The sequence below is a fragment of the Rissa tridactyla genome, chromosome 2, assembly GCF_028500815.1.
Source record: "Rissa tridactyla isolate bRisTri1 chromosome 2, bRisTri1.patW.cur.20221130, whole genome shotgun sequence".
Taxonomy (NCBI): domain Eukaryota; kingdom Metazoa; phylum Chordata; class Aves; order Charadriiformes; family Laridae; genus Rissa; species Rissa tridactyla.
Genome location: NC_071467.1, coordinates 9,087,285 through 9,231,463, shown reverse-complemented (window position 1 = coordinate 9,231,463; position 144,179 = coordinate 9,087,285). Strand labels below are relative to the sequence as shown.

General features: G+C 43.5%; 2 protein-coding genes across 3 annotated transcripts; one reads left to right on the top strand and one right to left on the bottom strand.

The window, feature by feature from the left end:
- Window positions 1–35,358: 35,358 nt before the first annotated feature.
- On the top strand, window positions 35,359–74,196 carry CCN4 (cellular communication network factor 4). Of its 2 annotated transcripts, none has more exons than XM_054191832.1 (5): window positions 35,359–35,527; window positions 67,089–67,368; window positions 71,140–71,397; window positions 73,132–73,325; window positions 73,828–74,196. In XM_054191832.1, exons 1-5 carry the CDS (start codon window positions 35,480–35,482, stop codon window positions 74,125–74,127), a joined length of 1,080 nt encoding a protein of 359 aa, XP_054047807.1. In that variant the 5' UTR covers window positions 35,359–35,479; the 3' UTR covers window positions 74,128–74,196. The 2 variants fall into 2 exon arrangements, with proteins under 2 accessions (XP_054047807.1, XP_054047808.1); XM_054191833.1 differs by lacking the exon at window positions 35,359–35,527 and adding an exon at window positions 36,472–36,586.
- A 9,822-nt stretch (window positions 74,197–84,018) lies between these two features.
- On the bottom strand, window positions 84,019–126,856 carry NDRG1 (N-myc downstream regulated 1). The gene is made up of 16 exons (XM_054192092.1): window positions 126,780–126,856; window positions 110,802–110,880; window positions 108,186–108,221; window positions 100,643–100,748; window positions 98,835–98,955; window positions 96,782–96,844; window positions 95,035–95,095; window positions 94,493–94,579; window positions 92,878–92,934; window positions 91,865–91,968; window positions 91,420–91,476; window positions 90,432–90,483; window positions 89,627–89,674; window positions 88,044–88,079; window positions 86,604–86,655; window positions 84,019–85,877 (listed from the first exon to the last, which is right to left on the bottom strand). The coding sequence occupies exons 2-16, from the start codon at window positions 110,862–110,864 to the stop codon at window positions 85,612–85,614; spliced, it is 1,209 nt and encodes a 402-aa protein (XP_054048067.1). The 5' UTR covers window positions 110,865–110,880; window positions 126,780–126,856; the 3' UTR covers window positions 84,019–85,611.
- Between the last annotated feature and the right edge of the window lie 17,323 nt (window positions 126,857–144,179).

Sequence of the window (144,179 nt, the reverse complement as noted above, 5' to 3'; positions counted from 1 at the left end):
ATTAAGGCCACCAGGAACTGCTACTGGGTCCAATGCTGTTTAATATTTTTGTAACTGATCTGGATGATGGGATCAAGGGTACCCTGATGAAGTTTGCTGATGATACCAAACTGAGTGGGGAAGCGGATGCTTCAGAAGAGAAAGCCACCCAGCAGGAAGACCTGGATAGGTTGGAAGAGTGGGCTAACAAGAACCTTGTGAAGTTCAACAAAGACAAGTGTAAGGTCTTGCACCTGGGAAAACATAACCCAGGAATGCAGCACAGACTGGGATGTACCTGGCTGTGGGGCAGCTCTGTGGAAAGGGACCTGTGAGTCCTGGTGGACAAGAAGCTCAATATGAGTGAACAGTATGTTGCAGCAGCAAAGAGACCCAACAGGATGCTGGGTTGCATCAAAAGGTACATCACCAGCAGAGATAAAGAAGTCATCACCCCTCTCTAACACCACACCTGGAATACTGTGTTCAGTTTTGGTCCCCACTATGCAAAAAAGATGTGGACAGGGTGGAGAGGGTCCAGAGAAGGGCCACCAAGATGATCAAAGGACTGGGAAGCCTGCTATATGAGGAAAGCCTGAGATAACTAGGTTTGTTTAGTCTTGAGAAAAGGAGGCTTAGGGAAAAACTTATCTCTATGTTCCAGTATTTAAAGGGTGGCTACAAAGAATATGGAGACTCCCTTTTTACAAGGAGGAACGTGGAAAAGATGAGGGGTAATGCGTAGAAGTGACTCCCGGAAGATTCCAATTGGACACAAGAGGAAAATTTTTCACAGTGAGAACAATCAGCCATTGGAATAATCTCCCTAGGGAAGAGGTGGATTCCCCATCATTGGACACTTTTAAGATTCAGCTGGACAGGGTGCTGGGCCATCTTGTCTAGACCCTGCTTTTGCCAAGAAGTGTTGGGCCAGATGATCCTTGAGGTCCCTTCCAACCTGGTATTCTATGAATCATAAATAATTAGCTATTTGCCAAGTATTCCTTCAAATGTGATGCATCACTGGAGTGCATATTACCTGCCACTTGCTAGTATCTTTTAAACAAAAGCCCAGGGCAGAGTATTTTCAGCAAATCCTGGGCAGGAACGGTGTGCTAGTCTCTGTTAGGAAAAGGTACATTTTTTATATACACACATACACAAAATATCTTCTCACCCTATTAAGATACAGTGTAAATTGGTCCCTGTGACTGATGAAGTCTTTATACTGTTTTTTGATGCTCGACTAACAGCTCAGTAACACTCTGCAGGCTTTCTCTTGTGAATCATTGTCTGTGCATCTTTCACAATGCAAGAGCATCAAATTTACTTTTATATATTTGTTTTGCCCCAGTGGCTTCAGACTTCATTGGGCATTATTTGGCAGTAGTCTGAACATGCAGGGTTAGTGGCATGTGAGGGATGTCACTTTTTGTTACAGCTTTAGGGAAATCCCTGCAGACTGACAGTAAATATGGTGAGTACAGAAATAACTTCCAGCCACTGAGAGCTGCAACAAGACCTCTTATCTCAAATCCCAAAACACAGAGTACCATTGGTAGCTAAAAGGAAACTTTAAAAGCACTTAGCAGTAGCATGTCTCTCAGTCATAGAATCATAGAATAGTTTGGGTTGGAAGGGACATTTAAAGGCCATCTAGTCCAACCACCCTGCAATGAGCAGGGACATCTTCAACTTGATCAGGTTGCTCAGAACCCCGTCCAAGTTGACCTTGAATGTCATTCTTCTAGACACCACGATTCTGCTTGCTTATGGCTACAGAAATTGCAGGACGCATAAGAATCCATGGATCCATAGCACGATGCCAGTGAAGGGCCTGAGAGTCTCTGCAACAATGCTGGGATGAGCTGAAATGGGCTTTGGAGCCAGGCATCCCTCCACACACTCACCACACTTTGCCAGGTCTTCTTGAGAACACCTTTATTAACTGAAATGTCCTCTACACAGAAGTATTAAGTGACATAGAAATCATCTACAGAGTCCTGACTGAAGGCTGTGACGGATGAGGTTGTTGGCAGTCTCAGAAAATGATGTATCATCTCAGTTATTAATGGCCAAAACTGTCAGGAGAGTTTAAAACTTTCCAGATTGTCGTCCAGTAGCTGGTGAGTCAGACACAGTCTTTAGATGAAGAGCTGAAGCTTTCTTACGTTTTTCTTCTCTGCTTAAGGAATCCAAACATTTGAAGCTCCGAAAAGCCTCAGGCTACTATTCAGGGGTCCTTTGGGATTAAAGGTTGTTTCTTAATGAAGAAAAATAAGGTGTTGATAGAACCAACTGCTGCACAAAAGGCAGAAAGGAGCAAATAGAGGAAGGATGTGTCAGTGTATTCCTACTTGCATAAACCCTTGGCTGTTTGAGGAGATTTTGTTGTAGAGGCTCCAGTCACACTTCCACGATGAAGGCCGAGGCAGAAATTTTCAGTCTGCTGACCAGTAATTTGAAATAGAAGAATATTTTCTCTCTTTGTTTCCAAAGAGCAACAAACACAATAGAAAATTCAAGTTTCCTTTTTTTCCTTAACTGACTGAAAAAAGTAAGCCTGTGCAGAAAACAGGAGTCCCTGAATCATTTGCTTTTGCAAGTTGTTCAAGGGTCCTCATTTTTCATCATCCTGCAAGAAATCAGAGATGATCTGGGGCCAGGTGTTTCACTACTACTCTAAATGTCTGGATGACTTCAATCTTTTCTAATATTCATTTACAGAGTGTTTTGAAATGTTTTATCCTCACAAAAATGTTTCTGTTGCCTCTTCCTGTTTTCCCTGACATTGTTTATCGTCCTTAAGAACTAATCATTCTGGAAGGGAGGATGATGTGAAATGCTGGCGATAATCCAGGGCCAGGAAACACAGAAGCAATTGCCTGTCTTACGAAGAAGATGCATCAGGGTAAGAGGTCTCTTATTGGCATGGAGTGAGGTGGGACAATGGGAGATCCAGCAACCTCAGCACCACTTTGTACTATGACAGATGAAGGACCAGCAGGACCTGGTCCCAGTCCCCTAGGAAACACCCAGGAGAGGAGGGTGTGTGGGAAGAGAAGGAAAGAGCGGAGGGCAGTACCTAAAGGGGGCTTACAGGAAGGTTGGGAGGGACTCTTTATCAGGGAATGTAATAATAGGACGAGGGGTAACGGTTTCAAACTGAAGGAGGGTAGATTTAGATTGGATATTAAAAAGAAATTCTTTACTGTGAGGGTGGTGAGGCATTGGAACAGGTTGCCCAGGAGGCTGTGGATGCCCCATCCCTGGAGGTGTTCAAGGCCAGGCTGGACGGGGCTTTGAGCAGCCTGGTCTAGTGGGAGGTGTCCCTGCCCAGGGCAGGGGGGTTGGAACGAGATGGTCTTTAAGGTCCCTTCCAGCGTGAACCATTCTATGATTCTATGCTTTCCTTCACTTGCAACTCCTAAAGTCTACAAAGTTTAATTGGTTGTGTGACATGTAGGAACTTGACGCTTTTCTCTCTACCACTGGTGTGAAAATAAAAAAAAAAAACCACTGGCCAAATACTTTTTTTCTGAGCTCAGATATAGGGAAGCATTACAGATGTTGCTGATCTCTGCTCCAGCGGGGTCTCTGCAGGGCTGCAGGGGATCCCTGCTCCGGGCCTGCAGCACCTCCTGCCCTCCTCCTCCTCCGCCCTGGGGCTCCCTCTGCTGCTGCTCCCTCCTTGCCTTCCTCCTCCTCTGCCTGGGCCGCCTTCAGCCCTTTCGCAAACCTCTTTTCCCCCCGGCGCCCCCAGCTTGGCTGAGGGGCTCAGCTGTGTCCTGCGCTGGGGCCCTTGGAGCCGGCTGGGACCGGCTGGGACCGGCTGTGTCCGGCGCGGGGCAGCCCCGGCCGCGCCACACACAGGCCGCCCGGCAGCCCCACTGCCAGTGCCTGGGCATGGAGACCAGATACACACACTCAGGGCCAGAGATTGGTCCCAGCTTTATTTAATTCACTAATATAGGTGTAGCCACTGCAGATCATAGAATCATAGAATCATAGAATTCTTAGGGTTGGAAGGGACCTTAGAGATCATCTAGTTCCAATCTCCCTGCCATGGGCAGGGACACCTCCCACTAGATAAGGTTGCTCAGAGCCCCATCCAGCCTGGCCTTAAAAACTTCCAGGGATGGGGCTTCCACCACCTCTCTGGGCAACCTGTTCCAGTGTCTCACCACCCTCATGGTGAAGAACTGCTTCCTAACGTCCAAGCTGAATCGACCCATCTCTAGTTTTAATCCATTCCCTCTAGTCCTACCATTACCCGACATCCTAAAAAGTCCCTCACCAGCTTTCTTGTAGGCCCCCTTAAGGTACTGGTAGGCCACTATAAGGTCTCCTTGGAGCCTTCTTTTCTCCAGACTGAACAACCCCAACTGTCTCAGTCTGTCCTCATAGGAGAGGTGCTCCAGCCCTCTGATCATCCTTGTGGCCCTTCTCTGGACACATTCCAGCACGTCCATATCTCTCTTGTAGTAGGGGCTACAGAGGTGGACGCAGGACTCCAGGTGGGGTCTCGCGAGAGTGGAGTAGAGGGGGAGAATCACATCCCTCATCCTGCTGGCTTTCTGGGCTGCTAGTGCACACTGATGGCTCACGTTGAGCCTCTCATCCACCAGCACCCCCAAGTCCTTTTCTTCAGGGCTGTTCTCAAGCCAGTCACTGCCCAGCCTATATAGGTGCTTGGGACTGCCCTGAACCAGATGGAGGACTTTGCACTTGGTCTTGTTGAACTTCATGAGGTTGGCATGGACCCACCTCTCCAGCCTGTCCAGGTCCCTCTGGATGGCATCACTTCCCTCCAGCATGTCAGCTGCTGCACACAACTTGGTGTCATCGGCAAACTTGCTGAGGGTGCACTCTATATCACTGCCCATGTCGCTGACAAAGATGTTAAACAAGGTCAGTCCCAGTACTGATCCTTGAGGGACTCCACCCATCACTGGCCTCCACTCGGACATGGACCCATTGACAGCCACTCTTTGGGTGCGGCCATCAAGCCAGTTCTTTATCCACTGAGTTGTCAGTCCATCAAAGCCATATTTTGTCAGCTTGGAGACCACAATGTCATGCGGGACAGTATCAAAGGCTTTTCTCAGGTCCAGATAAATGATGTCAGTTGCTCTCCTCTTGTCTATTAATGTTGTGACCTTCTCATAGAAGGCCACCAGGTTTGTCAGGCATGATTTGCCCTTGATGAAGCTGTGTTGATTGTACCCATTCACCTCTTTGTTATTCTTTGCCTCAACAGTGCCTCAAGGAGGATCTGCTCCATAATCTTACCAGGCACGGAGGTGAGATTGACTGGTGTATAGTTCCCTGGTTCCTCCTTCTTTTCCTTTTTGAAAACTGGGATTATGTTTCCCCCTTTCCAGTCAGTGGGGACTTCACCAGACTGACATGACTTTTGGAATATAATAGAGAGTGGTTTAGCAACCTCATCCTCCAGTTCCTTCCGTACCCGTGGGTGTATCCCATAGGGTCCCATGTACTATCAGATGTTTACAAACCTGATCTTCACTTATGATGGGATAATGGGATAATGGAAAGAAGTGAATAACGCCAGAAAATGTCTCCATTTTCTAAGATTTGCTAATAACATGTCTCTTTTTCCCCTATAAATTACAAAATATTTGGAGCAGGTTTTCCTGGAGGCTTTTGAAGGGAACAACCACCTGTAGGTGTTGGCAGAGGACACTTTCCTCTTCAGGTGAGGCAGAGCCACCCAGGGCATGGTCTAAGGGCTTCTCCCAGGGCTGATGCACCTCATGGATCAGACATTTCACGGTCTACAAGCCGACTGGCTGATTGCTGTCCACTAAGGGATGCCTGTGAGACACCAAATTTAGGCAGAGGAATCCCACACTGAGATGCTAAAATGCCAATGTGAGCAGGGGACTTCCCAATTCAGATTGGCTCTCTCCTGGGGTGAACCACTGGAGTGAAATCCTAACAGTCCCATTTGCTGTAAGGGCTGTCCACGTGTCAGTCAGCATGTTACCCATCTCCACTTTCCTCTTCTTTCACCCGTCCTGAAGACAGAGTTTTGAATACATTTTGAATAAAAATGTGAAATGTCAGGTTTATTAGGGTTTGGCTTTCTCCTCTTAGCATTTTTTTTTTTTAATATGAAGAGTTATTTTTCCTTTGAGCCATGTTCGTGGCTGTGTCTGAAGGTCTGTGTCTGAGACAGAGAAGGAGCTAAGAAAGGGACAAGGGATTAAAGAAAACACAGCTGAAAGATATATTTCCGACCCAAGATTTCTCTTGAAGATAAGTTTTCATTTCACAACCATCTTTCAGATTTGGGTCCTTTTCTTCAGAATGTTCTTTCTTGGGATTCCTGATCACCTGACTACTCTAGAGCTCCTCAACGTCAGTGAGTTCTGAGTGCACAAAATGTCAAGGAGGTCTTGTTTTTTTTAGTGAAATATCTGTCTCTGTTTCTTCCTGTAGTCCCTTTGTCAGGAGATCCAGTTCCACACTGTCTGCACAGCACAGTAGCCTGTCCCGCTCTCTGAGCAGTCCTGCTGACCCCTCTGAGCCTGAAGACGTTTCTCGCCACAAGCATCCCAAACACTTTCTCCTCCTCTAATGTGCGTACACCAGGATTCCTGGCTTGAGGCATTTGGCTCAATCACAACTGCTAAGCTTTCTTGGAAATTCAACCACAGTTTCATAATTCCAAGGCAAGTGTTCATTATTTCTTTCTTGTTGAGATGAGAAAACATGGGTTTCTGGTCTGCTGTGATGGAAATTTCACCATGCCTATGGCTGTATGATCCTTTTGTTCCCTAACCTAGAAAATGGAGGTACTAGAGACTACCTGTGCTTTGTGGGCTTCTCACATGATACACACAGATTTATTCTTGATTATGTTCAGTGCCTGCATCAATAAAAAATTTATCATTTTTACCAAAGTTAAATCTGTATTTTTGCAAGAAAGCTTTTTGTTTCTAAGTGTTATTAATTCCAGTGTGACTAACATAACCTGGAAACCTGGAAGCTGAACATTCCCTTTACTCCAATTTTTTACATAGCCAAGTTCAGAGAAACCTTTACTAAAAAAGAGATCCACTTCTGGACATTTCCCCTTGTCATCACGTCACTAGTGTTGATTACTGTACCCTGTTACCTGTAGTAACAGACGAGACATCAGTAATCCTGCCCTGGCTGCAACATTTTTCAAAATATTGTACCACTGTCAGAGGTATTTAATACATTGATAAATAGTGCTCAGACTGCCGGTGCTTAGAGTTTTGGAACTGAATAACAATTACCCTTTTGAGACTGAAGACAAAATGATCACCCCTCCCTACTAAAGGCTGAGGACTCTTATTTTAGCTTAGCACATTTCATTTGTTACTTCTGTCTGGAATCAATTAATAATGCACGATCCTACATGAGTTGTAGGCATTTTAGGTATATCTAGGAAGCTGAACACCACGCTGGAAATGGGATGCTTTTGAAAACTCTCCTTAATGAAAAGCCTACTGTCCTTAACACTCAATGTCCAACCATGCAACCTTGGTTACAGTGCCTTGTGCAAGCCACTGCCAGGCTTAGAAGGAAAATTAAATGGGATTTGTGAGTGGCTGCAGCGGACGAACTGACCTGTTTACAAATGCTCCTCTATAAAAGTCCTTCCATTCCCCAAGATCCTTGTGAGCAATTCCAGTGATGATTTCCCTGCTGCACTGATTTTTTTTCTTGAGGAACTTGCTGAGGATAGTTTTCCTTATTTTCCCCATTTTCTTGGTTTACACGTCTTACCACCTTACAGTGGTACCACTGATTTCTGAAAGGGTTGTCTGTGTTTCAGGCACAATGAGAAATCATTCTGAGAGACAATACCAATGGAGGAATTTATCTTACTAAATTCAGACATCATAGTCTGACATAACCCTGTCTTAGTTCCTGGAGTTTTAGGTTGAAAAAATGGAGACATTTCATCTGAGTGTCTAAGGCTTACCTCGTCTCCTAGCATTATCTCACGTCAGACAAAGGTTTATGAAATTTAAATTACCTGTGATTACCTTGCAAGCAGGGAGGGATGCAGGGCAGGTTAGATTGCTAGATTTTACAAGCAAAAGTATGGAAAAAATCATCGGAGGACAGCACAAGATATATCCCCAAGGCATACACCTTCTTTCAGTGAGATGGGCCAATGTTTTGTTACACCATAGTAGCGTAGTCCTGCTGAGCTGTGTTTCATTTCAAGTGTTTAGCTATGCAGAGGAGTACATAAGCAAACGAGCTGCCTTTGTCACTCAGCAATACAGGGATATCACCAATCGCATCAACACATTTCATCTCAGAGCCACGGCTGACGTGACAGGAGGTGATGTAAACTGTGAGTACATTAGAGGAAGGGTCAGAAAACAAGTTAACCCCTCATTCAGTATTTTATACATTTATTAGCCTATCTGTCTGCTCATTTATGCGATACTTACAGTGATTTTACATGTCATTGCTGACCTAAATGACAGAGACATTTCTTATGGATTCACAGACACCAAACGTACACTCTCTTCATACATTCATGCCCTCTAGGATATTATTTTTATGTTCAAACAATGTAATTCCCACTTATATTTTAAATCCAGAATCTCAGCTACAGGATCTAAAACTTCAACTAAATTACTGTTTCAGGATGCCTGATAATTACCAAGTATCCAAGAATGTTCAGCTCACTTTGTGACTGCTGAAATATCTCCAGGAAATTAAACTTTTGACACATTTAAATGACTTCTCTAAATGATTATTCATACTTTTTCTTTATTTCAGAGCTTAGAATTTTATGGCAATCTTTATTTATAAATGAATCCAAAGTGTATAGCTATGTCTACATATTTTAATTATCCTTCATATGGTTACAAGACTGTGGAGGGAGGGACTCATGCAAAAGCCAAGATGTGTAGAGAGGAATTACAAGTTCTCCATCTTGCAGAGAGAAGGTGACCTGGGACCCAGTTCTTCAAAGGTCTTTATTAGCTCTGAAGAATCGAAGCCGTGTCTTGATGAAAAATATGAAACAAGTGTCTACAAGAGCCAGAGTTTGAACTTGGATTCCATGCAGTTTTGTATCTTAATTCATAGAACAATCTTTATGTTCCAGGTTGTGCTTAGACAAACATACTTTCACGAGGTCCGTCTGCTGTCTTTACTCTCTGTGCATTTCTACCCACCCTGTTTGCATTAGAGATTCTGTTTAGAATCTCTTTGTTCAGTCAGCATTTTTTCACCTCTTTCATTGTACACATGGAGGATCTGCTTTTGTGGTGATTCATGAGTGAGACCCACCCGCCTGGAGTTTATTACTGGAGCCAGGCCAAGCTATGTCTGCAAACGGGTCGAAGTTCATGTTCATTTTGCAGGACTATAATTAACATAGCAGGTTTAGACAGGAAACTGCTCCCTCTAGACACAATTTCAAGGCAATTAGGGTTGCTCTCTTTCACCATGGTGTTTTGGAGCTAAACCCTGTCTGTCCCACAGTAATAATAACAATGGAAGTACCCATTACTGTGCATTGTTGCGGCTTGGCTTTGCGTAACAAAAGAAAGCATATGTTCTATTTATACCTCAGCATCAGACCAGGGGGACCTTGTGGTGAAGGTGGAGCTGAAGATCCTTAGCAGATTTACAGAGCATTTCTATTTTCCAAAGATATTGGTGTGTATATGTACTGCAAGTGGGAATTACTTACACAGGGTAGAAAATCAATACACAATCTTCAGAGATGTTTCCATCTTGGGTATACTGCCCTTCCAGTACTACTCCATAGATTTTTAAGATGATCATAGACTCATAGAATCATAGAATGTGTTGGGTTGGAAGGGACCTTTAAAGGTCATCTAGTCCAACCCCCCTGCAGTAAGCAGGGACATCTTCAACTAGATCAGGTTGCTCAGAGCCTCATCCAGCCTGGCCTTGAATGTCTCCAGGGATGGGGCCTCCACCACCTCTCTGGGCAACCTCTTCCAGTGTCTCTCCACCCTCATTGTAAAGAACTTCCTAAGTGTTGCTCTTCATATGTGTTGTAAACACTGATTTCATAAGTGAAATATTTTATCCCCATTGTCAGATCCCAGAGGGCAGCAACAGCCAAAGTCCAGGAGCAGGACATGAATGGGACGGCAGAATTTGTCCTTGCACAGAGGATGCACGTTGTTTATGCCCCACAAGAATGCTATTTTGAAGCGCTCTTTCATGTAGGGTTTCTGCTCTGGCCTTTTGCAAAGGTTGGTATTTTCCCAGAACATTTTCATTCTGCAAGGCACGCCGTGACTTCCGGGGGCTCTGTTGAAGGCATATGGGGTAGAATTAAGGTCATCTAAAATAATTAGATTATGCATCTGTTATGCATGTATTCCAAATAGTGAACTAGACTCCCTCTTTTGTCAATCCCAGAGGAAAACTGTCCTCATACTAAGATAGGTGTTTAAAATAAATTAGCTCAATCCCCTATCCCTGTCTTCCATTGACTCTGGAATATGCCTATGATTAGCTTATCTCGGACATCTTAACATTTTTGTGGTCAAACTGATGAACTCTGTCTTTCCTGCTCTCCATCCTATTTTTAGTATTTAGCAAGAGGTGTGAGGCACCACCTTGAGTACTGTGTCCAGTTTTGGGCCCCTTACCACAAGAAAGACATTGAGGTGCTGGAGCGGTTCCAGAGAAGGGCAACAGAGCTGGTGAGGGGTCTGGAGCACAAGTCTCATGAGGAGCGGCTGAGGGAGCTGGATTTGTTCAGCCTGGAGAAAAGGAGGCTGAGGGGAGACCTTCTCACTCTCTACAACTACCTGAAAGGAGGGTGTAGAGAGGTGGCGGTTGGTGTCTTCTCCCAAGTAACAGGCGATAAGACAAGAGGAAATGGCCTCAAGTTGTGTGAGGGGATGTTTAGACTGCATATTAGGAAAAAAAATTTACACTGAAATGGTTATTAAGCATTGGAACAGGCTGCCCAGGGAAGTGGTTGAGGCACCATCCCTGGAGGTATTTAAAAGACGGGCAGACATTGTGCTTAAAGATATGGTTTAGTGATGGTTTTTGTCAGAGTTAGGTTGATGGTTGGACTAGATGATCTGAAAGGTCCCTTCCAACCTAGGCAATTCTATGATTCTATGGTTAGACTAATTGGCAATTAATCAGAATAAAACTGGAAGGAGAATGGTATCATTAGAAGACCCATGATTTTTGTTTTTCCTCAAAAGCCAGATTTTGGGGTCATGTGATTTTGCCTGTTCTTTTTAAATAAAGGTGTATTTTTAACCCTCATGATTTGGTTGAAAAGGCAAATATGTTTGTGTAAAAATGTGGAAGGCAAATGAAAACAGCTGCAAATTCTGAGTGTGGAGCAGTATTAATGTTGTTGTTGTCCTGTGATTTTTGAATCAATGGTGGAACAGGGATTACTGGTGAAGAACTATCAGAGAAAGAATCTGTTTACTGTAACATGCTCATCCTCCATGCTGTGCCTGAGATACTCTGTTATTAAAAAGCAGCACTTGGAGCATGGACAACATTGCAGATTGGAAGCATATCTTTTTTATTTACTGGGTATATGTGATATTTAGTTGAGAGTAATTTTATTTCTGGTTCCTTCAGCAAATTATTGTGATTAATAAATACTCAGAAATAAAAGTCGTGAGATCCTAGCTAGGATATTATAGGGGAAATTCAAATTCAGCACACAGTAGAGAAGAAAAAAAAATACAGAAAAGCTCTTCTAGAACAGGATGTCCATGGCGTTATAACAAATATAATTAGTCACAGATGAGTAACTTGCTGAAATAAATTCAAACCCGAGAACAATAAAACCTCTCCGTCCTATTCCCCATAAAAAATGACACAGAACCAAGAATAAAAAGAGTACACAAAGGGTTTGCCCTTAACTGGACCCATCGTGAGAAAAAATGCTAAAATACAAGGCTGATTAGATCTTTTCATGTTTCAGTCTATGATGGATTTCTCATTCCATGACTGGGCTTGTACTTTTGCTGTATTCCAGTGTCCTTTATTTTGGAAGACATTGTCTGCTTTAGTCCCAGCAAACCCTCCTAGTTCTGTCTCAGAAATGCAAGCTGACAAGACAGGTTCTATTTTTGAACCTCAAATCTGCATTTCATCTCAGGATGAGAGCATCTGTTAGCCACTATGTAACAGGGGCTCAGTTGAGTCCAAAAACACTGCCTGACTTCCCACCCTCGCTAAACACTTCCTAATGATCTGTGGGTTAATTTTTTACTATATCCTGCCCTAAGAGAAGAGACGTTCTAAATCCCAGAACGCAAAATATTTCAGCACTACAGGCTTTGTTGTGTGCTCACTCTACAGGGAAAGAGGGCATCCTGTGTGAGAAGCAGCTGTTAAATGTTTAAAGATGACAACTTACATAAAAGTTACACTCCACACATCAATGTTTAGCCAACACAGTCCCCTATTTCAGCATAACAGACATTCCATCATCCCACCAAGCATCCCAACGAGTGCTTTTAATATTTTTTTTAAGGAGGAAAGAGAAGGAAACATTTTGTAATCGTGGAAGGACAGTTAGCTGTGAAAGGGTAACGTAAATTATCTGTGCTGCTGCAGAACAGTCTTAGCTTTTTGTCTTGTGAGACATCTGTGATACATATATGGAGTGGTAATGAACACATCCATTCTTGGCAAACCAACTTCTTTTTGTCTTATGTCTTGTAAAAAAGTGAGCCTCGACTCCTATGAAATAACACTGTCTCATGAAATAACATGAGGTCTTAATAAAGTGTGACCCTCTTTTTCAGTGTGTGTGCTAACTTGCAGGTATTCGTCGCGATAAGGAACATAAAGCTAGATTCCGACTTGTTTGTATGACTACAGTTGTAGTGTTAAAATAAGGGAACGGGCCTGAAGTTTGATTGCTGGAAGAAAATCTGGTCCAGTTTTGGCCCATGCCAATCAGCATTCCCCTTCAGATGTTAGAAGCATCTTGTTGGTGGCCTAGGGGTGGGCTGGTTTATCTGCCTGAGAAAACAAATCCACGTTAGAGCTCTAGGCTGTTAATACTCATCCTCGTCAGCTTCAAGCATATCTGGGTACATATATGCTACGTGGTTGTCACTCGCCTTAGACACAGTTTACAGACCCCTTCAAAATTGAAATTAGTTTCTAGATTAGTAGTACTGTGCTAGGCAAATCCACTCACTGAGGAAATTGCCAGAGCCAAGATATGATTAGGGGACTGGAACACCTCTCTTATGAAGAAAAGCTGAGGGACTTGGGTCTCTTCAGTCTGGAAAAAAGACGGCTGAGGGGGGATCTTATCAATGCTTATAAATACTTAAAGGGTGGGTGTCAGGAGGATGGGGCCAGGCTCTTTTCAGTGGTTCCCGGCAACAGGACAAGAGGTAACGGGCACAAACTTGAGCCTAGGAAGTTCCACCTAAACATGAGGAGGAACTTCTTTCCTTTGAGGGTGGCAGAGCACTGGAACAGGCTGCCCAGAGAGGTGGTGGAGTCTCCATCTCTGGAGACATTCCAAACCTGCCTAGACACGTTCCTGTGCAAGCTGCTGTAGGTGACCCTGCTCTGGCAGGGGGGTTGGACTAGATGATCTCTAGAGGTCCCTTCCAACCCTACCATTCTGTAATTCTGTGATACGATAAACTAGGTTACAATAATAGTTTACTATGCTGTGTTCACTAACGAACCTTCTCCTAGCAAAATGTGTTCTCGCTGTACAAAGTTGCCCCTGGTTTTGGGAAGCCTCACAGGTTTAGCATTTTTTCCCTGAGCAGAGTCTGTGTATGGTTCTGCAGCTTGGCTGGATGTGCTTTGGGTTTTAATGGTCTGGATGTAGAAGGGTCAATCTTCTGCCTCTGTCTTAAGCATGTTGCAAGACATAGGAAAGAAAAACACTGTGCCTGTAAAAGTAAATACAATTGTCAATAGAAGTCAACATAGGACTGAAGCAGCTTTACAAAGCCAAATAAGTTTCACATTTAGACTGTATTAAATTTGCTGTAAGCTTGGCTCATTATTAAAGAAGTGTGAGTGAGGTAAATACTAATTTACAATGAGTAGCAGGACCTGAGTTGATAAATTGCAGCCTTGGAGCAGGCCAGATGGACCAGGCACTAACAAGGATGGCAACAGTGAAGCTTCAGCTTGTCTTCAACTGATCTGCTGTGCTTCTCTGGGATATACCATTCATCAGAGTCAGGCAGGTAACTCTTGGAGTCACTCTGCATGACTGCTGCACCTCTGCACGACATCCCAGGACTCCCTCCAGTGCAGTGTTAGAAGACATGCTGAACCTGCAATGGGAGTTCAAGGCAGGCCCTACTTCAGTGTAGGGATGGTTGGTTGTGTGAGACGACATGTTTTAAACTCAAAAAAAATATCCACTTTTTAAACACTTTTTTGGACAGTCTTTGATGGGAAGGCATGTTGTTCTTGCAGGACCTGGAGTAGAACACAATGTGCCAGATTCTGAAAAAAATTTCCGGACCTTATTACTGATATAAGCTAACATCCTATGAAACTAATGCACATGGACTAATGAAGACCCTCCCCTCTATGTGAGTTTAAGGACCGTATGAATAACATATTCTACTGACAGGACTTGTGTTGGGGCACTTGCCCAGCTGAGCTACTGTGGACGCAGCATCTCTTGCTCTCTAGTGCATCTTTCTTCAGTACTCCCCATTGCACCAGTTAAGGATCTGCTGCCTGGAGACATATGCCCAAATGTCTTTTATTTAGTTTACTTACTTGTTTGAAGGTCCCCAAGCAGGAAAACACCTGCCCAATGTTCCCTCAGCTTTCAAAGAAGAAAGTCAGTCACCTGGGCAATCCTCATTAATGTGGGACGAACTCTCTGAAAGTCTCTATTCCCTCTTTTTTTTTTTCTTTCTCTGTCTTTCTCATCCTTTGACAGTACAGGAAGCATAGAATCAAAGCTAGTTGGGCTCAATCTGAACCTAGGTTATTGTCCAAAGTCACCTAGAAACCTTGTGAGAAAACCCTGTCTCCTAAGACCTTTTTTTAGTGCTTCATCTTTGAATGTTACAGCAATAGAAGAATAAAAAATAAAGCAGTAGTCTTCAACAATTTTGCTAATAACATTGCCATATTTAGGCTGCCCTTGATTATTTGAATGTTATTGTAAAAAACCAGATTCTACTACCAAGATTACAGTATTAAAGATCACTCAGAAACCCACAGAAATAATAAGTTCAAGGACTAGGATAAAATCCTTTCCAGTTCATCCAGACTGCCAGGGTGTAGAGGGACTCTTCAGTCCCTGAGAGATCTCCCTGTAAGTACAACGTGAGGCATATGCTGTAATAGTTAAGCAATGTGGAGTGAATTAGGGGTAAACTGGAAACCTTAATTAAGCATTTTCATTACCGTCATGGGTTGCAGCCAGGCCTGCAATGTTATTTAAACATAAGGTTTGTGGGTTTGATTTCCATGACCTTTTTTCCAAGGGAAATGATGGGATTCAAGCACCAGAGGATGCTTCTTGCAGTGTGTAAAGAGTATGATGTATCTCAAATAGCATTCCCATTACACATTGTTACAATAACAACCGTTTCTTTAGTTTTGGAGGGTTGCTGGGGATTCCAGAGTTTTTTCACCATTTATGGATATTGGTATATTCTATAGTACTGAGGGGACTGCTTAGTAAAAAATCAAGTGGGTTATTTTTGTGTATTAAACATGGACTAAGACATATTGTTCGGATATTTCAACTTAAAAAATATTTACTCTGAATATTTTAAGAGGAACAGAAAAGTCAAATCTCTTTCTCAAGCCTAGAGGACTGGACACAGAGGATTCAAGTGGGTAGACTTTAGCAAAAACACTTCAGGCTGCGTTTATATTGTTAGATATATCTATTATGGCCATTTGGAGAGTGGATGTGGGCCCACAGTAAAATGGTGCAGAAAGCTTATATTCAGTGCTGGCACTTTCTAGTTGTCACATTACATAGCACTTGGCAGTGGTCTTCTCTGAGCATCAGGTGTCCTGGGCCTGTAAGACATCATTATCCATTTATGTGCATTATTCTTGTTTCTATTGCCCAAAGCAGCTTGTGGACCACTCTGTGGACCAGGGGTCTTTTGATGGCACGGACCATCAAAATACAAGACGTGCCTTGGAGGACTGTATGTGTTGGAGGATGCAGTGTGATGCCTGGAGAAACATACACTGCAGTCTTACTTGTCCTGTTTATTGGGAAGGGCCCTTAAGCTGAACTATTGCCCCATGGCAGGTTTTATGTTGGATGAAGAGATAGTTCATTCCAAAAGAAAGCCCAAGTAACAATTAATATTTAGTCAAAGTGAATCATCAAGAGAGTAGACTTGAAAGTAAATTTTGGGTGATGTTACCTAAGTGTGTGAATGTATCACCCAATATTCACTAAGGAACAGTAGAAACAGACAAGTACATTGCTCAGAGATTAGGGTCAGCCAATACATCATGCTGACTTTTGCTGGTGACACTCATATCTTGCATCCTGCTAGCTGAAATCATCAGAACAAGATAAGAAATGTGGAATTAATAAGTGGTCTCTGCAAAACAAATATAGACACAGACACAAGACTTTGAGTTGATGACATGTTGTTTGCAACTTTTCAATGGAATTTCCAATAAAAACTTGTTTTCCAGCATCTTCTGAACAAGACCCATTTAAAAAAATGCTGAGGACAGTCAGGAAATACAGCCATGAGTTTAAGTTCAAATGTTCAATCTGTAACTGATTTGAATGACTACAGAAATCACATTTTCTAATAGTTTCCTAAAAAGTGTTCCAGAGTAGAAGAACACAGCTGGTATCACTCATCCCTCAGAAGATCAGCCAGTGATTGCTTTGCAGAGAAGAACGTGCCCTGCCAGGAGTAATCCCATCATCTGTAAAGGAATCCTTCACAGATTTCAGTAGCTTCCAGGGGGTAAATTATTTTTCCCTCCTCTTGTCCCTGTGTCTCCTGCATTGCCTTCACAGCTGGTGAGTCACAACATGCTCAACAACAGCCACAATGGTGAAGCAGCATAAGAATTGAGCAACACAAATATTTACCTTGACCTTGTCAAGGGAGAGACACAGAGATATTTTTCAGACTTCCTGAATTATTCTGATGTTTTTGAAAAATGCAAGAAGAGCCTTGTTGCCTGCTGGCCTTTGAAATTTCACTGCAAGGAAGTCTAGGGTCTAGAGATTTTCCTTTATCTTTCATTGTGTGGAATTCTAGCTGTATTGTTTGAGCTGCATTTTGTCATAAAAATCAGCATTTTTCCTTCATGGGTGATTCTCAAGAAAACTCTGCGAGCCTGCTACTATGCCGGAGCATGAATGTGTGGCTACATATATTCATGATCTGCATAGCAGGGCCTCCACCAGTAAAAACACGCTGACAGTAGATCGGAGACATAAAAGCAGGAGGCGAAAAGGGAAAGACAAGATCTCTCTGTAAACTCACCTGTGCCTACCACATCAGGCTCAGCAGCGCACCGCTTCTCAACACCTGGCTGTCTGTGGCTGATAGACGCTTCCTGCGAGTGGTTAATATTAGCTCCATCTCTGCTCTCTGCTGCGGCGCTCGAGACGTGGTTCAGGCTGTGTTGCTGGTGCACAGTGCGGAGACTGATGCAATATATTGTGGGATTCTTCGCTCGCCACAAAAAAGGAGAAATCCATGGGAGCAGCATATTAAAAAAGCAAGCAAACAGGAATGTATGAAAAGAAAGCTACTTTCTTCCCTCACTAAAAAAAAAACTGATCCCTGGGAAACAGCATATTAACAAAAGCAAACAAATAAGAGGAAATATGCAGAAGAAAACTATTTCATTGCAAAGCAAGTCTTCAAACAGTCGGGAACAGCAGATTTGTGATTGCATCTGCAACCTCCACTGAGCTCTGTTTGAGCACAGATATTTACTGTACAATTTATTTAGTGTTACCTGTTCATATTCAAAGGACAAAGAGAAAAAAGTTGACAGTGGAAACACAGCCAGGCAGTGGTCAGCCGATGCCTTAATGCTCCCGACAATCCAACTGGTGTCCTGTGTACTGCTCTGACACCCTCAGGTAGATGCTTTAACAAAATCCCCTCCCCAGTAGATTAACTGCAGTGATTTTTAATATTTATTTTTTAATTATTATTATTATTTTATGCTTACAGCTAACATCTGCCTGTATGCTGCGACACTCCTGCTGAAGTTTCAAACTCTTTTTTTATCACTTGTTCAGCATTACCCATAGCAGAAACAGAAGCAGTGAGGTTTACCTATAAGTGCACGGCTTGTAACCAAAAATGCATTAAAATGTGCTAAAAGAAAGAAAATTCAGAGTCATCAGGAATAACGATTGGACTTTTTTATATGAAGAATGTGTCATATCATCAGAAAAGAAAAAAACCTCAACTCACCAGTTTTAGTTAAAAGTGCAATTGGCAAGTAAAGGCAAAGAGTGGAAACAATTTTAAATAAGAGTATAAAAAATGAGAAGATTAGAAATATATTTTGTGATTTCTCTCTAATCAGGTGGTTGCTAAGGGACGCTGAAGATATCAGACACTATCCAGAGCCGAAAAGGGCAAAGACAGGAAGAAAGAGAGGGTTTTTTTAAGTGTGTCAGGAACAAATTAAATGCTAGTAACAATAAAGGTAGCGTGCTTCTAGCCTGTATTTGGGAGCAAGCAGGGTGATACACTAAGATCACATGAGGATGACAAACTGCTGTCTGAGCCTTTAGTGGTTCAGAGAACATGAAACAACTCTTTTTGAAATCAGCAGGCCTGTAGGACTTTGACTCGGGCATCTTAAAGTGAAGCTGATGCGGTCTCTGTTTCCCTGATGTTTCCTTTTAATCTCACAATACTGGGGAAATTACAGACGACTGGAAAAATGTTATTTCTCTGCCAATATTTGATGAGGACAAACAAGACAATGCAAAGATAGGCTGAAAGCCAACCAGCCATTTGTACCAAAAAGAGACATGTTCATAAATCAATAATGAGGTTAAAGTTTAGGACTACAATTAATGACCATTAATGACATGTTAATATGAAAATAGCGCTTATCTAACAAAACTGATATTTTGCATATGGTAGTGAACTGCCTGATTAAAGAGGCTGCATGGCTTGAACATACACTAGATGTTCTATACTTTTACTACCACATAATATTGTAAATAAGGTAAAATAAACCAAAATACGGCCTGTACAACAACAAAGCACATTTTTAATGGATTAAAAAAACACTTAACTGACAGCGAATTTTTATTTCTAGTGAGTAGAATTTATCAGGCAATAGATCTTCTAGTGGATTTCACAGAAATTGGTCCAAAACCTTCCATTTTTCTATCAGCAACTTTGAGGTTGAATCTAGAGTTTCCCAATGACTTAAAGAGGAGCGACTATGAAATTATCCTGTGACTAGGAAATAATAAAAAGATGACAAAACGTTTTGCAAATTGAGCCCATTCAAAGTAAATGAAATTGAATAAAGGTGGCACCTGCATCCTAGAAGCACAGACCAAGGCAGGCCTGAGGTGGTATTGGATACACACGTGAATTTTAACTCAGAATGATGCTGGGGGAAATGACCTCACTGATGTGATCATCAGACATACACAGAGGAGGAGAGTGAGTAAGAGAAGTGATATGAATTCTACCTGGGTTTGCAGCAGCAGTGCGTACTGGAATACCACATCTTGGCCTGATAATTATGTTTTTAAAGGGATGTTGAAAAATTGTACAGGAAGCAGAGAAAAGCCACAGAAGAAAAAACTAAACAGCTGCGAGAAAATATCTCACAGTGAAAGATTTGGCTTCTGTAAGTTATTAGAAAATTTGGCTTCTGTAAATTACTAGATAAGAAGAATGAGGTGCCTCTTGGAGGCACAGAGAAAGTACAAAGTAAGAAAAGTTTCACAGGGAACAATGGCTAGCACTTAAAATGAGACAAACTTAAGATAGAGGCAAGGTCTACCTGCCTCTCCAAAGGGAGACTGATTAGATTACTGGAACTAATCAGCAAGAGGATTGGTGGCAGCTCAGTCTCCTGCTGTTTCTAGCCATGGCTGGATGCTTTTCAAGATAATAATTTAGCATGAGCTGATTGCAGGCACCTGGGTGATATTCTGTGACTTGCAATTCAGAGGAAATAAGAAAGATTGTCTTAAATCCTATAAAAATGGCCCTGCTTTGTGCTGCTGGTAATGCACAAGTTACATCTATACATTACTGTACAGAGATTTCAGAGCCCATTGCATTAATATGTGTACGTATATCTCACTTTTTAATAAAGAATTGTGAAGCAAGATATATGAGAGCTCTCACATTTTTCTCTGTTCTTTTTGACCCCTTTCTCTTCCTTTAAGGGTGGCAGTCCAGCATGTCAACCATCAACCCTAGCTAGTCCCTCAGCCCCCCGTGTATGTACCTGGCATTGCATACCCATCAGTGACGCATTTCCATGCATTTCCTACTGAAAACAAACAAACAAACCCCAACGAAAAACCATGAAGTTCCATGGAAGAGTGACTTCTGCAGATTTCCATAGAACTTGGTGGGTGGGTTTAACATCACAATAGTACAGATCTCAGTAAGGAGTCTGTGTGTGACCATACCAACCCAGGCTCCTTTTATGGTCAATGGAGAGCCAAGTAATAGCGTCAATGGGGTTGAGGGGGTGGTTCATCTCCTGAAATACGCACCTATATGTGGGTGGATAAACTGAATCATAGGCTGTACTGACTCAATCAGATCTGATGGAAGCCCAGCCAGACAGCTCAGGTTTACCTCCTACAATGGCAGATGCGATGAATTCCGCCTTTTTTGTTCCTACAGATCTTCCCTCAATGCTATTGCTGAGGGACTTGATGTGAGTAGCATATAGGGCCAAACTGAATACATCGCTTTGGCCTACTTTGCAATTACTTTTATTGCATATGGTAAAGAAAACGAAATGTCCCAGCTTTCTTAGGATACGGTCAAGAAAACTACTTCAACCCAGGCATAAAGTACACCAAAGGACTTCATCACACAGAAACTTTGTCCAAGTTGGGAGAAGATGGGTTTATATTTCCATCATCGTAACATCTGTCTCAGATGAAAAGTTATTTAAAAAATTAAGCCTTCTACCTTGATACAGCTCTACCTGTCATTTGTTTCTTTCCTTCATCTGAACATGGAGCTAAGGAACGGCTCCCAGAATTCCTGCCAACTGCACATGACAGTGTGATGATGTAATATAGTTTCCTCTCCATGTTCCATATGTGCTAAGGCAGAGACTATGCAGATATGCTGTATTTATGGGATAATGACAGTATTTCCTAAAAGAGAGCAATTTTTCACTGCTTGCGCTGGGCTCCAGATCATTACCACATCTTTAAAGCAGTATTTCCTTAACCTCATGATTAATAGGGTGAATGCGAGGAAGGGCTGCAAGGAATTACTCAAGATCAGAGTCATTTATCCCAAAACTCCATCACATTTCATTCAGTTTACAAAGAGAATATGACAGTCACACATTAGATCAACACATACGGCATGCCGGGAATATTCAGCTGTGCTACAGGTTCTCAGGCCTACTGGAGGGGCATCATTCTCTCCCAACAGTGCAGCTGGAGGAAGGCTTTGCCTGGTTCCCCACTGTGGGGTTACAACCTTTCGTACGGTGGCAATTCCAAATGTTTGTGAGTCCTAGTTCAAGTCCCAGGAGCTACTGGGAGAAAGGAGTTCTGCTACTGTCTCCAATGCTGGTTTCTGTCAGCTAGGCTACAATAGGTATGTAAATTGCACAGCAAAACAGAGACAATAGACTGAGGATTTGGTGTGCAAATCTGTTCATAAATCTCAGCCATTCTGCACGTGCAGGTACAAATCAGTCTCCAGAAATATATTGTGTAATCAACTTCGGTTTTAAAAAAGGTGCAAGCAAACTTCATTGATTGTAACCTACCTCTAACCTTGAGCCCACCTCAGAGTGAAAAGTTGGACTATGCGATGCCCTAAAATCCCTTTGAGCATTATGTCTATGGTTTTAATGGTTATGCCTTTCATGCAACAGAAATTACTCTGTAAATGCCAGATTCTCCAGGGTACTCCAATTCCTTTATGTTGCTTTGGGGAAGCAGAGCAATTAACTGCTTTATCTTGCTTTATGGTTGCTTTGTGTCTCTGGGGCAGTGCAAAGGGGTTTGATGCATTTTCTCTTGCAAAGCCCAGGGCATGCTAATGGTAGGTGTAAGAATAAACGTTCCCACCTGGGAGAAGGCAACAGAAACAATCATGCCCAGAAACCTTCCAGAGACCCTGAGCACACTGAAGGGCAATGGGTTTAGCATTAACTAGGGAAACAGGAATATATATTTTATGGAGTTTTCCAAATAATTTGCCAAAAGTCTCACTTCCAGCTAAGAATGGGTACAGAAATGCTGCTGGATGTGCAAGGACTAGCACGTGTGTGGTTTAAGGGATAAACTGTGGAAAAAACTATATCATCGAGAGCTAGATTTGGGACTTATATGCCCACTACAGCTCCTTGTTCCATGCTGTAATAGGATTTCACATTATCTAGCAGCCCAAGATCACGAAAAGTTCATGCGTATGAAACATATGTTTTATCATTCATGACAATAACTCAAACAGCAGATAATTTACTCCAGCACTTTCTTCACCATGCTTCTCCAAAGGAAAGTACAGTGGAAACAGCTATCCCTCAATAAGTACTTCCAGCTCCCAGGAATGCTTACAGGGGAGATGACAAAAGAAATGCAGGTTTTGGGCATTGTTGGTGCAGATGTGTTGCCATTTTGACTTTTTTCTAGAGCAAAAATTTTAACAAAAACTGCGAGAAGATTAATGCACTCTAGTGTGTGTTTGAGACCATTTAGTAACCTGTTCCTCTTCAGAAATACCATGCCCCAATTTTCAAGGACAGTATGTAATTAAGAGACATTGATAATTGAATACAGAGGGCTGATACCTTTTGTCATTTGACGACACAACCCTTTCTTAGGCATCTGGCTCTCCTATGTGGTGCAACACTGAGGTTACTCTTTAATTCACTCACAGAAGCAGTGATCCTACAACATTTCTTCTTAGTAACCTCATCCTGGTAAAAATGAGTTGGTAGAGGACCTCGGTTTCCCCAGTCTCCAGACTGGAGGTAAAACACAGCCTGTGCTGGTAACGGCTGTCAATCGCATGCATCAGACAGATGGTCTAGGAGGACATGCAAGAAGTGGAAACTAGGTCAGTTTACTAAAAATGCATATAAAAGAATTGCTGGAGCATGCAGGGACAAGATCATAAAGGCCAAAGTGCAAGATGAAGTACAACTAGCGAGGGACATGAAAGGTAACAAAGAGCTTTCTATTAATATTTCAGCAGAGAGAGGAAGATGAAGGAAGAACCTGGTCCTCCACTTAGTGAGAAAGGGAAGCTAATAAAACCTGTAGGGATAAAGTGGTTAATGCTTTATATGTATCAGCCTTCACTAAAACTGCTATGAGCCAATGACTAATATGCCAACACCAATAAGTGGGACGGAGGAATTCAGTCTACAGTAAGCAGAAAGCAGTCTAAAGAAATTATTTGAAAAGACAATTTTTTTTTTTGTTTAAATCAGAGAACTGGATAGCTGCTATCTTGAATGATATGTGAGACCTAAGAAAGAGAGAAGAGGGCAGATATGGGTCTATTGATGTGGAGGAAAAGGAAGAGCTAGGGAATTAACTACCAAAGAGCATACTTTCATCACCCAGAAAAATGTTGAAACAAGTGTAACAGACCGTTTTTGAACACTTTGAAGATCAGAAGGAGCTTAGCAACACCAAGCATATGTTGGTTATAAACAAATCATGATTAAAACACGAGATTTGTGACAGATCTCAAGGGTATGGGAAACAGAGTATGTATGAAGAAGGTGATGAAGTTGCTGTGGTGTGATTTGATCTTGACTGTAGTAAAACTCTTTACACTATTTCACATGAAATCTGCTCAAGTGAGATGGGAATTTAGCCCAGATTAAATCCTGTGGTATGGATGGCGATCTGGTAGGAGAGTTATCCTCAGTGGGGGTTATCTGTGTTGCTCTCTTCCCCTGGAGGAATAGCTGGACTGGGGCTCTGGGATGTAGCCTGGGGTCTTTCAAAATCTTCCTGTCTTTGGCAGCAGCACATAAGAGCTACATCTGCTGATGATACAAGTCAAGGTTTGAAAATAAAAGATCCCCCAGAGGATCATCTGGAATAGTTCATACAGGAGTTCAGGATAACAGTGGGCTTGGGGTTGTGTCAGTCTCCTCATTTGTATCAACAATACTAATTTATTTTGTTTTCTCCAAAGATGAAGGAACAAGATTGGCGTGGATTTGCCAAAGGAAAACTAACTCAGCGGAAATAACAGAGAGGGAGAGTAGTAAAGCCCTGCAGGTTACTGGTTCTGACAGGGCATATCTGAGGGTGGTTACTGCTGCTGTTGAGATTTTGTTGCTGTTGTTAAACATTTTATCCCAGCAGATTTAACTGATGTCACAGACATCCTCCCTCTCCTGCAGACTTGCTTTCCCAGTGGCTAACAACAGGGTTGTGGCCATTCAGGTGATTGCCTGTTCTGGCTTTGCAGTCATTTACCTCAGCAGGAATAACCACCATGGTGGGAATAAGTGACTTCCTGCCGTAATCTAGGGATTGCAGGTCAAGAAGAAGTGGAATTACGTGAAGGCTAGGAATTGTAAACAGGAGGTCTCTGTCTAGTTGTAGTGCTAGTCCTGGTTTTGGGAACCTCAAAGATTACAGAGAGAGCGAGAAATTATGATGTCTTAGCAAAGAGCGGGAGAACTGGGGAAGGAGAGAAGGTTGCAGTGGAGATCTGCGTATTTTCTTTAAACTGGTTAAATGTTGCAATGAAAAGGAAAGAAACAATTCCTCCAGTGTGTCCAAGGAACAGTGGACTAACACTGCAGCAAGGGAGATTTAAGGTAGACATTAGGCTTAACTCCCTACCTCTGAGGACAGTGAAGGCCTGGAAGAGGTTGCTGTAGAGTGAGTAGAGCGAAGCAGTCTTGCTCCCTGAAGACAAGGTTTGGCAAACATCTGTCAGGAAGAGTTTAGTTAATGCAGTTTGTGCCTTGGGGCAGGGGAGATATGACAACCTTTGAGTCTCTTCCAGCCCTCTGACTGTGCCTCAGTCATCTTCCCTTGCCTCCCACCCCTCCCATTTTCCTTCTTCATCTCCTGATTCTGCTCACTGGAGGCTCAGTGCCTTAGCCTTCCTCTCAGCCCAGGCTCTTCCCTGCTCCAAAAAACAGTAACCTGGGGTCCTGCAGCAGGAGACAGGTTGCGATGGCTCCCACCCAAGGAGGTACCTTGCCAGAAGCTGCATTCCATCATGGGCACCCTGCAGGATCCAGGCGCTCTCCATCACCTGGGCAGACACTTTCCCCAGGCACATTTAAGGACCCTGACCTAGCACATGGTGAATAAATAAAGTCTAAAGGCTTTTAACACATGAAAACTCTTCTGAGCTGGCCACCTTACTTGTAGTGTCAGCAGCCATTTTGAGGCCTCAAATGAGTGACAGACTTTTCTTCCTTTAGGTGCCTCTGGGAGGTGATGAGGGGACTGGAACATCTCTCTAATGAAGAAAGGCTGAGGGATTTGGGTCTCTTCAGCCTGGAAAAAAGATGGCTGAGGGGGCACCTTATCAATGCTTATAAATACTTAAAGGGTGGGTGTCAGGAGGGGTCAGGCTCTTTTCAGTGGTTCCCGGCAACAGGACAAGAGGTAATGGGCACAACCCTGAGCATAGGAAGTTCCACCTAAACGTGAGAAGGAACTTTTTCCTTTGAGGGTGGCAGAGCACTGGAACAGGCTGCCCAGAGAGGTGGTGGAGTCTCCGTCTCCGGAGACATTCCAAACCTGCCTGAACGCGTTCCTGTGCAACCTGCTCTGGGTGACCCTGCTCTGGCAGGGGGGTTGGACTAGATGATCTCCATGGGTCCCTTCCAACCCTACCATTCTGTGATTCTGTAATTCTGTGACACAATATGAGGACAACAATCCCTGCTGTGCAAAGAGAAGGGTGGCTTTCCTGGGAAACCCCTCGCCTCCATGGCCAGCAACTACTTGAAGTAACTGAAAATAAAGGGAACTATCTACCCCCCAAGGGCATTTTGGTGTTTCAATCATGGCATCGAGCTGTGCATGTTTCTGGCTCCATGCTGAATCCTGCTCTGTGAGGTGCTGGGAGTGCAGCCAGCTAGTCCTTCAAGGGCTGCCACCAGGAACCAGGGACATGATGCCAGAGAAACACATTTGAGAGTGAAAAAGCAAACAGATAAGACTGTAAAAGGTAGCAGAAAGAGCTTGCCAAATTAAGCTAGAACTTTATTTGCCAAAAGTGACCACTTTTGCTTGAAATACCAGTTTCCTCCTTTAAAACTAACCACTTGCATTTGTTCCGAGAGGTGTTTCTGTGGGGTGCCCCAGAGGACAATCTGAAATGTGTAGGTCATGTTGTGATGGACAAAATGGAGGTCAGGGAGTCCTGAAAGAATGGTCAGGCACTGGAACAGCCTGCCCAGGGAGGTGGTTGAGTCACCACCCCTAGAGGTATTTAAGAAACGTCTAGATGTGGCGCTTCAGGGCATGCTCTAGTGGCAGAGATTGTAGGTTGGTTGGTTGGACTCGATGATCTTAAGGGTTCTTTCCAACCATGAAGATTCTGTGATTCTGTGATTCTGTGAAGTGAGTGGGAGTAACAGAAACCAGCCCGTGGAGCTGAAGGACCCCCCGGGATCAGGGGAGCAATTTCACTACAGCTAAAATAGTTCCCACTGTTGCAGCCTGAACACACTATTCAGGGATTGAAACTGGGTTATGATAGGCCCTAAACAACAGTCCTGAGCTCTGCAAATATAAACACTGCACTTTTTAACCCAGCAGAAAGGACCATCTAAATCAAAAATGTTGCTGGAGTGGGAATAGAGTGAGAAAGGCTCTTTGATTCACTGGAATGAGCCCCCAAAGTCCTTAACCTGTGACATCTGAAATCAAGTTGGTCCCTTCTGGACTTCAAGTCAATACATTTCTCCATTGTCAAGTAAGGAGTGGGGGCTGATGGCATTAGGGCAGAAAATGACTTTATGGAACATGGTGAAGAGTTTTCATTTTTGGCATCTAATGGCACTGGTCATGTCACATTGAGTTCTAACCTATGAATAACAGGTGCAACCATCTCAGTGAAGCTGGATGCTTTTCTGGGCTGATAGATGTACAGATTGTCTTTTTAGCTTTCCTTTTTTTTTAATAAAAAAACGCAAACCGCACTGGCTACAATTTTTGTGAATTGTGAGGATAAAGGATTTACCCTCTGTATTTTTCCGATGCTTAAAATTAGGAATAACTAATGCAGCCTCAGGAGCATGGTGCTGTGGATCCCATGAGAGGACCTTTTCCTTTTTCTTCCCCACTCCTGTGCTGTGCCTGTCTTGCACAATGTCCCAAAATATGTCCTCCTTGTCCACATTCCCTTTAGGAAGCCTGTCCTGGCTGAACACGTGCAGCCCAGCAGCTCCTCAGGGACTCAACAATTTTAGGCGTGATAAAAGGGAGATGGACCAAAGCCATGCTAAAGGGATAGAAGTCCCGCCAGAACCTGTGAAGCCATTTTTATTACTTGATGAAGAAGAAAAGCATTTGCTGGATCAAGGTAGACATCAACTGCACCAACCTTTCCCCTGAGCATGTGGCTCAGGACCATGTTCCAGCCTGTTGTCCTTTTCCCTCAGGTTGAATGCAAGTTTATATCATCCCATCTGCTCCAAAAGGCTGACAGGAGGAAGAGGAAGGAAAAACAAGCCCAGAAGGAAACTGTGATTACTCCGTGTGATTCCCTCAATCCAGGAGAGGATGGAAAGTTTTGTCACACTAGGTAGGGATGGAGCAAGGTAAATACTGATCACAAACAGCAGAACTTGGGGCAGTGACCTGCTCTGGCATTGCAGGTGCGATACATCATCTCCTATGCCCCGTTCCCTTTCTTTGCCTTGGGACCATGTCTTTTGGGTTGGCAAGCAACAGTGCTCCAAATGAAATCAAGAAGTAAAATCATAATGCTCCCAGTTTTGTAAAACTGATAATGAATGCTAGCAGGCATTGTGGTGAACTCCCTCAGGGCATGGAAAAGTACTTCATTATCTTCATTATAATCTTTTTTAAATGCTTCAAATGCAATTGTTAATGGTAATAAAAACACATATATCCTGAATGCTCTCCACAGTTGAGACCTCCATCTGCTGAGGGCTCTAAAAGGCCCTCAATTTATTCACCTTCTTGAGGCAGAACCACTCTGGAAGGTGACTGTACCTTTGCACTTTGAAAGAGTCCAGGGAAGAATTTGTGACAACTTAACATTTTATTTCCTAAGGTGGTAGTGTGAAAATCGGTACCTTTGTTTTCACCCTTTTTGCTTTTATAACTGAGATTAAATTAAGGAAAAATATTGGCATGGTCTGGGAGGAATGGAAGCTTAAAGTGCTGCTTGAAAGAAATAAAAAAATAAAAATAAGAGAACTTGGGAGCATGTGGACTATGTGTGCCTAAAGTAGCAGTATTTTTTGTGAGCGCTGCATCAATAAAGCCGCTTTCCCCACAGATTTGTGTCTGGTGCCTGACTGCAAACTCCAGCTGAAGTTGTTTTCCTGCAGTTGGCCGTCTGAGAGGTCTCAGCTGTGTGGCTTCTCTGGTGTCTAACAGATCGTGAGTAAACACTCTGCTTTTCCCAAAGGTGTGAAACTCCTATGGCCTCTCTCTTCTTCCTCGGCGCCTCCTTTCACAAAATGTACAGGAATGTGATCGTCATTGAGGTATCTCTCTTTCTGTCATATTTGGCTTGATTTTGGCCAAGAGGCTCAAAAATTACTGCACAGGGACACAGACAGACAGACAGACATGAACACGTACGAAGAGATTGCATAAGCTCCATTTCCCCAGGAAACAGAGGCTGAAAGCAGCTCTGTTGAAAGAGAAACACTTGGTAACCAAATACCAAAGGAAACTTTGAGTAAACTGTTACCAGAGTTAGAATGCAGAATTTGGACACTTGGGCCATAGAGGGAAAACTGGTCCTCAAATATTTCATGTTTCAAAGAGGTTTGATTTCTCAGAGATCTATTCATAACTTTTCTAAACATCTCATAAGGTTTCTTTCTTATATTCTTTAATATGAAAAAAATATATGATTTGTCTGCATTTATTAACTAAATATTTTAAAAACAATGCATAATCTAGAAAGGTAGACCTGATTTCCGACAGAAAAACAAGCCCATCTGAGATAGGAGATGGTTATGCTTTATAGACTTTGTTCTTTTACACCTATTGCAATTTCATTGGCTTGGGGTTTTTTTTCCAATGAAAGATAAGTACAATTTAACCCAAACTTGGAAATTCGCTGATGTATTTACAGTGCTGGGAAGCCTCAGTGTGTGATTGAGAAGGTCAAATCTGATTCCAGTCTTACCTAGACCTGACTGGGAGCAATGACACTGGCCACAGTGAATTTCCAATAGAACAGAGAAGATTTCCCTCCTTGTGTAGTCAACTCCGTGCCAGAGACTGGAGAATATTCATGCACTAGTAGAAGTAAAAAAGACCCCAATGGATGAATAGTTGTGCAAATCTGTGGTTACTGATTTAGAGAATAGAAATACCAGGGTGTGCACATTATCCTCAATGGGTAAAGTCATTTTTTGGAGAATGTAATAAAATTTCTTGTCAAGCAGACCATGATCTGAAGCAGACCAACCTACGAAGGGAGCAGACTGTGCCGCTTCAAGAATATGTGCAATATTTTTTGGGATTCTTCATCCTTTCATCCTTTCATAGTTTGTTAGTTAATTTATTTTCCTCTCTTTTCATGTGAATCAAGAAAAACATCTGTAGGAGGCAAACCCAAAGGTTCATTCCTCCCCTGCACTTCCCGCGTTTGTTCAAAATGTTGAACTAATATTTATGAATAATGCATTGCACCCATGAATGCCACAAATCAATGCAACTCCAAGGACCTCATTTTTATACCAGCTGAGGCTCAGACTCAATATGTGTAATTAATCCAAGTTCTTTTATTAGTTAGCAAATATTATGTAAATCTTTATTTCCAGAAGACTATAGCAAGGATATATAAGAGCTTGTTTGTGTTTCTGGCAAGTTCCTGATTCTCTGTGGCCTGTTCATTTTGATTATTAATTAATCTCGGAGCTTGGCGTCTTATTTGTGTGGTAGTTCATTGTTGTGTGGTTTTTTTGTGTTTTGTTTTGTTGTTTTGGTTTTTTTTATTCTAAGCTCTGTTTGAAAGCTTTAATTAAGAAACAGATGTTTTTTGAGAGGAGATACTGAGACAGACAATTGCTCAGGAAAAACACTCGATACCCCAGAGTACAGTTGTGCTGTCACAAATGCCTGGTACTGGTTCAAAACCGTCGGAATATCTTTTTTGCCCACATAATGGCCACATAAATCTCCAACAGGAAATTATGAGAATTTAAGAATAGATGAACACAATAGTCAGGCCTTTGTTTTGAGGGCAATGAAGAAAATACAATATCTGAAGTTACTGGCATCAATAATTGAAAATCTAATATAACACATATTTGTAAATGTATATAAAGTTCTATTATTTTTTTTTAATGGGAACTTACAGAAACTGGTATTTTAGTGGCTTGGATTTTTACTGCTGTCATTCAAACCCTTGTGTTTTTGCTCACAGTGGAACAGCTCAGCCGCTGTCAGCCACATTCATACTGCTGAAATCAACAGTCACACAGATTGACACCAGCTGAAGACCTGTCCTAATAAATCTGAGGGATTTATGGGGGATGAAACCACAGTCGTGTCTCCCTAAAGGCAGTGTTCTCACTTGAATATAAATGATTTTGGCTGCATGAATGAGCTAAATATTGAAGGTTCCATTTTTCACCCTTTTGCAACTTCACTCGTATCAGTGGATCTGATTTATACCAGTCTTTGGAGAAATAATCCCTGAGTCCTGACGTGCTGTCAGGCACGTGAGGAGTACAAACCACACAGCATTGTGTACACTTACTCAATAATGGAAACCTGGGTAGAAAAACATTTCAAGGTACCTCCCTTCACCTGGCATTTTTTAAGGGACTGAGGAAATCCAGTGGTGGATTTACCACATTAGCTCCTCGCTGGTACATTCTGCATTGTGGTACCAGGGATACAATCTGAACAGGAGCAAAGGAGCTTTTGGCTCTCTATCCATATTGTGATTCCCCTCCATCTTCTTCTTTGGAAAGGCTGTTCAGACAGCAAAAGAGTGAGTCCTCCTGTGGTATTGCAGCTTCTGGCACTCTGTGGTGTCAAGGCTCATCTGCAAAGGCCAGTAACTCTGTGGAAATGAGATATTCACCTGTGTTGAAGTGGGGCTGCCTGAGTGCTCAGACGCTTGATGTTATCAAGAGTCAGCTAAACCAGATGTTTTCATACTCTTGTTTCTGAAGTTTCTTTGATATTTCAAAGGGCTAGGCTGATGTAACTCTCCTTCCCATCACCTAAGTAGTGACAACAACAACGATAATGGTGCAGTTTGACTCCCCCACCTCCTTTCCCATTCCAGTATGTGCCTCCTGAAGTGGGTGAGGTTCCCAGCCTTGCTGCTGATTGCAGTGGGGCCCCCATATTCAGCAGGCAAATCCTGCATGGAAGGGGCATCTCCTCCATCACCCCAGCCTGGAGAAAGGCAAAAAAAAGGGCACCTTGGTAGAGAACTTACACAGCTACTTGTTTGGCTTGTTCAAAAGCCAGATTCATGACTCAGCCTTTACCTTTTATGAGTCAGGAAATTCCAAGGTGCTCTTTTATTTTTTTTCTCTTGGACTTGTGGGCAGACTCTGATCTCACTTATTACTGGGTAAATCTGCTACAGGCAAGGAGCTATTCCTGCCACACATTTGCAAGCAAGAACAGCATCCATCCTCCCTGAACCCCCTGTTCTTAGCAGTCTCTGTGTTCTTTGGCCAGCTACAGCCCTCAGTAAAAGTGTCAGGCACATCAAAGAGCATAAAATAAATCAATCCATTTCCCAGTTTATTTGGTCTAAAAAGGCTGTAAAATAGAGTCGAGTTGAGAAACCTGTTTATGTGGCCAAGAGGCCTAAGGGACATGTTGAGGAAGGAGTGATATTGAAGTGTTAGGCTAACAGAATCAGAGCTAGTTTGCACTGGGGCATGCTACCTGTTTCCAGTTCACTGTGGATGGCGTGACTGCAGAGTGATGGATAGTTGCATTCGCAGACATAATGTCCACGGAAGGTGAATGGTAAAGAGACAAAAGTAATTAAAAGTATAAAATTGCTTCAATGTCCGGAAAACCAATTAGACACTGAGACTTAAAAGCAACGTGGCTTCCTTGTTTTATTGAAGAGAAGAGTCAGCAGTGATTTACTGAACCCTTGCATGTTTATATGTTGGAAGAAGGTGCTGAATTCTCATCAGCCAAGCAGACATTGGCAGAAAGATGAAACTAGCAAACTCAGACTGAAAATACGGCACAAACTTTTAATAGTGAATATAACTGAACTCACCAAAACATGAAGTGGACTTTCCATAATTTGGAGATCTTAAATTGAATTTAAGCCTTTGAACTAGATAGAGAAGTGTCTTTAGAGCCTCCATTTATTGGGATCAGTACAAGACTCCCCAGGATTAAGCCAGGGTGATACAGGATTGCAACGGTCTCTTTTAGCATTGTCATCCTTAGAGGGAACTGAGAACCCTCAGAATCAGAAGCCAAGGTGTGGGCTGCTGCCATCACTGAGATAAAGAAGACCCTAGATGTCCCTATCATTTGAGACTTGATGAAATACCCTTACACCCAGTCACACTTGTAAGTGCACTGATGTGCCCATATCCACACAGGATTCAGTATCAGAAAGCCTACTGAGGCAGCTGGATGTCTCAGCACCCCTGCCCTGGAGCCACAGGTCCACTCCTTGATCCCTGTCTCATCCAAGCTAAGACAGAGTGTCTGGTTTGTGATCGCCGCATGACAAACTCTCACGACCAACATGAGATGAGCTGTGGAGCTGCAAGCAGACAGATGTCCACATCTCAAAGACTCCATCCTTGCTGACACACTTGACCACAGGATTAGATAAGGAATTCACTGAGGGGAATGAAATATGCAGGGGAAATTTTCAAAATAGAGCTACATAACCAAATGTTTTTTTGGGAAAAAAACAAGAACAACACACTGACATTTCTGGTGTCATTTAAAAGAGTTCTTTCTCTTGATTTTATAGTCTGATAACCCAGGAGCTTTGAACTCTCTTTCCTCTTCCATTTGCAAAGCTGCTTTTGCTAGGACTGCTGGCATGGCTCCTTCAGCTCCAAGCCAGCAAGCACGACTTGTATCAGCCACCTACTTTACATCTGAGCCTACTACCTTAGGCTTATCCATCTAATTTCACCTCTTTTTTTAAGAGGCCCTCTCACCTAGGTCAGAGGAATTGCACTCTCAAAATGTTCCTTTCACTTCACAAAGTATTCAGGGATTGGAGCCCAAAGTCAGGCACTGGGTGGTAGCCACGTGCAGGTGAACACCACCCAAGTGACACGAAGATAGCAGGCTTCTTTCTAGATTCCTCAGCACAGAAAGAATGTCCCTGTGACTGAGTATTGCTGGTGTACAAGGAAGGATGTGTGCTGGTGACAGAGAAATATTGAAATAGAGAGAGGTGGACTGAATGAACAGAGGAGGAAGTGAGGAAAGAGAAGGCCGGGGTATAGAGGAAGGAGAAAGGAAAGAGCCCTGGAGGAACTTGGCAGAAAATACAATCCCCAACTTCAGATCGTATGTCCTGGGAAGGGGTTGTGGTAGGGATGGAGGTGCTGGAGGAGGAAGAGAGAAGGTGGCACTTCCCCCAGTTTGCAGCCAAGCTCTGGCTGAATCATTTCCCAGGGCAGCTGAGTGTCCAGACTGTCACACAAAAAAAAAATCTGGTCCTTTCAGAGCTTCCTAGTCCAGCTGGTGTAAAACCATTAAACCGCCCATGTCATGTCACACAGCACAAAGGGGTGAAAGTCGCTGTGAGAATACGTGTTACTGGAGTACAGCTTCCTCGCTCTCTCCTCCCTGCCCACCATCAGCCGCATCCGTGCCAGATCTGGGGAGCAAACCCCACTGCATCCCTCGGAGAGCTGGGATGGCTGATGGAGAGGTCCAGGGGTGTCTCACCCCAACCCAACCTGGCACACTTGAGTTACAGGAGGTAACCAAGGCTGAGCAGAGGTTAAGGCACCATCTCAGTTCTATTTTGGCCATCAGCGTTCATCCACCCATCGCTGCCCAGCCTGCCATATCAAGCAGTAAAGTTTCCTTACTTTTAAATTTACCCTGACATCTCTTTTAGCCCATGTCTCAAATCTTTCTTGGGTTTAAGCTCTGTAAAGCCGTTTAATATGATTTTTCTTCCCTTTGCAAGCACTCATTTTCCTTATACTATTCTATTTCAATTTAAGGATGAGAGAGACTTTAAGTTCTTTCTAATTCAGATTTAGAGGGGTGAGGGAAAATACTGTGCCTGTGCCCAGGTAAGAGGAGAAAAACACATCAGAAATGACCCAGCTAAACTCAGGGTATATATTAACAGGTGATCAGAGAGTTTCGCTCTCTTCAGGGTGGGGTTTGCACTCCCCTGTACTTGAGCAATATTTGTTCTGCCCACTGCTGGCACAGGGTAGAACTATAACTGGGCCCAGGAGCTGATGCATACTCCGATATCAAAATCACGGAAGGGATGTGCAGCGTGGCAGGGGATAGTGTGCCCTTCCTTTCATTTCCCACGTGGATTGCTCTGTGAAAGAGGGGGGGTCCCGAGGGAGCTGACAGACTGCCTCCCACCGGGTGTGCTTGCAGGACAAACATCCTTCTGCACTTCAAATGAAGCCACTCTTTTTAAAAGATTAAATCAATCCAACATCTGTGCGTCTTTGTGTACGTCAGGTCATTAATCATAATCAGTAAAGCCCGATCAAAGGTTTCTTGGCGTACTAGCTAAGTTGTGAGAGTCTGGATGCCATGAGCAACATGAGGGGTGAGCCCTGAGCATTTCGGTGCAGTGCTAAAATTGCAGCGCGATGGACCACGGCGCTGCAGCTTTCCCTTTAAGAGCCCTTTGGCTAACGGCGATACAGTAAAATGCAGGAGGTGGGACAACACCACACACAAAAATGAAGAAGTGAAGGCAGGAAAAGTTTCTCCAAAGGAAAAATGCAGGGCTTGTCCTTCACCCTGACGTCAGATCTGTCTTTAATAAAATCCCCAAAGAGCCAAGAGAAAAAGGCAGAGTGCCTAGGCTAGGTTGCCAGTTCAGGATTGCTCTGCATTCCCCAAAGTGGTGTTTTTGTTCAAAACGGCTCTAAATCTGGGTTCAATCAATGTATTTAATCCCGGCTTCCAGGGATGAGGTGGCTTTTGCCCTGGATTCTAGCAACAAGCAGCATTTTGCAGGTGAGTTTGGAAACTGTGGGAGAGACTCCTCTTCTGCAAACACACTTGGGTTTAATGGACGGTGGGCTGGGAGAGCCGAGTGCGGTGCGTGTGGGAAGGTGGGCACTGCTGAGCTGTGGGGAGGTGGGAGATGTGAGAGCGGGGAGTTAAAGGTGAGCTGTGGAGGAAAGGAAAGGAAAGGAAAGGAAAGGAAAGGAAAGGAAAGGAAAGGAAAGGAAAGGAAAGGAAAGGAAAGGAAAGGAAAGGAAAGGAAAGGAAAGGAAAGGAAAGGAAAGGAAAGGAAAGGAAAGGAAAGGAAAGGAAAGGAAAGGAAAGGATGCAGAAGTGTATCTGAGTTGAGTCCATCTCTGCTCAGAATCCAGGTGGATCTGCACAGAAAACCGTAGTGTGGGGTTTGGGTCTTTTCTTTTCTTTTCTTTTCTTTTCTTTTCTTTTCTTTTCTTTTCTTTTCTTTTCTTTTCTTTTCTTTTCTTTTCTTTTCTTTTCTTTTCTTTTCTTTTCTTTTCTTTTCTTTTCTTTTCTTTTTTCTTTTCTTTTCTTTTCCTTTCCTTTCCTTTCCTTTCCTTTCTTTTATTTTCCTTTCTTTTCCTTTCTTTTCTTTTTTCCTTTTATTGCAACTATTTATATGGTAGAACACAAGAAGGAGGAAAAGATGACCCATTCCTGCCCGAGGCAGCCGGGGTGAGACTGTTGGGGGAGCGGGTTGGAAGGGAATGGCCAGGTCTCAGACGGACGGCGGTGCCCGGGGGCGGGGGGCCGGGACAGAAGCGGGGCCGGGGCCGGGGCCGGGGCCGGTGCGGGGCCGGGGCCGGTGCGGGGCCGGCTCCGTGCCGCAGGAGGGACCGGGAGCGGGAGCGGCGCCGGGAGCGGGGCGGGCGGTGCCGGCGGGCGCTCCCCGCAGGTGAGCCGCGCCGCTGCCGCCGAGGAGGAGGAGGAGGAGAAGGGTTTTGTTTCCCCCTTTCCCGAAGTCTGTAGCTGCCCGGTCCACGCAAGCAGCAGCTGCTCTCCTTCCCCTCCTCTTTGGAGAAACCTGTCTGGGAAAGCCGCTCAGTCCAGAAGGTGCGGATTGCTTTTCCTTCCCCGGTGCTGCTTGCGGCTAGGGTAAAACCCCCGGGGGAGGGAGCCGGTTGTTGGGAGCTGTTGTGTTTAGGAAGGTGACCATCCCGGCAGGGGGACGGTGCGTGCGAGGAGTGCCTGTCCCCAGCGGGAGAGCGACTGAGCGCTATCCCTCCTCCTCCTCCCCCATCCCCGAGGCAACGCTGGGCTCGGGGAGCCCTGGGGACCCCAAAAGACAGATGCAAGGGACTGGCTTGGGCTGTCCGGCTTAAAGCTGGGACATTCCCAGAGCCAGCCACGTGTGAAGCTGTGTCTGAGCATCTCTTCTGCTCGGAGGGGGGTAACATCAACTGCTTTGCACAGGGGGGGATTTTGCTTCGCAGAGCTGCTGGCATCAGGGGTTGGCTTGTGTGTAGCGAGATAAAGCGGGGCTTTAAAGCAAGAAAGTAGCACCCGTGGTGTGGTACGCCAGACGCACCTGTGTGAAAGCAGATGGCAAAGCGATAAGTCCTGCGTGAACGTGGAGATGGGCTGATAATGGTGCCTCTTCTAGGAAAAAAAAAAAGACACAAAACAAAACACAAAACTAACAACAAACAAACAAAATGCACCTCTCGGCTGCACTGAGGTGCGTTGATTCTTACCTCGGTTGATTTGTTTGAGCAAAAGTCACACAGAGGGAGCACCCCCCCAAACAGTGCTACTAGAGGAGATCTGTGTGAGCCTTGTAAATTTTCAAGTGGTTGTCCTGGGTGCCCTTGATATCAAATATGTTTGAAAAAAAAGCTGCTATAGCTTGAAAGTATGTGTGAGTGCATGTAGACACACATGCCTGCTGTGGGGGTGAGTGAGTGCAATCCAAATATTGCTGGCAGCATGTTTGGTCTAAAGAGTTTCTAAAAAAGGGTTTGAAATAGTCTCAAAAATAGCCTGAAAAGAGTCCTTGGTCTCAATTGTTCCAGTTCAAGCTCTCCATTGAAGGGAGAAGGTGAAGCTGTGTCTCTCTGGAGCATCCCAGGGGCACTGTCACCTCCTGAGCACACCTGTGGAGTTGGACCTTAGAAGGTTGTGCTTAGAAACCATTGAGTAGGGGCGATTTCTCCCCAGTAGTGAACTGGCTTTCTGTGGGTCTTCTTCACACCTGAACTGGGATGTGATGGGGGGTTGGTAGGCTGATGAAAGGCAGCTTTCTGTCTGGCGCACATGGGGGAGTGGCGAAACGGATGAAAAGAGTGAATAGCATGCAGTGGTCAGAGGTGCTGGGGAGAGCAACTGGGAGGCAGAAGTAGTCTATGTAATGCTTAAAGGACTTTTGGGAGAAGACCAGACTTAGTTTGGTCTGCTTAAGGGGACGATGTCTGAAGGAGCAAGAGATATTCCCATTGGTGTGGGATATTGTGAATATTTAGCTGTTGTCACCAGCTCACGAGAGGTATCTTAGCTAAGTCAGGCGGGTCATAACAGATGAGTGCTGATAAAGCTATGACACTGCCCCACCTCATTGTCTCTTGTGTCGCATCTTTGGTGGCATCACCACAACAGTAATAAAGGTCTTTCCAACACTGCAGAGGCACCCGTGGAGCGGCAGCACCAGGCAGGTCACTGTGCACAGGCAAAGCCCTGTAGTCTCCCTAGGGACTTGTCACTCTTCACATATATGAAGAAATATGAACAGAAAAAGATGCTCCACTGGGAAAGAGGAGGGTTGACTATCTGTAACATAACTGGAATACATATACTTGTTCCAGGGAGGAAAGCAGAGGAGTTAATATGGGAAGGTCAGGCAGGTCTCAAAGGGTAATTCAGAAGGCAGCAATCAGGTTCTGCGGGAGCATCCCCTGTCCCCCAGTACTGTGTTAAGCTACAGGCAGTTACAGAGCTCTTAGAACAGTCTTATCAACAAGGTTTTGTATTGGGGCATAACTGCACGGGAGATGGGTTTGCAAAGAGAAAAATAGCTGAGCATAGTTGGAATTTCAGGCTTAAATTTTCAAACATTTCTTAAAATTTTGTTTTTTTCATAGATATAAGGGCAGAGACCATGGGCGCCCAAGTACCATCAACTAGGCTGAGGTTCCTCAGTGCCTGAGTCATTTCTGCAGCAGGGACTTTAGGGCTGGATGCGTTGGCCCCTTTCAGTGCTGCACATTGAGGAATCAGAGCCAGGACCTCTAGCCTCTAGTCCTGATGATTCAACAGATATGAAACCCCTTGTTCAAATGGGACAAAATGTCCCAAACCAGGGTGATGACAAGAAAAGAAATTCTGCACTTTGTAGAAAATTAGTAAAGGAGATTATATAGGATGAAGAACAGCATTGGAGGTTTCTAAAACATTTGAAGTGGAGGAATGGGTGGAGTGTGGATGAGGCAAATGCAAACCTGCAGACTTTTCCTTTGATGGTGCTTGTAAGCAAGACATTAAAAAGCAAATAGCATCAGCTGGTAGGCAGGTATTGACACTTTTATTTGATGTGATGGCAGTCACAGCACACAAACACCAGGCTTTTGGCTTTAGTGGGAGGGAGAAAGCAGAGAGATGTTTGAAGACAGTTTTATATAGTCACCATCTCCTTTATTAGAGTTGATTTCACTAGATAGTCACTGATAATGACTCAAGTTCAGGGCTGCCTCAGGCTGTGTGCAAAGTGGTTTGAGAACCATAATGTGCAGTTTTTCCTTCTCCTTTTTATAAGATTTTTTGGCACCGATGTGAGGCCAAGAATTTCATTTGTAAAACATTTGGATTTGGTGGCAGGAAAAAAATATTACATTTCTTTGGGCTCTTGCAGGCGAAACCACATTCTGACCAAACTTGAACCGAAAAAAAAAAAAAAGAGAGAGAAAAAAAAGGCTATGGATTAATTTATTCATTTATCTATTTGCTTTGCTAGCAGCTCATATATAATCTAATTCTAAAGGTTTCAGACACCTTTATTCTTGCCTGCAAAAACCCTGTGGCTCTCCAGGGGAGGTGAGCTGAGGTTTGTCTATTGTAACAGAAGGCTACAGGCTTGCAACATGGGTAAACATCTAGATGTGGCACTTCAGGGCATGCTCTGAAGGGCAGAGATTGTAAGTTTTTTGGTTGGACTCGATGATCTTAAGGGTCCTTTCCAACCATGAAGATTCTGTGATTCTGTGATTCTGTAATGATGCTTAGATAATCTTAGGCAGCAAAGCTGATGTGTCTTGTCCCTCTAAATTTCTCACCATTCGCTGTTACTTAACAGCATCTGGTTATCAGAGACAGGGTCAATACGTTTGTCTTTAGAAGGGCTCATATCCCACACTTCTATAAATCACAGAATCACACAGAATGGTAGGGGTTGGAAGGGACCCATGGAGATCTTCTAGTCCAACCCCCCTGCCAGAGCAGGATCACCCAGAGCAGGTTGCACAGGAATGCGTCCAGGTGGGTTTTGAATGTCTCCAGAGATAGATACTCCACCACCTCTCTGGGCAGCCTGTGCCAGTGCTCTGCCACCCTCAAAGGAAAGAAGTTCCTCCTCATGTTTAGGTGGAACTTCCTATATTCAAGTAGATGATGGTAGAAGTCAATTAAAACTACTCTGGTTATAGCAGCTGAAGATTCAGCTATGCAGATGGGCATCTTGTGGCTTGAAGCTGGTAGACATCATCCCTGCAGGTATGGCTGCATCATACGTGAGACTTTCCCAAAGATGATGTTTTATTCGGCAGTGCCCCCCTCACAAATCCACTCGCAGGATGAAATCACAGCCAAGGCAACACACTGAATGGTGCTTCAGGCGGACCAGAGGTTCAGACCCAAGCCTATTTCTGACGGAGTGAAGATGCCCGCTAATTAGACACATGCACCCTTTGATAGCTGTCAGCTGCCAGTGTGCAACAGTCTCTTTGCCAGCATTAACCAGGACAGAGCCGGGGACAGGACTTGTCTTCCTCACCCCCCTCACAGTTGTGGCACTGCCTGTTTGTGTCGGCTTGGGCAGGTCCTGTCCCCGTTTCACACTGCAACAGTCCTGCCAGTGGGAATTCTCCAAGGACAGGTATTAGTTAAAAATGGTAGCTGTGAGTTCTAGCAAAAGCCTAAGATTTACATGGTTATGCTGAGCGTCTGTCCTTTGAAAGAGTTGTGCATGTTTAGCTTCTCCCACCTTCCCCAGGTGCTAGTAAAAGGCACTGGCCAAAAATTTCAGAACTCCTCTATACCCACGGGAGACACTTATTTCTTCCAAAGCTCTGGGCTCCCACGTTAGGATGTTAAGCGTTCCTTTAGCATCTTGCCAGTGCTCAGCTTACTGAGAACTACTCTTTTTGGACGGCCTCGGTGTCCCAGCGGGGTCTTGAGCATTCCTGTCTGGACAGCCCTGGCTCTCATGCACGAGTGGAAAAGAAGCTGTTCTAAAGAAAAAGAAATAGTATCATGTATGTGAACATTGGCAGCTGTGGCCTGGCAAAAGCTGAACGCCCACAGCTTCAGCTGAAGACACATTTGGGTATCAAGCCTGACAATGTCTCATGTTGTGGACCAGAAAGCAGGGTAAGATTTCCTCACTCTTTCAGATTTAAGTTTGTCACCAGGAGGTGCAGGTAGGTGCCCGGGATTAAGATGTTCCCCTGATTCCCTCTTTACTTTCTTATAATATAGCTCAACCATCCTCATTCTTAGGGTGCTTATGTTAAAAGTAGAATGTGCTGTTTCTATTAAATAGAAACTTTGACTGACAGCTGTCAGCGTGGCAGTGATGGGCCCAAACAAAGTCTACCATTTGTTTTCTTTCTGTGTTCTGGTGTCCACAAAGAATTCAGACCCACTTTCTTGGAATGGGTTTATAGCACCCAATTTCCCCCTCACTCCCTCTTCCAAGTTTTGTCCCACCCAGGGTTTGCTGTGTCCTCCGGATGAGTTACCTTCAGCCTCCTCCCATTGCTGCAGGTTGGCAGGGGCACCACAGGGCTTTATTTTTACAGATGTGTCCTGGGTCAAGAGACTCTGACTCTGCTGTTTTAGCAGCTCTGTGCGGATGTTCTCCAGTGCTGCTCTGGGTTTCCTAGCTGTGGGTGAAGATCACTGGTTTTCCTGCACCCTGCTGGTCTCCCAGCTCTGGGAGGTACCCCCACTGGTGCCTCTGTTATTTGTCACACCCATACTGAAACCTTATGTGTTTCCCTCTTGGCTGCTGCTTATTCTGGCATCCTGGGTGAAACTTCCGGAGTCTTCTTAATCCCTTGCGCCTTCTAATAGACTGCTGCTGGATTTTGACTTGTAATCCTTACATCTGGGCTAGGTGTGGGAAAGTAGGGGGGAGAAAGGGCTTTTTTACCTCTGTAGGTGCCAACAGCTGGCTCTGCCTCTACAAGTAATTCTTCTTGTGGATGGGGAAGGAAAGGAGAGCCTTTAGGCCGAAACAGCTGTGGAAGAAGATAACACTTAAGCTAAGATTTGATGCACAACTTGAATAATGAATTTCTAATACTTGGGTTGGTAATGCATTCCAGGACTGTGTGGTCATCTCTGTGTTCCTCTTCTCTTTCTCAATAGCTCCCACGTTGTTCTTAGTTGTTTTATTAGGCTGGGTCTGTCATTCTACTTAACCTATAAAGTAAATGAGAGATGAGCAAGTTGGAAGGCCAAGTTTCATGAACTCCAGGATGGCGTGTAATGAGCCCAAAAGGAAACCTGAGAGGTATTTGCAGAAATAATTCTGGGCTCATGCACCATACATGGAGGGTTGTGAGTCACCTGGATCCTGATGTTGCTGGACATGTGTGCAGTTAGGTCTTTGCAGTCACGAAGCAACTCCAGCCCTTCAAAAAGACCTTTTCCTAAGAGCTTGCTTTGCAGATTCAGAAGGATTTATAAGAAAAAATGTCTTGTGCTTGGTGACAGGGCAGCATAGCCCCCATTCAGCTTTTTTATGGTAAGGGTGGTGAAACACTGGCCCAGGTTGCCCAGAGAGGTGGTAGGTTCCCTATCCCTGGAAACACTCAAGGTCAGGTTGGATGGAGTTCTGATCCTGATCTAGGTGAAGATGTCCCTGCTCATCGCAGCGAGGTTGGACTAGATGGACTTTAAAGAGCCCTTCAAACCCAAACTAGTCTATGATTCTATGATTCTATAGCAAGACCACTTGGTCCAGCATTTCATTGGCACTCAGAAGAACAGCACGCACAATGCCTGTAATGCTTTGGCTGCTTTTATATCTTTTACTTAGAGCTGAAACAAAGTCCTGCCTAGCTTAAGGTAAACCTGACGTTTCCCTTCCTAGCATTGTGAAATCATCTCCAGTGAAAGGCTTCCAGGTGGATATGAAGCATTGGTTGTATTGTTACCTCTCTAGCATTCAACTGTCTAGCTGGACTGAATAGCTACCTTAGATGTAGAAACATTATGTGTAGTATCTGTATATAAGGGAAAGAGCACAGTAAAGTCAGTAGTAGTAAGCAACTTAGTAATTCTGTGCAATACCTAGCACAAAACTTGCTACCAGCCACCAGGAATAGTGCAACCCACACAGGCTGAACAGCTTTGAACAAAATTGCTTTGGATGACTCAGGGAGTTATTTTTTATATTTTTATTTTTTTGTATTAGAAGGTAGACATTTTTTAGCTGCGTATGAACAGATGCACTTTTCCCTTTCTAGAATTTATGAGTGCAACTCAGACTTTAATTTCTGAGGGATTTAAAAGTTTTGATTCCTTTCCACGCTCTACCAGCTTTCCAGACTACCATTCTGCTTTCTTTTTTGGTGTTTTCTTACTGAAGCTTTTTGGGTAACAAGAGAGAGCAAGATGAGTGGGGGACTGTTTCTTTCTCCTGCTGAAGTTTCCTCATCTCCATATGCATATGCTTGGCCTGTGAAAGAAAGATTATTGAGAAAAAAAGGAAGCGTGGCTTTGTTGAAACACAGTTTGATGTCTGTTGGGGGCAACACTAATCACCTGACTCTGGTGAACTTGTCTTGCTCCATGAAGGGGACAACCTTCCTGCGCTGGGCAGACAACTAATGTGCCAGGGCTCTGCAGAGAGACTGGTAACTCCCCCAGAAAGCGACATCACTATCTTAAAGCATCTCTCGATTGTGCCCTAAATGCTTGTGTTGTCACTGCCATGCCAGATAAACGGTGTCCTTGGCATTCTCATATTCGTGGTGCAAGACGTCACTCTGCATCTGTGTTTTTCGGACTTGTGGATCCTTCTTTCTCGTTCTTGAAGTTCACCAAGACATTCCTGGGTGTGTGTGTATGATGACCAAGCAGGCTACAGCTCACATTTACGATCACCAGAGCTTATATCTGCTCTGACAAAGGGAACTTTCTGTGTCAGGACTGATAAGAAGGCAGAGACATCAAAATCCATATGGGGAGAATTAAGCGCTCCTCCAAATGCCTGGCACATGTACTTGTCTGCCCACAGGCTACCAATTCCCTGGGTTTAGAGTAACAGCTGGGTCATTTTAGCTGTTTAGCAGGGAAGGACCAAACCACAAAAACTGCAGCCAGTGCTGAGAATCTGCAAGTGGATTACACTATGAAACTCTTCAGTTGCATTTTTATGAGGGAAAAAAAAAAGGGTGGAAAATTAATTAGGAAAATATCCAGGTTCCATTAACCACTTTGGCCATTCAGCAGGTGATTTGTTTATAAGCACTGCCAGCAACGTTTCCTGCTGGATCTTGTTCTTGGAGGCCTAGGTCATACTCACAGCATCTGTGTGTGGGCTGATATACATTGATGTAAGAGGATGAGGGCAAATTCAGCTGGCTGCTTTCTCTTTTTTTCTTCCACATTTGACCCTAGGTATTGCAGTTATTGTAGTTAAATATATAATGACATCCCTGCTATTTAACACAGCAGTTCATTTACGGACATCATTCACCATTAATTTTCACTGCTTTACTAGAGTGCCAACTACACATTTTTAAAATTACATTTAATCAGACATTTCTGTCAGGCACAGCTCTCCGTGAGCCTGGCAAAGGGGTCAGAGAAGCTGCAAGCTGACGTCTCTATGAGGTAGTGGGTTTCTGGAGGTCACTTGACTTATTTTTCCAGATTTTGCATCAAAACCCGTACTAAGCTTCCTCGGTGCACTGGGGTTCCCCAAAGAGGTGGCGTGATCTTGATCATGCTGGCTGGTGAATTCCTTGCCCTCCAAAGCAGCCGAGGTGTGGGTGGGCTCCTGAGTTTGTGGTGGAACAACGCATTACGTGCCTGGTTTCAGCCTCAGATATGATGCTTCTCTTTCTTTTAGATTATATGCTTAATTCTATGTGATATATATATATATAAAAATAATACACACATGCATATACCCCCCCCCATTTTTATGGTTTGTGTCAGTTTTTCCATACATATCATATAGGCAGTCTGTTTGCACTCAAGGAGATCTTTGTACCATATTTTTGACTGTTTCCCTCCCCACATCCCAGAAATATTCAAATGCTTTCTGGAGTATCATCTGGGAGGCTGGATAATTTGATCAGAGGAAGAAATTGATATTATGGCAGCAAAGTTGAGATCCCTTTAAAACCTTTACATCCTTGATAATTGTACCATTTTATAGAGGAATAATTAAAGAATTGCATTTGTCTCATTCCGGTGGGTCTATGTGACCATAAAGGTGTTGATCCTAGTTTTATTGTTCACCCTGTAACATACAGGGGAAGCTTTCTTAGAAAAACTGCCTCTACAGCGGGAGCTATGTGGAGATAAATATTTTGGCTTAACACCTCCCTCCCCGTACGCTTCCCAAATGTGGTTTTCCTGGCAGAAATCGTGTCTGTGGAGCAGCCTTGGCCCAGGGGGATGCTCGGAAGCAGCAGGGTGCTGTGCAGGGCTGCTGGGGAGCACCACAGCTTTGTCATTTGTGCACCAACACTGCCCTCGCGTGTCGGGGATTTGGGAGCCCAACCCTGTGCTCTGCGCACAAGCTCCCATGCCTGCTTGGCTTGCTGTGGGCTGCAGGCAGCCAACACCAGTTATTCAGAGACAAGCAAAGATGTCAGCACCCATATAATTAGAAATTCATCTTCCTCCTCCTGGAGACTAAACACATGGCTGATGTCCTCCTCTATGTCTGGAAGCAGCAGTGTTAACTGTTGAAGGGCTGAGATGGTGCCACTTTCCAGTTTGGGGTTGGATAGGACAGGGAAGTGGTAGTGTTTGCATGGTGTGTTTTTTGGGAGGCATGGGGGTGCTGACAGGCATGAAGGCTAAGCAAATTTCTCCTTGTTACCTGTCAAAGCGCTTCAGTGCCAGGGTGCAGGACTCCCCATGTCACGTTGTGGTGGAGCTGCAGCAACACCCTGGCCTGAGCAAGGGGGTTTGGTATTGGTTTTGTGGTGTTTTTCTGGGTTTTTTGGGGTTTTTTTTTTGTTTTTTTTTTTAATTTTATCACAGAATCATATAATGGTAGGGGTTGGTAGGGACCTCTGGAGATCATCTAGTCCAACCCCCCTGCCAAAGCAGGGTCACCCAGAGCAGGTTGCACAGGAACACGTCCAGGTGGGTTTTGAATGTCTCCAGAGTTGGAGACTCCACCACCTCTCTGGGCAGCCTGTTCCAGTGCTCTGCCACTCTCAAAGTAAAGTTTTTTCTCGTATTTAGATGGAATTTTCTATGTTCCAGTTTGTGGCCGTTGCCCCTTGTCCTGTCATTGAGCACCACTGAAAAGAGTCTGGCCCCATTTCATGGTGTCAGGAGATCTCTGGATCAGAAAGGGGAATTTTGTCACCTGGTTAATTTAGACCTGGGCTCCAGGAAGTATCAATAGCTGCATGCAGGCAAGAGTGTATCAGTATGAAGGACCCATTGCATCACTTTGCACAGATGCATCAAGTTATAAACTGCTGATCACCAACGATCTGCTGGATTTGAAAGCGTTGGAGAGGTGAGAGTGTCTTGTCTTTTTGCAGACATCAGGTGCATGTGATGATTGAAAGATAAAACACTAAGAAATTGACTTCGCTGAACTGACAGCATCCGAGAGTCAGCTCAGTGGAACGATTTCTTTTTTGCATCCAGTAAGAACTAAACAACTTAGTTTATTAGCTGTGTGTAGGAGGAGGGATCATGGTATGGTTACAGAGTAGGAACAAGAAATCTAACTGCTATTTTTGGCTCTGCCACAGACATCCTGTCTGCCTTTGGGACATTCACTTCATCTCTTGGGCCCCAGATTAAAACAGGGTTATTCAGTAATTTCTTCCTCATGAAAGGTGCTGCTTTCCACCATGAGCAGTCCCTCCTAGAAGCAGACGGTGACATGCTCTGCTTGCTCGTGCAAATCCTGTGTGTGCATTCCCATCTGGAGAGCTGATACCTCCAAGTATATCAGCCTTCACATTTACTGCTTGCACCAGTTATTCTATGTTCATTCTCCAGAATCTTTTTTACCAAAGCACTGAATTTCAGTTCTGTTTCCACTGACTTCAAGTGCAGGAGGATTCATTCTCCAGCACAATACATGATTTTCCTATACTAATAACTTCACTCCTTTTCTTTTTTCTTCATGAATTTGTGCCAGGAGGTGTTCTAGTTTCCCCCCTTGTAGTTTCCACTGCATTTAATTTGAAAGCAATGGGTTTGTCCCCAAAGCCTTGTAAAAGCCAAGGGTGAATCTCATGGCTTCTCTCTTTTTTCTTCCTTCCCCATTTGCAATGTGTCAGCTTTTGTTGGGGGTGGGGGGTGGGAGGCACAGATGCTTTTTGCGGCTTTCTGTTGTGTATTAAAACAGGATCTAAACTTCAAGTGTGTCTGGAATAGTGTTTGTCGTGCAAAGCCCAGGCTGGATTGAGAGCTGGCTCTGACCTCCTCTGAGTCCCCTCCTTCCCATCACCTGAGTTTGCTCTTTTTGCTCTGTCTGGGACAGCTCTTCAGGAACATCCTGTTCCCCTTGTTGAGGGACTCATCACCACCCCTTCTCCTTTTTCATAGCACATGGGACAAGATGCTGTCTGTAGCCATGATTCTGCTGACTGCTGCCCTGCAGCAGTTCTTGCAAAAAAAGCAAGAAACCTTAGAAAAGTTGTTTGGATCATCCCATCTCTAAGCCTCACATGAGACACTTACATAGGTGGTGTTTTCTCCAAGCTCTCCTTGGTTGTCTCTCCCTGCAATCCTGCTGGCTCTTCATCCTTGGTGCTCTATTCAGCTACTGCTATGGGCAGCCAAAACTCTGTGTTGTTATCCTACCCTATCTACTCCACTCTGATGAGACCCCACCTAGAGTACTGCATCCAGCTTTCGAGTCCTCGGCACAAGAAGGACATGGACCTGTTGGAATAGGTCCAGAGGAGGGCCACAAAGATGCTCAGAGGGCTGGAGCACCTCTCCTATTAGTACAGGCTGAGAGAGTTGGGGTTCTTCAGCCTGGAGAAGAGAAAGCTCCACGTAGAACTTATAGCAGCGTTCCAGCATCTGAAGGGGGCCTACAAGTCAGCTGGAGAGGGACTTTTTACAAGGGCATGTAGTGATAGGACAAGAGGAAATGGCTTCAAACTGGAAGAGGGTAGATTTAGATTGCAGAGTACTGACCTAGGTGTCCATGCACTCACAGCCTCAGGTGGCCTCCTTTTGTTATGGGGCTCCAGAGCAGGAGAGAGGCAAATGCCTGCTTCAAAACTGTCTTGCAATGCAATGACCCTCAGCTTACATAAGGGCTTAACCAACTTTATCCAAGTCTTGCAAGCCAAATATTCTGGGCCAAGCCCTGCTGATTTTCAGGAAGGAAAAGAATTATGCTCCTAGCCATGAGCTAGCAGCCAAAAGAAGGATCCTTCCCATGCCAGGCCTGTAGCATTTTAAATGTGGCACTCCATGGAAATCCAGACCAACACAGATAAGATGTACAGAAGTTGTCAGTGGCAAGGTAAGGAAACTTGACAACTGTGAGAGAACATCAAGTTGAATATTTTGAATCTGAATTCTAGGTTTTCTTTAAAGAACACTATCAAGTAGCCAAACTATTAAAAAGAAACTTCTCTTAAATTCAGAACTGCAGAGATCTCAGAGATCTGTGGATGGGAACTTCCTCATGGACCCCTGTTCAGTGACCCCTGTTCAGTGCTGAAGAAGCATGTTTTGGAGCAAAACCATTATTTTATTTCCTTCCCACTGATGTCAAATAAATTTATATGAGGTGTTTGAATAGCAGTCATTCCGAATGATCTTAATATTATGAAATTATGAGTTGCCCTGGTTTTTCAGCCTCTGCCTGTGGAAAGCCCCACTGCTTTTTTGTACCTTTTAATCTCATAATTTTTTGTGGTCATCTTATTTCCTTTTAATGCTATTAAAGTTTGTGATGTACACTCCCTACAGTTTTCCCTCATTTTTTGCCAAACTGCTATCTATATGGACTAGCTGATGCTGCTAAGATCTACTGCATGAAATAATAGATCAAAGTTTACCCTGAACTGGGCAATCACCTGAAAAAAAAAAACAGGATATGGATCTAAATCACTCTTAAAGATGAAAAATAAGACAAAAATGTAGTAGAACGAGTGTAAAACCCAGGCACCCTCTTCTGAAAAGCCACTAAAAAAGCAGGTGGTATCTATTCCCTTCTGGTTTGGAGAGTTAATGGTTGTGGGCTGTGTGAGTATGGGGTGTGAGACCCCAATCCCCAAGGGTCAGCCCGAAACTCCCCTCAACCACAGAGCAGTTCGTAGCAGGCTTGGAATTATTAGTTGTTGGCTAATAAAATGAGTGTATTTGAAAAAAAAAAACCAAACCAAAAACAAAACCAGAAAAAAACACAGAAAACCATTTTGTTCCTTTTCATTTTGTATCAGTCTTTTTGTAATAGGTTTGCTTGCTTGCGTGTTTGTATTTTGTTTTTCACAATAAAAGAGGCCGAGTAGGAAGGGTACCCCAAACGCCATGCAAATAACAACACTCAGATTTTTTGCTTGTTTTCTAATAAACTCAAATGCACCTCCTGCCTTTTTCTAGTGTTCTAATGAACTAGAGGGGTTTCGGACAATGAACATAGTCGCAGGTTTGCACAGTGTACCAACAGTTTCTGTAACAGGACCGGAAGGTTGTGGGGGGGAGCCCCTGTGTGTTACAATTAAAATGCTGAATTCAACTGTTTTCTTGGAAAGGTAATAGGAGCTCTCTGTAGGGTCAGGGTCAGGAATCCAAGACCAGATCCACATTGGTGTTCTAATATCTCTTTATTTTTTTCTACTTTGTGTCTGAACCCAAATTTAAACCAGTGAGACTTGGACCCTCCTCTGAGGCTGTGAGCTTGGCTGAAGAAATGCAGAAATAGGAAATCGAAATTATAACTTCTTTGGGTTCTTCAGCCAAGGAGAGTAGTGGAGAGTGGAGAAAAGTGGCCTGGAGACCAGGAGAAATGTAGGGGTGTGTGCTGAGAGATGGACAGTCATGGGAGGTTTGGTCCACAGCGATTTGGCTGCTTCTGGCTCAGCTCGAGCTTAGGGCCTGGCAATCATCCTCAAGCCAGTAAACTCCCATTGTGTCAGAGTTCCTTGAACCTTGAATAGGCTTTATTTCTTCCTGGTGGCCTGGAAAGTGGATGCTATTGCTGATAAGTGCCGTCTGGCTGCCAGCACACTGGAGCCTGCTCTCTCCCCTCTCTGTACTTCGTTGCTGTAGAACTTGCACAGTTGAAGTCTTTCTTTTTTTGTGTTATATCTCAACTAGTAATCTCCTTGGTAGATATGAGAAAGAAAAGGACAAGCTAAAAAATGCACTTCTGACTCCAGATTCCACTTTCCTGTTGATACAGCTGTGTGTTTCCTACTCAATGGCTCAGTAAACAGACAGTTTAACTCTTCAAATCTTGCAGTTGTGTTGCTTCAGCGTCACCAGTTTCTCTCCTTAATGAAAATTTCCCCTCTTGTCTCTGTCCAGAGCTGCCTTTTTGTTTTGTGTTTTTTTTTTTTCTTCTTTTTCTTTTGCACATCCCCACACATTTCACATCCTGTTGTGGTTTAACACTTTATTCAGAAAGAACAGGATTTCCTCTCGCTTTTGGTGAAAACACTTCCCTCCTTTGCAACTCCCACTTTCTGGTGTTGTGTTCATGAAGGTGAAAGTAATTAAACCTTCTAAGTTTAATTCACAGCAATTAAAATTCAATCAATAAATTCCCTGACAAGGGCATCATGAGAAGACCGATGTACTGATCCCTGTAAACAGAATTTTTGTTGCTTGAGATGAGAAAGGGTATACTGGACTTCAGCTTTGGATAAATTACATATCAAGGGTATTTCAGCCCTTCATGCCGAAACAAAATCTTCTTCACATCTGTGTCTGTTTTCATTCTGGTGTTGTATGGCTATTTGATTGATGGCATCGGTGATATCACACCTGCTGGTGGTGACCTGGCCGTGCCTGGCTGTGACATCCTAAGCGAAACCTCCGTGCTGGTGGTGTGGTGTTGCAAGTATATCCAGGCTGAGGAAAATGCTGTCTGTAAGACAGTCATTCCTCTTATGTGAACAAAATGAAGAAAACTTGTCTTTTTGCTCAAGTAGATGGGTTGAAGGTGCTCAGCTGTGGTGTCCCCCTGCATTCAAAGTCCTCCAGACACATCTGAATGCCATATTCAGGAAAATTCATATGCTACAAGCTGAATATTGATTTTTCTGTGGGTGAGTGGATAGAAATTTCTTCTTCCCAGGCACATCACCAGCATAGCCACAGGCCTACAGACCTTTTAGCAGCTCTGGCTTTCCTACCTCTCCCTATCTGTACTGATATTTTCATACAGGAACTCTCTTGGGATCATCTCCTTTGGTGGTAGCCGCATGTTCCTCCATGGGCTGGGCAGCTCTAAACCTTCAGTGTTTGTCCATTATAGCAAAAGAATTGTTACCACCCCTGTTCTGCAGACACGGAGAGGCTAAAAGCTGAGTTCAAATAACAAAGTCATGCCCTAGTCCTTCAACCTAGGATTTACCTTCTCTACCTTTAGCAGCCCTAAATTTAGGCATTTTATCCAGAGTAGTTATTAAGTCCCTTGTGTGACTCCTCTGCTGTCAGCAGAGAGGGACCCGGGGTTCACACCCAGCAGCTGCAAACACAGCAAATTGCACGGAGAAGCTGAGGAGAGTGGGACCTAAAACCATAAGAATTATGCTTAATCTCACCAGTGCAAAAGATCCCACTGAACTAACGAGCGTCTTGCAAGTGTGGTAGCTGCTTATAACCAAATCTGCATTCTTCTCCAACACTGGACAGTGAGCCGGTGATTTGCTCAGGGACGTTTTTGGAGTCATTTTGCATACGCACTGGGTTGTCAGCAGTTTTTATTTGTTGACTAGCACTAAATTAACTTGATTGTGTAAATCAGCTGGCTTTCATTAACATAAATATTCTTTTAAGGTATTCATATTTCAGTCACGCTGTTCTGGTCACCATTTATCCTTTGCAGTGACAATGACAAGCGAACAAGATGCACCCATGTGCAATAACCATGTGGCTACGTGGTCTAGCTTAGAAAGGAGCTTCACTTGGAAGTTTGAATGGCTGTTCGAAGCAAGCTGATTACATTGGCTCCTTTTAGTAGTCTTATTTGGAACTATGTCTCATTGCATTGGCACCTCCAGGTCCCAATCAAAACTGATTCCCTCCCACTCTCCTCTCCAGCTATGTTCCTACATAAATAAAAGTGAATATGTCCTGTGAGAGGGATTTTTTTTCTTTCTTGCCTTTTCCGGGGGAAAGCTGCCCAGCTGTCCTCTCAGTCATGTAAGAACTGAGTAGCTTCTACATTCACTGAGAAGAAAAAAGTTCTTTTTGTGCCTGTAATGGGATGAATTGACCCTCAAATGGCTGTATACTCCAAAACTTTGCCCTCCTGGTGGATTTGTCTTTGAAAACAGCTTTTTTTTTTTCTTTCTTAAGAAGGAAATGCAGACTGGTTTCTTTGTTTATTGGTTGAGCCTGTAGCTCAGGTGAAGTTAATGACAGCATTCAAAAAATTAATAATAGTAATATAAACACACTTCATGTTTTTCCCTAATGGTAAAGCTTTATCTTATTAGATGCCCTCTTTGGAACTTCTTTATTTTTTCATTTGACTGAAAGCAGTGATGGCTTTGATTTCTAACATGGTCCCCAGATAGGTTAGAGCCTCTTATGAAGAACTCATTTATCTCAGATTGGTGCCAGCTTTAAGGGATTATTTTTATACTAGGTGGCATTCAGTTCATGGACTTCTGATGTCCTTTTCATCTCCCTTAGCCTCAGGTACTGTATGGCATTGCACACCTGACTACTGCTGAGACTGAGCTGAGCATCTGGGTGAGAATATGACTAGATCTCAGTTTCCCAGATGTCAAAGAAAGAGTCGATAGGCTATAAACTATTTGGGAAGGCTTGTCTCTTGTAACAGATCACAAAACTTCAGCACAGCAGAGTCCTGGATCTGGTACATCCGATGATGAGTACACTGAGTGTACTTAATTTGCAGTCTCCTCCTTTCTGCTTAGAAAACCTGTAGTCCAATCTACTTCAGGGTCTCGACTATCATCTAGAAAAGTTAACAAATTCCAGATTTGTTTGATGGTTTCTTCCACCCTCATAGCTTTAGATCTCATGATCTCCAATATTATCTGTGTGAAGGGTCTTCATATACATGTTTTGGCAAGTAATGTCTCTGTTCCACATGTTGAGCTAGCAAATTCCGTCAGTTAGGCTGGACTTGTTCCAGGGATTTGGGGCAGATAAACTCAGCAAAGCTTGGGAAAAGGAAGCCTCTAGCTAATCAACACACTCCTGCTAAATGATCTCACCATAAATTTGGCAAGGTCGTTTGTGCTGATCTCGCTTTAATTTCCAATATGAGCTTACAGCAATTCATCATTTCTCTAGCTTATGGGCCACCACTTTTCTGGCTTGCTCTCTACCAGGTGTGCATGGGTGCAGACCCACTTCCAGCCATGTTCTGTACATCTGAACTCATTCAGAGCTTGCAGATACATTTCTATTGAATTTACTGGTTTTATTTAGAAGTCTTTAGCCTTTTTTTTGTGTGTGTTTTCTTGGTATGAAGAATTTTGCTCTTTGAGTCAGAAGAAAAAATGCCCAGAAGTGTGTGCTTAGCGTTCTGCTGCTTGCTTCTCTTTTTAGACATCAGATAACACTGTTGCAAAGGACTTTAGATTTCCTTTTTGAGATTCTTTTCAGCACATCCTAAAACACAGTGACAAAAGTCTAATTAAATCTTTTGGGGAGGATTTTGAGAGACTGTTGTTTGACATTGGTACCTTGTGATATGGTTAAAAACTTGATATCAGCTTTAGGAAGAAAACAGATTAGGAAGATAATGTGTCCCCAGGGAATTCAATACTTCAATTCCTTGAAGAAGCTATTTAAAGCAGCATCTGCTCCATGCTGGGTATTGTTTTATACTTTCCTTCAGATCCCTGAACTTGAAGTGCATTATTTGGATACGTGTCTATTTGTGTGAATCCGTTAGCACTCAGAGAAATGTAACAGGAATATTTTCTATGAAAAGAAATAGACAAACGGGATTTAGATATAATAGTGAAGACAGAAAACTTGACTGTTGAAAGTAGCATAGGCCACAGCACCATCCCTGTCCCACTGCTGATGTGATGAGATGCCAGTAGAGTTGATGGGGAGGAAGTGGAAGGTGACCAGTTCCCCTTTCCTGTTTGTGACAACATGGGCACGCTGGTTATTTGATGTTCATTGTTCCCCGCCCCCCCCTCCACCCTTAACCATTTCATATGACTTTAACTTGCACAGTTTTGTGGTTTGTCTCTTGACTATGTGAGTCTCTTTTGCCTCTGAACCCTCAGTGTGGTAACAACACTCATTCACTTCCCATATATCTTAGCCACCCTGTGGTCCTGTTTTTAGAGATTTACAGATCATAAAATCATAAAATCATAAAATAGTTTGGGTTGGAAGGGACTTTTAAAGGTCATCTAGTCCAATCTCCCCTGCAACGAGCAAGGACATCTTCACCTAGATCAGGATCAGAGCTCCATCCAACCTGACCTTGAATGTTTCCAGGGATAGGGAACCAACCACCTCTCTGGGCAACCTGGGCCAGTGTTTCACCACCCTTAGCATAAAAAATTTCATCCTTATATCTAGCCTAAATCTTCTCTCTTTTAGTTTAAATCCATTACCCCTCATCCTATCGCAACAGGCCCAGATAAAAAGTTTGTCGCCATCTTTCTTATAAGCCACCTTTAAGCACTGAAAGGCTGCTATAAGGTCTCCCCAGAGCCTTCTCTTCTCCAGGCTGAACAACCCCAACTCTCTCAGCCTGTCCTCATAGGAGAGGTGCTCCAGCCTTCTAACCATCTTTGTGGCCTCTTCTGGACCCACTCCAACAGGTCCATGTCCTCCTTTGCTGAGGGCTCCAGAGCCGGACGCAGTACCTCAGATTCCTGGCACTTGTTCAGAACATGAGTCCAACCTCTTGCTGTCTGGATGTATCCCATCATCTTCAACTCCTGTTTCCCTTCCTTAATTTAAATACTACCATTCCTAGCTCAGCAAGCTTTTAACACCATAAATACTTCCTTTACCCCCTTGAGTTTTCTGCTGTCAGACTTTGCACACTGCACGGTTGCTGATAAGGAGGGATGCAGCTCTTCCCATCTCTTCAATCTTCCCTCTATCTGCCCAAATTAGTGTAATCAAACACACCCACCTAATAACTCCCAGATTTTTTCAAAACAGTCTTATTTTTACATACAGAGATTAAGGTTCCTTTATACTGCTGTAGCCTTATGAAAGAAAACCAAGCTCTTTGCATTTGCCATAACATTATCAGTAACTCCATGTCAGCTGTACCAGTCACAGGAACTTGTTTTCCACTGTCTGGTACATTGTGTGCTCATTTCTACCTTTATGTAGTGAGCACCTATGATTTAGTGGACTCTTGCACAGATGCTTCTGAGTATGGAAAATTCAGTGCAATAAGTATTGGTCCGTGATCTGTGGAAGTTTATCTCTTTATTCTCAGGGTATCTCATGATGCGTGATATCAGGTGAATTTTTTACAATAGAGATGTGAAAGTATCACAAAGCCTCCGAGTACAGTGATTTTATTATATGTGTTGAAGAAAGGTCAGTGGAGTTTCTGGAGGCTGTGAGGGAGGTTCTGCATCTCTCACATAATCTCTAGTTCCTATTCTCCCTGGTTTGAATGGGACTTGATCTTGGTGAAGGGAGTTTTTATCCAGTGGTGAATGCTACAACTTCTTCTTCTTCCCGTTTTCCTCGTAACACTTTCTCCCCTTTTGGACCAAAAGATCTCCTCTAATATCCTCTCATCATTTGTGAACTCTATATACTGCAGCTCTGCTTTGGCACTTGGGTGGGAACAGGAATAAGTGTTGCAGTCCAGGAGAAAGAAAGAAGGGGTCATATTTGGTTGCATCCTCACTGCTGAAGCAGAGAAGCTGTCTCCGTGCCCTCAGGCTATCTCTGTAGTGGGAAGAGAAAGAGCAGATGGAGCCAGAAGCATGGTAGAGCTAAGCTGGGCCATGCAGAGTGGTGGAGACCAAGGCACAAGACTTGCCCTTGAAAGCACAACACAGCAATCACATGGATGGGGTTTGGCATTGCTGGCACTTAGAACTGCAGTATTACCATTATTCTTTTCCACTGCTCAGTGTAAGATCCAGTCTGCTGATACCCCTCTCCCACCCTGGGTTGCAGTGGTTTCCTGATTTGGTTTTCTAGAAACAGACACTAGTCAGACTCTGGTTCAGCATTTGGATTCCATGATTTCTGTGGAGAAAAGCCACTTTCCTCACAGAAGTATGGCCAGACTATACCCAGATCAGATAACGAAGCTGTAGCAGATATTGATGAGGATGCCGTTGCTTCAAATGTAAAAGTGCTGCTTTACTGATCTCTCTGCGTACACAGAGATAACTCATTTCAGATGCTACAAGAGACTTTTGCCATGATTTTGCCTGCCAAAGGGTAAGATAACCTATATCATTTCAAGCTGGGTCATAATGTTCGGCAATCATACTGAATTAGCTGCAGGTCCTCCTAGAGTGTACAAAGGTCCATCATCTTCTGTTGTTCCTAAGGATATTGCTGACCTATAGGTCTTCCATCTGTAATCTCTGTGTAACAGAACACATCAAATACTATAAGCTACATTTTCCAAAATATGCCACGCTTGGAGCAAAAATGTCCTTTCATCATGGGACACTGCCTGGAATTGCTGCTGTTTATTTAGGCAAGTTGTAGGCTCCATCTGTTTTTTACTTAACCACCGGGGTGTAGCAATGCCCTCTTACTGCTCATCTTTCATTGAGAGTCTTGAGGTGGCTTTGATAAAATGGTACAACACTATATTAAATGGCAGTTATGGGGTTTTTTTGATGAATCCACACATGCCATATGTTCCAAAGGGGCCATTAAAGAAGCAGTAGCAGCAGCTTCTCTTTCCTTCTATTATCTTGAAACCTTCCAGCTACAAAACCAGGCTTCTGGTATGTTTCCCATTATCACATAAAACTACAATTAGCTGCCAAATAGCATTCTGGCTGTGCTTATGATATGAGAGGGAATGGACCTGCAAAATAGAATTCTTTTGACATTATTAAATGCACCATTTAACAAAAAGATCAGCTTTTATTTCTCTGTGCTAGAACCAGACTTTAGGTGGCACAGCACAGGACTGAATTGATGAAGGTCTTCTTGGTTGTTTGGGTTTATGGGTGTATTCCACACGTGGTTTTGGCAAGGTATGCGTTCACAGGCTGCAAGAAACGCTGGTTGTCAGTGCCCTCTGGAGGTCTTTAATCTAACAGTTGAGGAAGGAGAATGCAGAACCTTGGTGGGTGACCTGTCCCAGTGCCGCACCGCTCTCCTAGTGAAGAAGTTGCCTACCAGGTGTTCAGACTAAACCTCCCCTACTACGTTTTGTAGCTGCTGTCCATTAGTCTACCATCTGCTACCACTGAGAGGAGTGGACTGATACCAGATCAGCTGTTAGCCTCTTTGCAAGATTACCCAAGCCCAACTTCCATAGCATCTTGTCCGGGATCATGATCTTTAGGTCTCTGACCATCTAGGTTGCCCTTCTCTGGACTGATTATTCTTTGATATTCCTTTTAAAGTGAGGGCTCAAAACTATAGTCCAGGCACTGAATTAATTTATTAAGATCCCACCAAGACCAGATTCTTTCCTATATTTTGACTAAACAAACTATTAAACAGAGGCAAAATGAGAGCAAGTAACTAGCCCATAGTATGTATTTCAAGAAGGAAGACACTTTGACAGTTGGAAAATAAAGTGGTCAACTTGGAAAGCAGAGGAAATAGCTAGGGGGAGATAGCTAGGAAATATCTATTGGAATAGCTAGGGGGAAATAACCGCATGCGCGGCGTCTTTTCCGTACAGCCGTACGGCTCATGGCACCCCCAGTGCCGTACAGTGGCAACTTAACTTGGCAGGAAAATTGCTGTTTAAAGGAAATAGGGATGCATAACTTCATCAGTTCATCAGCCACTCTAGGGAAGTACAGATAATGGGGGTTAGAACTAGAGAACTAGATCAAAGAATCATAGAATCATAGGGTTGGAAGGAACCTCTGGAGATCACCTAGTCCAACAGCCCTGCCAAAGCAGGGTCACCTACAGCAGGTTGCACAGGAACGCATCCAGGTGGGTTTTGAATGTCTCCAGAGATGGAGACTCCACCACCTCTCTGTGCAGCCTGTTCCAGTGCTCTGCGACCCTCAAAGGAAAGAAGTTCCTCCTCATGTTTAGGTGGAACTTCCTATGCTCAAGTTTGTGCCCAGTACCTCTTGTCCTGTCCCTGGGCAACACTGAAAAAAGCCTGGCCCCGTCCTCCTGACACCCACCCTTTAAGTATTTATAAGCATTGATAAGATCCCCCCTCAAGCATCTTTTTTCCAGACTGAAGAGACCCAAGTCCCTCAGCTTTTCTTCATAAGAGAGGTGTTCCAGTCCCCTAATTATCTTGGTAGTCCTTTGCTGCACCCTCTCCAGCAGTTCCCTGTCCTTCTTGAACCGGGGAGCCCAGAACTGGACACAGCACTCCAGGTGCGGCCTCACCAAGGCAGAGTAGAGGGGGAGAATGACCTCCCTCGACCTGCTGGCCACACTCTTCTTGATGCACCCCAGGCCTTTTTGACCACAAGGGCACATTGTTGGTTCATGGTCATCCTGTTGTCCACCAGGACTCCCAGGTCTCTTTCAGCTGAGCTGCTCTCCAGCAGGTCAGCCCCCAACCTGTACTGGTGCATGGAGCTATTCTTCCCCAGGTGCAGCACCCTGCACTTGCCCTTGTTGAATTTCATAAGGTTCCTCTTTGCCCAACTCTCCAGCCTGTCCAGGTCTCTCTGGATGGCAGCACAGCCTTCCGGTGTGTCAGCCACCCCCCCCCAGCTTTGTGTCATCAGCAAACTTGCTGAGGGTGCACTCTATCCCCTCATCCAGGTCATTGATGAATATATTGAAGAGGACTGGACCCAGTACTGACCCCTGGGGAACACCACTCGTCACTGACCTCCAACTAGACTCTGTGCCCCTAATCACGACCCTCTGAACTCTGTCTTTCAACCAGTTATCTATCCACCCCACTGTCCATTCATCAAGCCTACTCTTCCTAAACTTCCCTATAAGGATGCTGTGGGAGACTGTCGAACGCCTTGCTTAAGTCGAAGATAATCTTTAAGGTCCCTTCTAACATGAACCATTCTATGATTCTATGATTCTATAATAGGTCAAGCAAACTGTTTCCGATTTGAGAATTTAAATAACAAATACATTTTTAAATGAAGCGGTTTTTTAAGTCAAAATATTCTGCATTGGAACAGAAACAGAAAATCGTTGATACTTGAAAATGCAGATTTCTGTTTTGAAAAACAAAATAACTTTTAAAAATGCCACAAAACCTGTGCTACTCTTGTCATGGGAAACAAAAAAAAAAAAAAAGTGGAGCTTCTTAATTTTACTTTATTTTATTGCCCAGCTTGGGACAGAACGTCCCACGGGAGTAAGAAGACAGAAGACATCTTCCCTTTGATTTCAAAGCCGTGACTGAAACACAGGAGATAAGCAAATGCAAAACACAGCTAATTGCAAAGTAAAACCTCTGCCAAACCAGTCTGCTCTTGTCTGGGAGCTGGAACTGCGATACTGCTTTTGTTACCCAGCTCGTGGCTCAAACATCAGCATCTCGTTCTGGATGGTTTTAGAATGGTTTGTTACTCCTTGTAACCATGGGTAGTCCAAATGCTCATTTGTTCTACTCTCCATTTGCCTAAAATTGAAGTCTGTTAACTTGTTCTTTCTGGAGACTTTTCTCCCTTACTCCTCCAGATGTTCCCTGTTGCTTTTCAAACCCTAGTTTAAGCTAGTTTTGCTGGATGAGCTCATTAGCTGCCCAAACTAAATGTGTGCAGCACAAGAGACTGCAATGCTCTTAGAGCACAGAAACTATGCTGTTTAATATCCCAATTAGTGGATTCTGTGGTGGCAGTGTCAATTTGTTAATGATGTCCAAACATTTTTATATCAGCCTATTCTAAGCGAGTGCTGCTCTTACTGGGATAATACTTATGAAACATCAGGTTGTTTTCTAACACTCTGAGCACTCAGTGGAAAAATGTGAAGAAAATGTGAGGCCACCCTGAGTTTGCCAGTATAAGCAATATTTTGGCAAAGGCGTGCATGTATGTAATCTTCACTCTGTAATTGTCTAAACTGAGTTAGAAAAGACTCTTCCAAATATCTGCCTACATTCTTCCCACAGATATATTTCCCAAAATAATATTATGGGAAGTTGATTGTTTATCATTCACAGATCCACATAAATATTAATGGTTAACTCACTGTGGATATTTTATTTTCTTAGGCTGTTTAATGTTATGCTTCATGCAGAACGTTCCTTTCTGCTCAGTCTACAGCGCACAGCCAGAATAAATCCAGCTGGCACCTGACATCTATGAAACTGTCTTATATTTTCTGGGTTCAGAGTCCATTATTTTACAATATGTTCTGGAGATTTCATGTCTGGGATCAATTTTAATGAGGTATCTAGAAGCTTAAGCATGCTCTGGGGAAGCTAGGTCCTGAATAATCATATTTTCCTCTTACCTTTACGTGTCCTGTGGAATCTGATTTATAACTCTGTCCTGATGCTAGCTCACTTGTCACTAGTATTGCCTTCTGATAGTTTATGAGCATTCACGGGGACTTCCTCAAGAGTATAACAGTAAGGAAGTCCTGATGGTACTGTGATTACTGCTGATCTTGCTGTAAGAACTGTCTCTTTGTTGACCCATCTGGTTTGGGTGTAATAATAATGCAAATATTCAGCAATATTCAGCTCAGAAGTTCCAACTGAGCAAGATCAAGAAATAAACTCCTACCTTGAGGGCCTGGTTTAAGCCCACTGATGTAAGCCAGGTCCTGGTATTCACTGCTAATGTGCCCATCTCTCTGACAGGCACTATGAGTTGTTGACCTCTGTCTGTTCTGGGATGAAACTAAGCAATATCTGTGCTTTCCCAGAGATGCAACTGAGGGATGGAAGAGTAAGTGGCTTTATTTAATAGATTATTTATATTTCATTTTGTCTTTTCGCTTTTACTTCTTTATTGAGCTCCAGCCACTTTGCTCCCCTGGGAACAGTGCTATGTCAGGTTATTATTAGGATGTTCGCAACTCTGTGAATCTGGATGTGAGTCTCCTGGGGTGCTTCTAAAAATTCTTTTAGTTTGTGCGAACATTTAAGGCAGTATCTGATGTTGGAGTTGGCTTTACAGGCGTTTCTGCTTGTGCTGTCTAAAGAGTTCAGCCAGTAGGTGGAACCAGGAGAAAGCAGATGTGTCGTCTGGCAGCCGGACAGGACAAATGCACAACCCATTCCTGGGAGATGCATCCTTAAGTGTCCACCTAAAGTTGGGGTTTTAACTTCATTGTTTAGGACAATCAAACTGCAAAACCCAAAGTTATTTTTAAACAGTAATGCTGTCAGTCCTCGGTGCATGAATTCCCACTGGTAAGGTTGTTTGGGTCAGTCTGCAAATCAGATGATTTGATCACATAATAGTGAGGAGGTCATTTTAATAAAGATTTCCTCACTGATAATCTGGATCACATCACATCCCTCCATCAATGACATCTGGCATTTGCTCAGAAGGGCGGTATCAGAAATGTAAGCTAAAAATATTCCTTTAATATATTCTACTGGAGGAAATTAAAAGTCCACCCAATGGCATGTGCCCTGCAAAACACAGCTTGTGTCCTTTTAGAGCAAATTGCCCCCAAGAAGGAAACAGCAGGAGGTGATAAGGTACTATGGTCTGAGCAGACCTCTGCCTGCCAACTTCTCATAACCCCTTCCCCAGCTCTGCCAATAGCCAGAGGAATTGAATTTAGAAGTCGCTATCCTTTCTGCACTTTTTCCCATTAATAAAGTGGAGGGGAAGAACATGGATAACTTCTCCCTACCTTCACCCAGCTCATTGTGATGAGAAAAACACCTGAAATAAAAAAGGTTATAAGAGTAAGATCTTGCAGAACTGAAACAGTGAAATAAATACACATGAATGTATTTTTAACCCCCTGTAAAAACTGGAAGCAAAGAAATATATTGCAATGCACCTAAGGCTTTGCTGGTTGAAAGCGAAGCTGGAGGTTTCCTCATGCATTATGTAAAAGTGCCACTATATATCTGCCTGCCTTGCAGTCTGGACTGTATACACTCATTTCAACACTGTAGTTTGGTCTTTCCAGTTTTCAAAACTAAAACAAACTTACAACTACAGTATTTTCCAACAAATAGAAAATATATTTTGCCAGGAGGTAGAACATGCTGCTAAAATGCTGCTATCCATTTCACATCTTTGAGACTTGGATAGTAAAACTCACGGCTATTAAAAATACTGAGTTTGTGGCCATGGCAAGCAGTGAGTCATTTTTTATTTTCTCCTTCTCTCGTCTTGAATGTGAACACGGAAATTAGCTGGAAATTGTTGCTAGTGAAATATTATTCTCTGCAGATGCAAAAAGAAAGTAATTTTGGAGCTTGCCAAGCATAAATCAGGAACGACTTTAATAGAGAGTTATCAGCCATGGCATGGTGAGAGAGGCTTCATCTTGATTTAATGAGAATGGGCTTGTACCTCCAAAGCAGCAAAATTAGAGCTCATGAATAACTTGTAGTGGAATATTTTCTCCTTAGCATCCAAGATAACAAATCTACAGACCCCAAGATTGAACAGTAATTATACAAAACAAGTTAATTACCAGTACTTGGAAAAAATAATTTCCTAGCAGGTGCATTCTTTTATCTTTCTGACATTTTGAAACAAACTTGTCAAATCCCCAGCACTGTGCTTTTTGGAGTTAAGTTTCTCTTCACTCTCATTTTGGATTTCTTACAAAACCATTGATCTCCTATACATTATATTGACCCTAAAGACATGGTTGCTAAGGGGGTCTGTTTGTTTATTTGTTTGGTTTGGTTTTTTCTAGTTAAGGATGGCCACTGATGAAGAACATTACAGTGTGATTTCCCGTTGATAGCACCTGTGGAAAGAGTTGGTTTTATTGTGGTACTTATAAAGTGTTATTCATGATGTCTTAACCATCATACCTATTAATAAGAAAGTGTCCATATCCCAGAATGTTGTGGGACATTGAAGGGCTGAATGTCTTTTCGAAAGAGATTTAGGTATTCCAGTGATGACAGCTGACCATGGAAAAGGAAAAGCCAAGAATTTTATAAATCTGTAGAATTGCTCCTCTCATAGTGAAGCTTTGAGGGACTTAGGAAGGGAAAGGAGGGGGGACTGGAAGCTGTATAGGTCGTGCACTTGTTCTAGTGCCCAGTGGACAACAGTTTCCACTTGAAAGAAGAAAATTTTTTATGACAAGGCTGGGGAAACACTGGCAGAGGATGCCCAGAGAGGTGGTAGATGCCTCATCTCTGGAAATATTCAAGGTCAGGTTGGATGGGGCTCTAAGCAACCTGATCTAAGTGAAGATGTCCCTGCTTATTGCAGGGAGGTTGGACGAGATGGGCTTTAAAGAGTCCTTCCAACCCAAACTAGTCTATGATTCTATGATTCCAAAGGCTGGGTTTTGGTTGGGTGTTGATGGAGCCTAGGACATAATGCTGCTTTCGTCTCTCCATACCTTCTCTATTTGTAAAATACGGGAGTCATAATATTTTGATGCCTGCGCACACTGATCATTTGAAGATGGTCATCTAGCCCATACTAAATGTCCTTCCTATGGCTTACTTGGCCATATCACCAGACATTTCATCCATCACGTCCAAGAACTGCAACAGCTACAGTCACTATAAGGACACTGCAAAAGCTTCCTTGGTCAGCTCAGTCTTTAGACCTAGAGGAAGGGCTGTTAAATAATTTGCTCTGAATTCGTCTCTACCACGAGCCACCGAATGGCTTCCAGCTACCCAGTCCTTTACAAGAATTCAGCCTCAGTCCTTCACATATTAACTGAAAACAGGACTAACAGGGCTTATTGGTTCCTCTTTGCTACGTGTGTTGATCCACATACACCTTCATACCTACACAGGGTAGAAGCTGTTTGCTTGCTCGTGTTGACAATAGAAACAAGGGACTGTGAAGGGATTTACTTACAGGGTTGGGCCATGGCAATGGGCTCTTTAAATAGCAGTGTGACTTTTGTCTGTGTATCTGGATTTGATTATTGAGCAATTTTTTTAATGATCAGCAACAAAGTAAATAGGTTTATTGCACTTGAAGAGGCCTCTCTTCTCAAGTGACAGGTTATTGCACCTACTCAAATTATTGTGAGTGGAATGAAAAATACTACTATTAAAAGGCCAGGGCTTTTCATTGATCTGAATGTTCCTCTTTTAACAACTTTGGCAGCATCAAGGAGCCTTAAAGTGGGAGCAAATTATATTGGCATGTTTTAGTTTAAACATGAGTTTAAATGTGATTTTAAGCCAACTTTAAGGCCAACTGTTTGTAAAGGGGGCCTTAATGGAATTGGGAATTATGCCCAGAGCAAACACATTTCCTATTTGGCAGTGATTAGCAGTGTGTTAACAATTTAGTGTTCTAAATACAGGGTAACTAATTGCTAAGATACTTAAATACACCTTCAGATACAGCAATAGCGGGTTTAGAAATGTATTTTAGTAAGATTTGAGTAAGGAAGCTGTAGAAGATAGTACCAGGGCTTTGCAGAGGTATCCTGATGGATAGTTTATGGGCTGTGGGTTTGCAATTCTTGGGGATGCTTTTCCCTACAAAGCCTTGGGTTGGGGCATATTCTTCATGGAGACATGGTGGAAAGCCTTTTGTTTGAGACATCTGAAACTGTAAAGAGGACAAAAGACTAAATAATACATAATACAGTACAAAGTATCCAGGAATGGATTGGATGGCCTTAGTAATTTCTGGACCTTGACTTTCTTTGTCTGAACTTTGCAGGGTTACACAGTTATTCTTTGCAGCCTTCACATCTTGTCACCAGAAAGGGCTTCTGGACCACATGTGCCCGAGCAGGGCACATACAGATAGCTGTTGATAGCCTGTAAATAACCCCATTTGTTTCTGTGCCTGAGCTACTGTGTCCTGATTGACCCCCATGTGCAGCTCAGCTTTTCTGTGCAGTGAACCTGGTAGAAAAAGCACATCTTTGCTTTGTCACTGGGCTGATTTGCACCCTTCCTGCACCATGAGCATGGCTGGGGCTGTTAAATGTCATCCAGTGCTTGCTCAGCACGGACTGGAGAGTGCAGAAGGCAATGAACCTCTGCCTTCTGTGGGTTTTGCTATGAGCTAAGGTACCCCAGCACTCCATTATCTCAGTAATAGTGACGTGGGTATGTCTACTGGAGTACCATCACTGTGTTACATGAAATCCTTCTTCTCCCTTGATTTACCTTGGTCAGATTTTTTATCTGATTATGAGATTTTGAATTATCTTGCAGGATGGTAGTGGGTTGTTTGTTTTTTTTTTTCTTATTTCCCAAGGAAATGGAGATCAGGAAATGGAAACTTGGCAGTATCCTCCCCATAAAAGTTTTTCTTCCTTGCTCACCATGCTGGCAAATATTTGTGCTCAGCTATTGGGAGAAACATTAACATTAGGAAGCTTCATTTACACTCATCCAACTACACTCATCCAACTTATAGGTCCCACAGTGACTCCATGTAAAACAAAAGCATGTGCCAAAAAGCGTAGGTGGAAAATCACTGCAGAAATATCCTAGTTTGACTGTGTGGGCCAGGGTAACATCATGGGAACTACAGTGTGAGACCTGGAGAGCCCATCACAGACAGATCTAAGAACCTCATGACTTCTTCAGGATTCACAGAGAACATTTCTGCTGAATATGGCAGTCTGGACACTGTGAAGGATAGATAAGGGTGTTTTTCAGAGTGCTTAGAGGAAATGCATGACTTGTGTATTTTGATTTATTTTTATTATTTCTATTTTATTTTTTTTAATGTTATAGCTGTAGTGTAGTTTCATTGCTTAGGACTGGGACTCTGTCAGAGAGCTGAACTGTGTGTTTGTTGTGCTATAAGGGTAGAGCAAGTAAAATGTTTTTCAGGCAGAGGTGAGTGAACTTGTGCATCAAGACATTCACAGACAGTTAGGCAGATTTTGGTGTCAGATGTTACCGTTTCCTGTCTCTAACCTCACCTCTATTCAGGTCAAAGGGCTGGGACATTATAAAGTGGCAGTTGTTGTGATATTAGCGGAATTGCAAGAGATGACATCGCCAAGACATCCCCAGGAGGTCCGTGATGGAGTGCTAGGCCTGTGGGTTTCAGATCATCCTCACAACACAGAGATTCGCGACTGGGTGTCTGTGGGGGTGGTGGGCTCACAGGCCTGCTGGCAGTCCCCTCCTAGATTTATGGGACCCCGTGTTTTGGTTGCAAGACCCACACAAATGTGGATAAACCTGAGGATGACGAGGCCAAACAGGGCCACGCGTGCTTTCACACTGCAACATGATGACCTATATCTTGGTTGGTGACCTGAAGGGCAGCTGGTGCTGCCTGAGGAAGCCTCTGAGTAGCCAAGAGGCCCTACAGCCATCTCTTAGTGAACAGGCACAACAGCTATGGGGTGGCACAATCCTCTGCCAGAATCAAGTACCACAGGGTGACACAGACTGGAGACATGTCACATCTTCTTCTCATGAATCAGAGGGGTCTTGATGTATGTGCCGGTGTTCCTCCACTGGGAGAGACTTCTGTTTAGAGAGGAGAGGTCTGGAAAAGGCTGAGTACCAACAGGCTGGGGCTATGAGGCTTGGGTGTTAGTCCAAGCTGCAGACCGTTTGCTCTCAGCTGGGTATTTGAAGGGGTTTACAAGGGAGCAGTGACTGCCCCCTTTCCATGGCTCTCTGACATTTATTCTTTGGTTTCCTGGCAGTCTCTTTAGATCTGAGGGGATTTTTATTGATGACTAATCACCACAGGTTTCTCAGCCCACTTTGCTCTGGAACGCTCTCCAAGCTCTGTTTCTCTGTTTTTAGGCCATCGCCCAGACCTCCACCACCATGACCCCCACCGTCCCTGCCGTGACAGAAGCCTACACGCGGACTCAGTACTGTAAGTGGCCATGCGAGTGTCCGAAGTCCCCACCTCGGTGCTCGGTAGGCATCAGCCTGGTCACAGACGGCTGCGACTGCTGCAAGATGTGTGCCAAACAGCGTGGAGAAAGTTGCACTGAGGCCGACACCTGTGATTTCCACAGGGGCTTGTACTGTGACTACAGTGGAGACAGACCTAGGTACGAAATAGGAGTATGTGCACGTAAGTGATGTACATATATTTTTGACTTAGATATACACTGGCAGCTCCCCTCGGTCTGAGCAGTGGCTGAGATTTATCTCATTAGATACTTGACTGTACGCTCATCAGCTCCTCCGTCCATCCTCTTCCATTTCCTTATTGCTGTCTTCATTCTCAGGGCAGTTGGCTGGATGAGAAATGACATCTGAATTCTTGCTCTTTGAGTTGGCTGCAGCCAAGAGCAAGGAACAACCAGCATTTGAGGGTCTTCAGATTTGCAAGCAGATGATTCTGTATTTCCCCTAACAGGAGGAGGTGCTGTAGTGGTTTGGGAATGAAGAAAGGATATGCAGCTGGATTTAAAGACAAGCAATATGGGCGTCTACATGAAAACCATGACATTAAGGAGATGCTTTTGGCTTATTTCCACTAGCGGATCCCTAGGAATGATAGCACGTGGTATCCTGTCAAGGGGTCAGGGTCAGGGATGAGTCATCTCCTAGCAAAGTTTCTCAGTGACAAATTGAGGTCTGAGCCAGAATTTTACAACAGTTTCAGTGACAATAGCTGCCATGAAGCAGAAGGATTTCTTCCTGCCTGTCATAACAAACTCTTGGTGGGATAATTCATGTGACTGGAATGTCTTCATTCAAGAAGAAGAGGACATAGAAATGAGGTAGTGTTTTGTGTGTCAAGGATATATTCACTTGTTCTGAGATCCAGAACATGAGGGGAGTCTGATCTGCTCATATATGTCATAAATAGTTGAAAATCATTACTCTAGGAATGATTAAAAGAGAAAGGATCATGAGTACAACCACATAGATAGCTGATCAGAAAAGATGCTAACTGTTGAGCAAGTTATTAGGACACGTTGGTTATGGCTTCAGATTCATAAACAGGGAAAAGCCATTTAGAGAGATAGTCTTCTAGGCTGGAACATAACCGCAAATGATGTACTATTAGAAAATGTAAAGCTGGAAGGCAACCTGGAGGACACCTGATTGCGAGATGAATAGGTAGAATTACCGATCCACAGGGAAGAGAAAAGATTGCAAACAGTGGGATTCAGTAAACTTAGAATATCAGCAGAAGCTTCACAAGGGACAAGTGTGAGGAGTAGAGAGGTTCAGGGTAGCTGGCAGTTTCTCACAGAATTGTTACTAGGGGTTGTTCCTCAGCGGTAGAGGGACGGGAAGTGTAGTAAAAAAAGAACTTGGCTTTGCATTAGCTCAGCCACAAAGAACAAGCACGTAGAAAGTGCAATCTAACCAGATTTTTGTAGGATATGGGCAAAATAACAGCAAGAGAAGGTATGTGCAAGGAGACGTAAAAACTGTGATTGTCAAGATTAGAAAGGATCCACGGGTAAGAAATGAGGCTATGAGATCATTCAAATGTGTTGTCTGGAGTGTGTGTGGAGCATTCATGGGAGGTCTGTAAGAACAGGTTAGACAAACATCTGTCAAGAATGACATCGTTACAGCTGGCCCTGCACTGGGAGACGAAAACAAGCTGGACGTTTTCTTAAAGCTACCTCAGCCTTCCTAGACCTCTTTAAAGACCTTCATGTTGCTTCATGTTTATTTATTTAAATGCTTGCTTTCTTAGTTTGATTGTTGGTTTGTTTGTTTGTTTGTTTTTGTAGACCTCCCATACATCACAGGCATTCAGTATGCCCATGGCAACAGCACTGTGATGTGGGACTGATCCCAGCTTCCCCGGTCAGGTCTGGAAGGATTCCCAACCCAATGCACTTTTACATCCCTATTGTGATGACAATATATCCCCTATTCTGTGACATTTATGGTTGTATGGTAAGGGGCATTGTGGCCCTGAGGGACAGGAGAAGTAGATCTTTCCATGGTTAGGAAATGAAGCGGCTTGTCTCTGGCTGCCATAGAAATCTGCGGTCTTCCTCTTGCTTTCAGCATCCAAGTAAAGGCACACAACAGCTTCTGCTGACATCTTCTTTCTCATGCACTGGGTGATATATAGACTGCATCACTCCACTCTGAGTACACCAGCTAGTGCCCTGACCGCAAGAGCAAGACTCCTGTGCTGGGTGTTGGGGACTAACTGCTGTGAGGAATTTGCTTTGCAACTGGATGCCAAAAGCTATGTCTAGAGAGTGCAGTGCAGGCAGGACTACAGAAAGAATATAATCTGTGGAAAATAAAGATCCTGAAAGAGTTAGGAACTGGTGTTGGTAAAGGGAAGGGGGTGAAACTGTGGGAAATTCCGGCTGTATCTAGACTGGCATGCTGAGGTGTGTCCCAGGACACCTGGATGTCACATAGGAGCCCGCTGGGAGTCACTACAGCTCTCACGTTGTTGTTGGCTGCAGAGACAGCAGGGTGCTGACCACAGGCCCAGGGGGGAGGCAGGTGTGCATGTGGGGCCAGGAACTGTGAACTGCTCCCAAATTGCCTGATTTAGACACAGATTCAGCATGGTTCTGCATGAAGGCATTCAACAGCCCCTTTGTCTATGTTTGGGGGTGTCCTCATGATGAACCTCTTGATGTATGAGACCTGCAGGAGGCTGAGTTAACACAGCCCAGGAGGAATATGCTGGTAGCAAAACACCAGAAAATACAGCATTTTCTTGGACCGTCATAATCCATGTACACACCTAGAAGTTTAACCGAATTCTCAGCTCTGGCTCCAGCACTGAGTAACGTCTCTTCAATGCAAAGGCTGAAGCCATTTATCAAAATTGGGGACGAGCATGAACTGGAGATCTGGATCTGGGCTTCAAATTCCAACAAGTCTCATTTCTGTGAAGAAGAAGGGATTTGAGTTTGGTGTTTTCATTCAGCCCATTCTCAAAATAGGAAGCCTTTGCAATATTTTAATCCAGCATCTCAACACGTGTTGGCCCTGACGCAGCCACATTGCAGCTCCATTTCCGACCAGACTTAAAAGTGGCACAAACTGATGGCTGCGTGTGCGCTGCCTCCGTGTGACCAAATGAGAAACTGAAGCTTGGAGTTTCCGTTAGAAGATTTCTGCCACTGATTCCAAATAATTGTCCATAACTCCGAAACAACAAAGTTGCTACCTTATGGGACTTGTGTCTGATTTCCTGAATCAATGTGATTCTTGTTCACAGCCAATCAAAAAGCTTGATTTATTTTTTTTTTTTGTGATTTTGTTTAAAAATATACATCAAATACTAATTTTCATGGCTTTATAATGTGTTCCTTCGTTTTCCAAGAAAACTATTCAGGGATAAACTGGGTGGGATCTAGTTGCCTAAATATAGGAATCCAGTGCCATTTTAGGTGCTCCTTTGCTAGTTTTGTCTATCTTCCCGCTTCTGCTTCAGGAAGGTACAGATGTTGTGCAGAGCTGCGACATAATTGCAGCTCCACATATTCCTCTCACATTCCTGAAAACCTCAAATTCCACTCAGTATCTCTTTCAATTGCTTGTATTTCTGCTACTGCAAATAACTTTTACCAGCATGCCATGAAATGATTTTTAAGTGAGCATTTGTGGATAAAACTTGTTTTATTTTCTAACTTCTTTTTTTTTTTTTCCATAAAGCATTGAAATATTCCTTTTTTTTTTTTTTTTTGCTGTGATTCAGAATGAAAGCAGTTTCCTAGATGGCATGACCACATTTGGCTCAGCATCACGCCGAGCACATCGCCCCACAGCACTGCTGTGTCTCCACATTGGCTCCATTAGCCCGGGGAACACCTTGGTAAAGAAACACATCAGCACCTTTTGTTGCCAATAGTATTTTAACAGTGCCCTGTGTGTTTTTCTTTTTCTTTCCTTTCAGAGATTGTCGGTGTAGGATGTGTCCTCAACGGAGTCAGGTATAACAATGGGGACACGTTTCAGCCCAACTGCAAATACAACTGCACGTGCATCAACGGGGCTGTGGGCTGTATTCCCATGTGCACAAACTCACGCCCTCCCCTCGTCTGGTGCCCAAACCCAAAGCTGATTAAGATGGCAGGGAAGTGCTGCGAGCAGTGGATTTGTGATGACTCCAAGAAAATCAGGAAGACGTCTCCACGCCACATCTCCTCTGCAGGTATGGTGGGAGTGAGGTGGACCTCTCCTTTGCCATCGGACATCTGAAGTGAGAGTCTCTACAACCAAAGTACCAGCTTGTACTGCCAGACCTGGCAGGCGCCTAGTCTTTGTGGGAACAAGGCACAGAGACTCCCGTACAGCATGTAGTGAAGGACAGGACATGCAAACGCCAGTGGCGTGCTTGAAGTCCCCAGCAGCAACATGAGATTCATCAAACACGCTTCTGTGACAAAGCCCCCTTTGAAGAACACATCCGCTGGCACTTTGAAGATGTCACAAGTCCTTTTTACTTAGCCTTTTTTTTTTATTTATTTTTCAGTCTGGGCCCTCTGGAAAACAGAATGGGCTCCGTTTAATTTTTGCCTGGATTATACTGCTTTAGTAGTATGATTTTAAAGCCCCTGTATCTTAGTAGTCCCAAACTTACAAAACATCTTGAAAACAGTTGTGATGGTGGAAGTTTCACTGCCAATTTGCCTAAATTGTCTTTGTGTTAGTATAGCTTTTCAGTGATTCCGGACTGATTACATTATTGAACTACCTGTCTTATGTATCACATAAGGAATCTTCTTTCGTCACACTTGCATTCATAGTGGGGATCGTATAACATGGTCCCAAATGTTTAAGATGGGCTCACCTTGCCATATGTCTTAATTTTATCCTCATCACACCCTGTGTTTCAGTGTAGTGACATTAGCCCCATTAGCCCCATTTTACAGACTGTCTCACAAAAGCAGAGCTGCAGGAGACAGAGGAAGCTGCTTGTAAATCAGGATTTTGGTTCCTTGATGGTAAGGTTTTTTCCCAGTCATTGGTCTGCATTTTTGTCACACAAAACAAAGCCTCAGTCTCCGTTTTGTAGGTTAAACCCACCAGAGTTCAGGGCTCACTTCTGGTAGCTTTGAACTGTGAGGTAGGTCCAAACTCAAAACATCTACTGCTGAAATTGGCCTTATGTCTTCATGGCCTGTGTCCCAAAATGGGCATAACACAGCTTTCCTTGCCTGACTTTTCCTCTTATAAGGAGAAGTCTTATAGAAGTGAGACTAGAATTTATTATATTTAATAATTAATGTAATAATAAATAGGATAGCGAGCAAGCTCAACGCAGCAGAGGTTTGACTGTGGGCTGTACCGTGAGTTGCAGACCAGCGGGGACTTTGGCCGAGGCTGTGAAGGAACCTGAACTGGGGTTGTTGGCTGCTTTCAAAACGGAGCCCACCCTTTCTTCAAGTGGCTGCCGAGCTCCCCGAGAGCTATTCAAGCTGCTCTTCCTCCCACTGAAAGGCTGTGGCTGCTTCCCAAGCCCCTCGGCCATCCAGCAAAGACTGTCAGCCACTTTCTGCTACAGAGAATCAATTGAATGGGCTCAGAAATAAACCTTCACGGTGAGATCAGATTCTCATCCCTTTTCTGCACTGGCTGGCGCAGGCCTCTGTAATTAAGTGTTTGTATTGTGGCAGCACCTGGGGGTCCCAGACAAGGACCCCCTTGTGCGATGCTGCACAAGAAACAAGCCCTGGCCCCGAGCGCTCACAGCACTGGAGGGTCTGACACAAGTAGGTCAGTGGCAAAGGGGGTGGGATGAGGAGGTTCACAGGAATGCTGAGCCACTTCGCTGTGATTTAATTATTTGGATTAGTGGCCTGAATGCATAATGAGCTGGGGAGAGGGCGTTTAATATGGAAAGCTGCCCTGGCTGAATAATGTGGGGTTAATCTGGTCTCTGCAGCGTACGAGGGAGAGGACGAAGCCTGGCAGAAGAACTGCATCGTTCACACCTCACCCTGGAGTCCCTGCTCAAAGACCTGCGGGCTGGGCATCTCCACCAGGATATCCAATGACAACGACCAGTGCCGGCTCCTGAAGGAAAGCCGCCTGTGCAACATGCGACCCTGCGAGGTGGATATAACCAAGCACATTAAGGTGGGGACTCAGTTTCTCAATGCACCCCTTGAGCTTTGCCTGGACACGGGGTCAGCCTTTGTTCGTCAGCATTCAGGCCTCTGAGGGCTGCACTTCCACATGGATTTACTGTGCTGCAGAGAGGTCCAAAACGTGTCCTCCCTGTACTACCACACACTGATATGAAAACCTTCCCCTGAGAGCTGTAATTCCAGCCAAAAGGTCCTTGCAAGGAAAGGCAAGCCAAGCCCACGGCACTCACTGTTGATTTGGACAGACCTATGACTCAGCTAGTGGAAAAGCAATGCTGCACTGCTGATCAAGGCTATGAACTGTGTTTTGCAAGTATCCTGCTTGCAGCTTCTGGGTGCATATGTCTAAATGTGTAAAACTGCCACACCCTCTAGATCAGGGCTGTAAAATGCTTCAAAACCCTTTAAATATTGGGAAGGTGGTTTGCATGTCCTCCCTGTGTCAGCAATGAATATTAACCTGTCTCTTTTTCTGTTCCTCTCTGATCTAGCCTGGGAAGAAGTGCTTGGCTGTCTACAGGGCCAATGAACCAACGAACTACACCATCTCAGGATGTGTGAGCAAAAGTCCATACAGACCCAAATATTGCGGCGTCTGCACAGACAACAGGTGCTGCACACCCTACAAGTCCAAGACTATTGAAGTGAGGTTTCAGTGCCCAGATGGAACTGAGTTTTCCTGGAAAATGCTGTGGATCAATGCTTGTTTTTGCAACCTGAACTGCAAGAACCCAAATGACATCTTTGCCGACTTGGCGCATTACCACGATTACTCTGAAATCGCTAATTGAATTGGCTGAATGCTGGAATTGACCCATTGCTCTGATTTTACAGAGGTTTTAAAATAAAAGGAGAATCTTTCATCCACTGCCAATGTACAATTTGGTTTTTTCCTGAGTTAGGATGTCAAATCTCCTTGTTTTGCCACACTGTTTTCAGAGAGGCCTTGAACAAGCAGGGTTTTCAACTCAGACCTCTATCCATTAATGGCAGCCAGAAATTCCTCTATGCACAGATTCCAGACATAAATGACAGTCCTGTTGGGACTGCCATTTGTTAGGCCAGCAGTTTAATTGCCCAAAGGACAGAACATACACTAATATGACAGCAAAAATATGGCTGTCAGTAGCTTAGACATGAGCCTCAGACATCATTACTGTCATTTCTTGAATAACGTGGTCTAAGCTGGAACATGAGCATTGGCGTATATGTTTTATTTTCAACATCAGACTTCAGTCTTTGATGCTGGTGACCCTCAAGACTAGACTCTGGTCTCTGTCACACTGAGATCTGTCCTAGAAATTCTCCCTCTGTCATTTTCAGTCAGATCCCACTCCATGGTGAAGTTCATGGGAAGAACCTAGGGTTTCTCCTTAAATCTCTGTGCAAGGAGTCTCTGTTTCACTGCACTAGGATGGGACAAAGATCCTCTGTGTCCTGCTCTCCTTGGACTCACCCTGATCTCTTGCACCAGGGATATTTTTACAGTTTCTTTACCAGCTCTGATCTTCATCAGCCTGAATGCTTTGAATCCAAAATGACCACCCCAGAGCTCGTATTTTCAAAATAGATCTTCTTGCTCATGCATTACATACTGCTTGTAGGTTAGCTCTGCAGACCTGAAGAAAGCGAGATGAAGGACAAGACCTCATAGGCCCATTTATTCACATAGAAACGGTGTGGTCTGTGCTTGGGAACCAGCAGCTCCTCCTCCCTGTGGTGTTACCAGCACACAGGTCCTGCTTCCCACTGCCACCTTGCCAGTGACACATACCTTCCTTTTGCATGGCTGGGGTGGAGGAAAGGAGACACATGCTAATAGAGAAAGGAGATGTTAGGCTTACTATTAGCTCTGTGGATGAGTGGGTGCAAAATGGGAGGACAACCCTTGGCATAGCTTCTGGTGCATCGGTTGCAACTGCGCTGCTGCTTAGGGTAAACATCAATGTAAACATTTTCTGCAGAAGTGGTTTCACATGTAAATGTCAGCTAAGAGAAGAAAAAAACCCTGCCATTACCTTTCCAACCAATAAATTTCTTATCGCTGAAGCATACTGGAGCCAGTTTTTCTTCAGTGAGTTGTTGGTACCATGGTATGTTTGCTGGTGCTTCACTTGGGAGAGCTGAGCAATAGAAATGTGTTTCTGCATGGGGAACTGTAGTCTCTGCTTGCAAAATCCCTGGTGGCATAGCAGATCTGCTGAGTGACACAAGGACTGCAGACTGGATCAGCATGGGACTGAAATTCAGATGATGTAACTGTTTTAAATCAGTCACTTATTTTGCTTTAGTTCCAGTTGGCAAGTTGTCTGTCTTCATCTTGATAACCCAGAGGAAGCTAGATTAGTTCCCAGGAGACATAAATCTTTCTGGCTATGATAAATTAAAGCTTCTTGTGAGCAGGCTGAAAATAATGCAATCCCTATGTAAAAACATCTATGAGAAATGCTGTATATTTGAAAGACCGTTAACTTCAGTAACATCTTTGTATACAAGTTTTTCACCTATACATTTTTGATAGAGCAAGGTCATTCCTTAATTCAAAGCTTTTACTATTTCTTTTTCGAAGCTTCCCTGAAATCCCCAGGGGCAGAAAAGAAGGGTGATCCCTGTCTGCATGTTCCAGTGTGGGTGCAATGCACCTCTCCTGTTTGTTCCTCTGGTGATGAGGGACCTGAGGACACTGGCGCTTTGCAAGATTCAGCCTCACGACTGTCTTTGGCCTGAATGATGTGACAGGAGAGGTCACATCTGACCTGTGCACCTCCACCCAAATGAGAGCTCAGCACTTGCAGCTACATTTTAAACTCCTTCACTTGGTAAAAAGAGGTTCAAGGGAACATATGAAGAAGTTGACCATGTTTTCCAAAAAGGAAGGTGGTTTATATTGAGGTGCTTGGTAGGGAATCCGTCCTAGGATCTCTTTCTTTATATGATCCCTTAAGCATGTCTTGGAATCCTGTGTTCGGGTTCTGGCCCATCTTAAAACACCATATATATGTGTGTGTGTGTATATGTACTGTATATGCATATATACAAATATACACATACACACATGCATATATGTATATGTATGTATATGCACATATAAAATACTATATGCATGCATTTAGAAAATGTTGTATATAATATTATATATAAAACCATATATGAACAGGTCCATAATATATATGTGTATATTTACATGTACATACTCCTACAGTGCAGTCTGTGGGTCATAAAATATAGTGTGTATATAGTGTGTGTTTATATGTATAGTCAATTTTTCACTGTCTTACATGTACACGTAAGGCCACAAGAAAACAGGATCAGAAGACATACCCAAAAATTGTGGCACTTAATAGGCTTGCTTTGCTTTGCAATTAGCTAACGTTGTAACCACTGTAATCAAAAGCTGCCGTGGCTGAAACACACGGTTTTCATTGCGAGATGAAAGAAGCTATTGTAAGCTAATGCATGACCACAGCTCCAGTGCGTGTCGATTTTTAGTGAAGTGAATGCCTGGAAACCACAGATCCCGCCCAACGCACCCAAGATGTTTCTGTTTCTAGCCTGGTTTCCTAAGGGACCAAGTCACACACGATTGTGCCGTCCATTTGTCTGTCTGTCTGTCAGTGCCTTTGCAGGAAATGTCAAAGTAGGCAGAAGAGTAAAGATCTCAGAAACATTGCAAGTCCTGAAATAAAAAATGAAATAAAATAGCAGGAGAGGGGAGAGGCCCACCACATTGATCCTACCAAGCCCATGCACATCTGCCAGGCAGGCAACGCATCTGCAGCATGACCCACCACAACAGTAACATTAAGGGAGTTTGAACAGATGCACCAGTTGGAAACAAGCAGCCACAGAGGAGGGAGATCTGAAGGCATCACGGATGGGGAATAATTGTGGTACACTGTTGTAAAGGAGTTTCTGGGGGACTCTGGACACAAATCTATAGGATACAAAGACTTATTAGCTCTACTCCTTGTGCAACTGCTTGTCTGTCTGGTGACACTGAAAGGGAAAGAGCAACGCTTGGAGCCAGTGGACTTGACTTGCAGTTTGTGGTGCATTAGAGATCCTTTGTTTTAACGGATGTTTACAAGAAGATTAGCCGTAAGACTAAGGCAATAGATTAGCCTTTAGGTTTGGTTCGCTGGCTCCCTGTGTGCTTGGGCAAATCATGTATCTTTGCAAAAGTACTTTTATGCTTACTGTTTAAATACATTAAGGAGCTAGATCTTCAAAGGCTTTCGTGGATACAGCCCTTTGCTTCGCTTTTCCTCAATTCTTTGGAGCAAAAACAACAAAGCCCTACTGTTCATTGACTCTGTTGAGAGTGAAAACTCCTCCAGCAGGAACTGATGCTCACTGTACGTTTGTATAGTGCCCTGTACAATGGGCCCAGGTCTCTGCTGGGACCTGAAAGTGGTACCATCATCCAAGAAACCAACAATAATACCATTGAGGAGATACCAGGCTCTAAGCTGGTGCTAGAACCCTCTGATGCAGCAGTCCAGGGAAATGCTTGAGAAAGGATTGGAGGGACAATTTTGCAATCCAGGCTAAGCCGAGAGAGTTTGACACACGTCCTGCTCATGCCAATTATCTTGTTGGTTTTGCAGGCTGGAACAAGGATTGCAAATGGGATTTTGAGGGTAGGCTCATGCTGATATGAACGGCAAGACTCCAGCTAGCTCCAGTGACCGTATCCCTTTGCCTTCTGTAGGGGCTTTACCAGAGGTCAGTAGAGTGGCTAAAGCTGCCCTGTTTGGGAGCCCCAGAAAGCAGGATAGCCACCCACTGCAGGATGAAAAGAAGCAGGAATGTGACTTATAAAGATGCCTTTACATTCAGCATGCATGCAAGTGGAAACAGGGTGTAGTGCCATTGCTTTATTTTTGACGTGCTCACTAGGATTGTGCTGTGTATGCGTAATATTCCAGGAAGACCACAATATTCAGACACACTGTGTCATCTTGGAAATTAAACCCAGAGATTTCTTTTTTCTCCTAGTTTTTTGAAGGAATTTTAAGACAAGCAGTTTATTAAACCGATGGAGACGGAGTGCTCTCATTAACCACAGGGACATATCCATGCACATACCTTTTCAAACTGTGACTTTCCAATTTAAGCAGCTCTATAGAGTTATTTCTGTAAGCTTCATATGCTGAAATATATGAAAAATTAATGGGAAAACCAGATTGGTTTGGCAGTGTCAGTCTGAGTCATAGCAACTGTGTTACACGTATTACTTGTTCGTACAGCATCATGGTGAGGTTTTATAGGTGGCATGCTGCTGCTACGCTTTGAAGATATTAAATAACCTCATAAGTGGTAAATGATTAATGAATCTGTGACTGACACCTCATTTAGAAACTTAGGCAAGCAAAAGAAGGTGAAATATGTTTGCCACTGACATTTCTTTTCCTTTTCCAATCTCCTCGCCTGGCCAATGTCCAAGTATGTGTTTGAAATGTGTGACAAAGCCCTGAACTGAAGGACACGTGAAAATAAAAATAAAGAGCCAGCAATGTGGTAAAAAAGGATGCTATGGGAGCATTTCCTTAAGTGTGAATATTTTGGCAGCTTTGGAAATTCATGTGTTCCCCAACTCACATGTCCTTGTTTGCTGGTCTGTTTCTGGCTCCAGGGTTTGATTATTTTTTTTCCCCAGCACTCTTACTGGACTTGGGAATAGCCTGTTTAGAAGCCTTTGAGCAAAGTGGAGTGTGTTACTTAACCTGCATAAGCATGTCTTTATCAGCTCCCTTGAGAGGTTGCAGAGTAACCTGTTTGCAGCAGCCACAGAGACAGAAATTGTTCAAACAAGGTTATTAAAGACATGGAGAAAAACATTTAAATTAAAGAATAATTATTTCATATCCCTGCATTTACAGATCCTCACAGCTAACCCCAGTAAGGATTCTACCATTTAATTATAGGAAAAAATACAACATAGAGTTTTCCCCCAAATCAAGTTTTCCTTCCAGTCTGGAGTAGGTTACCTGCCTCAGTAGGAATTTAAACACTTAGAGTGGCCTCCTGTCCTGCTCAGGGGTGGGTCTGTGCTGGGCTTGCTTATGGCTACCAGGAAAGCACCCTCTTCCCAGCCTTTTCCTTCAGTGTGAGTTTTTCTTTTGCTAGGAAGGGAAGTCCTCTCCATTTTTAAGCACATTCCAGCAGCTGTGTCCTCTGGCGATAGCTTCAGCAAGGGTAGCACGTTTTCTTGCTGCCTCTACAGGCACCAAAAGTCCCATTTGGCCTCTGTGTCTTCTACTTGCACATGTGGGCTTGCACATAAAGGGCTTCCTGGAAGCTCTCTCAGCCACCACATTTGGACTAGTCTGGGAAACCCACCATCTCCTAAATACTTTGCACTTTCCAAATGAAGTGCTGGCCCTGTGGCAACTGTGCCAGGCTCTGCCCCTGTGAGATCTACCCTGCATGAGCAGCATGGAAGGACTCACCATGGAAGGATCAAAGTTCAACATTGGCAGCTGGCGATAAAGAACTGATTTTCTTTGATTTGGTCACTGGTTATTATTAAAACACAGTGCAATCAATCAATAAATAACAATTTCCTAGCTAGGGAGATGCAAGTGTAGGCCTGAGGTAAGGCAAAGGGGTCAGACTGCATGCATCCCACCAGTGTGCGAGGGGCTGGGTGGCACCTTTTTGTGGGGCAGGCTCGCCAAGCCCTATGAGCAAGTTGGCCGTGCCCCACAGCAGTGATGGGTCCACCACATGGGGCAAAATCACAGCCTGGCAACCAGACTGTCTCTGCCCATCTTGCTGGGAACAGGGTGCTGACCTTCATGGGGACCTGCACACACACAGAGAATCATAGAACGGTTTGTATTGGAAGGGACCTTAAAGGTCATCTTGTTCCAACCGCCCTGCCATGGGGGTTTCAGGGACACCTCCCACTAGACCAGGTTGCTCAAAGCCCCATCCAACCTGGCCTTGAACACCTCCAGGGATGGAGCATCCACAACTTCTCTGGGAAACATATTCCAGTGCCTCACTACCCTCAGAGTGAAAAATTTCTTCCAAATATCTAATCCAAATCTACTGTCTTTCAGTTTGAAGCCATTACCCCTTGTCCTATCACTACATGCCCTTGTAAAACGTCCCTCTCCATCTTTCTTGTAGGCCCCCTTCAGATACTGGAAAGCTGCTATAAGGTCTTCCTGGAGCCTTCTCTTCTCCAGGCTCCACAACCCCAACTCTCTCAGCCTGGATTCATAGCAGAGGTGCTCCACCCTTCTCATCATCTTTGTGGCCCTCCTCTAGACCAGCTCCAACAGGTCCATGCCCTTCTTATGTTGGTGGCCCCAGAGCTTGTACACATGCACACACGCACAGAGCCAAGAGCTACAAAGTCCAGGTCATCTGAGTGCCACTGCTCATGTAGGCTTCGCCTGGAGCCGTCCTAGCCCTTCCTGAGTGCAGCCACCCTGCAAACAGACCTTCCCTCCCCCAGTCCCCTTCCCGCACTGACCCTGACCTGAATACCATAATCCACTTCAGCCATAAGCAATTGCAGAGAGTGGCGGGTCACACAAGGATATTTTTTCTGCTGCGGGTCACAGCTCAGTGTGGTGGTGCTGCTTGGGAAGGAAAAGCTGCCTGCTATCCCCTTTCCCAACCCCTGGGCTCTTCTAGAGATGCACACTCATGTCTACATCCAGTGCCTGGGGTATATCCCACAGCCACAAGTGCCAAAAACATGCAAGATGGGGGGCTGTCTCTTTAATTACATCCAAATAACAACTCTCCTCCAGCCCCAGGAGGTGCTGGGTGAGAAAACGATCCCCACGCTGAGTTGCAGGGAACAGACACTGAACTGTTTGGCGGTTGTAATCAGAAGCCTTTTTTTTTTCTTTCTTTCCTTTTTTTTCCCCCAAGCACTGGTCAGCAGCTGTGTTGTTTATAAAATGAATAGAGCCCTTAATGAAGCAATAGATAGAAACAGTGAGAGGCTGTGTCTGTCTGTTACAAAGGGCTGAGGGGGAAGGGTTGATCTCCTAAAATACCCTGACATCCTTTCTCTCAGTTATTTAAACATTAGGCGTAGCGGTGATCAGCTATCAACATAAAGCCTATATTTGGCTCAGTGGAAACACTAAATCCACACATCAAAACAGCTGTTCGTATACACAGACCGGGAGAGTCTTTGAGTTACAGTGAATGTGAAATGGTGCAAAATGGTGCAAAAAAAAGCAGACAGCATGTGGGAAGGGGGAGGACCAAGTTGCAAGCAGAACTTGGGAGACACTGCTCAATGTGTTGTGTTGGTAGAAACAACAGACGGCGTTACCGGCACATTGCGGATTGCAACAAATACTCTGCCCAAGATGCAAAAACAGACAGGAAGAGGATTCTAGCACTGGAGAGAAAAAATAAGCAGCTTTGCTATAAACTGTTTTCTCTCCAGCTCAGTCCATCTCTTGCAACACATGACATTAATCATAAACCCCCAAAACACATCTAGGCTAAAGTTTCCAGCTGTTTAGTCTCTAGAGACTTCTAAAGAGGGAAGCAGCATCCTTCAGCACAACAGTCCTGCTGCGACGGCATGATATTGGCACATCCTCTCCCACTCCTCCTCTGCAAGGACAGGGAGGGGAAAGCCATCTTGAAGTTTAGCCAGATTTTGTACAGTAGATGTTGAGGCGCAGGCTGAGGTGGGAAAGACTCAGATTTCAGCAACGACATCCTTTCCGCTAGCGGTTTTGGAAAGCACCGCTACAGCGAAGGTTTGGTATTGAGATATGTTAGTGCAATCAGGAAGTTTCTTGGTCCCTGAGAGCCCGTTCTCTCCTCTTCCACTTTTTATAACCCCAAAATCACTGTGAGGAGTGAACTGTTTCCTTTCTGGAAACCTCCTGTTACCCAATCGCAGTCTCCTCTATGCCACAGGACGTCCTTTCTCCATGGTGGCCATTCATCCTTTGAGAAAAAGGTGAAACCCCAGCTCATATTTTCTGGTTTAATGACACTACAGTATCCAGGCTAACTCTGTCTTTAAGAATAATGCAGAACTCAGCATTTGCAACCTCTAGGAAGGTTTTTTTTATAAAAATTTCTAATAAATCTGCAAGCCACTTGCAACTGTTCAGTTACAGAACAAGTTTAAGGTGCCAGGAGACCAGCACTGCAAGAAAAGAGGTGTCATAACTCCTTGTAAAAGGTAAGACACCACTCTGCTGTGCTGTCCTCCAGCTTTTCTGTACAGGTACACGCTGTTCCTTGCCAAATGAATACTTTTTGTTGCAAAGCTGACATTTATAGTGGTCCTAGCAACTCCTCGCTGCTCCGAAGTGCTTGCAGATGCCTTTGTGCTGCAAGGAGGCTTGGATGCGTTCCTCCCCGTTAAACAAAAATAAACTGCCTGGGCTTGACAGGCACACCATGGTGTCCTTGTGGAAGGAATGATTAGCCATTCCCAGAAAAGCTCAGCGAAGAACCTAACTTTGCCCTTCTTTTGTAAGATGAGTTGGCACAGGTTCGTCCCGTTTTCACTGGTGCTGGCACAGGCAGGGGTTGACCAAATCAAGCTTTTTACTGGTATCAGTCCAATCACAACTGCTGAATCATCACATCTAGCAAAGCCGTGGCTCAGACATGCCAAATATTTGCTTTTGCCTCTTCCTATCACAGGATTTTTTGAGATACGTGAGAAAGGAGCAGCTCAAAATAGTTTCAGCACAGCCACACACCCACCTGTCCCTGAAAACCCCAGCACGGTAGATCAGTCACTAGGTAAGAGCACCACCTCCTCCCGAAGGTCCCAAGGCAGAAAGCACAGCAAAACCATTTTGGTGACCAGGCTCTGTTATTTTCTACCGACTCCCCATGCTGAACACACAAAGGGAGCCTCCAAACCCACAGAGGGATGCTTCCCTGGGAAGGGCAGGTATTGCTCAAGTTACAAAAAGCTGCAATTTTTTAACAGGAAACCACCGAGACAAATAGAAGCTTAATGTGAAAAAGGACAACTGTACTTCTGCTTTAAGGACAGCAACAAAACAATGTTTTAATTCTTTCCTGAACCTTTAGATTCCCGTCTGTCTTGTATTTGGGGAGTCCTTTCAAAACTTATTTGTGAAAGGTTAAGCTTTACTCTACTTTTCTGAAGTTAGAGTCTTGCAAGAGGTCCAAAAAGAACAGCTTTTAGAAACTCAGAGTGGCATCTGCAATTTCAGTCAAGAGGCCCAAATTCCTCCAAACATCAGTGGGAACATGTCACACATTAGTGGATTTACAGATCAGATTGAGAATAGAAAGGATGCAATGAGCATGGCACCAACTCCAGTGAGGAAGTCAGTAGACAGATCCCAGATCTATGCATTACACGGTACTCGATCTCTGGAGAAAAAGAAAACTTCAAACCACAAATGAACATTACTCCGTACCAAGCCCTCAATTTTGTTATGCATTTGTTAGGGCCAAATTATCCTTTAGTACTTTGAATAGCCAGTCACACCTAGTACTGTAGTGTGTCGTGTTTTCTCAGTATAAATAGTAGGCTGGAGTGGGAAAAAAAAAAAAAAAAAAGCTCTGAGCACAAAAGTAGGGAAGGGCAGAGATATGCGCAAAAGAAAAAAGATTTCATTCATACAAAGGGATGGCAAGAACACACCCCCACTGAGAAAGACTATTGTACTCCTGGTAAAACATTAAGACACCAGACATTGCAAAGTTACAAATTTATTTGTTTTGAAATAAATACAAATACTTCATTAAGAAACTTTTCTTGATAGACTTTACACAATAGCTTTATTCTTTCTGGAAATTGTCTTTTCTTCCCACAAACTGTTACAGATATTCTACACAAGAGCTGAAGTTAGTCAATATAAAGTAATCTAGACCGTGTTCTTCTGAACAAGCAATCCCAAAGTATTAACATTTGCTATTTAACTGCTCGGCATTTGAGTTTTCTTGTTTGTGTGAGGACTGCAATGCAGCAGGTACGCACTGGAGCTTGGGAAATCCTGTCCCACTACCTATGCAAGGACAACCTTCAGAACACCCGACTGTGAGAATCTGACCGTCAAAAAGGTATCAACCCACTAACATCAATGAAAGTAACCCGTGGTATCAGGAAGCTACGTGAAGATGCAGAACCAGCAGACCATTACATTTATGCAGCCATTGAACACTGTATTTCACAGATACAGTGCTGCCGCACCACCACTTTGTGGAATACGCTTCTCAGCACCAGTGAGATCTCATCAGAGTTTCGAATCTAGTAATTAGTGGCAGTTCAATGTACAGTATCTAATTACATGCCATCCCACAGTTATTCATCTCTCCTGACAAAGAACAGCTGGATCTGGCTTCGCTTACAGAATTCCAAATTTATCACAATTGTGCTGGACACAAAGACTTGAGCTGCAAAGATAAGAAGCTGTCTGAAGGAAAAATCAAGCTGTTGCTGCTTCGCTGGCATGTACAGCTACCCTACTTGTTACAACTACACCAACTTTTGCAGTATGGTAAACCCTTTAGCCCAAGACCCCAAAGAGGAAATGCTACCTTGCTTATTAAATTTAAATCCTGTCCTCATTGACTAAGCGGGTTTTAGGGTCTAGGAGGGAGGGGAAGGAAAGGAAGACTGGAACTAAATCTCAAAAAAGTGAAATAGAAAAGCTTAAAGATTTAGTTCATCTCAAAGTCACATTAAAATCGCCTATTTTAGTAGTATATTATTGTACATAGGAAAACAGGCTTGAATACTAATGAATTAGAAGGCCTATAAATGCACGATACATTAACTTCTCTATCATTTGAAGTCAAGCTATATACAATGAATTCAACTCCAGCTTCAACATGAGGCCATAACACATTTGTTTTGTTTCCTTCTTTAAAAGCCAACTATAATAGTGATTTTTTTTCTCCCCCTCTTTGAAACTCATCTCAAATTGTGCCAGTATACTGAAAGAGAATAAGAGATAAAGGGGCATGTAACAGCTTTGATTTTAAAGGAGGATCTTAAGCAAGTCTGGTTTGATTCTGAAGTGTTTACAACCACATCAGCTTTTGGCAAGTATCCTTTAGAATTTGGCATCCATTGAAGGAGGGCACAATAGCAGCAACTGTCTGAGTTACAAGAATAACGACAGAGCAAATGAGATGCTTCTTTTCTTTGGTCCCTGTCAGACCCTGGTGAACAGAGTTCATCCTAGAGAATAGCTTGAGATTAATACCAGTTATGTTTTTTGTGATACACAGGGGGCATCCATTACTTTTTCACACTGTGACCAGTTTAAACCTCCCACGGCCATCTAACAGGACACTTCCATGGACTTAGGGCTTGATTGTTCAGCATTGCTTGCCGAGTTCGGCGTCAGCTCAATGCGTGTGTCTGTGTGGGAGCGGTTCCTGGCACCGTCCCCGGTGTGGGATCGGCTCCTTGTTCCCTCCCCGGTGTGAGACCGGCTCCTCGTGCCTTCCCCGGTGTGAGACCGGCTCCTCTGTCCTTCCAAAGAGGTTACGCTGGAGCCAGAAGCGGTGCGGGACCTCATCAGCCTGGTCATGCTAGCAGAGGGGACTGGAAGAAGAGTCTTTCATTAACTCCTTGCTTCGTTGGCTTGGAAGACAACCCTTGCCTTCCTCTCCAGCCCTCACCACCCCTGGAGAAGCCTTCAGGGTTGAATATATACTTTTCGTGGTAGCTTCAAGTGTAGAAGAGTACCACTGCTCCAGGAATACAGTTAAGGAGCCCAAAATTGGTGGCCGGGGTTGGGGGATTCAAGACAGAGCTTTATGGTACATTGCTGTGGCTGCAACAAACCAGAGGAAAACTAAAGAGACTCATCAGATCTCCCATTACTTTCGGATGTTTAACCTTTGCGGCCAGCCCAGGCTAGCAATGCATCCACACAACAGCAGTTGTCAGAAGCGCATACAGGAAGGACAAAAAACTACAAATTAAAGAAGTCTCTGAACTACAACTTAAATGTCATGCGCAGCATATGAATCATCTCCTGTGATGCAATTAGGGGACACCATTACAAACATCCACCTTAAAAATATCAAGATAGTAAAGCAGGTATTTGTGGGTATAAGCTGTCTACAAAGCTGTCCAGTATTTTATAACATAATTTGGTCTGAAAACCCTTCACTCAGACACCACAGGTTGTTTTTTTTTTCCCCTTAAAAATGCCTATCCAACAGGGAAAAGATCACACATCTGGGATCATAAGACTCTCTTGGTGCTTTGATGCCCAACAAACTTTGGTAGCCAGGTGACCCATTCCATAGAACTGATACTTACTGTATCCCATTCCCTGAACAAAGTATTTGAAAGCTTCTGCGAGCTTGGCAGGCTGCAAAAGAAAGAGAGTATTATTATATGCAGTGCCCAGTGAGATAGTTGCATTACAATGTTATAGATGCCATAGATGCCCTCTTGTAACAGGGACATCTTAAATATTTTCTGGGTTCTACTGAGTGTCTGAAAATTTCATTAACATGAGAGGATTCCACCATTCCCCTCCCCAGTCTGCTCCCCTGTGCCGTTATTTTTGAGTCTGCTCCCCTGCCCCATTATTTTACCAAACAGATAGATGCATTTGAGAATGAGATTTCCAGACTAAAATTGATCTAAGCCTAGACAAAACTTTTCGTGCAGTTACTGAGGCAGGTGAGCCCATGTAAAACTACTGGCCTCACTAAATATACGAGGCAGTTCATACAGGGTCAGTAACTGAGCAATTCCTAATCAGCAGAGAACAAATCTAGCTAGTCAGAGCTGAAAGTTATGTTTATAAGGCAAAAAATCTCAGCAGGAATACACACAAGCACAACTGCCTGCGACTGACATTCTTGCAATGAAACACTCAGTATTTCTCTCAGCTGCCGACACAGTGGCCAAATAAGCCTCACAATCTCAATTACTGCACATGCCAATATTGCCTATATTTTTTCTATAATTCTACCTGAATCAGTGCAAAGAATGGACTCCGTATAACAGAAGCAATGCACATACTCCTGTGTGGCTTTAAAAAAGCCTTTTCCCCCCTCCCCACCATTAGAGCACCCACACTGCCTGTACAGGGACTTCTCAGCTGCAGGTAATTACAAATTAATTTTTTTCCTTAAGTTTATGGACACATTATATTGCTTAGATATATGTTTAGAAAACATCGCGTTCTACAGCTGACTTACAGGTCAGCTCTTTAAGTGAAGCAACACTAGAGCATAGGTAAAGTTTAACTTTCCCAGCCTGCTTTTATTAGCAGCCTTGGAATTTATGCCTAAATACATTTCTGAAACTCCAGTCCATTCTCAGTCAAGCCGAGTCAGTGTATGCAAGAACACAGCGTTGTTATTTCCTGCCTCCCACTTTCCTGATCTATACTATAAATAGCCCCAATAAATATGTTTTTAAAACACTAGTGCTCAAGCCCTAATCCGTGTTAGCTTAGTAGATAGGCATAAAATAATACCTCCGCATTCCCACCTCAGACCTTGACTCGCTTAAGACTTAATTAGTGGAAATAATATCCCCGCCCAATCTTAATTTTGCACTTCATTGGTCTTTCAAGAAAAAAGAAAGCTCAGATGACCGATTGACATCATTATTCATGAAATCATAACCATCCTTTTGGCTGACATTTGGGAACAGCAAGTACCCTACAGGAAAACACCCATTTATTGCCGTCTGACACGCTGCAGAACAGGATTAGTAGGATTTCTGTCAGCCAAGTCCTACCTGGGAAACTTGAGGGAGCCCACCGCAGTCAGCCATCTGAAACGGGGATGAGAACACCCAGTTAGCGTCACGCCAGAGGAACTCATTTATGCTCAGGATATATTAAAATGACCTTTTTAGCTATCTGGCAGAAAAACATTTCCTTTTGTTGTGCGAGTAACATACGTGGAGATGAAGGCACCAAAGCAAGCAGATAAACGTTTATAAAAGCTACGACTGCACCCCAGAAAACCTCAAAGTGTCTTGACCCTGAGGCAAAGCATCAGCTGGAGCCACAAATAAATGTTTTTTGCTAGGCAGTGATTACCAGTTTCTTAGAAACTAGCCTATTAGTCCTGGTTACAAGCTCAGCTCTGAATTACTTGGTACTGACCTGAATGACAAACAGGGGAGAGAGAACAAACACCTAAGCCTCAGCGGTGAGAGGGAAAAACGATTTGCTGAGATTGCGCATGGCGAGCATCAGCCTGACTCGCCAAGGGAAGCAGGGAAAGCCAAATTAGAAAAGCTATCTTGAGTGCATGCAATATTTTTGGAGCACTTCATTTTTCCTGCCACTCCACCCCTCAAAGCCAACCCAACAAAAACAGTCCTGTTCCAAGGAACACCACAAGCTGAAAACAGTTGAGTTGTGAATTACAGGAAACCCCGAATCCTATCTAGGATTACTTAGCAGCAAAACAGGCCTGCAGCAGGATCTGGCATCAGGCGTATCCCTGGCCTGAGCAAAGGCTGGCCACTGATAGAGGATTTGAGATAGTGTCAGATTTTTTCTTAGGGTGAGCCTGCCCTCTCCATGCGGTAGGTCAGCAGTGTAACTCCTCAACATCAGGAGGAAAAAGCATTTAAAAATAATTGTATATTACCATTTTCACTGATCGGCTCAATAAAGAGAGATACAGTAAAAGTTCTCAGCAGAAACATGAACGAACTTGTTTCACCGTTTGCATGCTATTACACTCGTTGCATTTTAGTTCACCAGTAAGGAGCTGAAGATTGCACCCATGCTCTGAATGCCAAGTATCCACCAAAGCCTTTGCACAATGTTTTGCTGTTTGGAAGTATATTTTATCAAGTTTTTGGAAAATACGAGAGTCCTGGATCATGTCCACATAAAAGGCAGGATGACAAACCCATGGCTGATAGATCGGACGTCTGTTCATCTGACCCTACTGCTGAGGGACAGGCGAGCCGCGGAACAGTACGGGCTGGTTTGCACTTCCACTCCGCCGATGGCTTTTTTTCAAACCTTTCAAAATACCTCAAGATCAACTTTGCCAGCTCTAGTCAAATTCATTATGGGTATGTGAAATACTGAGCCTTTCAAGTCTCACCCTTAGTATTTTAAAATGGAGGAGCTGAGAAATTCCCTGTTGTTAACCTTGACAAGAAGCCCCTAGTCTCATTTATCCCACTAAGATACTCCTACCCTGAAGGAACTGCCTTTCCACATCAGAACTGGATTCTCACTGCGTTATCTGTACTGCAGCACATCACTCTGGTTCTGCTTTTTTTTAGTTAATCTAACTGATTTTAAATGAGGGGAATGTTTATTTTCAAAAAAACCCATCTTACGTTATTACCTTCAGAAGTGTGGTCCTTGTTGGGTCCAGCTTTGAGTTGCATTCAACCTGTATTAAAGAACAGCAGCATAAGGCGTTATACACAAGATTTTAATTATGAACTGCTGGATGAAAACAGATTAAGTATCTTGTTTTCTGCCTTAATCCAGACTAAATTGGGTATTTTAGGTTCTGTATAAAGACTCTACGTATACATATATATATCTCTTTGAACTCAAGTAGGTCAGTTCACATTTCTGACTGTATTCTTTTCCATGTACATGAGAATTTCAGATTTTTTTTATCTGTTTCTGGGACTCCAGTGGCAACAAGTGTTGTTTATCTTGCGATGTGGGGTCATCTGGTAGCGTCCCAAGTGGTGAGGAGCCATATGGCCACCGGCCAGCAGGCTGGGCATGCCCGTTAAGGCACAACATTTGAAGTCACCCAGTCATCTGGGGCGCGTTATAATGGTCAAAAAGAAGCTCTTCGCTTCCATAGTGACCCAGGGCAGAGCTCCAACACCACAGAACAAGCTAAAATACCAGCCGCAGATTCCTCTCTAAAGGAAAATATTTGCGGTTCACTGGAACTGCTGTGGCGATTGTTCCTAAGGCAGTAGCTATTAAATAATGGTGCACAGAAAGAGGGGACAAACAGCGAGGAACTAATGGCAGCTCTCCCGCGGTCTGGAAGAGGAGAGCCAGCTGGGCTGGATCGATGGCCAGCGAAGTTGCTGCCCGGGCGTGAGCTCTGCCGGCCTCGAGCAGCTTCTTGGCTCGCCTGCCCATCAGCACGGGGGCAAAGCACGGCTCAATATACGCACCACGGCATCCACCGCCGGGGAACTGTCACCAACCACCAGGAGGACGGGGCATCTGCAGGGAAGCACACAAAAGCAATATTATCCCTGTGATCCGGCCTGGACTTGCCCTAAGCTGCATTTTGTTTTGCCAGAAGGATGAGACAGTTAAGTGTGTGAAAATGATTTGTTTTGTATTCCAGACACATTAAATACATATCAAATCCACTGTATTAACTGCAGATCTACCAACATGCTCTGACACCTTGCCTGAAAACCCGTCTTTTTCCCCACCTTGTAGCAATCATCCCTTCCGAATGCTCTTATTCCTTGTTTTATAAGAAATTGCATGCAGGCACCATCACCAAAGTCTCACCCCCACCCCTCTGCCCCCTGAGCTCCAACTTTTGGACGTCTTATCCAATTTCAACCAGACTGGCAAAAGAGCAGAGTCTCAAAGTCTCCTGTGTGTAAACATCAGAAGCTGAGCAGAGAAGGACTTGACAATTGTTTCGTTGCACAGGTTGTGGCATAAGTGAAAAGCCCTTAGCAGAAGATCTGACAGATAGTCATTCTCATACCCGCTCTGTCTTCCGGAAGGTTTGGTTTTGTGGTTTTTTTTTTAATCAGTTTTGTTTATGCTATCTTGGTTGCATAGGCATGGCCTAAGTGCATTCAGAGCTGCAGTTTCCATTAACTAGGACGTATTTCCAGGTGAAGGTACATCTACTTTTCAAGTAATTACTCTGTAAGACCAAGTTTACAGATACACAGTGACAGGAACTACTTAGCTTTCCATTTCAGCTAATACAACTCTAAAGTTTGAAGAGGGGAAGTCTTTCTAATGGTGGCCCCTGACTTGCAGTAACGTCTTACCTCCTACATGAAGTTACAAGGTCTTTTTCTAGCACATAAGCGCATTCAGCTACAGCTCTGCAATGCACCCACCCACAGGTCCCACCTCTTTTCTCACATCATTTACAGGTGAACTGGTGGGAAATAAAATACTTACTGAAGGGTGACAACATTTATTCCAGGAACAGGGCGCTCAATCTCTAGGTCTCGTCGACTGAAAAAAAATGGAGATGACAAAGGCTCTTGATACACTGAAATTTTACAGATACTTTGATATTCTTCTAGTTTAGAAAAAGCACAAGCACTCACATATGTTAATTTAATCTGATACATATTGTAGCCTCCACAACTGATGGAGAACCACTCTTAAGTGACTTAAGTATCAAAGTTTTAGTTCAGTCCCATTGCACCGTCTTTTCTCCCCACAAGTGCACAAGGTCCTTCTCCCATAAGAAAACCACCTGTGATCCCTAAAGGCCCTGTCAAGCAGAACTTTATCCTGGGAGAACACAAGTAACTCCATCACACAAGTAATACTGGCTCTAAGAGCTGGACAGCCTCTTAAAACAGTTTCCAGTTAGAAATCAGGTAAATGTATTTACCTGTTGTAAGAGTTGACAAAGAGATGAAGGTTGGTTTGATTCATATCATTAATAATATGCTGACGGTAAGTATGGATCAGGTCATGGTTGCTGTGAATCTCTTCCTACAGTGGAGACAGAATCGTTCAGAATAGGGGCTATTTTCTGAAAGGATCTGAAGACATGGCACAGCAGTCGTGTATCAGACTCATCTCTACACAGCAGGAGTGCACCTTTAGGGAAGGGACAACTTCTAGCACCCAGTGACGTCACACAGAATTAACTTGTGGCTACTGATGGCAGTACCACATTTTTTGCTTTAAAACTTTGGTATGTTGTAATGTCAAGATCTCGTGATTGCAAAACATGTAGTTGTAGTGCAGATGGTTACAGTCAGACAAGTGTGAGGTTTTAAAACATAAAAAGATTCAGGGTGAGAAGCTCAATAAATGTTTCCAGGGTAAAGCAGATGTTGAAAGCTTACAAACATATGTAATGTGCAACTCAATTTCACAATAGTAAATAACTAAGCTCCAAGGACTTCAATTGCTAACATTTTCAAACAGTTTGGTTCTAAAGTCTTTATAGATTAGTTCCTGGCTCTGCTGGAATGGAGTTTTCCATTGCATTTACTAACAGTTTCAAGCACAGCAAAGTAGCCTCAGAAAACAGTACAGCACTGTATAGGTTTGCACTGAAGAGCACCATTAGTGCTTTCCCAGAATTACAACTACATTATGGTATAAAAAAATCTGTGGGGTATTCCTGCTCGGAACATGACGCTCTACAAGTGTTGGCTGTCTAAACAGGGAGCTTCCCATACTACAGTTGTCATGACTGAGATGCACTCGAGTTGTTGGGACACAGCAAGCCCCATGGCAGCACACCACCTCCACAATACTGGGAACACAATCATGAATCCTGTCTCACAGTTTAACTTTGTTGTTGAAGTGAAAGCTTCTCCCTTCCTCCCAGCCCCAGGAGATAAATACAGATTACTGAATACATCAGAGGAATCTTTTGAACATCCTTACCTTTCCAAAAAGATGTGAAATGACCATGTCTGGTAAAGCATTTGTCCAACCTGAAATCTGAAGAGCAAGATTATCTAAATACCTCATATTAAAACAAACCTTGAACAACTGAAACCTTTCAATTACCCATAAGTAGACCAATGGATGTTTCTCTGCTGTCCTTGTACGCACAATATCCTAGACTGGTATTTTTTCCCCCCAGTCCAACTATAACACCATTAAGTGTAATCCGAGTCGTTCTCATAGGATGTCTTTACTAATACAGCTATACAGGGAACACACTACAGGTGGCATAAGTACACATGGCATCACTCCCTGCAAGAATGCCAAGCAAACCAGGCAGATGGGTGTCATTTAACCTCACTGCCCTATCTCCTCCCTAACAACCCACAGCGACCATACTTTGCACCTGGCACCTAAAGCTCATGTCCCAGAGCATGTGCCCTTGCTTTGGAAGGACAGAAGGATACAGGGACACTGTACTCCGACGGTCAGCAATACTTTAGAGAGTACACCACAGATATGGAAGAATTTAATTTCAGTGAGACACTGGGTGAAATAATCAAAATGGGTAAACTGGTACATCTCAATGTAAAGCAGTTCCTAAGTATACTTCCAGATCAAACTTAAAATAAACTGGTATGAAAAATTATTTTTAAAAAAATGAGTAACTAAGCCTTGAAAGAATGTTATATCCCTGCTCTGGAAAGTTTTTCCTAGTATTATAAGGTTGTCATTACATTTAATATCACCCTAGACACTTACGACAGATTGATTCTATGTGTGGATAAAGGATGACACACTGATTTTTTGTACTTCTTTGAGTGTTTATAACAACTACCATTCACTTAAACATGACCCTGAATGATTCAAAGTGCCTTCCATCAGTTTACCGTGAAAAATGTTTTAACAGGCTAAATCTGAGTGACATGTAATGTAACATTTACACTTATTTATAAGTACTGGTTCCATGAAGATTTTTGAAACTAGTTCTCAGTGCCTGACTTCCCACATTGCAATCTTTCTTAGAGCTACAAAAGAATACAGTTAACAGAAGGTTCTTTGTACGTGACCATTTTCACTTTAAAGTCTGGTTGTATGGACAATCTGTCCACAGTTCCTGTAGCTAATGCCCTTTTCTGAGTCTTTTTGGCATCAGGACTCAGCTAGATGATTGAAACCTGGAAGATATTGTTCTGAACATTTTTCCGTGCTCTTGTTCATATTTTGGACTGCGCTGGTAAACAAAGCTATGGACAAGAAAGAACTGAATGTTACATTCCTTCAAGTAAACTTCAAGCATAAAGTTGTTTCCAAAACTACCCTATGTTCAGTTTAAACCATGTTTTCTCCAGCAGCAACCAGCTCTTTGGTCCATTATGTCAGTTGTCCATACTCAGTAGCTCCATTATACCATGGGTTTCTGTTTCCTCAAAGTACTTATTTTTATCACTAGCCCTGCAGGAGGTATGTTTGCAAGTGGAAGAATAAACCCCAAAGGAATTAGTCCGGGATGTTCAATGTCTGCAGCCATGCCTTACACACAAGTTTGCCCAGCTCCTCGTGTTCGACAGGCTCACGGTATGATTTATTTTTCTAACTTAAAAATGTTTACCTTAGTTGCTGCCCAGTCCATCCAACCTTCAGCACAAGGGTTTACATTAATAAGAACTAATCCTTCCACCATCTCTGCATGGTTTAACTGCAAAAGAAAAGATTTAAGATTCATCACATATCCTTTGCAACTTGACAGTCAGCATAAAATTGAAATTAGCAAATTATCTCCTGGGGAGGAAGGCGGTAGATCTAGTTTTATATTGCAGAAAAGAAGCGTATGTATGGAAAAAAAATTTTCATTAAAGCAATTCAACTGAGCAGCTGGAGAACATTAAGATTTAACTTCTCCACCCTCAGTTTAAATAGAGAACTCCCATTAAAAAAACCTTCTGCAAATTAACCGGGTAGAGCCCAGGCCTTAAAATGGAAAATCTAGGTCTTCTGGATGAGCTATCCCGCAGATTCTGGTATTTCGCTTAAAAGCCTGACTGCTTACTTAAATGGGCACAGCAGAGCAGGAATTCTCTGCGCACGCTACGGGAGTGATAACGCGTCAGGGAAATCAGGTCTGAGGCTTTAGGGAAGCTCCACAAAACTTACAGCGAATCTGGTTAAGATGTAGGCACCGGCTCCAGTTCCCATTCCTATAACGGTCTTCAGCCTGCACAGCAATAAAACGGAAGAGACAAATGAGTAAGACAGCACTGAAAATAAATAACCCCTCAGCAGCAGCCTTCCTCTTTCATGCGCCGGTGTGTATCTACAGAAGGGTGGGTGGCAGCTCGGGCAAACCCTGGACTCTCAGCAATGCCACCAGCCCCAGTGAGGAGCCTGATGTAGCAGCTGGTTTGGTTTTGGCAGATTTGCAGGACACTGGTCCTCACGCATCGCAGGGCAGCAGCAGTTCTCACTTATCTTTAAGCAAATACACTGAGTGACCATAGCATTGTTCTGATCCTGGAAGGAAATGCTTAGTCTCTGCCAGAAAAACTTATAAGATATAGTCCTGAAATCTGCAGCCTAAATACAAAGCTGCCCCCTCCCGAGGCTCCCCCGCCCTCCCCAGTACAGCTATCCAACTGGGACGCTGATTCCTCTCTAACAGGGGGCTGGCAGGGAAACCTCTCATGCTATCCAGCCATTGGGGTGAATAAGTTTAAACTTCATAACCAAACAGGGCAGAGACAAACCAAATATTTGCATTAACTGAAATTGGTGTTAAAGCATCGCCTTCAAGGTCTTAGAAAATACAGGGAAGGGAAGAGTAGACAAAACCACTCAGAAAAACAGGTTATACAATGCTTTTAGGAAAATTCTTGAGGATAGTTTTCATTCTTATTAGCAATATTAAATCAAGGCTTTGTAAGCATCCTCCAGTTTAATTGATTTTCAAGGTACTGACATCACTTTAGCATTTTTTTTCAGTGCAGGAGCAGAACTGACAACCTGTGCCTTACGTTTGGCATTTAAAAAAACACATCTCTTAAGAAGGCAGTGAGGTAAACTGGTCCAAGGTACTGTAATAGTTGGTTACAACTGAACAATGTCTAAATTGGGGTGCTGGTCTGAGGGCAAACCCCCCACCAACAGTCCAGCCTGTCTGTTCTCCAAGGCTGCCGAACCCTGAATGCCAGATTTTCTCTGGTTGGTCTGAAAACCCCTCGGAGGTGCCTTCCTGCACTCTTCATTGCGTATCAGGAGCACCAGCTCTGCCAAGAAGGTACCTTTCTCAGCCACAGCTCCTGCCAAAGCTAAGCTTTAAGGGAGGACACACACCTAAACTTGTTGCGGGTAAACAACAGAGGAACACTGCCACCAGGTCCTTCAACATCAGCAACCTGGCATCTGCACTTGGTAGTAGAAGAGGCTTAAGGAGGTTGGACTGGCCCCCTAAGACACTCAAGCCACAGAAATAAAACAGTGTCTTCAGATGGGACCATGTTTTTTTTTTTCTGCTAACCACACAGGAAAACGTGGGTTGTTACAGTGGGAAGAACAGATTGTCTGTGCCCTGCCCCTGTGAGGGCGACGCATAGAAAATACTGGAGGAAGCCCCTAAATTAGGCACATGGGATTTCACTCAAAAGTTGCTTCCTGTTTAAAAATAAACAGGCATTTCAAAAAAGGTCAAAAAAATAAGATCTTTCAGAAACAAAGGCAAAAGTGATCCATCTATAACAGAGGAATTAGAAAAACCAACCACAACTGTAATTCTAGGAAACAAAATGCCAGACAGCCAGACCGAAGCTTCATGGGCAGCACAGGTGAATACCTGCTCTGCCCTGCTCTTTTGGTGTGCCATGTAGAGATAAGAACAAGGAAAATAAGCAAATTATTCTACACTCACCCAAACTGTTTCAGTATTCCGGGAAGCATTTCGGCCAGCTGATCCATGGAGGGATACACATACCTACAACAAATATGTGTTTGCGGAGTTACTACACCACTTTCAGTAGAGTAGGCTGCTATATTTAGAGACACAGTGGTCACTGTAGATTTAATACCAAAATGTGCTCATTATGAGATCATTGACAGTATGAGCTGAATTCAAATCAGGAGCAAGCACAAGTAAGTAATTTAGCAGAAATATGAGCATAATCTATATGGTACTTTGTGTGAGTTACAGGATGATAGATGTCTTGTCCGGCTGAGAGCAAAACAGACCATAATGAATCCCTTCCAAGAAAAGTTAACACTAAAACTTACGAGAAAACTTGAACTTGAGAGGTAAGTTTCCAACCACATTCACCACATTTGTATTCCTGGTCCACCACAAAAAAGTTTCCCCGTGTCACAGAATCACAGACTACAATGAGATCCAGATCTTTGGCAAATAAGGTGCATGCATGTTTTCAGAGACACACAAATTACCATAGCATAAATAGGGATAGCTTTCTATAAATATTGATGGAGAAAATGAAGGTATAGGAAGGGCTACGAAGCTGCTGAGGAATTTCAGTAAAAATAGCTGTCAGTTAATGCGCCTGGTCTTCTGCAGAGCAGAAACAAAATTTTGAGGGAAGGAAATTCTGAACAAAATCTCAACTGAGCAACACGTGGAATAAAATCCACCCAAAGTAGCTGGAAAACATCTGCCTAGGACACATCCAAATCTCTGCTTCCCATCAGGACTACACCTAATGATTCTCTAGTTTAGTCTCCAAAATAAAACCAAACAAAAAAAACCCCAAACAATGCAAAGCTACTTTAAGTTATTTTCTTAGATTTTCTTGTTGGGAAACTAAACCTTGTCATGACAAAAGCTAGTGTCACCGCAACAGCTATGACTTTTAACTTGAGCATGCTGGTCTCCCAGCTGGAGGGATAATACAGCTTCTTGTGCTGTCCTCATGATGTTATTAAGCAGCAGTCTTTACTAGCATAGGTCATGATGGCTGCCCTATCAGCCCTATCAGCTGACAACTCAGAAGTGTTAATGCTTGTTCAGGACATGTGGGTTAAGACACTTAAAAGCTCATGATTCAAACAAATACAAAGGGGAGGTGACTGAAATAGCTTTGTAGGCTACTCTGGTAGATAACTGGGCCATTGCAGTTAACACTAGCTGAGAACCTGGCCCATCGTGACCTCCTCAGCATCAGACCAGCTTAAAAATTAAGAAGGGAAATAGACTGGCTCATGCAATAAGGGTACATATAAGCTCCTTAATACCTGGTTACTGAACAACTGTTCCTTGCCTTGTACCCTCCCCTTGGCATGTTGGCTGCTCACTTCCTCGACCAAGCTGATTTCTATCCAAGGGGCATCTTAAGGCAAACCTGTCTCTTTTGAACTAAATGGGACAAGCATTTTGGCAAAGACAGTGCTCATGGCACACGAGGTTTCCAAGAGTTACAGCATCATACATGATACACAGTCAGGAGTATGCAGCTATCTATGATGCTCTGTGGGGGGACATCACTTTGTTACCGTCCAACAACTTGTATTTTCCAGGTAGGTTATCAAGCCTACTTATCAACACCTACCATGCTGCCATTTCATAAAACACACGGATTTAGTAAGGATGTTATATTGTGGTTAACGCCAATCTTGTTTATAGTAACAATTTAGTTTTGTATTTGTATTCAGGATGTCATTACAAACCAAGGCAACCCAATATTTAAACAGACAGATGTAGACATCTGTCAAGGAACTGCTTTACAGGCAGTCTAGTTATCAGAGATAAAACACAAAATTACAGCCCCAAAGTCTACTGTGAACTGGCACAACACAACAGAGCTCCCAGAGCTCCAGCACCTTAGAAACAGAGTGTCAGGATTTAAGTTCAAAAGCCAACTACTGTGTTTGCTGCAAGTGCTTTTTAATTAACTGTAGATCAAGACTCTTTTTCCAGAAGGAGGATAACTCTGAAAGCACGGGCTGTTGCCCTGACCACTCACCCAGTTTGGAAAGACGGTGCTCCATCCTGCTGACCAGGTGCATCCACATGGCAGACCGCAAAGTGCTGGGTGATTTCCTGCATATCCTCAAAGTTGAAGAGAGGATTGAAGCAAGTTTTATCTTGAGAAGGAAAAGAAAATATCAAGTAATTATGCTGAGGGGAAATAGTAAGTTTGCAGCTATAATAAATTCATTTATTAACCCATCCTACCGGTTAATGAACAGATGGTTCAATCAGGTGAGCCTGGCAAAAGTGGCAGTCCTTTATTTCTGAGGAGGAAAGACCAGTAAAGCCCTGCTACAAAGCAACCTGTGCCAACTTGCTTTAATTCCTTTAAGCAAAAACCCTGAACAGCTCCTTCCTCATGGCCAGCTAAGGTTTATTCATGTTATTTTGGTACCTGCCAGAAGTATTTGCTTGGTACACCAAAAATCTCAAAAAATTATTCTTTATGCAAAGTTAAAATACCAATAAAATGCAGCCAGGAGTATTCATCCCAGGTTTTGGCTTAAATTAAATTATCCATTTACTTGTCCAGTCATTTGTCTTTGTATTGCGTCAAAACAGATGGAGGGAAAAAGTATCCAAGGCTGAGATCGTGACTTGTGCTTTTGCCCAAATATTACAAGATCAACATTACATGATCAGCTGCTGCAGGCAGCTCAAGACAAAAGCATCCTTCTGGGATACGCAATGCTGTAGGCTCCCAACTTTGAGGTGATTTGATTTCTGATTTTTAAGCAGTATTACTGTGGGGAGAGGGTTAGCATATTTTCCTCCTGGAGTGGAAAGCAAGAATTCCGTAGCACCGTCTTTGAGATGCCTAGAAAACAGTTCAATAGTCTGTGTGTGTTTCTGAACGTCCTCACACTACAACATACAAGAAAAAGCATTGCAGACTATAGAATATTTTTAGCTAGAATCAGCTTTAGGAAAATATGCACTTTTGGGAAAAGGTTCCTCCCCTTTAAAAGGAAGAAAAAGTTTATTCACCACAAAGATAGACTTTGTAACTCTAGAAAGAAAAAAGTCTTATTCAAAGATGGGATCATAGATTAAGCTCTGCCCTGATCCACCGAAAATCCAAAATAAAGTAAGGCACTTCCATAAAAAAGAGGCAAGAAAACAGATTTTTTTCTTATGAGTAATATCTGCCCCCCAGCAACAGTCAGACTTTAAAGATCTGCAGGTACTTTTAAGTGTAAATACTGATAACTGATTAAGAAACAGTAAATTGTGTGAAGCAAACAGTACTGGTGGAAAGAACAAAATAGAGCAGATCTGGATATTAGGTCACTATATTCTTGGACATGACAGATAAGATAAAAGGCACTTATCAAACTTATTTTCTTCATACTGGCTAAGAACACAATGCCAGCACTCATTTCGTCATCCTGGTTTGACACGTAATTCATATAAACCCACGGCAGCATAGGACTGGTTATCAGATGGGAACCTAAGACAAAGCACCAGCAATGTTGTTCTCAATCGGGCTGGCAACATACCTTCAGCTATCCCCTACAGATGTTTTTACTGCATTTATACATGGTCAGTATGAGCTACCAGAGATCTTTTGCTCTGTTAAGTGAAATATTCCAATTATTTACTTCACGAGGATAAAAAAGTCTGAGAATTAAACTTGCTGTAAGAGAGGAATTAGGTACCTTTTAACAGGTTGCAATGCACATAAAGAAGTAAGGATCTGGGAAAGGTTTCCTAACCATTGCTGCTTCCACACCTTTGATTACGGCAGTAGTGCTAAGGAACCAGGCCATACCCGTGCTATTAAATAACAAGCCTACTCACGATTCAGCCCGATGTCATGGTAGGTGAGGATAGCTGGCCGGTTCCCTCTGGGAGTCCCGCACATGGTGACATGGACCGAGCCATGCACCGTCTCCACATCTTGCTCCTGGCAGAGAACAGCAGGAATCTGTTAGGGGCTTGTCCAAGTCCTGCCCTGAAGACCCGCTGCAGCAGACCTCTGTCTGACACCAGCACAGCTCCTGCCCCAGCCCCGGGGGGCTCCACACCCCGCTTTTCCCCACAGCGGGGGCTCCCGCTGATGTTTTACGTTCGGCTGTCACCCACTCCACCCCACACACACCTACAGAAGCATTTAAGCTGACAGCTCTAACCAGGTGCTGAGGGAATAGTTAAATAGATTTTAACCTCATTAAAAGGCAACATAGAGAAAAAAAAACAAAAAGAACCAACCGAAAGCAGTTTGGTACAACGACACCTAAAATAACAACAGTTTACAACTATGACTGTCAACATTTGCAAAAGTGCAAGTTGCCAAAATAAAATACTTCTGTTTTCCAGGAAAAGGACTTTAACTGAGCAAATAACTACTATTCCCAAAAGAAAGCAGTGTTAAGTAGCCTGTATTTGCCATAAAGACTTATCACACTGTGGGGCCTTGTGATTACAGTAGCCTTTCCCAATAAACACAACCGCCAGATGTATTAACTTTCTGGCTTGCTCGGTATAGACCTGAGCACAAACCCAACTGTCTGAAGTTTGCTATAGAGCAGCATATCCACAACATTATTGTGATGATTATCAGAGAAACAACATTAAGAAGCATACTGCTATTATTTGACATAACAGGATTATGTACTATTTAATGAACTTAAAGCTAAGGACACCTTTATTATCAAATCAAAGACCCCCTGAGTATCGTCTTTTATTTATTGGATGTCTGTGTAAGTTAGATATGACTTGGGCCATACTAACATCCACAACATATAGAACAGTTTTGTTTTTTTTCTTTTGCACTTGAACTGCAGATGGGTACAAACAATTTGTTATTTTGCCAACGTGTATAAAGGGAATCACAAAGCAACAGTTATTTATGACACTTATTTACAGTATTATTACACTCACATAACAGTCAAGGCAGTATGTAGTTAATAGCCAGTCATAGCAATTCATCAGAATACTTTATTTACTGTACAGGACACAGATATCCACGTCATTCAGCACTGTCTGCTGCTGCAGGGCTTGCCTGACTTGCTCCACGCAGTAATGCCCGGGGGTAAAGTCCAAGTTAAATCCAAATCTATCACAAATTATGCTATAGAAATAGAGCGCATACAGCCTCTGCGAAAACCCTTACAGAGCAAAACCCAGAAGCTCTTCAGAGATCTGAGGTATTAATTCAATCTAATTCTCAGCTATGTAATTTGATACATGAAATACACCCCAAGTTTTGGGGAAAGTAAGGATGCTAGGCAACACCATTCCACATTCCACCTATTTTCCTTGCAATTGCATATTTACATCAGTTTCAAGTTATAATTAGAGCCATGCATCAAAATTCCCCCCTGACTCGTGGTCTGGGCAAGCTGAACGTCACTGCTATCTGAACTATACTCCATCAAAACACTCATGTCCAGCTGTTATGCCTCCTCAGAGATTCATTCCTCTGCATACTCACTGCATTATTTAGCAGGTAAACTGTATCTTCCATATCCAGCACCATCTTTAGGCAAAACAGGCTGATAAATCCAGCAAGTCAGACAGAGGACAGTAGCTGGTTTCTACTTTGTCCAAGTAAGAAACTGGGTTATATAGAGAAGCTGCTATCCTGCGTAGGCTTATGACTCCCATAATGCCCAGCTAGAAAAACCAAAACAGACTAATTCACGAGGACGTCATTCTTAAATAGGATTTGGGTCAGGTTTGACCAGAAGTACGTTCTCAACAGAGCTCAGACATCAAAGATGAACTAAGTCTCTGCTATGCAACGTACAAAGTGCCAAATTTGAAACCTGGGAATTAGTACAGCCTTTCCGGTTGCTGTTTCCGTCAGGTTTTGATAAGTTTAGCTTCATTTCGGGTTTTGTTACCTCAAATGCTAAACACCCCAAACTTATTCTAAATGAAATCAGCAAGTTCTTTCCTAAAAGCCAGGACTAAAGTTTCTAGTGAGAACACAAAAGACTTTGAAAAATTAGTGTAAGTCAAAATAATTCTCCTTCACAACAAGCCCGAGAACTTTAAATGCTTGAAATCTAGTATTTTCCAATAGATAAGCAACATTAGCCTAAAGTATTCCCACATTAGTCATATTAATGTTACCATACGTTTCATTTTTGGCAGAAAATAGGGTACTTTAGGTATATTCATTATACTATAATCCAGAAGAGATTGGCAGTAGCAATAGATAGTGATTAATAATCAGCAATTAATATTTTCTACTTTCCTTCTGTACTTAGATAATTTTCAATACAAAGCATTAAAATCAACAGTTGCAACCTTAACACCACTAATGAGAGCAAGTAGTACTGTGTAACACACCCCATGCTGAGTGCAGAATATTGAAATTATTTCCTCCTCAGTTAGAGGCTAATAGGCATTTCATATCATCAGATTTTTATTGCTAGATCCTTCCAGTAACAGCACTGAAAACCTAGAACATGTTTTATTAGGAGGGACCACCTTTTGAGATTTGGGATCTTCCTCCTTTGTGCATGAAAGAAAAAAGTCCGTCCCTGCCAGATAACGCCAGACCCTTGAACCTGCACATCCCACTGACCTCAACAGCTAATTCTTCTTGAACTAGAAGTCTGAGTCTAGTTCAAACTCAGTGTCAACTAAAAATAGTTCAGAGATGACAGGCGACCATACTACTAATTACTAATTACTAAATCACAGTCAGTTTAACAATTGGTTTAATTCCTCATTATCTTCACAGTAAGACTCCCTGAATTCAAGAGAGTTGTGCTATTTTCCATTAGCAGGAATCCTGAACGGCAAATACCCAAAAGATTCTCCTAAAAACCAATCAATTCAAACCAGTTTCTTCGGTGACATCAAACCAACAACTCCACATCCCTATTGATCCTATTAGAGATGAAGAGCTTTGTCTACGTGATGTAGGGATGGATGTTTTCAAAATGCCGAGCACTGAAAACAGATGGCAGCACATCCCAGTCAACGTCAAATTATAGTAAGAGGCTCTTCACCAACTGATTTGTATTAAAACACTATCTTGGAAAAAAACACAAGGTACACTAATCCGATAGAAGGATAAAGACAAACACACCATCTGTTCACATCTCTCACTTTAACAGAGGTGCGGTCTTATCTTAGTGCCCTAAAACCACACAGGAAAATACTTTTGATACATGCAATTTAAGACAGGCTATATTAGTTTGAAGGAGCCGATCCATTCTAAAGCAGATTTTTTGGTGGTCAAGTGACTTTTTTTTGAAATTTTGTCATGAGTTTAGAAGGGGAGGCAATTTCTAAGTTGATAATACAGGATAACTCATTTATTCCTTCTCCTCTCTATCCTGGCTGGAAGGAAGACATGGATTGAGAAACATGTTTATGAACAGGTGGTTGTTTTCTGTACTATGGGATATGCAACTAAAATGATTTAGGTATCTAAAATGGAAAACCATACACACTGCACATTTTGCTAAAAATGCCATATTTTATATTTTAAGTAAAATATTGTATTCTATCAAGATTATTTTATAGCTTTCAAATATACTTAATCCTCGATTACCATCTCATGCTTTTATTTTAACTTATAATATTATGCCTGTTAAATACACCTCCCTCTCGTGCCTCAGAACTGGAGGAAAAGCTTCACAGCTTTCAAAGAGGATTTAAATTGCTAGGAGACAGTATATTTTATGCTCATATTACCTACGAAATTTAATATATTAATACCTGCATCTGCTGTTTCTCACTTCTTTTTTTCAATATCTTGAAGATCAAAAATATCTGAGTTTTTAACGTGGTATTGCAATGTTGGATTTCAAATCCCCCCTTGCCCTGAAGTTATTTAGCATTTTCCCCCTACGTTTTTCTACTCTAAAATAGTTATTCCAATTGATCTTACGTTATTCTAAAACCCCAGTACCCACCATTCCAGATATTTTTCTCCTTTTTTTTCTTTTTTTTTTGTTAAGACTTCTTTTTTACATTAGCTGCACTAAGAAAAATTTCCCCAATTCACGTTGTGAGTTGGGTACATTAATAAGTTTTTAGATGTAACTGCAGGTGATTCTGCTAAAGTGGAAGCCAGCAACCAAAACTTTGGTGCAGGAACCACAGCAGATTATTGCGACAGTTCTGCCCAGGGATTCTTCCTAGTCTGATTATCACTGAGTCACACTGCTCTGCAAAAGCACAAAACTACACCCACCCCCATACCTTTCCTTCAGAGACCTAGAAGGATAAGGAAATCATAGAATCACAGAATGTGTTGGGTTGGAAGGGACCATTAAAGGTCATCTAGTCCAACCCCCCTGCAGTAAGCAGGGACATCTTCAGCTAGATCAGGTTGCTCAGAGCCTCATCAAGCCTGGCCTTGAATGTCTCCAGGGATGGGGCCTCCACCACCTCTCTGGGCAACCTGTTCCAGTGTCTCACCACCCTCATTGTAAAGAACTTCTTCCTAATGTCTAATCTAAACCTGCCCTGCTCTAGTTTAAATCCATTGCCCCTTGTCCTATTGCTACATGCCCTTGCAAACGGCCCCTTCCCAGCTTTCTTATAGGCCCCCTTCAGGTACTGGAAGGCCACTATAAGGTCTCCCCAGAGCCTTCTCTTTTCCAGGCTGAACAACCCCAACTCTCTCAGCTTATCTTCATAGGAGAGGTGCTCCAGCCCTCTGATCATCTTCGTGGCCCTTCTCTGGACCCGCTCCAACAGGTCCATTCAAAGCCCCTAACCCCATCCACCGATGAGAAACCCATCCCGCCCTGAGGACCAGATGATCTGTCTCCCATTGCAATGTGGCTCCTTCCCTCTCCCCTTGTAGGCAGGAGGAGGAGGAGGAGGGAAAGCAGAAATGGTCCTTGTATTAGACGGCCACAAGCCACCAATTGCAGGAGCCAAACTCATCTCTGCCACCTACAGCTACCGCACAGTTCAGAAAGTTTTGCTTAGTTCTTGAGAAAGCAGTCTCCCGAGGGACTGCTCACTCCTGGAACACCAAGCGAAGGGAATTATATACAGTGACGAGGAGCCAGGTCTCCATCGTCTCCAGAGCTACCAAAGCTAGAGAATAGGCAAATACATCAAACTGGAAATACAATTAAAATGTGTCTGGCATTAAGCCAACATAAAGCAGCACAGGGCACACACTGTCCTGCACCAGTTTATCGTTAGTTGTGCTAATACAGGTTTGGTCAGGAACACTGCCCTTCTTGGGAGGCGGGGGACCTTCACTTAAGTTTTCAGGTAGATGCCACAGACAGACATACAGACAGACTAGAGGTAGTTCAGAGCTGTCAGTTCTTCCATATCTTGTCTGGGCCATCCCCTGGTAGCTCCATGAAAGCTCTCCTCCAGAGAATAACCACGTACACGTCCTGCAATGTGTGCTTTCAGAAGGGTGATACTGCACTATACAGTGGCTTACTTAAAATGGAAAAGTATGTTTAACTCAAGTCTGCCTAAAAGAGCATGTGAAACAAGAATCTATCCCTTTCCAAATCTGAATAATTAGATGTAATTTATTCCTGGAGCCAACACACCTCACAGGCAGTCACTACTTTTTCACTAGTGGCAGAAACATAGTTATCAACTGAACACTGCATAATTTGTCCTCAAAAGGACAGAGCAAGTTGCAAGTGATATATGGTGGACACCAACATCCATGCACAGGCACTAAATAAGGAGCTCCATCCTGCCGAGCGCTGATCACCTCCTCCCCTGGCCAGGTCCATCCTCCTCCCAAGGGTACCTTGAGGATGGGTTGCTCATTAAGAGCACACGTGAGTTTCAGCATCAGTCACAAGTGACCTGGGTTCTCCGGGGCCACACATTAACTTCTCTAATGAACTAAGTAATCAAGGCTCTCTTAACAGCTTCAAACCATGTTTGTCATGAATTAACCACAGGAGAACTTAAAGACACATAGGTAGGGTACTTGTGGTTTTAAGGACCAAAGCTGAGACCCCTTTGCAGCGGCAGTTCTTAACAGATTGAGACTGTTCTTCCACATTTTTCCTTCCTGAACTAGAACAACCAAAGATTAAACTCGAAGAAAGAAAGATCATTAAAAAGGCAAGGGCTGGCAGAACAGGGCTAAATGACAAGAACCACTGGTCTGGATTAGTGACAGTTAATCCAAAACATGGGAAAAAAAACCAAAAAGGCTTAGAGAATTTGATCTTGCAAGTTAAAAAATCTATATATACACATGGTTTACAAACCAAGCAAACTTATTCCAAGAATAGAAACAAAATATGGGTCACTTCTGGATTCTTAATCAAAATACTGCAGGATTGCTGTTAGCAGACTTAATCTGGGATTCGGATGTATTTAGAACAAGTGATCAATCTGGACCCAACAGAAAGCTTCTCCCATTCTGCGCACGGTCCTGCAGGAAGCCGCATGGTGACAACTTTAACACGCATTTATCAAGATTTCAGGCAGTAGGTTTCATCATTAGAAAGGATGAGGGGAAAGATGCAGGATTAATGCAAACTACAGTTTTACTATAGAAGTAAGAGCCATTGAAAGATGGTAAAGATGTTTGAGATAACTGTCTCCCTTCACTTCCAGTTTGTGCTGGATTTTTAACCCATTTGCATGGCATTGAATAAAAATACAGACAGGTGCAAATAAAGTGCAACATGCTAGAAAGTACAAAGTCATTTCCTCCAAGCACCTCCATCTGCACATTCAAGAGACTAGAACAATTTAATGGCTTTCCTTATTCCTGCACAACCTACTTCTCTCCCTACACCCTTTGATAAAAATAAGACACCGGGCAAACCTCTTTTCCCAACACATAGTTCTTGCCCTCAGTGATGGGAATTCACCATTTGACCTAGTTGTGTGCTTTATGAACTCTTCTGGCCATAAATAAACATACAGAAACTACCATCACTCTTGTTACGGGCAAAATTGATCGCTTAGCGCCTTCCACCGCTCCGTGGGCTTCATGAATCTTTGGAAACTTTCAACGGAATAATGGGATACATTGAGAGGGACATTTCCTCTGAGGAAATGCATGCACAGTGCTAATGGAAGCAAATTAATTGGGGAAAGCATGTGTCCACAAGGGAGGGGAATACTTTGCTTTCACTACCACAGCTGAGAGAATCTCATTCTCTCAGCAAGAATAGAGCCGCTTGCAACCCAGCCACCTCTTTTGGATGAAACTTTCTCAGCTTCAGTCTGAAAAGACCTCCTGCAGTCCCCTTCCCATCGCTATGTCAGAGCCCCATTCAGACCCCTCTCCCACAGTAACAGAACTGCTGGCGAGCAGTTGGTCATTTCTGATCACATTTTGCTGTTTTTTCAAATATCAATTCAGTTTCCCCTTATATAAAAAAAAAAATAAAAAAAGAAAGATAAGAATAGCTTTACTTGCCTGCACATCGAAGTCTGGAAGGAGGCGTGTGATAGCCTGTAAAGAGAATTTAAAGCATTAAAACAGGTAGCTTTTGTAGATACAGAAGTCTGTGCTGCGACATGTGTGCTCTAACCCACAGGCTCTGCAGCCAAGAGCTCTGTCCTGTCCCTTCATTTAATGAAAGCTCTCTTGCTGAACACCAAAATTCACCCCAGAGCTTTTACCCACTAATCTTTATGGAGAACATGAAAGCAATAAAATGCTAGATTATAGACCAGCAAAATAAAGCGCAATAAAAAAAAATAAAGCTCAAAAACTGGTGCGTCTTCAATTATTGTTAAATCACTGGACAAGTCGGAGCAGTAAAGCACCGAACTCTTCTCCATTGCTTATTGTCGCCATGGGACAGCCAACAGCCCACACTGGTCCTACCTCAGAGGGAAAGCCATTGTTCAAGCATGGACTGAGCACTTACAACTCAGTTACACAGTTGTTACTGGGATTTAGTTACACCATGTGGAAGGTGGGAAGGGTTTTACCCTAGCCAAAATTAAGCCTTGTTATGTTTAGGAGGTCGGCTGGACACAGAGACTGCACACTAGGAAGCTTTTTTTTTACCAAGAGAGTGGTCAAACACTGGAAGAGGCTTCCTACAGAGGTGGTCGATATCCCAAGCCTGTCAGTGTTTAGAAGACGTTTGGACAATGCCCATAATAACCTGCTTTAACTTTGGGTCAGCCATGAAGTGGTCGGGCAGCTGGACTAGATGATCATTGCAGGTCCCTTCCAACTGAGGTATTCTATTCTATTCTATTCTATTCTACTCTATTCTATTCTATTCTATTCTATTCTATTCTAATTCCCAACCTCTGGCAGCTCTCACTATTACTGACAAGCTCCTACACCTGTTGAGGATCTCCACCAGCAAAGGAGTTAGGTGACATCCACCCATTTCCAATAGCCTAACAGGCTTATAACTTTAAAGGAAGAAGTGTCTTAAAGTCACCTCCTTCTTTTAAAGGAAGGAGTCCTTTAAGTCCAAGGAAGAAGTCCAGCTCATATTTCCATCGTGAGGCTGAAAACAGAGGGATGAGCAGCCATACCAACACTTGTTACACTGCAGAGGATGACAGAGAAGCCAAAGCTTGAAAAAGAAATATAGAGATAAAAAGCAGAGCTTAGGATCCTGGCAGGGAAGTCACACAGTCCCAGAAGCCCAGGTAAATTAAGGATGGAAGACGTCAGAAGGAGTGTAGCTGCTGTCTTGAGCAATATCATCTCGGATGCCAGACCTCAAAGCATCGCAGTCCAACCCATAATTACGCAGTAAAAAGCTGACTGAGCTTGTGGAAGTCATTTTGCACAGCCTTAGCTTTAGATAATCTGTTCTTTTCTATTACTATACTGTTGGTCTCATAACCTTTTAAACATAGGTAGTTTCATACACTACCAGTGTTCCAGTGGGGTCTAGAGTTGAAAGGAATATGCAGATATGGCATCTGTTTAGAGAGGATATGAAATAAAGCTCTGTCATTGTTAATTGACGTTTTAAGATATTTCTGAACTTTGAAGCAAAGGCATTTTAGTACTCATAGGACTTCTGCTTAGAATCTGCTTTGCTCTGCTACTACTGAACAATATTGGAATTAAAAGGGAATTTAGTTTCTGAAAAGTTTGAGTGCTGCTTTCACTGGTATCCAAACAAGCTCTGCTTTCATGCAATGTCCTTGGCAAAGGAGCTGTGTTTAAAGTTGGTCTAACCATTTCACTGCAGTCGCAAGTGGAAATGATTTTCTGAAGTGTTTACGCAAAAGAGGGAATAAAAAAGTAGCAGACAGAAATGAACAGTTCTAGTGTAAAAAAAAAAAAAAAACCAGAAAAAAACCCCAACACGTTTATATGCATCGTCAAGAATTAGCATCATTGGGAACAAAAATAAAATCTTAGTTTTAATTCAAGAAAAAAAAAAAATGCTGAGAGGTTCCTTCACGCATTACAGTGAATTATTTGCTGTACATGTACACATACCAAAGCACAGAGTATTGCTACCATCGAACAGAGTCAAACAGCCACTGAACCCAGACACCATGGGCAGATTTTTGGAGAAAAATGGTGCAAGAACAAATTGAAAGTACAACAGGGTTACAGAAGGACACAAGTACAGTCAGAGAGGATTACATGATGCACAGTCGCATCAGATGTGGATGGACTCAGACGTGCCCGGAGGAAAAGTAAAGGCTCCCTCTGTGCCTCCTTAAAAGGCAGCAAATGGAAGAAAGTTTGTATCTCTACATTGAGAAGTCTATAGGTATAGATGGACCTACAGGAAATTGTCCAATTGACACCATCCAGAATAGCTGGAGACACACAGAGTTGTCGTTATTCATAAAACAAAAAATGTCACCACCAGATTAGCACTAGAGAAAAATAAAACCCAAAGTCCCAGAAAGAGAAAATAATTAAGGTTCAGTTTTGCATTACCAAAAAACACCCTTTTATTCCATCTCCAGCTCCAGCTCCTCTTACTTATTTCTTCTATATGATATATTAGAATTAATCCAAGAACACACGTGCAGTTCCAACAGCAGCCCTGAAATATAACACATAAGCACTAAAAAGCTCTAAAATAATTACCTCCTCCTTCTCCACCAGAGGTTTCACCTCCGCGAGGTGAGCATCCTGGAACTCTGTTGACATGGTCAGTAGCTGGTATCTGCAAAGATGAAAAAGATTTGTTCTGAGCTTGCATCTAAGATTAAATACAGGAACAAATAGAGATCCTGCTCCACCCAACCCCCCCAGCAGTGACCCACCATCTCAGGTTATAGTTTAAAAGACCTTTGCAAGAAGGTTGTGAATCTCTTGTAAAATGCCTCCCTCGTTTATTTATATACACACTCCTGCACAATATGAGATTAAAGAAATGTTAAGGCTGCAAGATCAAACAAAAGTTTGGCAGCTGCAAAATGGAGAAGGAAACAGGGCAGGACCAGCGGAGCGAGCCATGGACACTGTCATTTCACAGGTGAAAGGCGGCATAGCCCAATCTGAACACGCACCTTCTGAAATTAGCGTGAATACTTGTCTCTGAAATTTCTTTATTTTTCTTCTTTTTTTTTTTATTTTTTTTTGCCTTTTGACGCAGGCTGCCTCTCCTTCCCCCGGATCTTTACTGTAAGCAAACTGAACTGGACGATAGCGATAGGACGAGGGACAATGGTTTTAAACTAGAGCAGGGCAGGTTTAGATTAGACATTAGGAAGAAGTTCTTTACAATGAGGGTGGTGAGACACTGGAAGAGGTTGCCCAGAGAGGTGGTGGAGGCCCCATCCCTGGAGACATTCAAGGCCAGGCTTGATGAGGCTCTGAGCAACCCGATCTAGCTGAAGATGTCCCTGCTTACTGCAGGGGGGTTGGACTAGATGACCTTTAATGGTCCCTTCCAACCCAACACATTCTATGACTCTGTGGTTCTGTGGACACTCATTAGCACCATTTTACTCTCAGGCCGATGTGCTCCCTTCTTTGGGACTGAAACACCTTCCTTGACCTGAACAAACAAACAGTACCAAGTAAAACCAAGTACTTCTGTAAGCGGACACCAACAAATTGTATGCAATAACGCTGTTTTCAAAATGGTCAATGTAAGGAACAACACTGCTGTATCCTGCTCTAGGAAAGGACCAGCATCACGATACCCAGCCCTCGCCTGCGGGAAGCTTAACTGGGAACATGGATGCGGCCAACCCTGAAGGACTGCAAAGCCGAGGAAATTGTTTTTCACATTTCATTTATGTGGAGCCAAAGATGTCCAATGTATTTTGCCCAAGGAAATCTAAGGGGCACTCCCAGCCCCAGCACAGTCACACCGCCCCAAGTGCACACACCCCAGGTTCCTGCCCCCATTTCCAAATTGGCTGGACGCCTGTTAAATCTTAAAATTAAACTGGTGTTAGAAAAATCTTTACCAAGGATTGCATTTAACTTAAATGCTGCAGAAATTGTATGCCGAAGCACCCTCTTACAACCCCAGAAGAGGTGACTGCCGGGGCAAGCTGTGCTGCTGGTGCAGCGCATCTGCTGCATTTGGACCAACAGGCGTCTCAGTTCAGCGACCCTATCAGTCCAAACTGGCAGTTAAAAAGAAGAACAACAGCATATTTTCATTCCCTCGACAAAGATAAGGTGCCAGAGACAGAGGGCTGTTCTCTGCTAAGCTCTAATGAATGACCAGAAACAGCTCAAAAGAGATACTGAAACTGTTTCAACAGCAAGATGACAAATACAAAAGTCAAAGTATGTTTGTTACATATCCTCTGGCCTGACGGAGGAATGCTTGTCATGTGGGTTTTGGGCATCTTTGGACAAAATTGGAAATTTATTAACTACCCAACTGTAAAACAAATCAATTATTTACTTTTTAAGAAAAGTTTAGAGCTGTCTCAAGTGAAGCATGTGAGTAAGTGTACTCGTAAAGTAAGCCAAAAGGCTGAAACACCTTTAGGAATTATTGACTAAGCGTAACAATTTTCCTGAAGATACGCATAAAGACTACAGAACAAAATTTAAATTGGTTCTTTACACCATGATTTCCCACCTCCTGACTTAAATCTGATTTAAGCCAATCATCCCCATCTACATAAACGACCTGGTGCTCAAGAAGGGCCATGAAGCCCACAGGAGTGTTCAGGAGCCGGCAGCGGCCGCAGCATCCTTTTTAATCTCTCCACTGGGTTAATTCAATACACTTTTTCCTGGGCAAAGATGCTCTAGTGGGAAAGCTTACAAGACGGTTGGATCTTGCAGGAAGCTATCTGCTTGCAGGCACACACTGATTAAGAAAATTAATGCTGAAAAAACACTGGTGCCCATGCAAGTGCAAACAGCTTCAGATTTTAGGAGCCCTTCCTGCCAGCTATGCAACTGGGTGGATTTTTGGTTAAGAATTAGGCTGGGGATTTTAAACGTAGAGAAAGGCTTCATGAATATTTAACCCCACCACTTGAGGCACGGCGACAGGAATAAATTGACCCCATTGCCAGTAATTTGTAATCCAAATTTACAACAAGGCACCAGACATACTTATGCTGTCAGAAGAGTCAAGAGAAGAGTTAACTCCCCAGCAATCACTCTGATTCACCCTTTTTCTCCAGGTTTTCCAGGAAGTTTTGCCTGTTACAGATTTTAATCATAAAGAACAAGCAAAAGACAAGTTTGCCAAAATTTTAAGTAACTGCAAGTGACAGTTTAGAAAGTGTGTTACATATTTTCGTAATTACAGCCATCTATGTAATCATTCTACACAGTGAGTGATTGTGCACGGCAGAGAGGGAAAATAAATGCTGCTGAAATATATTGAGGTCGAAAATATTTACATGCAATTGCACCTAACTCAAATGGCTTTTTTTTTTTTTTGCAATTCAGCAAATTCTGTTAAGACAGAAATAGCACCTTAATGTTGCACCTAATTCTGCAATAAGGACTAGAAGTGCAAGAGATTTTTCCATGTTTTTCCTATAGGGGAGGAAAATAAGAAGCCAGGTCCCCTGCAGTTTTCCAGTAAGAAGCGGCTCGAGGAACAAAGCCACAGCTAGTGTTTGTGGAAGAAAGTTGTTTACACGGGGTAGTTTCAGATTTTCAGGGACTCAGAGCATCGACTACAAATGACCAAAAAAAACTGTGCCAAAAAGAACAAGATGGATGCCTTTTATAGCCTTACAAAACAATCCTGTTTTCATAATAGTTCAAAGTTGTTGCTCTATGTTTCCGAAAGAACCAGCACTAGGAAGTGCTGACCAGCAGATTACACGACTGCCATAAAGTCTGCGGAACAAAAGCCCAACATGTACCAAGTTCTCGCTTTTGGAAAGATACCAGATCTTGCAGCCACATCATGTTTTCAGAGCAGGCATTTCCAAGCTCTGGGTTTTCCTTCACTGCACCGGGAATACCTGAAACATTCCTACCAAGAAACAACCTTGTGATAAGGCGGCACAACAACATGCTGTTTGTTCACGAGAGCTGGCAAACAAAGCCCCGCTATCTGACAGCACTGTAAAAAACCATCTTATTTTCCAAAGAGAAAGATGCTGGGGAAGTGGTTTTGTACCACCCATATTCAGCACAAATTTTCTAATCTCTAAATCGGTGCTTTGTGCTCCCCCCCGCCCCGTTATGTGACAGGGTAGCTCAAAGCTAATGTAACTGCACAGCTCTCCTAACTAGATAACCATACAAGCATTCCTTTATACACATTTCAAAGCACTTGCCTTGCAGAAGTCTTCAAAAGACAAAGTTCATTTATATCTGCAAGCAGTAGTGTAAAGTTGCCAACTTGGAGAAAAACAACTTTTTTTCACTCCACTTGGCCAATTCAGCCTGCTCAGAGGTCCCAAGTTCTCCTCTCCGGGACAAGCCACCTCCACCCAGTGGACACCCACCGCCGTGCACCCAGATATCGGTTTAATTACTGCGCAGAGGATTGAGTTTTAAAACAGTCATACCTTTAATTAAAAAAAAAAAAAAATACAGGTTTAAGGCACCTTTGCAGCTGGCAAAGTGCGTTAAAATTGGTCACATATCTGCCTTTGCCAACTAGGAGGAAAGGCATCGAACCAGCCGCTAGGAAGGAAGGGCAGGGGGAGCGTGGGGAAGGGTGAAGTCATCTGTGCAGTACTGCGTTCACTAATTTAATTCAAAGAGGCTTTTCTGTACCCATTCCAGCCCAAACCCACTGTTCCAAAACCACCGGAGCGAGTGTCGTAACCAAGGCTAGTAGCTCAGGAATCATTTCACTGAGCCTGATTATTTTGCTTTTAAAGGTTCAGAGCATCGTTGCTGGAGGGACGGTCATCACTGGGGCCTTTGCAGGGGATACAGGACAGACGGGCAGCCTGGCTTTGCACAACAGTGAGAAAAGCAGCTGAGCAGCCACACATCGGGCCTCGAACACCATCCTCGAACACCAGCAATGTTGCAATCATTAGGTAATCAAAGCACCAAACATTAGGTAATCCTCATGAATGTGACTGAGTTAATTCCAAGCACAGAAGCGAAACGAGTTCAAAGATCCCTTGTTTCAAACTTTATTCTGCTGAAGACGCACATCCGGCTGTCTGAGTTTGTGCCACAGGGTGCAATCATGATGTGTGATGGTCTCACGTCCATGAAGGGCTGGGGGAACCGCTACCAGCACTGCAGGGTTTACCTCTGCTCACACACCCAACTGTTTTTTATTTACATGCTATCATGGAAAACAAAGAACAGGAAAAGAGTCCTGCCTAAGCCTTTCATAAAGAAGGCAATTTCCTCAAAACAGCTTTTTTAAACACTGACAGCAGAGATTATTCTCCATTTGAGTAATGATATGCAGAAGGGTAACCTCACCAGAGCAGCCTGATGGCATTTCCATCTTTCCAGGCTGAGCAAGCAGGAGGGACGGCAATCTTTTTACACATGGGATTAAATGCTCATGAGTGTCTAACGGCAAAGAGAGAAGGGAGAAGGCCATGGGCACTGGTGGCCACAGCTCCCAAGCACTGGTGTTGCTGTCTTTGGAGAGAGAGGGACCACGTGAGACTCGGTCTCCAGGGCCACATGTGGGAGATGTTTCCAAGCCAGCCACATCACTCTGCTCTTTATCCCTTGAAAGCCACAAGTGTCTTCAGAGCTTGGTCACCAAAGCAGGTAGGAAGGACAGGGGTGCCAATTTGAGGCTTTGAGCATCTGCAGCAGCTCAAAGCACTACTAAAGAAGCACGGATGAGGCAAGGATGGTGTAAACTAGTCTGACTGGTCCTGAAATAAAAAATGATGGTTACTGTAAACTGAAAAGCAGCTTGAAAAAACTTGTCTCCCCTAAACAGAGACAAGTGGACATCGGTTAAAGCACCCATGTATGATTATGTCCACAATGCACACTCTCATTAAGTGCAGTTTACATTTCACATGTTTTATAATAAACTTGACAATCTAATCTTCCTGTTTGTGATTCATTTAAAAATTATTAATTTTGCAAGCATCCAAACCAGTTCATGCATAAGCATCTGCCCACACCATGCCCTGTTTAAGCCACTCATTGTTACAGGCACTGGTGTCACGAGGTCCTTTGTGTACTGAGTTACTGATTTTCTCTGACATAGTTCCACACAATAAATCAAGGAAGAGGTTCTAATAGAAGTTCCTCCCCTTTAAAAAAAACAACAGATGAGTTTTGACAGTTAATTAGCATCTGAATAAACAGTTTGAGCAGCAAGTGTCAAAAGCTGAAGACACTCAACTGCCTGGGACTCTCTGTGTTTCCTTAGACTCTGGTTACACATGACTACCTCAAATTGCAACTAAAAATTAATAACCTGACACAAAGGAAGCTTGGAAGCGTAACCCTTAAATAACTTAGTTTCAAATGAGAAAAGGTCAGGAATCAAAGCATTAAATTAAATAATACCAGGGAAGTGAAACAACTATGCTGCTTGGTGGACTCCGTTCACAGACGTCCCATGAATTGCCATCCCGCAGCCCTCTTCAAGCAGAGAACACTGCCGATACCCAATTTAAATATTTTTGTTTGTTTCTAACCAATTTGTGTTTATTTCCTTTCAACGCCCTTTGTGAGCTGCTCCACCAGCATGCTTTATTGAAGGCTCTAGTTGAAAATAAGAACTCAGGCTGCCATCCGAAAAAAAAAAAAAAAAAAAAGTGGGTTTTTAGGAGTATAATGTAGTGTAACAGTGATTTTCAAAGCCAAAAAAACAAGAAGGGCTTAAAGTTTTAGCCATTTTTAAATTTGGACTTTTGCTACATGCTAATCAATCTGATTAGGAAACCAAAATGTTTCAGCCAAGAACTTGAGCCCTGTGCCAAGTAAGAGCCGGGGGAAGCCACACAGCGAGGGCTGCGAGGAGGGAGCCGGCGGCTGATCCTACCGGCCTCCCACGAACAACACCCAGGAGCGGGTCCGCAGCCTCTCTCGCAGCTGCGCTTGCCTGCGGCTGTGGCGTTACCCACGCAGTCAGAAAGACAAGACCTCCAGGCTCATCTCCAGTCCTTTTCACTTGTGTGAGCAGCCCCAGTGCCTGTTCAGCTGCAATCACTCTGGGATCGGACACAGCCTTTAAACCGCTGGTTCCTGCAACCAGGGACTGGTTACTCTTCACAGGCATGAGACGCTCTGGCAGCTGCACATTGGTAGTAGTATCAAAACAAAGTGAGCTGGGAGCAACCCTTCTGTCTACTCCGCAGATGTTGAGCAAGAAAACTGTTGCAAGGTGGCTTGCACAATCCTCTCGCCGTGGGATGCACTGAGGAATGTTCCTTGGAAAGCTCGGGGTCCTCCCACACTTCACAGGAGTAGAAATTGGCTGTGGGAAGCATTGGTGTGCTAGCCAAAGGACATGTTTGCTGTCCCTACCTCCCCTATGCAGGACATCCCTGCTGTCCCCCCCAGTATAATGAGCAGCTATTCTATTCCTAGATGGGAGGGAAATGGAGAGTTTGCAGTGCCTTAGGGTTTTTTTCCCTGTTGTAGCAATCCCTAATGGTACCTACATTGTAATATCACAACTCCATGAGGATTAGGGCTTGTAATCCTAACAAAGTTTTCTGAAATTCAGGTTTCTTTAGCATCCGGCACCTGAAACTGCTTCTGGCCATACCTCCGTGAAAAGTGGTTATCTCCAATAATGTGAAGTTTCTTCACAGAATCACAGAATCTTCAGAGTTGGAAGGGACCTCTAGAGATCATCTAGTCCAACTCCCCTGCTAGAGCAGGATTGCCTAGAGCACATCCCTCAGGACTGCATCCAGGCGCGTCTTGAAAATCTCCAGAGAAGGGGACTCCACAACCTCCCTGGGCAGCCTGTTCCAGTGCTCTGTCACCCTCACTGTAAAGAAGTTTTTCCGTGTATTTGAACGGAACTTCCTATGTTCTAGCTTGTGCCCATTGCCCCTCGTCCTATCACTGGGAACCAATGAAAAGAGTCTGGCTCCATCCTCCTTAAACCCACCCTTTAGATTCTTGTAAACATTAATAAGGTCTCCCCTCAGTCTTCTCTTCTCCAGGCTAAAGAGTCCCAGCTCTCTCAGCCTTTCCTCATAAGGGAGATGCTCCAGTCCCTCAATCATCTTAGTTGCCCTTCCCTGGACCCGCTCCAGCAGTTCCCTGTCCCTCTTGAACTGGGGAGCCCAAAACTGAACACAGTACTCCAGTTGTGGCCTCACCAGTGCAGAGTAGAGGGGGAGAATGACCTCCCTTGACTTACTGGCCACACTCTTCCCTATGCAGCCCAGGATTCCATTGGCCTTTTTGGCAACAAGGACACATTGTTGGCTCATGGATAATTTACTGTCTACCAGGACCCCCAGATTCTTCTCCTCAGAACTACTTCCCAGCAGGTCCACCCCTAACCTATACTGGTGCTTAGCATTCCTCCTCCCCAGCTGCAGGACCTTGCACTTGCTTTTGTTGAACCTCATTAGGTTCTTCTCTGCCCAGCTCTCCAGCCTGTCCAGGTCACGCTGGATGGCAGCACGGCCCTCTGGAGTGTCGGCCACCCCTCCCAGCTTGGTATCATCAGTGAACTTGCTGAGGATACACTCTGTCCCCTCATCTAGGTCATTAATGAATATATTGAACAAAATTGGACCAAGTATTGACCCCCGGGGGACACCACTGGTTACAGGCCTCCAACTAGACTCTATGCCGCTGATCACAACCCTCTGAGTTCTGTCACACAGCCAGCTCTCGATCCACCTCACTGTCACCTCATCTAGCCCATACTTCCTCAGCTTCCTAATGAGGATGTTATGGGAGACAGTGTCAAAAGCCTTGCTAAAGTCAAGGTAGATGACATCTACGGCTCTCCCCTCATCCAGCCAACGAGTTATAACATCATAGAAAGCTATCAGATTGGTCAAGCATGATTTACCCTTGGTAAATCCATGCTGACCACTTCCAATAACTTCCTGTTCCTCAATGTGTTTGGAGATGACATCCAGAACGAGTCGCTCCATTACCTTCCCAGGGACAGAGGTGAGACTAACCGGCCTGTAGTTCCCTGGCTCCTCCTTCTTGCCTTTTTTGAAGATTGGAATGATGTCAGCCTTCCTCCAGTCCTCAGGCACCTCTCCTGTTCCCCATGACCTTTCAAAGACGATGGAGAGTGGTCTAGCAATAACATCTACCAGCTCTCTCAGCACTCGCGGGTGCATCCGATCAGGGCCCATGGACTTATGAATGTCCAGATTGGCCAAGTGGTCTCTGACCCGGTCCTCCTCAACTGAGGAAAAATCTTCCTCTCTCCAGACCTTCCCCCTTGCCTCCAGGGTATGGGATTCATGAGGGACAGCTTTAGCAGTGAAGACCGAAGAAAAGAAGGCATTCAGTAACCCTGCCTTCTCTGTGTCTTCCACCACTAGGGCACCCATCTCATTCGTTAGTGGGCCTACATTTTCCCTAGTCTTCCTTTTTTCTATTGATATACTGAAAGAATCTCTTCTTATTGTCTTTAACTGCAGTGGCCAAGCTGAGTTCTGCTTGAGCTTTGGCCCTTCTAATTTTCCCCCTACATAGCTTTGTTATATCTTGATAAGCCTCATAAGTTGCCAATCCCTTTTTCCAGGGAATGTAAGCTTTCCTTTTTTTCCTGAGGTCCAGCCGGAGCTCTCTATTTAGCCAGGCTGGTCTTCAAAGAGATTAAAAATACTAGTGACTCCCAGGACTCTCTGGCTATGAAGCGGGCTGTCATCACAAACTCCCTCCTCCACCAGCCACCACTCGCTGCTGATCTGGCTGCAAACAGTCCTCGCAGAGCGTAGGGGTAGGGGAACCCGTGGCTTTCGTAAGAAATCCTACATCCCAGTGGCAGACCAGGTTTGCTTGGAAACACATGATGCCCATTTGTACTGGTGTCAATACTGTCCTTTAGCTTTAAATGACTCCAGGCTGTGGGTGGCAGCACCACAGGGTAGAAAGAGCAAAGAGCAATCAGCTGCCTTCCCAGGCTTCGTCTTCTTACCAAGCCAGCCTGTCTCCTTCCACTGCCCTAGCACCCCCCCAGCATCCTCCCAGCATCCTTCTCTGCATCCATCCCCCTCCTCCTCCAGCTGGCTGCAAACATAAAGGTTTTAAGCAAAGATTAAAGGCGATGATACATCGGTACAGATCCTGACACCTGCCTCGCACCTGGGTATCAGGCTGGGCTTTGGGGGCAGATTAAATAACGAATACTGCAAAGATGCATTAAGCATTTCATAACATGGAAGAGACGGCTTCTGCCACAAAGATTGCAGTCTAAACAGACAAGAAACAAGCTATTGTTCCTGCAGCTCACCAGTGTCAGGCCATGCTCCCCACCCCCTCCTATTCTCAGTCTGCCATGCTTTAATAGTTCATAGCTTCTGCCCAGCTGCAACTGCTTCAAAAAGTGGGTGGTTCTGTGCAAGTTAGAGGCAAAACCATACTGAGATTATTCCAGAAGGGACCGGCTCGTAGTATACTCAGAGATGAGGAATGTTATCTGTCCCTCTAGGTTGCACCCTTGCAAGTACATAGTGGTTTCTTTTTATATGTTTTGAATTTTTAAGTTGACGTTGCAAAGATGCGCACTTAAGTTACAAAACATCACAGATAAGGTTGATGAAGTATCTTAAAATACATTATTCATTAGGTCATACTATATGGGTTACAGCTTCTGAGTACATATACAACTTGTTCTGCCACCTATTAAAATTGTTTTCTCATTGCTGTTACAAGTTCTCTTTATAACACTTGCCAAAATGTCTGGGCTGAAGTTTTCCATGACAAGTGTCAGAGGGTTTTTGTTTGTTTTTGAGGAGGAAAGTATAATTTATGGATATTATTTTGTTCCTGTGAGCTCCCAGTCCCCTTTTCTAGGATGAACTTTAGCATTCTAGATCTTAATCTTAACTCAAACTTTGCACAAATGGTCATTGTATTAAGGGGACATCTTTCATTCTTCCCAATAAAGTCTTGTTATAAAATTATCCAAATTTAAGCATTTGCACATGCTGAACTACTCGGGACTAGACTTGTGTAACAGTCTTCCATTGCCTGCAAGCCTCGGCACCTAGAGATACATGACGATCTTCCCAAGAACTGAGCACGCTCCTGCCTGCATCACACAGATGGGACTAGTGAGGGAGCATCTAAGTCAGCACCATCCAGTTCCAGAATACTCCTCGCTTCTCAAAATAAGGCCTTTCAAAGTCTTTCAAAGTGGGCAAAAAGCAATTCTTCTTCCTCAGCTGACTTTTTTCAAAACTTTACCCATCCATGCTGCAGGTTAGCATCTGTTACATCAGGCAGAGAACTTACAGTTATCACTTTCCAGGTTTCATTTACAAGGCAGGTTGGAGTTATGTGTGCCCAAGTTTTTATGTAAGATTAGTATTTTATACACAACTTCATAAAATTCAGTATGTTTCACGTGGGAAAAAAAATACACAATGCTCTAAAATTGAATCATGTAGGGAAAAGAAGAGTATTTTGAATTTGCCATAATATAAAGGTTCATCATAAAACTCTGCAGTGCATCTCTTTCATAGAATAGCCACATAAACCCCTATGCCGCAACTTTGTCCAAGGACACAAAGGCATCTTAAAATTTAGCTGGGATATGTTACATACAATACATCGGAAGAGTGTTTAGAGCACCTTCTAGAACTACAGCAGTAGGAAAATGACATCATTAGTTTGACAAGGTGCACATGAGCTTCCTGAAGGAAGCAACCCAAGAACCCACAGCAAGAGCAATCCTTCCTTCCTCTAGCAGTGCGTTTCCCATCTGGATGTCTGCTCACTGCGTTCACAAATAAAGTTTCCTTTAAAAGCTGTGTTCTACTTTACTGTGCTGATTACTTTTCCATGTCGCCTTATGCCTACCAATAAACACACATGTATATAAATAAAATGTATTACCACTCTTTTGCTTTGAAGACCAGTGTCTCCACTTACAGAATCTTCGTCAGGGGCATTACAGATTAAGATCCTTATCACTTACTTTTTACTTCCTAAAAAATCATCATTTCTTAAAGAAGTCAAGTTGGAAAAGTGGTGAAATGGCAATGGCACACACACACAGAAAAACAAGAGAGGGTTGAAAGCACAGGGCAAGATTTGTTTTACAGTCAGGTTTTCATGCAGCACTAGGTCTTAAGGTTTGCCCTTTCCACTAATTTTCACATCATCCACACAGTACTAGCAGACTGGCCTTGCACATGCATGGTAGAAAATAAGCTAAAATAGCTATACTTTTGAAGCTATACTTAGTTCAGACAGGAAGCAGACAGTTAAAGGCTTGGAAAAGTAGTGAATATCCAGTTTTAAAAACAGGGCTTGAAAAGGAAGATCTGCACTGACCAACTTCCAGCTATAAAGAGAAAAAAAAAAAACTGACTGACAGATGAAAAAGATACATTAAAATTGTGACAATTAACTGAAAGGAAGCAGTGCAAAACCCAGAAGAAACATAGGAAACGTGATCAGCCACACAAAATAAGAGCAGTAGAATTGACATACATCCTGCTTTGTACAAACAGATACAGCTGTGGAAAATTTCATCAGCACAGGCAGTCCAGCTGTGCATCAGCAAGCGGAGCACCTCTGCGTGGAGAACATCCCCTTTGACAACAAACCACTGGGCATTATCCAAAGACAACACTCTCATGCCAGTTGGGAAACAAAACAGGCCTGATCCTGCAGCAGCCCTTAGCTAAATGTAAAACTAAACTCATCTCCCTCATCGCCCAACACGGGAGCTTGTGTGTTTGAGTCTGAAACTTGGATAATTGCAGGCTTTCCTCTCTGAGCACTTGCTGTGCTGGATTAAATGGTAAATAATGGCACTCATTCTCATGGACGCTCAGTACTGAATTTAATTGTGTCATAATAACACTTTAACGATACATGATCACACACTCAGGAGGACCTATGAATGGTTCCTTACTGCTGCTCCAACTCTGCGGCCAAAGGGAATTAACAATAGGGATTACCTCCTGCTGACTGGCCTCGCTGAAGTTACCCAGGGCTCTGGAAGTGACACAGATAGGGAAAAAAAAAATCACCACCATTGGAGAGAAACACCAAGTTCAATAGCCATTATATCCATGGCCATTGATTTCCGAGAGGCCTAACCCAGATTTTAGTCATCCGTAGCAACACACACCACCAAACCTGGAAATGGGATTGCCTTACTCTCAGCCTTTTAAACAGTTTCAGAGTATTTCCCACGACGTTCCAGTACAAGAAAGTAATTTAATCGCAATGTTTGGGACAGAGCTTTTGACAGATGGCAGAGGAGTAACTATTGCTTCCTTGACCTGCTGGCAGCTGGAGATCCACACCTCACTCCCCACTCCTCGCTCCAGGGAAGCTCTTCACCGAAAAAGGCCACAGGGGCAGCACCACCACACATTAGGTAAACTTACAAATTTACACCTAAAAGCTGAAGCTAAAGGGCAGTCTACGTACAACGCCATCTATTTAGCGAAACACTGACAGGACAAAAATGGGCTCTTCTGAACTTCTGCTTGAGATTTCTAGGTGCTGTGACACAATGTGGAAGTTGGATGTAAACAAACTGTCATCTGGAAGTCACACTTCCTCTCAAGGACCAGCGTTTCAACCCTATTAATATCAAGCAGTTGCATCTCCTGGGTTTCAGAAGGTTTTCCTTGCAAGTGGTCAAACCAGAGCAACTAGAGAAAGTCACTCTTGCTGCACACTGCTGGGACTGAACTGATCCAGGCTGCTGGTTTCCCAGGCTGTACTCTCCCCTGACAGCAAACTGGCTTTTGTGACCTTAGGCTTCCAGCTGTACGCATGATGTAAACATTGCTGATCCACCACAATTAGAATCTGTATTATTTTTGAGAGTTTCACAGTTTTCTGGTTGTCTTCATTCAGAACGAAGACCTTCAAGACAGTTTCACCCCTTCTGCATCTTTTCTTTCACTCTTTGTCTATTTTGAGACAATAGAAGCAGGAAATGTCTCATTACATATATGCTCCACGTTTTGTGCAACAGATTCTCAGGCTCTAATGAGGTTAAGTGAAAAAACAGTATTTTCTATGGGAAGTTAGAAGTTTGCCAAAATGCCTTAAGCTGGTCATGAGAAGATGTATGTTGCATTTCAGTCAAACAAATTAATCACTTAGGTTTAAAAATCTGAATGAAAGAATTTTTCTTACCACCGTTCACTGCTAATCCCACCTGAACTACACAAGCAAGTTTCTCAGCTGCCTTACAACTGTTTCTAAGGACCAGGCTCCCATGCCAAAGTGTCTCCCAAGGTGCACTGTGATCTCCCCATGTAACTGCCATAGTGCAAAAAGGAATAATCAAAGGGCAGAGTATCTCCCACTGGAGTAAAGAAAATGCCACTGCGCATTCATACAATCTACCCAGATGATCTGTCACAGCTTTAGCATCCCCTTTTATTTTGGTAAGAACAAAAAAGCCATTGTGCAAGGGAGAAACAGAAAAACTTAGACTCTGTTTTTGGTGCCGCGGACACTGGTTCCCAAAGACAGGCAGGCACATGTGGCAGCCCTCTCTCAGCAGTGGGTGACACTCCTTTGGCTATTGCCAAATTCTGTGGACACCTGACAGTTTGACATCTCTATCCTGCTGTCACCTTGGGTGAAGTGGCCGATGAATGTAGGGAATCAGTACACAAAACCTTTTTCCTACGGGGAGCAAATATAAGCCCCAGCTTGTCAAGGCCTTCTAGTCCAGCCACTTTTGCAGAGTGCCCGTTCTCAGGGGGCAGGGTTCACCTCTCAGTTCACTGATTGTAGAAATTTTGGTTCAAAGCTGAAATCCATCCCACTCAAGCATCTGCTAAATTGCAGTGCAAGGAACTCAGATTCAGAAGCTGCGGTCTCCAGTTCCCCAAACTGTTATGCCATGGCATCTGTTCAGTTTATATCAAAAAATATTCGGTACAGAAACCATACACACCCTAAGTAGTCTCTCATTACTACATTAAAACCTGTTTCCACTGCATCTGTATTTTCCATGTCAAAACACACACCAGTTGCCCCTGAACACACTCATGCATTATTCTTCTTCAAGGGCACAGAGCTTATTAGTACTCTGGGAACTGTATAGACCTTTAAGGAACACTTTATTTTTGCTGCACCTACTCCTGAGTTTTACCATTTCATCCACAGTCATTAAATTCTTGCTGCGCAGAGGACATCATACAGCATTAGTTGCCTGCTGTTTACTCAAGTACTTGTGATAAAAACACAGTCATTCTATGTCAAACTACGTTAGACTCTGGTTAAAAGAGCACAAAATTAAAAAAAAAAAATGTTCCCAAGAGCCAAGTTCAAAGTGACCAGCCTAATGCCACTGGCTGAAGTTTTGACGTAAGTTATGGCTGTAACAGCCAACACTAAAACCAGCAAGGCAGGCTTCTCACGTGTTTACCTGAAGCATTTGATAGCTCCTGTTTACAGGCTATTTCCATTGCTTGCCCTCAACAGTGAGGTTTTCAGCAGCTGTATATCTTTGGCACACGGACACACACACAAAAAAAAGTTGACAAAAAGCCAGAGGAAGTCAAAACAGTGGAACACCTTGCAGAGAATCTGGACAGAAAGCTTCATGTGGTCTTTGACCTCTTCCATGCCACTACAACTTACAAATACAGTTCCTATTTAAACAGACAACTGAGGAGAAAAAGGTCCAAATAACACAATTGGTAAATACTTCTATCTGAAGCCTAAAGGGAACCCTATTCTGGGGATCGGGTGCAAAATCAGGCAGTGTGGTCTTTATAAAACAGCATGTAAGACAATGAGCAATGACAGTTTGAACATGTTTCATAGGAAAACCATAACACAGTGGAAAGCGTTAACCAAAACATCCTCCCTAGCAGAAGTGAAATCACTCATTTCATCAGACCCAGTATGTGGCTCTGCCTCCACTGCAAACACTACCATGAAGTGCTCTGAACCTGAGCAGTGCCTGGAAGCACGGACAGCAAACTGCGCCTATTATCACATATGGAGACAATGACCCCACTGAAACAACTGACTGGTAAGGGCTGGACACCAGTCAAGTCTGTCCTCTGCCCCAAATTCAAACACAGAGCAGCAAGAGCAGACAGGCACAAGCAACAAACGCCAGTAGTTAACTTCCGTAGGAAAAGTATGTGCCTTCATTTTGCAGCTGTTTTCCAGCCCAGCCCAGCCCAGTCCACTGCTGCCAGGGGAGCCTGGACTGTGGCAGCAGCATCCAACAGCTGCCTCCACAACTAAGAATGTCCGGGGTACAGCTCGAGGCACCCCATCCACCGCTCCCTCCCACCAGCACACAGCCACCAGCCCACTAAAAGCCACCCGCTCCTCTATCAGCATCCAGGAAAACCCTGCTTGGAAGGGGGAGGGGGGGAGGGATTTATTGATTAGAAAAAAAAAAAAAAGGGAAGGTGATGCAAGGATGCACTCTCAAAGGGGCTGCAAGGCCCGCGGGGCTGGATGGACGGACGGGTGGATATGTAGGTAGATGGATAGGTAGGCAGATGGATGGACAGGTAGTTAGGTGGATGGTTGGATAGGCAGATGGACGAAGGGACCACCCCTTACCTGCTGTGCTACCGCTCTCCCTGTGCCGCTGCTGCCGCCGCCGCGCTCCGACCGCCGCCCGCCCGCCGCCGCGGGGCGGATTTATAGCCCGCGCCCCGCCCGCCGGGCGGCGCTGCCCGCCGCCGCCGCCGCCGCCGCCTCCCCGACGGGAGCACGGGGCGGGCCGCCACCCGTTCCGCGGCTCCGCCCGTCCGTCCCCGCGCCCCGGGGCTCCCCCCCACGTCGCCCGCAGATGTTTGCGGCGGCTACGTCCCGGCTGCCCGGTCTTCACAGGGTCCCTAAATATCAGCGGGGAACCCCGGCGCACACCCGCGAGCCCGGGTCCCGCTTTCGTCCAGGCACGCAGCCCAGCCGGGAGGAGGCTCGCCTCTGACATCCCTTTCCCGGGCAAGCTTTGGCAGCAGTGAACGGCTGAGACCTGCTTCCCGAAGCGTTACTGTGCCGGGAGGAAGAGGTTTCACACAATTTGGTGAGGAGAGACGAGTGCGTGCGAGGGTTTGCCCAAGGACCGAACGTTTATCAGTCTTGGGAGAGACTGAGCAAAGGACAACAGCAGCAGGGTCCTGGCACGTATGGTCAAAAAAGTGCGGATGTATGTGCCACAATATAAAAATAAGTCTGTTTACCAGACCCAGAATTGCAAAATCTATGCTCATAGATTAACATGACCACTAGGAAGGAACTCTGATTGCAGTTGAAAGAAAATAATGCCTTCACATATTTCTGATGAAGTTCAGAGGGTGCAGCGGGTGCTGCAAGTGCTGTGTGAGTTTCCCAGCAAACAGCTCTTTGGCAAGAAGCGCAGCTAATCGTTTATTCCAAAAAGAGGCCCTAGCCTGCTGAGTAAAGAATATCTCTATATACACAGTTCTGCATGTAGCCACCCGCTAAGGGGCGGGTTAAACTGTGACAGCCTGAGCTGCTTTTTCTGTGACTTTTCTGTAAAGTGCACTTGCCCCGTGTCTGTGATTTCACTTAACAACCTCACTTTTACAGCAGGTTACTGTGACCCAAACTGATGAAATCCCCAGCATGTTATCATTCTCCCTCAGGCAGTGGCCTGAAACTCTGAAACTCTGTTCAGCTCTCTGCCTCTGTTTTCTCAGCTATACAATAAGCTTATTAAGTCCAGTCCATAAAAGCTTGCTGCTGTTCAAATGCATATTAGCTTCTCGCCTGCTAACCCAGCTTCTGGTTCCTTTTCCACCACAAAACGGTGGGAGACCATGTTGTACAGCAATAACTCTGAAATATTACTAAGTGTAGAATAAAGGAAATTTCTTATCATGTTTTCTTACCTTTGATTAGCAAAGAGGTCTGCAAGAATGAAAAGGTCTGCAAGAATGAAAAGTATTTCTAAAACAACAAAAGAGAATCATTTGTCATTCTAAGACAGCACTGCTCTGTGTGTGCTTTCTTTGGTTTCTTCATCATAAAAGGTCTAACCTTTTTCATACTCATTTTAAACTGTGAGGCCAGGAAACGAATGAAACCATCACAAATAATTTAATTTGCAACTGAGCCTATTTTGAAGACATATCTTCAAACTTACGTCATCCAATCACTGGCTTGCTATGTTTGTTATGGAAGATCTGTCTAGCTCAGTGGCTCCTAAAGTTATGGAACAAGTGCAAATGCTAGAACAAGAAGATGGGCTTGACTAATTTTCCAAGGGATTAATCCTTCCTTCATCTGACCATGAAATAAAATCCTAGCTCAGAAACATTCAGTCCCTCAGAAAACAGATCTGGGTCAGTGTCTGAACTGTGTGGTTTGGCCCATCCTCAAGCAGTTTTTCAGTCTGCTGTGCTTGGCTGCTTTTTGGGGAAGGGGCTGAAAGTTCCAGGGATTCAAGTAGAATGAACTGTTCCCTGTGCACTAAATGCAGACTTTTGCAGTAAAAACAAGTACTGAGGCTGGAATGAACTGGAGAACTGGAATGAAGTGTTTTCTTTTGCTTTGACCTTGGCAGTTTGTTTGTTATTTAGATCACTGGTAGGGTTGGACCCTAAAAATTGTTGGAGATGGGCAGGTAGGAGCCCCCAGGAGTCAGTAGCTGCTAGCCCACGTGAGTAGGAAAGCCTGAGAATGTGTGCATCCAAACTGAGCCTTCACTGGCTCAAGCACCATTCCCAGCTATTTTGTTAGTTATGACTGAGAATAACATGGTGATTTACAGGGTCTTCTGAGGGTGGATTGCAAAAGAAAATGAAGTCACTCCAAAAATCCAAGTTAGGAAGTATTTCACTATGTGAAGATGTAATAGCAAAAGTTTTTACTCAGAGAGCCAAATCCTGCCATGTGCCAGAAGGGAGCACAGCTGAAAGCTTGGGGAACATCATTCCCCACTGCTTGAAAAAGTCTACTTAGAAGACAGGTAGGGAAAACAGGAATTTCAAGGCTTAATTTGCCAGAGGGGCACTGCTGACAATGCAACAGCCACAACCTCAGTGAGTTTTCACCCCGTGCTGGGCTGCACGACTGCTCGCGCCGTGTTCCCACAGCAGCTGAGTGGCTCATGTACCAGTACCTGTACGTGTACGGACTTGTGTGCTTTAAGAACCACTGTGCTAGGGAGACGAGAAAAGCTGCCACCCACATGGGTCCATTGAAAACCTGACTACGCCAGCTATAAATATGTTTTTATTTAATAAATTAGCTTTATGCAGCTGGCATGTGCTTGTCCTTTTCAGAAGAGCATTTCTATGGGGGGTTGGTGCCCAGCCCTAGATGTCCATTCCTGTACGAGCGAACGGGCTGTTCAAATGAGCCGGAAAGCACCAACCCTCTCCAGTGCTGTCTATGGCTTTCACTTGGGACCGCAGCATAGGTCTCCAGCATTTTTAAAACTGAAGTAAACAAGTCCTTGATGTACTGTTTTATTTTGTTTTACCAAACTGGGTTATCATAGGTGTATGCACACACTAAGACACGTTTGCACAAAGAAGGGAAATGGCATGCTTCCATGCTAGAGAAAGACTAATCATATGTGCTGAGCAGAAACCTGCCTATGTGTTCCAATACCTGGCAATAACAATATTTCAGCATTTAAATAGCACTTTAAAGCCATTAACTAATCAATGCTTACAAGGCTCCAGGGGAAAGCGGGTGGTGCAAATGAAGAACCACCAGACTAGAGACCTGATCCAAAGTCCACCGAAGGGTGGCAATTCCATCTATTTCAATGCTATGGAAACAGATTTTAATTATGAGACTGTTCTTCTTTCCTTTGACGTTATATTTTTTGCCATGCCAGCATTAACTCAGGAAATTTCAGTGGTTGTACTGCAGCAGCAAAGAAGGAAAAAGACTTGAATAAAGTAAGAGCACAGCATTATTTTTTGCAAATAATATTGTGCATTTCCTTTGAAAGATCTCTGCACACTGTTTACATTTAAACAGTGGTAATATTATTAGTCACTGCAAAAGTAACTGGGTGTTCCCTTGTTCTTGCTAACAATGCATCAGGGATAATTTTGGATTAAGCTACATGTTTTATGAAAAATATACTTGGTGTTTGCTGGTTCATGTCAAAAGAATTCCCTGTGTGACCCATCAAATATCACACCCCATCCACCGGGAATTTTATTCTACTACAGCCTTTTGTTGTTGCCTTTGGATCCCTTGATGATGCTGACATGTAGCCATACAGATCAGTTGTCTTTCCAAAAAATTATCCAATGCAGCTTTGAACTAAGGGCACTGACCTCAATAAAAAATATAAATAAATAACACCACAGACTGCAGATTCACATGCCCTTGTCAGAGATTTGCCTGATGTTATTCATATCCCCACAGAAGTACTTATTTCCAGTTTGGAAACTGCTTTTGGCAGGTTTATCTGGTTCAGCAAAAGCATAGATGTGGGGTGAGTCATTTAGCTGGTCTTGCAATATGAACTTCCTGCCATTTGCAAAGGAAGTAGATTTTTTTTAATGTATTTTAGAAGACCAGGGTTTATCTGTAAGTTCATTCAACGAATGGAGGGGATTGGGGGTTCGGTTTTGTTTTGCTTTGAATAGCTATGTCCTTTCAAAAGGTTTTTGGTGTAGAGTTTCATGAGAGGGAAAATTTTTGCAGGAAGTTCTGTTAACTGGGGTGGAATCTGTGAGCTAAAATCACAGCAGGACTCAGCTGCTGAGTGACAGGGCTGCCTGGTCCCGCGTTCGGCACTCGCGCTTTCGGTCCAATGCATGCAGACAACTAAGTGCCTAAGAACTGGGTTTCTGAGAAGTCAACATGATGAGTGGTAAATATTAAAGCTAGCCAAGAGAAAAAGCCAAGAGTGGCAAGGTCTAAAATAGATTTTATGTTTATTTCCACATAAGGTTTTCAAGTGAGTTCTCTCTGAGAGATGAATACCTATGGTCAGTGAGTGCTTTCGGCAGTACTGCCTCACAGTCCGTAACCCACAGATAATGCAGGCATCTGAGGGACTTGGTTTCAGATACTATACTTACTCAGTTATGTTTGAGCACAGGTCTTCTGCTTACCAGGAAAAAGTCTTAACCACAGTCTACTGGGTGGTTATATACCCATTGCACAATATTTTGCCGGCAATTTCTCCTGTTGGAGCTAATGTATTCTGTAAAAATAAAGAAAATTCATCAAGCCAGACAGGAAAAAGGAAAAATTTGGTTCTGCAGCTCACAGATGTCATTGTGAAGGCGGGAAGATGGTTTCATATCCCTGCTATGGTTGGAAGGGGAATTGGGACTTGACGCATACTTCCACTCCTCCTCCAAACAGAAAAGGCTCAAATTGCAATATCTGGGTTAAAACCTGTCTCTCACACCAAGAACTCAAGAAGAGGGCCTTCATTTTCAAAGCTGTCTTTTGTGCAAAGATTAAGCCAGCAGGGGATCTCTGAAACTTGCATGAGATAAAACAAAGAGGAAGAAATCCCAACTGGTGTTTCGGTTAGGATCTAGAGCAACCCTGATGATACAAAACTGGGAGGGGCGGCTGACACACCGGAAGGCTGTGCTGCCATACAGAGAGACCTGGACAGGCTGGAGAGTTGGGCAAAGAGGAACCTTATGAAATTCAATAAGGGCAAGTGTAGAGTGCTGCACCTGGGGAAGAATAACCCCATGCACCAGTACAGGTTGGGTGCTGACCTGCTGGAGAGCAGCTCAGCTGAAAGAGACCTGGGAGTCCTGGTGGACAACAGGATGACCATGAGCCAGCAATGTGCCCTTGTGGCCAAGAAGGCCAATGGCATCCTGGGGTGCATCAAGAAGAGTGTGGCCAGCAGGTGGAGGGAGGTCATCCTCCCCCTCTACTCTGCCTTGGTGAGGCCGCAGTGAGGTATGTCCAGTTCTGGGCTCCCCGGTTCAAGAAGGACAGGGAACTGCTGGAGAGGGTGCAGCAAAGGGCTACCAAGATGATTAGGGGACTGGAACACCTCTCTTATGAAGAAAGACTGAGGGATTTGGGTCTCTTCAGTCTGGAAAAAAGACGACTGAGGGGGGATCTTATCAAAACTTATAAATACTTAAAGGGTGGGTGTCAGGAGGACGGGACCAGCCTTTTTTTCAGTGGTGCCCGGGGACAGGACAAGAGGTACTGGGCACAAACTTGAGCATAGGAAGTTCCACCTAAACATGAGGAGGAACTTCTTTCCTTTGAGGGTGGCAGAGCACTGGAACAGGCTGCCCAGAGAGGTGATGGAGTCTCCAGCTCTGGAGACATTCAAAACCCTCCTGGATGTGTTCCTGTGCAACTTGCTGTAGGTGACCCTGCTCTGGCAGGGGGGTTGGACTAGATGATCTCCAGAGGTCCCTTCCAACCCCTACTATTCTGTGATTCGGTGAACTCCTTTTCCCAGGATGATAGTGGTTTCACATACATCAAATGGTAAAGAAAACTGCTGACTGATTTACTGGCAGCCCAACAAGGTTTTTAAAGGTCTCAGTAGTATCTGCATTTTGGACTAAAGAGATTCAGGTGAGTTCAGCTTGCACAATCACCACAGTCAAAGCATAATGCATTGCTGCTAATAATCTGTCCTGATGTAGTCTCAGGTTGTCTGCTCAGATGAGTTCTTTGTGTTTCTCTTCTTTGTCACCTGCTTGCCGTTGGTCAGAAGAAGCAGTACACCATGGTGCACCATGGCCATGAAGATCCCTGTACTTGCTGGTAGCCCCAGCAGGACGTGCGTGGTGACTGGCTGCTTATCTGCCCTCTTGTTTGCCCAATGGTCTAAACAGAAATCTATTTGGGGCTGCTGGGAGATGAAATAATTGGTTTTATGGGTACCTGATAGCCCCTTGCACGAGTTTATATATCCCTTATGGAGGAATATTGCTCTCCTCAGACCTGTCCACCCGTTAAACACACATGTACACACCTGTATGTACAGTTGTATAGAGCTTGTTTCTTTAGGGATCAACACTAAATATACAGATAAACACAATAAGTTCCCTTACAGATATAGCTTTACTGACCTGGCATGAGATATTATTCTTTTTTTATTCATGTTGATCCTTTTCGTGGTCAACTATGAGCAGGCAAGGAAGTAGAAAGGCCTGTTTTAACTGTGAACTAAAAGCAGTGCCGTAACCCTCCACAGCAGTCAGAGACAGGAGAAATGAAACGCTGAAAGGATGTAAATTAGGAGGGATTTTCCTCAACTCTCTCAGAGGTAGGTGGCCTTCTCCATCCCATTCCCAACAAGAAACTTTGCGTTTATCAGAAAGGGTTTGCTCTGGCTAAAGGAACCCGGTTAGAAAGTACTGTCTTCAGCATGGAGAACTACACTTCAACATTTCTTCTTCTTGAACTTTTCTCTCCCAAATGACCTATAAGAAGACAAGCTACACAGGTCAGCAATTCACTTTCTGAAGCATTGGATGAGTAGAGAATTTAACAGAGCCCAACTGATGCTCGCAGTGGGTCATCTGCAACTTCTTGCAAACAGTCTGCCTGGACAATGCCTTGGGGTGCCAGGACTCTCCATCCCCATGCACTAGGTGGGGAGAATCTGCCCATCAATGGCAACTGCTGTCCTCTGCTGCAAATTCAATGACAGGTTTAAAGAAGTACTTTTAAGCTGTAAACATCTTTTCACAAAAGCTGCTTTCACATACTAGAAAATGAGGATTCTATATACTTGAGCATTATGAAGAAAACCCCGCTCACATCCACCCTAGAGGCACAGCATTAGCAACAAACGGAACTCATTTGGGGGCTGCACAAGCAACTTCAAGGAGACTTTAAGTCATTTACGTAAAACAGACTTTGCAACAACTTGTTCTGTATCAGAAAGGTGTGACCAGGGAAGTGCTGGGTATGAGTGTGTGCTCTGAGAAATTAGGCCATTTGAAGCAACAGATGACAGGATTTGGAAGCCACCAGAAAATCTCCTGATTCCAAGCACTTTGGTGTGGGTCATGTCAGCCGACATACCTGCAACTCCTGTACTGACCAGGGGAGAAGGCACCAAATGCAATGTGACATCTTTTGGATTCTATGTGATCATTATTTGTCTGAGAAAAATTGCTCCAAAACTGAAGTACAAGTGCTCCACTCTCTCCCTTTTGTCCCCATCTTTAGTTATTGTATTTTTAAAGAATTTCCTCTACTAGCTAGAAATCTGGAAAGTAATTTCCTTCCCCTCACCTCTTCTTCCCACTCAGTCTGGCTGAGGCACAAGTACATGTGTGTGTACCAGAATCCTTCCCATTCCCTTCTTCACAGCCTCTCTGAAGGAGCATCCAACCCACATCTCAGCTGAACTTTTGAACCCACCGAGATGGAGATAGCTTGAATTCAAGCCAAACAGGCTGGTGAGTGCCTATAGGTTTGAGGAGCAACTAAGAAAGTACAAGTCAGAACTCTGTCCTCACTTGGGTCTGATAAGGAAGAGCTGGTAAAAGTCCTGATCGTTGTCTAATCTTCCAAATGTAGTAACGTCATGTGCCCTCTGCTTGAAAACGCACTTAGAAGTATAGTTCTTTTGTCCTGAGCACACATTTACATAGCAATAACACAGCCAAGCAATTAACTAAAAGAAAGTCTGGTTCTGCAAGACCCTAAATGACATGTTTCACTTGCAATCAGTTGGACGGCTACAGCTGTTTTCTAAAGTTTTTGGTTATAAATGCTGTTCTTACAGCTTTGAACTCACAGTCAAAGAAGGACAAAGTGATTTTGCTGGTTGGCGCCGTGTACTCAGAGCTGACCACACCAACACTCTTACAGAAGTTTTAAAGAAGAGGGTGCCACAGAGGAGGTAGGACACAAACAGCTATTTTTGATTGCAGTCTGGTTAAGGGATTGCTTTAGGCATCATTTGACAAGGACTGGGTGTGTTGCCCTAAGACAAAATAACAGAGGAGATAGGGACAGGAGAAGAGAGCAATAGGTAAGCTGATTGTAGCTCTTGCAGCAAAACTGGACGTTTTCTTCTACCAGCCATTTCAAAACAGTTGCTCAGAATCCAACAGCCAGCACTAAATCAGCAATTCATTCATTTAATAGCTTTAAAGGCTGTTCCCTATTAAACAAGACACGGTAAATCTGTTTCAGATTAGCAAATCAAATGAGTCACAAAAAAATCCCACTTTGGTGTTAAGTTTTGGCCTGTATGAGCTGCGTCTCAAACAGATGCTGTGTCCATACTGCTAAATATAAAAGGGCCAAAACCCAGTCTCTGGCCCGGACACTAAGTGGCGTGGCCCAGCTCAGGCTTCATGTCTTAGGATCAGCCCTCTGCGGCAGACTGACCCCACACACGTTGTCTGGCACTCGGCCCTGGTGCTCTTCTGTGCTACAAGTGGTGTCCCCGTGGTCCTAAAGCATGATCGTTATTTTTTTTTTATGTGTTTTTGAGTTCAAAGGCTCTGAAATAATCTAAGGGTGGTGTTGCAACCCACGAGACTGATGTTTTTATGGCACAAAGCCTGAAGGGACGTGTTGCATACCCCAGGGTATGCAGGGGCCATGTGAGTGTGCAGGAGGATGTAAACCCTGATGGGACAACCCTGGGGGACTGCGTAGGCTGGAACGTGGTCTTTTCAATACCGACTGATGACAGGTCTTGGGAAGAGGCCAGACCAAAGCCAAACAGCAATTAGTGTGGGCAGTCATGGGTCTGGATGTCAAGCTCACTCCCTGTTCCCTTTTAGCCGGGACACATACAGAGGAACTGAACAGGCTCCTCTGGAGGTTTTATCATCACATGCATCCAACTGGAGTTAGATACTGAAGAGAAGACACCCCCCTGCAAACATCTGAAGCGCTGAGTGCTCCTTGAAAACTTCTCACTGGCGAAGAACTGCAGCAGGTAAAGCACTGCTTCTGCTGGCAGCCTCTGAGTAAGTGGAAAACACTGGGAAATTTCATCAGCATTTCACGCCCTATCTGCCTGAAATTGGGTGCCAAAAGGAAGATAGTAGACTTATTCCTCATAGCAGCTGAAATTTTTGATGTGTTAAACAGCTTTCAGTTGAATCAAGAGCAACTCTAAAAGTTTTTAAAAGAAATATACAGGCACTCCTCTAAACAGGCACTACATCATTATTGTTTTTTTATCAGAAAGAAAAAGCAAAAGGAAAGTGAAGGAGTTTTCAAGATACCACAAAAGAGAGTAGAGAGAGAGCAACTGCAATCCAAATCACACCTCTGAGAAAGTTTTTGTCAGCTTAAGGTGAAAAGGAGAGAGGCTTTTTGGTCTAGGAATCATCCAGCTAGTGAAATTGGCAGACATGAGTGATTACTAGGTTGGTGTCTATCATCTGCAAAATATCATGTCAATTAGTGGAGGTTCCTGACAATGGGAAAAGGGCTGCTGATGAAAAGACTGTCTATGTGAATGAAGAGAGAGTGGTGAATATAATGTACGTTGTCTGGTGACATTTTTGACACCATCACCCACAGTATTCTTATTTTCAAGTTGAGAGTGTATGGCATGCATGAGTGTGGCTTGAAGAATGGCTGTGCTGCCAGGATTAATGTGTGTAAAAATCAATGGCTTAATATCCAGCTGAAGGCCCGTAAGAAGTGGAGTGCCACAGTGGTCTGCTATTGTTCAATGTCTTCATCAAAGATTTGGATCATTGGACAAGGGGAGTTCATCCTGAAGCAAAGTCAAGATGGTGGTCAGTGAAGGAAAATGATTGATATACCAAGTGACAAAGCTTTAACCCAGAAAGACTTTGTGAAACACGAGAATTGTGCCAACAAGAACTTCATGAAATTCAGCAGGGAGAAATGCAGAGTTCTGTGCCTGGGGTGGAATAACCCCATACATCAGCACAGGCTGGGAAACGGACGGCTGAGACTAGATGAAAGGGAATCTGAGGCTTGTGGTCGATGACAGAATGAGTAAGAGGCAATAGTTTGCGGTCATTACAGGTAGTGCAAATGGCACATTGAGTTGCATCAGGAAAAGTGTGCCCAGCAGATCCAGGGAAATTATTACCCCTTTACTCATCCCTGGTGAGACCAGTTTTGGACCTACCAGGATGTCAAGAACCTTAAAGCTCAGAAAAGAGCTGCATAGATAGTTAGGGTGTCAGGGTATATGACCTTCAAGGAGACGGCAAGGTAGGTGGGATTGTTTAGTCTTGGCAAGAGGAGACTCAGCAGTGGTCTAATAACAGCCTACATCTATTTGAAAGGAAACTGCAGGGATGATGAAGCCAAACCCTTTTCATTAGTGGCAGAGAATATAACGGGGCAACAGCTACAAGTTGTGGCTTAGGAGGTTGAGATTAAGTGGAAGTTTAAGACATTAACATAAAACTAAGGAACCAAAAATAAGTTCTGCTCAGTGGAAGCAGCAGGCCCAAAGGAAAGCCAACACAGGATGGCATAGGGTAGATCACAGCAACATTGGGATTACTGCCATAAAACAGAGTGAACAACGAAGGGTGCCAAGAAGACTGCTTTAAAAGCTGTACTCTGGAGGCTTCATCTAACTAGCCAAAATAACCAGTTGCTGGTCTGACATGTGCTAGTGCAGCATGTCCCCTGGATATGGGGTGCAGGCTTAGAGTTTTAAAAACCCAAGGCAGAAATTAGAGAAGGACAAGGTCTGAGTTACTATAATATTTCAATATCAGTAAATGGAGTTATCCCGTGCCCAAAGGGCAGATGGACTTAGTGCTTTTCTAAAAAAGGATTAAAGCTATATCTTGCAAGTACAAATAGAGTTTGGTAGTAAGAAAGAGGAATGATCTAGGTTTAGCTCTGAGTGTGGAAAATTCCAGGATTTTGTCTACAGGAGACTAACACATATGACATTTAATGCCATTGCTAGGTTGAACAAACTAAACCCTACCAAAAAAATTCAGACAATAATTTTCAGAATTAAAAATCAAAGGCAGTTTTGGAGGAACAATGGACATTGCTGACCCACATCTTAACGCTCAGAACAAGTATCTAACAGAGCAAACACCCGAGGTTCAGTGGGAGCAGGTCAACCTCACTTAAAACTTGTAAACGTCATATTTTGTTTTGAACAAGTAGGTGGTCAACATTGTCAGAGCTACAGCTAAGGGTGGACTTTAAATTGGAAAACACTGATAAAGGTTATTGGTCGGGTGTGGCTGCATAGACTATTTCCAGCTCCAGTTGTCACCGGAAAGGGAAGAGCTCACTGGTGAGTAGAACTTGATTCAGAGGCACCAGACTGGGGAGCACCAGTTGGAGCAGGAGGGAATTCAGGTGAAAATGCTGAGAAGGACAAGGACGTCACAACCATTGAAGACTCTCAGGGCTATCCTGGGGGGTATCCAATGAACAGAGATAGCAAAAAGTCCCAAGGCTTTCCACTGTTAGGAAGAGTACAGGCCAAGCAGAGTAAGAAAGAACAACCAAACCCACTGTTAACAGTAGCACTGGAAAAAATGCATCTTAAATGCCTAGTTGTGTTTATTAGATAAGATGCATAAATCCTTCTAGTTTCTATCCTGAGACAACCTTGGTAGAAAAAAATGTTACTCGGTCATATCACCTTTCTCTTTACTACATAGTGTACTACATAGCTGGTGATGCCCAGCCGTGATCACAGCTCTATGGGCATGAGCTCCCACCATTTGTAGTGAAATAAATGTGTGCACATGCTGCTGCTGCTTCCCATACCCTCAGTCCAGTGAGCTGATCGCCAACGATATCAAATTGAAAAAGCAGATTTTCAGAAAGGCTGGGCAGCGAGGCTGTGTTTAGCCCCGTTACCTCATTGAACCCTGTGTCTGCCAGCATAACTAAGGATTTAATTCAGCTTTTCATCACCGGACACTGAGATACATCTATGGATGCAAGGCCACAGTTGTTTAATAGAGTGTAGCAAAGCTTTACAAACGTGGCTAGTTATTATTCATTAGTATTGGTATTACATTGCTGGGTAGAGCTAAGGTTAGGAACCCTACTTTGCTAGAGTTTACTAAAAATTAATCTGGAGAGACAGCTTGTGGCAAAAATGCTCATCATTGAAATGGTGAGGACATCTCCTATCATCTTCTAGGTAGGGGACCAAGGCCAGAGTTTAAGTTTTGAATACTTCAAGGTTATTAGTCATTACAAGTATTGGAGCTAGCACAAATATTAGTATTGTGGGATGAGTAGATTTTGAGTGCGCGTAGATACGCTTTGTAGAAAGGCCTGAATGTAGTAATCCACCCTTGCATGGTTTGTGGTACTGGGCAGCCTTGCAAAAAGGGAGAACCTAACCACCGGAAAACAGCGCTCGGTGTCATGAAGCTTTCACTGGGTTACCTCAACTTTGGTGATGAACACGTCTGAGCCACAAGATCAGAGATTTGAGCCAGGGTGATTAATACTGACTTCACCCTGGGAGAATAGTATGAACAAAACTTCTTGAGATCTGAGGCCCTGTATCTGAAAAGACTGCCTGTACAACACTTTGCGTCCCTTCAGTTCAGAAAGACCCTGAGCAAACTGATATGATAAGGGATGACATAAAGAACATTTCTTACTGAATGTAAGATTTCCTGTTTAGCGTGCTTTCCCTGCTGGAATGCATTTATTGCTTTGTTTGTCCCACCATCATACGTTTTTTTCATCTCAGAAGCAGATCTTTAAAAATTATCAAAATTCAAAAGAAGACAAAAAATCTATTGAATTTTTTTTTGGTCAACTTCAAAGCCATCTTGTTAGAAACTTAAGTAAATCCTGAAAAAATTTCTTAACTCAGAAAGGAAGCCTTAACCATGACTAGCTATCATACTGTGAGAAGCATAAAACTCTGTTTGCAGCAGTATTTAAAACTGTGAATTACAGTAAATTGGGGAAAATGCTTTAAAAAAATAGTATCATGTAGCATGGACAAAATCAAAAACCTTTAACTAGATTCTTTGTGTACAAAACCATTGGCATATCTGATTCTTCCTGCTGGGTTATTACTGTCATTAGTTCCAAGACACAAAAGCCCACAGGAGCCAAATTTAATCTCATGTTCTCTCTGCAGCACTTGACGCAGGTTGGGAGAAAGGACAGATCTTGTCCTGCTGGCCAGCTGTGGAGCTGCTTTACAGCAGTTTATTTTCAGTGGTGAAAGTTGTTTTCCTAGGTCCTTTCTGTCTGACACTATTACAAACCCAAGACAAAGGCCAAAAGCAGACTTGAGCTGTCTGAGACCCGTTATTTGTTGATCTTTCATCATGTCAGTGTTTTTAGCTTAACCCCAGTCTTGGTCAAGCAGAAAGTTCCAGATGCAGACCCTCAAGACAGACCTCAGCCCTTCATTCTGTGGGTGTGGTACTTTTCCAGGAAGGATCCCAAAACCTCCCAGTTCTGATCCACCACCTCTTCATGAGCTCAGGTGAGACCTTATGGAACAACAAACTTATAGAATCATAGAATTGTTTAGGTTGGAAGGGACCTTAAAGATCATCTAGTTCCAACCCCCTGTCATGGGCAGGGACACCTCCCACTAGACCAGGCTGCTCAAAGCCCCATCCAGCCTGGTCTTGAACACTTCCAGGGATGGGGCAGCCACAGCTTCTCTGGGCAACCTGTTCCAGTGCCTCACCACCCTCAGAGTGAAAAAACTTGTGTGCTAATGGATCAGGGGATGGGTGAATCTGGTGGATTCTCCCCTCAAAAGAGGAGATTTGTAACATCACCTCCTGGAGAACAACCTCACTGTAAGGTCACATCCTTTCTGGATGGGAGAATCCACATCCTTGGCTTGGACCCTCCTTCATACAGATTTGCAGGAGCAGCTTATCAGAGCTGCTGGTCTAGGGAAGGTGCTGCAGAAAATGGATCCTCACCTCTATCCAAGTGGTTTCAAAGTAGTGCCTGGCTGTTGGGGACCAGTCACTGTCCGTGTTGGAGAGTAACCGTGTTGCCTGGATGATGACACAGAGCCAGCAGCACGCTAAAAGCCCAAGGGGAAAAAAAACCCCAAACAACGTGACTCATGATAACTACAGGTACCAAAATTATCCTGGTTTTAGCAGCTGCCAGTGCCTTTTCTGAGAAGTTTGGCAAAACAGAACTTTCTTCACAAAAAGGGGAACTTTTTTCCTTTTTTTTTTTTTTTCCCAGCAGCTGCAGCGTACTGAAATAGACATTTTTAGAGCCACATCATCTGCATGCCCATTGCCAACATCCAGCAGCTATGTACTCAAGACTTTTCCTGGCGAAGTATCAAACCTCCCTGGAATAATTTTAAGGGGCCTCAGTTAGCGTGTTCCCTGGTGCTGCAGAAACACTGAGCCAGGGCACAGAGGTGTGATACTGAGTCTGCGGATCTGGTAAATATTTAAGGTTAGGATTAAAACACTATTTTAAAACACCTTTTTTCTGATAAACATTTGCTCATGCTGTGACACCCAGAGTCCTTGCTGCAGCTAAAGAACGATAATGATTCATTGTTGTCACTGATATGTGTTTCTGTTCAAATACTCAAACTTAAATCAGTTCCTTAATATAGGAGGTTTGCCCATAAAAGTGGAAAAGGAACGACATAGCTATCGTAGCCTGAATGATAGACCAAAGACCTGAGGTGATTACAGTTAGGAGGAAAAACTAAACGTTGTGTCAGGTATTTTGTTCAATCCATTTTTATTTTGGATGGGGACAGATCACTGTTTTCCTGATCATAAGAGGGAGGGACATAGTAACAGGAAGCAAAAAAAGAAAGAATAAAGGGGGGAAAAGGTGGTAAATGGATCCGGTAGCTGACAGAAAAATCAGTTTGTTGTTGTTCAGACCATTTCTCACTTAAAGGATAAATGCAAGAGATAGCTGCTGTTTTTGAGAAAGTTTAACAGCATTTAAGGTGGTTTTAAGTCTAGGAAACTCCACTGAGGAAGCAGGTAGCCAAGATGACAAGGGCTTTGGGCTCAAGATGGGCATGTATCGCTGTACAAAGTAAACACAAACCGAGTAACTCTGGAAGCTGAACGTGTCTTTTTCTGTTTATCGCTTTGTGCTCAATACACTGATGGTGTAAATATTTGGAGGAGAAAAATGGCATAAACGTCACAGGAGCATGTGGAGAAGGGAGGTGCAGACATCCTGGAAAACAGGGGATGTGACCCTGCAAGAGACTGGAAGAAAGATTTTGAGACAACTTCCTATAGAAAGAGGATTAGAGAAGCTCAGGCAGGTTTTTTTCACTATTCAAACAGCACAAGACTTCAAAAAAGATTCACCTAAAGCACTGCACTGCTGCATAAAAAGAGATTAAAAAAAGATACGAGATGAAAATAATACTGGAAGTACTGACTTACTGTATACCTTTGAAAAAACAGGCTACTAGCCTCAAGGCTTTGAGTAAGAGTCAAGGCTTTACTCTATTGACAGGAAACCAGAGTTGGAAAGAAATTCTCAGCATTTTCCAAATTTTTTTTTTTCCCCTTAAAGTGAGAAGGCTGCCAAGCAGCTTCCAGTGGAAAGAGAACCTGTACTTTCATATAAAATTATAAAAAATTAGAACTGAAGGCAACCTGAAATGGGAATCTGCTTCCCTGTTTGGAAAAGGATCAAGTAAATGTAGCCATCCCTTATCAACTTTTTTTGAACGTGTTTTAAAATCCTCCAGCAACAGAGTTTGGGCGTTCTCTAGGTGATGCCTACTGAGATATATTACTTTAAGAAATTTTTTTCTATTTTTTCTTCCTGTTAGTTCTTTCTTATCATAGACTGAGGGCACTTGGAGAACAAATTTTCCTTCTAATATGTAACACTCTTGATAACATTTCCATGTACAGGAAGGCTAGCAGTTTGGGGGCTTTCCTTCTCTATGTGTTTCTGTGGCATTTCTACTAGTTCTCTCCCCCTTTCAGTAGTTTGAAAAGCAAAACAAGCTTTATTTTTAAAACATTTCCTCATAAATCTTGTTTCCTAAAGTGCTTGTGAGGTTCATAGTTCTTCACTCAAGTGTCTCTGTTTTCTTTACATCTTTTTTAATGTGCCATATCCAAATCTGGCACTGAAAACTGTAATTAAGAAGTGCTGAAGGGTCTCTCTATAGATTTGTTACTCAAATGGGGCTAAATGAATGACAAAATTCACCTCCTCTGTTCGATTTTTGCTTGCTAATAGGTCCCAGGGTGACATTTGCTTAGTTGCCCAAGTATCGTACTTTTTCATAGTCAGTTTGTAGATTCTGTTCTGTGCTATTGCTCCCTTGTGAACGTCTCTTCTTCTTTGGTCTATGATTTCCCCTTTCTATGATTTTAATGAATTAATTAATTTAGGCCGTTTCTTCTGTTAAATGAGATAATTTTTCGTGTTGAACCTGCCTGCACATGTGTGTGCCAGTTGCTCGTGTAAGTTGGAATTCTGTTTACAGGGATATAAATTGCTAGCTGTAAGGGGCTATTTGATGTGCCATCCCTGTTGGGTAGCAATTGTTGCGCCCTGCTCTGAGTCACACCACTGAATTTCGTGGTTACTTTCTAGTAGTTTTGTCTAGAACATGTATCCTTGCTTTCCTTATGAGAATGTTATAGCGAAGTCTTACACAAAGCTTTATTACAAATGCAAATAATTATGTCAGTGACTTCCCTGTCATCAGCTGAATGAGTGCAGTGGATTGACATTGGCTGGGCGCCAGATGACCACCAAGCTGCTCTTTCACTCTCCCTTCTTAGCAGGACAGGGGAAGAAAATGAGATGAAAAGCTTGTGGGTTGAGATAAGAACAGGAAAGTTACTCACCAATTACTGTCATGGGCAAAACAGACTTGACTTGGGGAAGATTAATTCATTGCCAATTAGCAACAGAGTAGGACAGTGAGAAATAAAAGCAAAACTAAAAACACCATCCCTCCATTCTCCTTTCTTCCCAGGCTCAACCTCACTCCTGAATTCCCTACCTCCTCCCTCTCGAGCAGCACAGGGGAATGGGGGTTGCGGTCAGTTCATCACAGGTTGTCTGTGCCCCTCATTCCTCCTCACACATCTCCCCTGCTCCAGC

Bases quoted from the DNA above. Each gene is read 5' to 3' on its own strand.
- CCN4 (XM_054191832.1), top strand. From the start codon at position 35,480: ATGAGGTGGCTTTTGCCCTGGATTCTAGCAACAAGCAGCATTTTGCAG. The intron at 67,369-71,139 runs GTAAGTGATGTA...CTTTCCTTTCAG, and splicing joins CGAAATAGGAGTATGTGCAC to AGATTGTCGGTGTAGGATGT. The intron at 73,326-73,827 runs GTGGGGACTCAG...TCTCTGATCTAG, and splicing joins ATATAACCAAGCACATTAAG to CCTGGGAAGAAGTGCTTGGC.
- NDRG1 (XM_054192092.1), bottom strand. From the start codon at position 110,864: ATGTCAACAGAGTTCCAGGATGCTCACCTCGCGGAGGTGAAACCTCTG. The intron at 108,222-110,801 runs GTAATTATTTTA...TTCTCTTTACAG, and splicing joins CTCTGGTGGAGAAGGAGGAG to GCTATCACACGCCTCCTTCC. The intron at 85,878-86,603 runs GTAAGTATCAGT...CTCTTCTTCCAG, and splicing joins TGTTCAGGGAATGGGATACA to TCCCCTCTGCTAGCATGACC.